The 144,179-nt window shown below is 35.2% G+C and overlaps 1 protein-coding gene across 3 annotated transcripts; it reads right to left on the bottom strand.

Moving 5' to 3' along the window:
- Nucleotides 1-28,781: 28,781 nt before the first annotated feature.
- On the bottom strand, nt 28,782-122,129 carry LOC141902904 (histidine ammonia-lyase-like). 3 transcript variants are annotated; one of them, XM_074790838.1, is made up of 19 exons: nt 121,865-122,129; nt 86,273-86,339; nt 84,825-84,852; nt 84,667-84,741; nt 84,512-84,584; nt 84,359-84,425; nt 84,083-84,246; nt 77,045-77,184; nt 76,788-76,887; nt 76,610-76,705; nt 76,375-76,529; nt 76,195-76,275; nt 72,284-72,349; nt 72,130-72,208; nt 71,906-71,992; nt 40,851-40,985; nt 40,672-40,780; nt 40,532-40,601; nt 28,782-28,997 (listed from the first exon to the last, which is right to left on the bottom strand). In XM_074790838.1, exons 1-19 carry the CDS (start codon nt 122,100-122,102, stop codon nt 28,836-28,838), a joined length of 1,992 nt encoding a protein of 663 aa, XP_074646939.1. In that variant the 5' UTR covers nt 122,103-122,129; the 3' UTR covers nt 28,782-28,835. The 3 variants fall into 3 exon arrangements, 2 of the variants coding, with proteins under 2 accessions (XP_074646939.1, XP_074646941.1); XR_012618976.1 differs by having other exon boundaries at nt 28,958-28,997; nt 40,668-40,780; XM_074790840.1 differs by lacking the exons at nt 28,782-28,997; nt 40,532-40,601; nt 40,672-40,780; nt 40,851-40,985 and adding an exon at nt 41,002-41,836.
- Between the last annotated feature and the right edge of the window lie 22,050 nt (nt 122,130-144,179).

Below are 144,179 nucleotides of genomic sequence, written 5' to 3'. Positions count from 1 at the left end.
GACGTTGGACCGCCATGTTTTAGATAACTATCGGCCTGTGTCTAACCTTGGTTTCTTATCCAAGATTTTAGAGAAGGTAGTTGCGAAGAGACTTCGCCATCATATGTCAGATAACGGCATCTATGAGTGCCTACAACCAGCCTACAGAGCTGGGCATAGCACCGAAACAGCCTTAGTTTGGGTGCAAAACGACATTCTGTGTGCCGTTGACAAGAAGCAGGTAGTTGGATTGGTGCTGCTCGATTTATCAGCAGCATTTGATACTGTCAATCATGAAGTTCTTCTTAATCGACTAAAAGACTGTGTTTGTCGTCGACTCTGGCCGTCCGAGTGGCGACTATCGATTGATAAGATCTTACTCATGAATTTCCATATGACTAACTGAATATATTTTACTAAAACTATAAGGTTATGATTATATACGCATGCGCAGAGGAAAGAGAGACGTGGGTGATGCCTGGAAATAGTCGTTTATCTAAAGAGAGTCGAATTACCGTAATGCCTGAATGAAAGTGTACTGATACTTTGAGCGGTTCAAACTATAAACTAGAGAAAGAATTGTGTCAAACTGAATGGCGTCACCGACATCCTCCCCCGCCGGAAGATAGGTACAAGATATGAAATAGTCGCAGCGCAGTTCTAGTGTCTTTTTATAATATCCGCATATGCAATTTGTAGTTGCACAATTAAAGTTCCATGTGTAAACGCGTAAACAGTTACTGGCGTGATTAAAATTACTTATATGTTTATGTTATATGTTATATGTTATATGTTTATATCATCCGGTGACATGAGTTATCCACGGTTGTAGGTCACTGTGTTCCATTCCATCGGTCATGGCTGTGCGCGTTGAAATAATCCACGAATATGTAATCACCGATACACTTTCATTTGAACATGTAACATATAACAAACTATTTAATCTAATACTAATCTACGCTAAACTAAAATATATGCGAGATTGAACGAGATGCACACAATTTTCAACATGAGAATTTTTATGTAAACTTAAACACGTTCGAATGTAAATTCCCAACTAAGTCGAATCCGAATCATGATCACTATCAGTCGCCAGTTGAGCAATCTTAGCTCGAGCTTTGTGTGCTGCTTCACGACAGGGTCTTTTTAATGGTTTGGGTTTGTCAGCTGCTGATTGTTTTGTTTCACAATCATATCTACACTAAATTCAAGTGGATATAATTTTGACACTGCTCGACAAGTTGTTCCGTTGATGGTTTTGACCCTAGCCGCGGATACCGCCGTCACTACTTTCGAGGGTTTCGGTAATAATTCCGAGTTTCCATTTGTGACGAGAAGTGGCTTTGTCGTTAATCACTACCATATCTCCGTTTTTTATTGTGGCCTTTTTGTGATGTCACTTTTTAATTTCAGTTCTATGTCGTTCGCGGAGTACAGCTAGGTACCCAGATTTAAAGCGGTTTTGGAAATCAGTAATGAGCTTGGCTATATAAAAGGCCATCTTTTGCAACGTTATGCTCGTGTTGTTCAAATAATCCGCATCAAATATTTCAGATTCCCCGATTTCTTCGTTAGGTATCAACTCGACGTCACGTCCATAGATTAACGAATTAGGAGTGACTGGTTTTAGCTCGTCAATTTTTTCTTCGACGTAAGTTAGGGGCCTATTATTTACTATAGCCTGAATTTCTTTAACACGCGTTTATAATTCTTCAATTGTAACGAGAGCTTTCTTAAGCGTTTTCTTAACAGCTCGTTTTATCGTACCTACGCACCGCTCGTGAACTCCCGCCATCCAAGGGGCTTGGACGGGAGCATACTTGAAGGCAACACGCTTTTCAGCATAATGGTTTTGCGATTGAGACGAATTTGCGATTTCAAATAAACGCTTTATTTCGGCCTCCCCCGCGACGAAGGTTTGCGCATTATCGCTGTAGAGTATATTTGGAGTCAAATAGGCCGTACAAAAACGTCGAAACGAGCGTATGTAAGAATCTACGGACAGGTCGTTAACCACTTCTAAATGCACCGCACGGGTTGTACAACACGTGTACGAACATATGTAACATTTACCTACCTCTGTAACCCCTTTCCGGACATTCAAATGGCCAGTGAAATCCACGGCAGTGGCGGAGAAAGGCCTGAAATTGGTCAACCTGAAGTCCGGAAGAGGTGGGGGGTCAGGGGCGGTATAGGGCTTACCGTACAGCTTTTTGCATGTTACGCATCGATGGAGAACTTTCTTGGCTACGAATCTGACCGCCGAGATCCAATATCGCTTCCGAATATCGCATATTGTCATACCAACACCGTAGTGTAGGACATTTTCGTGAGATTTGCGTATGATGAGCGTAGCTAGGTATGAGTTGTGTGAAATGAGAAGAGGGTTTACCTGTTTCGCATTCTTAAGTCGACCTACACAACGAAGGTAACCACCATGTTTGTCTTTTTCGATACCTAACTACCTAACAAGAGCAGGGCACTTAGCTTTGTTTGTTTTTATGTATCTGAAAACATCAGGGTATGTTCTACGTTGGTGGCTAAGTATCAGTTTCATTTCAGCTGAGTACATGTCAGCAGCAGACAATTGACATCGTTTGTGTGTTAGCCCTTTTTTAAAGGCTCGCTTGACCAACGCTATAACCTTTATGAGCTTGGTCCAATCAGTGAATTCGTTGACATCAATAATGTTGTGAATACCTTGTTTGTCGGAATCTTGCGTTTCTCGAGTGATGAATTCATTTTCGTATTCTGCTGCTGCTGCGAGGATTGTGACCCCGATATCCTCATTAGCAACGGGAGGGGCCGAAGAGGCTAGCATCCACTGAGGGCCTGTGAACCACATAGATTTTCTAAGATTGTCAAAGGACATGCCTCTAGAAATGATGTCAGCCGGATTGTGTTCTGAAGCCACATGCGTCCAGCGATCCACAAGGCTCCCATTCTTGATCTTTTCGACTCGATTCTTTACAAATTGGGTCAAATCCTTGTTTGATTTCAGCCAACACAGAGCTATAGTTGAATCGGTAAAATATCTTACCTCAATTGTTTTGAATTGTGATGAATATGCGTCTATGACTGTGTTTACATATTTGACAGCCATAGTCATCGCTTCGAGCTCCAACTTTGGAACAGTCCATCCGGATTTGTTTTTGGACACGACTTAGTTTTTAGAACCTATAATCTGTACATTTCCACCTTGTTTTGCATAAACCACACAGCCGATGGCTACAATCGGAGCAGCATCGGAGAATACCATGAAATGTACCTTCTGATTGGTGTCCATACCAAGCCAACGCGGCACTATGATTTCATTCGTCTGTCGTAAATTTGACCTTATAACATCCCACTCACCCGTTTCTTCTGTTGATAACCTGTCATCCCAGTTCTTTCCAGTCAGCCACAGTTTGTTGATAAATATCTTAGCTAATACGATAACTGGGCCAGCTAAGCCAAGTGGGTCATAAACCGAGGCTGTTTGCGAAACTACAGACCGTTTAGTTTTTGTTGTTGTTGTAACCAACTGAGCCTGAGATAACTAAATGAGGTCAGTTCTAGTATTCCAGCTCATTCCTAGAACTGACACCTCTTCTGTGGGGTACTGAATTTCATCGATTTTCGCTGCATCGCTTACCTGTTTTGAGTTCGAGGCCCACTGACGTAAGTGGAAACCTGCGTCGTTGAGAATTTTGTTCGATGATTGATAATATGACAGAGCATCGACCTCTGACATCACACTCGTGAGTAGATTATCAACGTAAAATCTGTTGATCATATCCGCTGCGATCCAAGAATCGCTCAGTTGCAAATGTTTATTCAACAATGCCGCTAGCATGAACGGGCTAGCAGTAGAACCGAAAATAACGGTATTGTGTTGGTAAGGGACGATCGGATTGTTTGGGTTATTGTCCTTGTACCAGAGAAATCGTACATACCTCCTGTCGCCTTCCTGTACTTTAACTGATAGAAATGCCTTAGCTATGTCTGCCGACAAACCAATTCTACCAATTCTGAATTTCATTATGAGGGTAGGTAGATCAATGAGCATATTTGGACCCTCATACAGACAGTCGTTTAATGATGGGGAGCCTGCGTTAGCCGCAAAGACAATCCGTTAAGGGGTTGCGTTACTCTCCTTTAGTACAGGGAAATGTGGCAAGTAGTAACAATCCCCTTCCTTGACAGAATCAGGGTTTGGTAATTCAGATACTGTACCTCGGTTGCGATGTTCTTCCATTACTTTTATGTACTGTTCAAGTCGATTGGTTCTTTGGGGACGATTGGTGATCTGAAACAATCTAGCCCGGCATTGTTCCAGATTGGTACCCAGCTCATCATGTTCATGTTTCCATGGGAGTGGGGCCCAGTAACACCCATGTTTATACTCTATCTTACCTTGATACTGCGTTATGAAACTTTCTCGATCGAAAGTGTTATCCCCGGGAAACTCAGCTATGTTTTGGTGTAGATAGTCTCCTATGCTTTGGTCATCCAACAGTTCCCGATTGTTAATTGATGAGTCTGTAAGGGTACTTACCGTGTATGCATTTGTACTAGACCTATTTGTATCAATAGGGGTTAACAACCCGTGTAAGGGCCCGAAAACGAAACTACCGAGATTCGTGTGTTGTAACTGGGGACCGTCCGGTACGTCCTCCAGATTGTTCTTTAAGAATAGATGATGATGGGCAGTACCGATTAATAAATCGACCACGAATACCTCGGATTTAAAGTTATCTGCGAGGTTTGCATTTGAGATTTGTTCGTATTTTAGACAATCAGCCCAACCGTATCGATTGATGGGACGAATTATCTCATCAGTGACAGCTACGTCGATGAATTTAACGCCATCAGACGTTCTAATGCCTATGGGTGCCATATCAAATACGCGTTTCGTAGAATGACCACCGAAACCATTTACCTTTTTCGATAGTTGGTACGACGGTACCAATTTGAGAGCTTTGGCAACAGCGGAGCGAATGTATGACATAGAGGAACAATTGTCGAGCTGAGTATTGGCTTCCAAAGTGTGATTGTGATATTCAATACTCACCTGCCCCGTTTGCAGCAACACAACCTCATTTTGATAATCATGATTTTGATTACTAACCATGTTGGTAGTATCCAATGCGTATTTTCCGAAATCGATACTGAAATTCATATCCTCGCATGATTTGACATTATTTATATCCGATGTTTGAACGATGTTATCCTGCGCATGACCGAATGTACATCCGGAGACAGTTTGTTGATGTTGATCTCGGTGAATTGACGTGTGATGTGTCTTCTTGCATATTTTACAGCGATTGCGGTTTTGACAGTCCTTTGCTTGATGATTTGGTTTGAGACAGTTTCGACATAATCGTCTTTCGATTACCCTTTGAAGACGCTCTTCGATTGGTAGTTGACAGTTTGTTGGGTAGTGTTCGCCGTCACAAAATGTGCATTTCAACTGTGTCTGTTTAGTGACGGATACCAATGATGTCCCAGTACCGGTTCTCGAATTTCGATACTGATGTTGGTACTGTAGAGATTTTTCACTTACATTTTCACCCAGATTGTCGAGACACTCTTCGTATGTGTTAATGAATTTATCCAGATCAAAGTTATCTTTTTGACCGCATGTGCCCATTTTTTCTAGTTTTTTCTCTAACGATGTTATGATGAATGGTGCACACGCGTTAACGTCAACGCCCAGATGTTTTAATGATCTTATATTCGCGTTGATCTTATTTAGAAATTGTGACAGCCCTGAATAGTTCGAAGTTGTTGATGAAATATCATAGATTTCCTGAATATGCGCTCGAACAATTTTACGATTTTGTCCGAAACGATCTTTCAGAATTGATGTCAATGTCTCGAGATTCGAGCCGGATGCGAATAGTCCCTTAACTGCTTCGAGGGCGCTTCCCCGAAGCTGACCGACGATATAGTTGAATTTTGTTATATCGCTGAATTTTGCTGCGATGACGTCGCATTCAATCGTTTCCCAGAACGCTGTCCACTGGGTATAAGTTCCGTCGAATACAGGCAGTTTCAATTTAGGTAATCTCGCCGTAAATTGATGATGATCATTGTCGTCTGTTATCCGGACAGTTGATGTTTCGGGTCGTTTAGACTTCGTGTGGTTTTCAATATATCGTTTGGTTTTCAGAAGTTTAACTCGTTCTTCTGATCGTCTTGCGTTTGATGTTTTCGTTTCGTTTTTAGCCCACTTGGGACTTTAGACGGAATCCAGTTATTTTGGGAAGTTTTGAAGACGCTTCTAGGTAATTTCTTGATATTTGGGTTACACATGTATCTACCCTAGACACATCTTCAGCCCAAAAACTGGCCCTGTCAGATTCAAGATGGCTGACTGGCAGCCATTGTTGTTCGCCAAAATCAGCACATTTTACATATTTTTGAACTTTTTGAGGGAAATTTTGAAGACGCTTTGATCAATTACCTTGATCTTTCGGATATATGTGAATCCCCCCAGGGCCCAACAGCATAACAAAAATTGGGTCGATCGGACTCAAGATGGCCGTCCTATGACCTTTTTAGTGCCCAAAAATGTTAATTTTGGCCCGAATTCTGAGTCCTGTAGCTTCCTACTGGTTTACCATTTCTCATTACAACTTGTGATGGGTATTCTTTGGAAAGGGATGTTTTATACCTGAGACCGGTATTTTTCATCAGCCAATTATGACGCAATTGGCGGCCATCTTGGTGTCACCAGTACTCATTTGTAATTGGGAAAAAGTTTTTCCACATTATATTGATACCTAGCGTATTTTGTTACCACAATCAGTTAGAAAACTGTAGCTCATAACGTGTTCTATGATTGTGGTGAGTTTCAAGATCCTTTGATTTTGTATAAGGCCACCAAGGGGCGTTGAATAATGCAATATCTTAGCATTTCTATTTTATATTCGTACCTATGCATATTTTGTAACCACAATCAATTGGAAAGTTGTAGCTCATGACATCATCTATGATTGTTGGGAGTTTTAAGGACATTAGTTATTCTATATGGTCACCAGGGGGCGTTGAATAGTAGAGTAACTTAATATTTCCTTATTATATTGGTACCTAGGCATATTTTGTTACCATGATCAATTGCAAAGTTGTAGTTCATGACATGTTCTATGATTGTGGTAAGTTTCAAGGTCATTGGGTTTTGAATATGGTCACCAGGAGGCGTCAAATAGTAGAATAACTTAGTATTTCCATATTAAATTGGTAACGAGGCATATTTTGTTATCACAATCAATTACAAAATCGTAGCTGCTGACATGTTCTATGATTGTGGTGAGTTTCAAGTTCATTGGTTTTTGTATATGGTCACCAGGGGGCGTTGAATATTGCAAATTGTTAGATTGTTGAGCATTTGGAACCACTTCCCAAGTGGGCATGGTGTCCCTGGACCCCTAGTTATAGTCGTCGTCATTTCTAATCATCTCTTGGATTTGATTAGAAACGTTTTCCCGTGTTTCGTGTGCGTCTTGTAATTCTTCCAGGCGAGCTTCGAGCTCAGTTCCCTGGTCTTCGGTTACCGTTGTCTGCTGCATTATTTGCAGAATAACAGAGTATTCCGCATGAAATGCGTCGATGGTTGATTCTCTTTTTCTGATGAGTTGTTCGATCTTCGTCATGATGAATTGAATTTTCTTAACTTTTGACTTCGTTTGAGTTAGTTGACTTTTTTATTCATTAATGCATTGCGTTGTGTATTGATGATGATGAATAGTATCCTGGTCACGGCACCAATGTCGTCGACTCTGGCCGTCCGAGTGGCGACTATCGATTGATAAGATCTAACTCATGAATTTCCATATGACTAACTGAATATATTTTACTAAAACTATAAGGTTATATTATATACGCATGCGCAGAGGAAAGAGAGACGTGGGTGATGCCTGGAAATAGTCGTTTATCTAAAGAGAGTCGAATTACCGTAATGCCTGAATGAAAGTGTACTGATAAGAGCGGTTCAAACTATAAACTAGAGAAAGAATTGTGTCAAACTGAATGGCGTCACCGACAGTGTTGGGTTAGAAGGCAGCGCACTTAATTGGTTTAGGTCCTACTTGGACAATAGAACTCAATGCGTTTGTGTTGATGGTCACATGTCTTCCCCTTGTAGGCTTGGTACTGGTGTACCGCAGGGTTCTCTCTTAGGCCCTTTGCTGTTTTCAATCTATATGAGCCCACTAGGCGAAATAATTCGTAAACATGGTATCTGTTACCACTTTTTGGCTGATGACAGCCAGCTCTACATTTGTTTCCATCCTGCTGATAGCGTAGATGCAATCTCTAAACTTGAGACTTGTATTGCAGAGGTTCGAGAGTGGATGGCTAGAAATTTCTTAAAACTTAATGATGACACAAGACTGAATTTCTGATCATCCATTCTCGTCAACAGAACTTTTCTGCCCTGCCAACAGCTGTAAATGTTGGTGGTCACATGATTCAAAGGAGTAGTGTCGTAAGAAATCTAGGTGGTTATTTTGATGAGCACATGTCTATGGATAATCAGAAATATTTGTAAATCTTGCTACTTTCATTTGAGGAACATTGGGCTCATCCGGAGGTACATTACAACTGATGCTGCACTTACTCTTATAAATGCATTAGTTACTTCTAGGCTGGATGGGCTCAATGCTCTACTCATTGGTATTCCGCAAACCACACTTTCCCTTTAACAAAGAGTTCAAAATAATGCTGCCCGCCTTGTGACTGACACTCCAAGAGATGACCATATTTCCCCAGTTTTGAAAAGCCTTCATTGGCTTCCAGTTGAGAAAAGAATCCAATTTAAGGTGCTCGTTTTAACATACAAGTGTGTTCATGGCCTAGCTCCAACCTACCTACAACAACTAGTTCAACTTTATACACCAAGTCGTTCATTAAGATCTTCTGGAGAACTCCTTTTGTCCCAACCTAGAAGCAGACTGACGTCGTTTGGAGATCGCTCTTTTTCATGTGCTGCTCCACGTATGTGGAATAAGCTCCCTATTTCTATTAGAGCATCTGACAGCTAAGCGATTTTCAGGCGACGTCTGAAAACGCATCTATTTTCATGACTGGTACAAAAGTGTCTTTGATCACATTTTTTTGTGGATACAGGCACTATAAATACATTAATAATAATAATAATAATAATGATAATAATAATAACAACAATAACGATAACGATAACGATAACGATAACGATAACAACAATAATAATAATAAAAGACGCATCGGTGAGCATGTGCGCTTGCTTCTTTACTAGCGAGTACAGCACCTTTCCAACGGAACGAATGAGACGGTCCCACACGCCACCATAGTGGGAAGCCAGTGGTGGGTTGAACTCCCACTCTATACCGCGGTCGTTAAGGGTATCTTGCATAAGCTTGTGATCCTGATGCTCTAATGCCTCTTTTAGCTCTCGCTCGGCACCGACTATAGGTTCGTTCCATTGTCCGATCTAACGTATCGCACGTTTCCTCGTCGTGCGAAAAACCGACGCAAAGCATTAATACACGAGGACGTATCGAGACTATGAGCGCACTCGAGATGGATGGCTGATGCCAAACACGTAAAGATAACACCGTATCGCTTAACGAGACTCCTGCCGACTTTGATTTGGAACGGACCAAAGTAGTCGGCCCCAGTACGTGTAAAAAGAGGCTTCTCAGGTTTCAGCCTGTTGGGGGGGAGGCAGACCGACCATTTTTTGCTCCAAAACACGCCCTTGATTTTTCCTACAAACAACACAGTGATGAACGAAACGCTTTATCTGCCTACTGGCCTTGGACAAGCCATAGACCCTGCTTCCGGAGTTCGCACAGATTTGCTTCTGTCCCGAGATGACCGATCGCTCTATGGACATTTTCGATAAGCCGCAAAGCTAGAAGGGTTTCTTTCTTCTGCGAATCGAAACGGTAATCAGCTAGTTCAAATCTCGAAGCCAGTCTTCACAGAGTACGCGCATTGAATCGGGGATTACTTGATCCCAATCCAACTTGAGCGCGCAATGCTTTTGCAGGATGATTTTTCCTGGGAGGATTACGGGAGCTACGAAACCCATCGGGTCGAACATCGAGCTTACGAACGACAGCATGATTCGGTGCGTTACAGGCTTATCTGTCGCCTGCGCACGGAAGCTAAATTGGTCATCAGTTGGCGACCATATGACGCCTAAGGTTCTGCTTAACGGTGGAGTGCTGTGATCATCTAAGCTGACCGCATACGACTCGTGTGCTCTGTCTTCCATCGGGAATTGGTCGATGGTTGAAGTGTCATTCGATGACCACTGCGTGAGCTTGAACCCGCCGCAAGCACACAGGGCTCTAAGATCGGAGGCCACCTTTGCGGATTCAGACGGCACCTCGGGACACTTGAGGCAGTCGTCGACGTAAAAATTGTGTGAAATTGTGTCAATCACTTCCTTGTCAAAAAGTCTATATTGTCGGTGGCTGTACGTCTCAGGGTAACGTTCGCACAACTCGGAGATGACACGGCCCCGAACAGATGCACGGTCATTCGGTAACATGCGGGTGGTTTAGTCACGTCGCCGTTCGGCCAAAACAAAAAGCGTAGACAGTCCCTGTCTTGCAGGGGCACCCTCACTTGATAGAACATTAGTAATTGGAATATGGCGTTTTCAGATCAGAGGACGACACACCACTCATCACCACAAGTAATTTTTTTCCCTAATAAATGGGACAGTGAGTACCAGACAGAAAAAAATGATGTTAATGAAAATCAATATTATTGTACATATTGTAAAAAATACATTGATAAATCTGATAAATCTCGGCATGAAAAAACTGCAAATCATTAAAAAAATGTTATAGATTTTGAAACTCCAGAAAATTCCAATGAAAGAAAAGAACAATTAGAAAATATAGCTGCAAGCAGCGATAACGGGTTTCTGCCTTTCTGGATACAATGTCGTTCAGGGATGCGAGCAAAGATTTCACCCGAAATCAGTTCGTTACATTCCGTTTTTTTGAAAGAGTGCCACCTATGGGTCAACTCACAACATGGATATGTTGACCCAAATGTGCTACTACGCGCAAAGTACTAATGTGCCAGGTTTTCGGGGAAATAACAGTGACAGTTTAAGCGCATATTCAGTTATTATTAGTTCCGAAAAAAAGTCGACTAGATAAGAAAACCGAATTTGGCCCAAAGCACAAATTTGGCCTATAGGGTAAACTATGCGGGAGGGAAGGCCGTATAGTGTTACTATTAGTAGAGGAGTGACAAGTCAGTCTGACAAGTCAAGCGATCAGATGGGGACTACAATTCACATATGAAATTGACGTCCAATAACCATTATAAAAACATAATCACGAACGGTACCATCATTCCCTTAACTAACTGTCACTGGTCTCTGGCTAGCAATCATTCTTTATCGGTGCTGTGGGTAGGTATTTTCAACTCACTTTGTTCTTCTATGACATTACCATCGCCGCTGCGTCGCGATGTGATGTACATGTACAAGGGACCTCCAGTTTGTAATGTATGTGATGTTTAAACTGACTTTAGACCAATTCAATTCAATTGAGAAACTATACTATTATAGAAGGTTTAAAAGGAACTGCTTTTAATAACAGCATGAATAAACTTACTTCACAAACAAGGAAGTACATTTTTAAGTTGTGAATGGTCGAACCCCAGTTATTTACAGTTACCTGCGATTTGGATATTCTCGGAGCATTCCTTCTTTATTTATTTATGAAATGACGTCACAAACTTTCAGATTCGCGCCAGTGTGCGCGCCATGATTGATGATTGCTATTTCCACCGGTGTAATCTTTAAGTAACTTCAAGTTTAAAATAGGAAGCACAGTACATCCATAGAAACTACGCGCAGCAAGAGACTGTCAAATTATTATCAGAGTTTAACATTTCGTTTCAAAGTTGTTAGTAGTCAAATCTAATAGAAGATGATTTTTATGTGACGAAACTCAGTGGAAAATATGTTAAAATAATAATCAGCAGGAATCCAATAGGGTTTCTGCCGAGGCAGCAGAAACCCTAAATATGAATGTGGATGAAATAAAATGTGAAGTTTGTAATGAATTTATAGCAAAAAGGAATTATAAAAGACATCTCGATTCGCAAAAACACAAACAAAATTTAAGTAATAATGTTTTAGGAACAGATTATTTTGATGATAAACCTCAACAAGTAAAAAAACCAGTTTCAAAAACTAAATCTATTTCAAATAAACCTTATATGGAAAATGTTAGAAATTATATCGATTTACTAGAAATAAAAGATACAATTGAAATTTTAGAAACATTACGTAGTAAAATTGGGCCTGCAGCTATTATATTTAGATTTTTTAAAGGAGCAACAATAGAAGATTATAGTAAATTTATTGAAATCATGGTAAAATACTAGATTTTGTAACAGATGTTGAATATCCAAAAATTAATATTTCTGGAAAAGTAAGTTTTCAGAAGAAAATCAGAAATCAGAAGTAAAAATGGATTATGATATTCAAACAAAGAAGAAATAATTTCAAAAACACAAATAAAAGAGAAATTTGAAAAAATATTTAATGAATTCAAAAGACAGATTGAAGATATTTTGAGGGGTCTGGTTTAACATTGAATGAAATTATATTTTTAGATTTAAATGTTTATAATACAAAAAGGAATAAAGCATCAAAAAGTAAAGCAATGATGATTCAAACTTTACAACAGAAAAGGATATTAAAGCATCATCATCTTACATTAAATTACTATTTACAACAGAAGCAGTAATAAATGTTCAAAATGAAGATAATAAATGTTTTCTATGGTCAATTATTAGTTGTTTACACCCAACTCAGGAAAATGTTTGTAGAATAACAAATTACCGGAAATATGAAACATTATATAAAATTGATCAATATCCAGTAACTATAAAAATGATTCCTAACGTAGAAAAAGTTAATAATTTAAAAATGAATGTATTCGAATTGATGCAATTACCAGAGACGAAAGGTGAAAATATTAAACATTGTACATTAGAAGCTTTATATTTAAGCTTTATATTTAACAGAATATTATGATGATGAAAATGTTTTAGGATTATTATACTTTAAAGAAGATGAAAATGAACATTATATGTGGTTAAAACAAATAGAATTATTCTTTAGAACAGAAAGTGATTTTAACAGTCATAAAATATATTTATGTAGAAAATGTTTATCTAAATTTAGAACTGAAAATACTAAAACATAAAGAATTATGTGATAATAAAGATTTTTGCAAATTAATAATGCCAACAAAAAAAGATTGTAAGTTGAAATTTATTAATCATAAATTTAAAAATATAGTACCATTTGTAATTTATGGGGATTTTGAATCGTTGCACAAAGAATTAACTGATCAAGATAGAAAAGAAATATATAACAAAAAGAAATTTCTAAAATCAATGGACAAAGGAAATGAATTAAATGAAGACATAATTCAAGACCCACCAATTATAAATACAATTAAAAATGTTCATCAAAGAGCTGCTGCTTATGGAATTTATATAAAATCAAATTATCCTGAATTATATGAAAGTCAATATATTTCTTTTAGAGGTGAATATGTAGTAAAAGAATTTTGTAATAAGATAATTGAAATAGAAAATGATTTTGCAAAATTATTAAACGAAAATAAAAGAACAGTTGTTACAAAAGAAGATGAAATTGATTTTAATTATGCAACTCATTGTTGTTACCGTAAAAAAACGTTTTTATTCATTTAATAAAAAAAGTTAGAGATCACGATCATTTAAATTCAAAATATCGCGGAGCTGCTCATGAAGATTGCGATTTACAAGCTAAGAAAGTTAATTTCGTACCAATATTATTTCATAATTTATCAGGCTATGATACCCATCTATTTATAAAACAATTATCAGGAAAATTGGGCGCAATTAATCAAGAAATAGAAGAATATAATGCTATAAATGGTGCAAATGTAAGAAAATATAATTTTAAACTATTAGCTAAGACATCGGAAAATTATATTTCATTTCAATTCGGTTGCATTAGATTTTTAGATTCTTATAGATTTTTAGCAAGTTCATTAGATAATATAGCAAAAAGTTTAGTTGATAATGATTTTATAATAACTCGACATTATTATCCAAATGAAAAAGATTTTAAGTTATTGAGATTTAAAGATGCAATTCCTTATTCATTTTATAAAACACATGATGATTTTTATGTAACCGAATTATTAAAAGAACAATTTTATGATCAATTAAAAGAGGAGTATGTGAAAGATGAAGTGTTTAATAGATCATTAGATTTTTGGAATCATTTTAAGATAAAAAATCATGGTGAATTTGTAGATTTAAAATCAGATGTTATGATATTGGCTGATATATTTGAAAAATTTAGAGAAGTTAATTTGAATCATTTTAATGTTGATCCCTGTTATTGTTATTCAAGTCCTGGTTTAACCTGGCAATGTGGTTTAAAATATACAAATGTAGAATTAGATTTATTAAAAGAACCAGACATGGTTTTATTATTTGAAAAATCAATTAGAGGTGGAATTAGTGGTGTTATGGGAGATAGGTATTTTAAAGCAAATGATGAATATAAATTATTATATATTGACGCAAATAATGTATATGGTTGGGCAATGATGCAACCTCAACCATACAAAAGTTTTATATTAACAGAAGTTGAAAATGATGATAAAACTAATTGGGAAAGCGCAATTATGAGTTTAGAAGATGAAGCACCAATTGGTTATTTGTTTGTAGTTGATTTAGAATATCCTGATAACAAAAAGATAACAAGAAACTAACCATATTGCCCAGAACATTAAGCCGTAGATGATAGTTATTTAAGTGAATACCAGAAGAAAATAAAACCGAAAGATCATGTTTTTACAGCAAAATTAATACTTACTCAAAATAATAGATACAATTATATTGTTCATTATAGATTGTTAAAATTTTATCTAAAACAAGGAATGAAATTAAAGAAAGTACATAGATATATTGAATCTAATCAATCGAAGTGGTTAGAAAAATATATAGATTTTAATACTCAACAGAGGACCATTTCAATAACAGATTTTGAAAAAGATTTCTTCAAATTAATGAATAATAGTTTTAATGGAAAAACATGTGAAAATATTAGAAATAGAAATGATATTGAATTAGTAAATAATTCTGAACGATTGAGACATTTACAATCAAGTCCTAGACATTAAGGAAATGAAAGATTTCAAGATTATTTAACAGCAGTAAAATTAAAAAGAACGTCAATGAAATTTAATAAACCTATATTCATTGGTTCAACTGTTTTAGAAATATCAAAATTATTAATGTATGATTTTTATTATAATGTTTTACAACCACTCTTTGGGGAAAAACATATTGAAATATTATATTTTGATTCTGTAACAGCTGATACCCCAATATTATTAAAATACAATAACCAAATATTAATTAGAAGAATTTCAGAAATAATTCCAAAACAAAATGAACTTTATATTTCATATGGTGAAAAAGACCTAATACAAATAAATGGATTAATGGATGTTTGGACAAGAAATGGATGGAAAAAAATTAAAGAATATCATTAGGCATAAAACAAATAAGAAAATCTATAGAGTTAGAACTAAATTAGGATTCGTTGATGTTACTGAAGATCATAGTTTAATTAAACAAATTGGTGATGAAATAAAACCAACTGATATAAAAATTGGAGATGAATTATTACATAAAATATTTTTCCAAAAGATGAATCATATGTCATTTGATGAAATAATGTATAATATTCATAATAGAGAACCTGAAACATTAGAAGAAAAGGAATATTATATTAAAGGATTTTTCATGGGTGATGGTTCAGCAGGTGTGTATAAGTATGTTAATCAAACTCAATATTGTTGGTGTTTATGCAATCAAGATTTGAAATTATTAGAAAGAATAAAGAAATACTGTAAAGAAGTTTACCCGAATAAAACATTTAAAATCATAGATGTTTTGAAATCATCAGCAGTTTATAGAATACATGTAAATAATCCTAAAGATTTTGCAATTAAATATAATGATGAATTCTATATTCATGCAATAGTTAAAAGCAATGCTTCAACTGAAGAAAAGATAGTACCAGATTATGTATTAAATGCAAAAGATAATTTAAGAAAATGGTTCTTCATTGGATTCTTTGCTGCAGATGGTTCAAACAACTATACAAAACAGAAAACTATATCTTTGACACAAAAAGGAAAAGTTGCTATTTTAGGATTAAAAATATTATGCAATTCATTAGGATTTAATATGTTAGTTAATATTAGAAAGGATAAACCAAATGTATTTCAATTAACGCATGTAGAAAATGAACTCCAATCCTACAGAATATGTTTATGATTTAACAACTGAAGATGGTACATTTAATTGTGGATTTCCATTAATCCTAAAGAATACTGACAGTTACATACTAAAAATCAAGACAAATGACATAACAAAAGACTTTAAAACATTAAAACATCATTTTGACTTTAGCAATTATCTAAAAGATCATGAACTATTTAGCAATGATAATAAAAAAATTCCTGGTAAATTTAAAGATGAATTAGGGGGCGATGAATTTGGTGGGATAAGAAGTAAAATGTATAGTTATAGAACAAAAGATCATGAAGCTAAAAAGTTATAAGGAATAACAAAACATGTGGTTGATAAACACATAGAATTTCAAGATTATATAAAGTGTTGATATAACTCAATTGTAATGAAACATAAAATGAATTGTTTAAGATCAGAAGATCACGAGATGTACATTAATGAAGTTGAAACAAGAGGCCCATGGGCCTTGAAGCATTGATAGATACTGTGGTATTAAGTGGTTATAATGTTTTACATCTGCCGGCAAATCTTCTATGACGATGTCGATTGGGAGGACCACAGACTTAAAGGTATATTCGTCGAGTACGATTTTATTCCTGAAAATGAATTTATTTTCTGCCGAACGATTTAGCCTAGGTTATTTGTACTGTTAAACATCTTTAATGCAATTCTGTTAAAAAGACGAAACTAGTTTATTTTGATGTTTTCCGTCATGTCCCAGCCAAGATATTTATATCAATCAAGATTTGGATACAAAACCCCATTTTTACGCATGAACTGTTAGGCCCCACTGAATGATGAAAACAAAAAAAGAACGATTTTTCTGAATGCAATTGCAAGACCCTCTGATCTTAGAGCTCCAAGCTCTGATGCATGTACGCATGCAAAACGTCGCAGAGAGCGATGCCGGCATTGGTGTCACTGAGGCCGGCTGATGATTGTTTGTTTGTCTTTTTGTTTGTTTGGCTTTACCTACGTCGTTTGGATCTTGGTTTCCCAAGACTATTCCTATTGGATTGTTCATTTCTCACGACGGTACGGCCTTTGGTGTGTTGCCTGCACACTGTTCGCAGCCAGCAGGACTCGAACCCACTTGTAACTCAGCATTGATAGTGGATTCAACAGCATCACGCCTTATCTCACTGAGCTACCGAGGCCGCTCGATTCAATTCCAAAAAACTACAGCAACGGCAAATAACCATCGCAATATTGCAATTTACGACAAACAACGCGTAAATTCAATCACTGTTGTTTAACGCATGGAAAAGATAATAAAAGGTATTTTTTCCCGGCGCGCATTACAAAGCGAATCTCTGCCGAGTGTGTAAGAGGGTGCTACCGCCTTATGAGTGCGCAGCAGGCGGGTAGGGTGTCCTATAGTCAGTAAGCTGTCTGTGGTTTAGTTTCACGATCGGATATTTTCACAAACCACAGTCAGGAATGGGAAGGTCATTTTTCAATGAAATCTTCGTCAGCCAATTTGACTGACGAGTAATTTGCCTGGCATTGTCTCTTAAGATATCCGTCTAATTTTTGTTGTAATCAACACACGCACAACAGATTCGTAGTTTGTCTGATACCTATAACACCTCACCTGACGAACTTAATCCATGTGCAAATCGGCCGTAAAGTGAGAGTAAATTTCCGTCGAGTCAACAGCTGCCATTTTGAAAATTACTGGAGGTGCTGGCACCTGTGGACTGAGGCCAGGACAACAGCACAAACTAACAAAGCAAAACGACGAAATTGAAAAAAACTAAGAAATCAACACTTATTCACATTTTATCCATCCGATTATAAAAAGCTTACTACCAACGATTAGGTAACTAACTAGGTGTCCTAAAGTGAAAACTTATATTAGAATATAGCCGAATCGAATTTTACAATGTCAGTCAACTGATTGATGATACAACATGGTTGTTCTCGGTGTACTTAACAATGATATTTTCCTCCAATAAACAACTCTGGTAAAATTGAATAAAATGATCTGTCTTTATTGGTGATATCGTATCATGGTGGTAGCCTACCGTTTACCGTTTGATGTTTCGTGTCATCATGAAATGGTTTTAACTTTAGTAAAGGCGTTCCCGCACGATCCCATACGGGTTTCAGTCACGAGTAGGCTGCCGTTCCACTGTTCTAGAAATACGTATTCTGACGCTGAGAATGAATCCAAAATAATCCCATGGATACTGATAGTTGGAATAACAGTAATATCCAAACACTGTGATATTTATAAACCAGAGGTATATAATTTTATGTTTTTCTATTCAGCAGAGGCTGTTCCCCATTCTTTACTGCCAATGTCAACGTGGACATATCGCTACGCCATTGTTTAACCCGCTCTCATCTACCAGATAATGAACGAGAAAAATGCGATCGAATAATTTTTTGGACCATTAAATCAGAAATCTGGCGACGCTATGTTGTGGGGAATAATTGAAACATTTTTTTAGTCATTTCCAGCTGTTTCTAATGTTTTACGTGAACGGAGTGACAATTTGAAGTTGCTATGAAAATGAGAAGAGTCGGCGCTATTTTTCGTACTACTATTTTCGATCCATTTTATTAGCATTGGCATGACGTCATAGACGTCAACCAATGCTAAAAACTAGTTTAAATCCGTTCGATGATAATAGATATATTTTGGGTGATGGAATAAAAACATTACCTTATGGCCATTAAAAAAGAAAATCAATATCATCATACTCGAAATCACTATTGGCTTCTTCATTTTCATTTAATTGTTTAGGTTCTTCCATTTCATTTTTTCTCATTTAAATAAAGTTCTATATTATTCCACATTACATCTAGCTCTCTTTGTTTCTTTTTGTTCGTTAATTCATCAAATCGAATTATAATATCGATGTTTAAAAAATTTACAATCTTATTTAAACAGAATTCATAATTTATTGAATCTGTTATTATATTATCCACATAATATTTTAATATGTTTATGAATGTTTATTTTATATTTTCCATATCTTCTTTTGTTAATTTAGGTTTTTTATAATAATCGTTAAATAATAAATATAAATAGATTTTCTTTTCTTTTGTGTTACAAGTAGATGGAATAATCGTTTTTAATATATCTTTCACCATTTTTATTTTCTATCATTTTCATTTTTCAAGCCATTGCTTATATTCTGGTGTATGATCTTCCATAGAAAATATCTTATAAATTTCATCTAGATATTTTAACTTTGGTTTCATAAAAATATCTCTAGTTTTTTCATCACCCCATAAATTTCTTTGCCATCCACATTCATTACAAAATATCACAGTATCTTCTTGTCTTAAGTACACATAAATACATTGTGGGCATTTTTTTCGATCATATCTTGGCAATAGATCTTCATTAAGTTCTTGGTATTTTCTTACGTTTTCTTTATGTTTTATTGTTTTACTATGTAGATTTGAATTACTTGTTGTAATAATCAATTTATATATATATAAACCGCGAATTTCAAAAAGGATCCACAGTTAAAAATCAAAACATCCAGAAAGGAAATTCGCGGTTTATAGGAAACCTACCAACGCTGAATCCTACCTCCATTACTTCTCTTTTACTTCTCCAGATATTAAACTCGGTTTAGCTCAAGGATTATTTCTTTGCGCTTTGAGAATTTTCGACCCCTCATTCCTACCCGATGAAATTCAACATATTAACCTACCTCTCAAAAAACTTGTCTACCCCAATTTCATATTGAAAAAAGCTCTCCTTAAAGCTCGTACTACGCATTTTAGAAATAACAACCTTAGAACTCCTAACTTGGCTACCGATAAACAGCCTATCATTGTACCGTATGTACCTTTCCTCGAGAATTCTAAAGTTTCTCTTCGGTCACTAAATAAACAACTTATCTTTAAATACAATAACAAACTTAGTAACATATTGATCAATAACAAACCGAAAACTGAATTAAGGTCGTTTTGGAAATTTACTCGGTCTGGTATATTTTGGATTACTGTGTATGTCATTTGTCAGGACATTAAACAGAAGACAACTTAGGATACTACCCTGCGTGACTCCACTAGTTAGACCGACTTATTCCAAGAGGAGGCGTTCCGTTGATTTCGGCTACAAGTTTTCGTTCAGAGATAACTGCTTAGCCATTTGAGCGACCTATCATTGATACTGTTTCCTAATAGCCTGTTTAGTAATGGCTGATGTTGTGCCTTATCAAATGCTGTGTCGAAATCCACCGTTGAACAGGATTCTAAGACTGTGCAGAAAACCCGTTATCGCTGCTTTGCAGCTATATTTTTAATTTAGTTTTATTGATATCATGAGGAATAATATCAATATTATCAACTTTATCATCCATTTATTTAGAAAAGAAACTACTAATTAGTAAATTTATGAGCAACAAATAATACAATAACTGTTCCACCTAAAATCCAAATTATTTCATATTTTTGTTGTTCACTACTTGGTGTATAATAATCTGATAATTTAGGTTTATATAGATGTAATTTTTCTTTATTTGTTACTGCGTTATATAAACTCATAGCGTCATCGACTGATTTAAAATCTCTACGTGTAATTTTCTGATTATATAATTCTTTATTAATGTTATCCATGTAATTTTGTCTCTTTTCTCTGTATTCTTCTACAGCTTTATTGTATTTCTCTAATGCTAAGTTATGTCTTCTTTGTTCTGCTAATGAACTATTTTTATCAATATGCTTAAATAAATAGCCACCACCAGTAAATGCTAAAGCATTAACAATTGCTGATCCTAGAATAGTTATATAATTGCAGATGCCATTTATCTAGTAAAAAAATTACGCATTTATATAGGAGGAATTTATTTTTGTTTTTCCAAATAATCAATTGTTAAATTAGATAAAGTTACTGCTAATGTTAATTTCAAAATATCATTGATGTCAAATTTATCAACATTAATACTTCCCATTTTAAATATTTTTTTAAATACCATTGTATAACCAACAGTTCCCACTGATGATAATGCTCCATTATATGAACCAGTTATTATCCACTTCTGATCCGCCATTTATTTAGAAAAAAAATCACTTATCTTCAAAATATTTAGTTATAATTATTTCAACATTTATAATATTATTAGTTTCATTTTCATATATTTCAGTTATTATTTTTTTAATATCATTAATGATAAAATCTTCATCTAATTCATAAAATCTTAAAGATTCTTTAATTAAATCAGTAATCTTTTCTACAATTCTTTATCTATTGTTGTTTCGTAATCAAATGTTGTTTCATTAGTAAATACAATATTTTTAATATGAGTTATTACATCATTAATGTTAAATTTCATTTCTTTCTCACGTTTAAAATCAAATCCAAAACATATACTCGGTCCAACAGTTATATTCATTTATATAGTCAAAAAATTACTCTCTACATCTTATAACTAATTCATAAACTACGGGAAAATTATTTAAATCAATTAAGTAACCATTATGATTTCTTATTTCTAATTTAAAATTATTAAAATGTGGAATACAAGGTTTAAATCCGCATTCTGAAAAATAATAATTAATTTGTGTTCCAAATTGTCTAACATTTTTTAATGGTAAAATATTTAATACACCAGAATTACAAATTGTTTCTTTAGTTGCTTCAAATGTTTTTGTAGAATCAATTAAATTACAATAAATATAGAAATGTGTCTAAGGTATTAAGTTTGATCTACCTTATGCGTTTACTGTAACAATATCTGGGTTAATTCCTAACAGTTTAGCTAAAGGTTTTCTTACTGTAAATTTAAATTGTTCAACATGGGCTAACCTAATCTTTATTTCATTAGAACTATCACTTTTTGAAAATCTAATGTTAAATCCGGAATCACTTCCTAATTTAGCTCGAGCTTTTTTATTAATTTCTTGGGCTAATGTATCTAAATTATATAATCCTGGTTTTAAATAATTTTTCAAATAATAAAACCTTGTTTAGTTCTTTTAATAAATCTAATTCCACATTTGTATATTTTAAACCACATTGCCAGGTTAAACCAGGACTAGAGTAGCAATAACAAGGATCAACATTAAAATGATTCAAATTAACTTCTCTAAATTTTTCAAATATGTCAGCCAATACCATAACATCTGATTTCAAATATAAATCTACTAATTCACCATGATTTTTTATCTTAAAATGATTCCATATATTCAATATTCTATTAAAAACTTCGTCTTTCACATACTCCTCTTTTAATTGATCATAAAATTGTTCTTTTAATAATTCTGTTACATTAAAATCATCGTGTTTTATAAAATGAATAAGGAATTGCTGCTTTATATCTCAATAATTTAAAATCTTGTTCATTTGGGTAATAATGTCGAGTGATTATAAAATCATTATCAACTAAACTTTTTGCTAAATTATCTAATGAACTTGCTAAAAATCTATAAGAATCTAAAAATCTAATGCAACCAAATTGAAATGAAATATAATTTTCTGATGTTTTAGCTAATAGTTTAAAATCATATTTGCTTACATTTGCGCCATTCATAGCATTATACTCTTCTATTTCTTGATTAATTGCGCCAAATTTTCCCGATAATTGTTTTATAAATAGATGTTTTATAAATAGATGGGTATCATAGCCTGATAAATTATGAAATAATATTGGTACGAAATTAACTTTCTTAGCTTGTAAATTACAATCTTCATGAGCAGCTCCGCGGTATTTTGAATTTAAATGATCATGATCTCTAACAATGAATAAAAACGTTTTTCACAATAACAACAATGAGTTGCATAATTAAAATCAATTTCAACTTCTTTTGTCATAACTTTTCTTTTATTTTTGTTTAATAATTCTGCAAAATCACTTTCTAATTCAATCATTTTATTACAAAAATCATTAACTACATTTTCACCACTAAAAGAAATATATTGACTTTCATATAATTCGGGATAATTTGATTTCATGTAAATTCCATAAGCAGCAGCTATTTGATGAACTTTTTAAATTGTGTTTATGATTGGTGGGTCTTGATTTATGTCTTCATTTAATTCATTTCCTTTATCCATTGATTTTAAAAATTGCTTTTTGTTATATATTTCTTTTCTATCTTGATCAGTTAATTCTTTATTCAACGATTCAAAATCCCCATAAATTACGAATGGAACAATATTTTTAAATTTATGATTAGTAAATTTCAACTTACAATCTTTTTTTGTTGGCATTATTAATTTACAAAAATCGTTATTATCACATAATTCTTTATGTTTTAATAATGTATTCATAAATTTAGATAAACATTTTCTACATAGATAAATTTTACGATGATGATCACTTTCTGTTCTAAAGAATAAATCAATTTGTTTTAACCACATATAATGTTCATTTTCATCTTTTTTTGTAATATAACAAATCTATAGCATTTTCATCATCATAATATTCTGTTAAATATAAAGCTTCTAATGTTTAATCTCTAATATTTTCACCTTTTGTCTTTGGTAATTGCATTAATTCGAATACATTTATTTTTAAATTATTAACTTTTTCTATTTTAGGAATCATTTTTATAGTTACTGGATATTGATCAATTTTATATAATGTTTCATATTTCCGGTAATCTGTTATTCTAAAACTATGCGTTATATCTTCTGTTGGGTGTAAGCAACTAATAATTGACCATAGAAAACATTTATTATCTTCATTTTGAACATTTATTACTGCTTTTGTTGTAAATGGTAATTTGATATAACTTGATGCTTTAATATCCTTTTCTGTTGTAAAGTTTGAATCTTTTAACATTGTTTTACTTTTTGATGTTTTATTCATTTTTGTATATAAACATTTAAATCTATAAAAATTTCATTCAATGTTAAACCAGAACCCTCAAAATATCTCTCTTCAATATGACGTTTAAATTCATTAAATATTTTTTCTAACTTCTCTTTTATTTGTGTTTTTGAAATTATTTCTTCAGAGAGTGTTTGAATATTATAATTCATTTCATCTTCTGACTTTATAAAACTTACTTTTCCAGAGATACTAATTTTTGGATATTCAACATCTGTTATCAAATCTAGTATTTTTTCTATTATTTTGTACCTTTAAAAAATCTAAATATAATAGCCGCGGGACCAATTTCACTATGTAATGTTTCTGAAAATTTCAATTGTATCTTTTATTTCTAGTGAATCGATATAATTTCTAACATTTTCCATGTAAGGTTTATTTGAAATGGATTTAGTTTTTGAAGTTTATTTTTTTACTTGTTGAGGTTTATCATCGAAATAATCTATTCCTAAAACATTATTACTCAAATTTTGATGGTGTTTTTGTGATTTGATATGTCTTTTATAATTCCTTTTACTATAAATTCATTACAAACTTCACATTTTATTTCATCCACATTCATATTTTCTAATTGTTCTTTTCTTTCATAGGAATTTTCTGGTGTTTCAAAATCTATAACATTTTTATATGATTTGCAGTTTTTTCATGTCGTGTTTTATTAGATTTATCGACGTATTTTTTACAATATGTGCAATAATATTGATTTTCATTAACATCAATTTGTTTTGTGTGTTGTTCACTCTCTCCCATTTATAAGAAAACAAAATTACTTGTGGTGATGAGTGGGGATTACTTCCCCTTGTATATAACATGCACACAATCAACCGTTCTCACCCAAGCCTCACAGCATCTATCTATCCGAGCACAGCTGACACGCAATCACTGTACTACAGTAATAGCACACGGGTTAATAACCGTTCTCGGTAGCGACTCGCTGTATCGATCTATCCACGCGCAGCTGTTGTTGCGCGCACTCACTGTATATGTGTATCACAGAGCAATCGTCCGTTCTCGTCAGCGACTCGATCAATCAAATTGCTGAGATAAGGGGTACTTCTAAAGTACGAAACTACGAAATTAAGAAATATGCAACGAAATTACGAAATATGAAACGAAATTACGAAATGCAAAACGAAATTAAGAAATGCTTAAGTACGAAACGAAATACTATACGATATGCTAAACTACGAAACGAAATGGTCATTTTTTCGCGGGTCCTGCTAAAGTATAAAATGTAATATGAAACGAAAATTTCGTAATTTTTTGCGCTATAGCAGCGGATTCGTGGAGCTGGCTTAAACATGCGCACCCGGTCTAGTGTGGCAGGGTTCCGTGCCGCGACTGAGTTTAGCGGTGCCATCAGGGAGAATGATCTGCGCATGCTCAAATACAACTGGAAGGTAGCGATTGATAAATTACGGGTTAGAGAACGAAGTGTGCCTTAAAATATATCCTGCAGTGTTTAGGCTAAAAAATTGATACCTCTGCTGAGGAGCTTAAAAGTTGACCCGACCGGCCGCTAATCTACCCTGTACATTAATTTTTTCTGAGCTAAATGATCGATGCTAGACAGGTTCAGTTATGTCGGCCCGTGTCCAAGAACGGGATAATCCTCTCGCGGTTACGAGCTCGGTGTCGCGTGAAGCGCTTGCCTTTCCTTTCTGCTACAGTCAACCCCGCATAAGTCGTCATCGAATTAGTCGTATCATCACATCTCTCGTATAATTATTTTGGTCCTGATTTTTTTCGTGGAAATGGCGCAGCGTATTCATTATTTGGTTTTGAGAACATCCTACAAGTTTCTACTAATGTAGACGTTCTTAAAACCCTCCAGTATAAGAAAATAAATTCTTGAATATGGTACTTTCAAAAGATCATTTACATGCACCGCCGAGATTTTTACAGTCCCGTAGCGTTATAACGAGCTTTGACCATGGTATGGGCGTGTGTTTGAAATGTGACCATTTCGTTTCGTATTTCGGTTCGTATTTTAGCACTACTGGCAAAAAAATTTCCATTTCGTAATTTCGTTTCGTTTCTTAATTTCGCTCCATATTTCGTAATTTCGTAGTTTCGTACTTAAGCAGGACCCTTAGATAAGTCATTTCGGATTCTCAATATTTTATGTTCAATTTCTTTTTTATTTCAAATTGTTTTTTTGCTGGTTTTATTCTGTTATCTATTGTTGCTAAGAATGCTTTTCTATCTCCCATTTATTAGGGAAAGAAATTACTAGTGGTGATGAGAGGTGTCTCGTACTCTCGTCCTATGGTATGAAAGCCACAATTCCCAATTACTATTACTCTTCTATTCAAGTTTCTCGTTTTGGCTGAGCTTATTGGGGGATTTCTCGCATCATTTATGTTGTATTTCTCGCGAAACAGTTATCTCCGGTGCTCGGTTCGTTCTCTCCGTCGCACCTTCGCCATAATCAACACTTACTTGAACGTATTAAGAATATTATCCCTGGCAACGACAAATTTATATCATTTGATGTTACTTCCCTTTTTACCAATGTTCCTCTTGGACCTACTCTTGATTTCTTAAAACGCAGATTACCATCACTTAACATTAACTTCGGCATTCCTACGGATTGTATCATCGACCTTATCTCTATTTGTACGACGGATTCCTTTTTTGAATTCAACAATTGTTTTTACGAACAGACATTCGGTATCGCTATGGGAAATCCTCTTAGTCCTATTCTAGCTAATTTATTCCTAGAACATGTTGAATCTGAAATATTGCCTCTTTACACTGATATTCACCCTAAAATCTGGCTCAGATATGTTGACGATGTTCTGGCTTTGGTTCCCTTTGACTTCAATGTTGATAACTTTCTTATATATTTAAACTCCCTTTACCCGTCTCTGGCTTTTACGTATGAATGGGAATCTAATAGAAAAATACCTTTTCTGGATGTTTTGATTTTTAACTGTGGATCCTTTTTGAAATTCGCGGTTTATAGGAAACCTACCAACGCTGAATCCTACCTCCATTACTTCTCTTTTACTTCTCCGGATATTAAACTCGGTTTAGCTCAAGGATTATTTCTTCGCGCTTTGAGAATTTGCGACCCCTCATTTCTACCCGATGAAATTCACCATATTAACCAATCTCTCAAAAAACTTGCCTACCCCGATTTCCTATTGAAAAAAGCTCTACTTAAAGCTCGTACTACGCATTTTAGAAATAACAACCTTAGAACTCCTACGTTGGCTACCGATAAACAGCCTATCATTGTACCGTATGTACCTTTCCTCGAGAATTCTAAAGTTTCTCTTCGGTCACTAAATAAACAACTTATCTTTAAATACAATAATAAACTTAGTAACATATTGATTAATAACAAACCGAAAACCGAATCCCTAAACTGTGGAATTTATAAAATACCTTGTAAAGTTTGCGACAAAGTATATATAGGAGAAACAGGTCGGAATCTTAATCAACGCATAAAAGAGCATAAATTAGATGTAAAAAAACTTTAAACCTGAAAGCGGAGTTGCTAGTCATGTTTTTCAGACTTCACACAATTTTGATTTTGCTAATGCTGAATTAATTTACCCTTGCAGCGATAAAACTAGAAGACATATTTTGGAATCTGCATTAATTATTGAAAATTCGAACAACGTTGTAAACCTTAACAATGGTTTTTCACCCCATAATAAACTTATATCAAAATTCCTCTGTAAACTGGTTAAACTCAACACTTGATTTCCCCTTTGATTATTTGTTATTTGTTCTCTCATCAATTTCGCCTCTGACTTAACTTGTATTCACCTTTGTTTTAATTTAAGTGCCCCCTAGTTTGTCTTTCTTTTTACTACTGACTTTATCTATTTCAGCGTGTAACTGTTTCTACGTTAATTTTCCTTTAGTTTGTATCATCTCTGATTACTTGAATTAGTCTCTTTGTCTCTGGATTGTATATATATATCTCATAATTTCTGTAGTATCTCATTATTCCTGAAGATGACTATTAGGATATAGTCGAAACGTTGAAATAAACTACTATCTCGAAGTTTCATTTTCGGACTTTTTATTATCATTGTGGGATTCTCTCCTCATCGCGTCAACACGGATATAGTGTTCTACCAATCGTGATTTATGTTGTATCTTATCTTTTCCAAAAATTTTTGGATTTACAGTCCATGTCAAAAATTTACAGGTAGGTAGGGAAAATATTTTATTCTGAAAAATTTATGTGCATTATGAGCAATATTTAAACGAAATTCATCACCAATCACAAAGTGGCAGAATAATGAAAGTCTTACAACTTCTTCCAGCGCAGGGGCACCAAAGCTAAGAAACATACCGGTAGTGTAAAATGGACCGTTTTAAACTCCGGATTTTACCACCACAAATATTGACCTCCACTTATACGCCCAGCGAGAATAGTTTGCTGCTTAGTATTTTCAGGTCACAAAAAAATTACAATTAATTACAAATTCTACCAAACAAACCTGTGCCTGTCTTCTGTTATAATTGTATAAATGATCCTTCATGAACTGCGTGCATTTTAACGATATTTAAATAGGGGAATTCTCGTAACTCAAGTTGGGTGGCGTCTCCGAATTGTCGTACCAATGCCGTAGGGCCACTGCCCATTTTGTCCAACTTGTCAAATACGACTCTTGATAGCAAGTATGAAAAATAACATTGAAATACTAGTTGCCGATGAGACGAAAATCATTTTTATATAACCTTATTTATAATTTGTACATTTCATGTCTTTTTTTCTGCAGAAGCCGTTTGAGCACGGGACATTCTGCGCCGCTTCGGTGCCGGTGGCTGGCCAAGAAATGACGATGTAGGCGAAAAAACTGGAGTCTCAAAATCCTGTTTACTGTAATAATTATCCATGTAAGGTTTCACTGCTAGCCAAATCTAGAAAGATAAATAAAATCACATTTACTCTCCCAAGAATTGTCAAAAATGTTTATATACATTGTCATATCCAAATGGATATCAATTTCCGAAGAAAACATAAACAGGTTGGAGACGTTAAAGTCGTAAGAGGCAGCCGTATTTAATTTGGCCTCTTAATTTCGTTCTCTTACGACGTTCTCGAGAGCGGCAATATCTACTACTATTCCTTGGTTGGCGGAAGAGGAATGGGGAATGTGTTTCGTTTCGTATTTGGCTTGTTTTGCTATAATGTGGTGTTTTCATGTCTCCATCGTTTTTCTAGTTTAAATATGGAAAATGAAATGAAAAAAAAAATCTAGATTTGTTGAAAATGAAAATAAACTATTGTTTATCAATTAAAAATTCTGAAAATACAAATTTGTAGCTGTCTCCACTATAGAACATGATTTTCTAAAGAAAAAAAAAGTATTTCTACATTAGAAAAAAAATTCTCGGTGAAATGCGTGAATAAGAATTAACTAAAGTGATCAGTATGCGATAATAAACCATTATACATGTTCAGTTAATTGAAAAATGTAACACTTTTTGCCAGTCTCCCAGTACCATAACGCATTATCACGATTGGTAGAACACTATATCCGTGTTGACGCGATGAGGAGAGAATCCCACAATGTTAATAAAAAGTCCGAAAATGAAACTTCGAGATAGTAGTTTATTTCAACGTTTCGACTATATCCTAATAGTCATCTTCAGGAATAATGAGATACTACAGAAATTATGAGATATATATACAATCCAGAGACAAAGAGACTAATTCAAGTAATCAGAGATGATACAAACTAAAGGAAAATTAACGTGGAAACAGTTACACGCTAAAATAGATTAAAGGGAAGCAAACTAAGGGGTAATTACAAACAACAATAGTGAGTATAAATATAAATGAAACTTAAAGTCAGTAGTAAAAAGAAAGACAAACTAGGGGGCACTTAAATTAAAACAAAGGTGAATACAAGCAAAGTCAGAGACGAAATTGATGAGAGAACAAATAACAAATAATCAAAGGGGAAACCAAGTGTTGAGTTTAACCAGTTCACAGAGGAATTTTGATATAAGTTTATTATTATGGGGTGAAAAACCATTGTTAATGTTTACAACGTTGTTCGAATTTTCAATAATTAATGCAGATTCCAAAATATGTCTTCTAGTTTTATCGCTGCAAGGGTAAATTAATTCAGCATTAGCAAAATCAAAATTGTGTGAAGTCTGAAAAACATGACTAGCAACTCCGCTTTCAGGTTTAAAGTTTTTTACATCTAATTTATGCTCTTTTATGCGTTGATTAAGGTTCGGACCTGTTTCTCCTATATATACTTTGTCGCAAACTTTACAAGGTATTTTATAAATTCCACAGTTTTAGGCAAGTTTTTTGAGAGATTGGTTAATATGTTGAATTTCATCGGGTAGAAATGAGGGGTCGCAAATTCTTAAAGCGCTGAATCCGGATTCAGCGTTGGTAGGTTTCCTATAAACCGCGAATTTCCCTTTGACTTCAATGTTGATAACTTTCTTATATATTTAAACTCCCTTTACCCGTCTCTGGCGTATGAATGGGAATCTAATAGTAAAATACCTTTTCTGGATGTTTTGATTTTTAACTGTGGATCCTTTTTGAAATTCGCGGTTTATAGGAAACCTACCAACGCTGAATCCTACCTCCATTACTTCTCTTTTACTTCTCCGGATATTAAACTCGGTTTAGCTCAAGGATTATTTCTTCGCGCTTTGAGAATTTGCGACCCCTCATTTCTACCCATTGAAATTCAACATATTAACCAATCTCTCAAAAAACTTGCCTACCCCGATTTCCTATTGAAAAAAGCTCAACTTAAAGCTCGTACTACGCATTTTAGAAATAACAACCTTAGAACTCCTACGTTGGCTACCGATAAACAGCCTATCATTGTACCGTATGTACCTTTCCTCGAGAATTCTAAAGTTTCTCTTCGGTCACTAAACACACAACTATCTTTAAATACAATAATAAACTTAGTAACATATTGATTAATAACAAACCGAAAACCGAATCCCTAAACTGTGGAATTTATAAAATACCTTGTAAAGTTTGCGACAAAGTATATATAGGAGAAACAGGTCCGAACCTTAATCAACGCATAAAAGAGCATAAATTAGATGTAAAAAACTTTAAACCTGAAAGCGGAGTTGCTAGTCATGTTTTTCAGACTTCACACAATTTTGATTTTGCTAATGCTGAATTAATTTACCCTTGCAGCGATAAAACTAGAAGACATATTTTGGAATCTGCATTAATTATTGAAAATTCGAACAACGTTGTAAACCTTAACAATGGTTTTTCACCCCATAATAAACTTATATCAAAATTCCTCTGTAAACTGGTTAAACTCAACACTTGATTTCCCCTTTGATTATTTGTTATTTGTTCTCTCATCAATTTCGTCCTTGACTTTACTTGTATTCACCTTTGTTTTAAATTTAAGTGCCCCCTAGTTTGTCTTTCTTTTTACTACTGACTTTAAGTTTCATTTATATTTATACTCACTATTGTTGTTTGTAATTACCCCTTAGTTTGCTTCCCTTTAATCTATTTTAGCGTGTAACTGTTTCTACGTTAATTTTCCTTTAGTTTGTATCATCTCTGATTACTTGAATTAGTCTCTTTGTCTCTGGATTGTATATATATCTCATAATTTCTGTAGTATCTCATTATTCCTGAAGGTGACTATTAGGATATAGTCGAAACGTTGAAATAAACTACTATCTCGAAGTTTCATTTTCGGACTTTTTATTATCATTGTGGGATTCTCTCCTCACCATAACGCATTGTTTCATCGGCCTGACACCTAGCAGTCGCGAATGATATGACAAGATTATGTCACATGATCACTTCATGCAGACAACCCGCCATTTTTAAATGCCTTCACTGAAGGTTCTGAGGTATGTTTTGACTAATTTATTGCTTTTCGTGGTTCAATGTCAATAAGTACGTTTATACAAAATCAGTACCATAACGCATAGTTCATCATCAACATAAAATGTATTCAAAAAATTGCATTCGAGTACAGACCAATTCCGGTGAACCTTCACTCGTGCTATATACAGTGCCGATGGTGACCATGCCCATACTTAAAAATCAATAAAAACAATGCATCTTGGTAAATACCATAACGTCAATCCCGTAACGGAAATATGTGTTACGGGACTAACATTCCGTTATGGTACTGACTAACGCCAGGGAATCATCAAGTGATTTTTGTTGCTGAACGTGATTAACACAGAAAAGTTCGTTTTCTACACGTGCCGATCGATGGCTGGTGATTTTCGCTAGCCGACTTTGCAACCAAAATCACCGAAATCTAGCATGTTTCACCGGCGATTCCACACAATTATATTCCAGCTGTCTTTCGTGTGCCAAAATAAAAATCGCGGTTGGCCAAATGAATTTAATCTTTTAATCGTATGATCGAACAACGTGGCAGCATGAGTGGTACGTGTGATAACGAGGCATCCCTACTGGCAATGATACTACTGCTGGGTCATCGGAAGTAATCCTAATGTCAAAAACTACGTACATCTAACAATATCTGAGACCAACGATCATGTCTAATAGAAGTTTATACAATTTATAGGCCATAATATGAATCTTATCGATTTTTAGCCATCAAAGATTAACAATGTATAAAACAACCGGTTTAATGATGATTTCTGACAAAACAGGCGAGTTAAATCGGCAACAAAATTGCCTAGCGTAACTCTAAATTTTGAAATTGACTTGTTTATGATGAAAATTGCCAACTTATCGAATTACCCTGTTAGTCAGCCTTTACACTTGAGAATTTCGGGATGGGCCTACGGATTGAGGGAGCTAGACATTAACCGAACAACTATCTCAAGTAGCTCACTTTAATTTCAATTTTTGTCAATATCTGTTGTCTCAAATCTTTTTACAGACTGACAGCATGCCACCAAAGCCATTGTCTAACAAAGACCGGCAGAAAAGATGATTGGAAAAATAAAAGTTGACTCTGATGCCTATCAAAGATTGTAAGAGAAAGACAGAGATACCAACGCCGCAAGGACGCAATAGTTTCCCACCACCAGGACCGAACGTTCACAGAGCGCGAATCCCCCTAAACTGGCACTATCCAAATTCGATGGGAATTTTCTGCAATGGTTGTTTCTGCAATGGTTGTCATTTTGGGATGCTTTTTCGTCAGTGATTCATAATTCGCAGATTCCGACCGTGCATAAATTCCAGTATTGCGATCCCTCCAGACCGGACCTGCGTTAGCATGCATCGAAGGGTTTACTTTATGTGATAAGAACTATCAGCAAGCTATTGGCATTTTAATTTCTCGCTACGGCCAAAGACAAAGTTCAAGATGCTCATATGCAGGTTTTAATGGCAGAACCTACCCAAAAATATAATTCAATTTCGATGAGAAAATTCAGGGATCATGTTGAGAGTCACATAAGATCTTTGGAGTCATTGCAAAATTCCACACAGTCTGATTCTATACCTTCTAACGATATGCTTGTTTCTATACTTTGGAACAAATTTCCGTCTGAAATCAGGGCGAGCATAGTCAGATTTAATGGTAATCGAAAATCCACTTTGTTAGAAATTCGAGAATTTCTCGGTCATGAGTTAGAAGTATTAGATGCGACTGTAAAAGAATCAGAATCAGCAGCCATTGCATTGTTGACGAATAGTAATAATAAAGCTTCCAGTTCTATACCTGCAGGTTCATCAAGGATGTGTACGTACTGTAAGCCGAAATTAAATTTTACGAATAAGTGTACTCAAATTGTCACACGTGATCAACGTGTTGCTTTCATTCAAAAAGTCATAGACTATGTTACAATTGTTTAGGGCCACATCGTGTTTCTGAGTGCAGTTCTAAATTCTCATGCAAGTTATGTAAACGTAAACACCATAGCAGCATATGTCCTGGACATTTCAGTACCAGTTCAAATACTAATTCTCGAAATTTGCAAATTTCAGAGTCAGCTGGTTGAGTGGATAAGATTTTTGATACGCAGCCAAGACACGTCCGTCCGCGCGATCAAGTAAATCAGGGTAAACAAAATACCAACAAATACGCGAAACAGTGTACTTTTAAAAACTGCCCTCGTTAAGGTTTTTGACATAGATAATCAAAATACAAGTACGCTCGCTAATATTGTTTTTGATGATGGGGCTCAACGATCTTTTATAACCGAACTGTTAACAGAGTTACTTGAGTTGCAGCCTATACGGCGCGAAATTGTCGATTTGTCAGGGTTCGGTGCGCAGTTTGTCGAATGTCGGGCATGCGACGTAGTGCGACTCTCCGTTCAGTGCATCGATCCATCGGAGTCGGTATTAGTCGATCTAATTGTGATACCAAAAATCACAACATCTTTGATTGTGCCATCGTTGGAAGATGTCCTAAATTGTACCACTTTTGCTGGGTTGAATTTCGCTAGTCACCTGTGCTCATCGGAAGGAGATTTTGATATTCAGATCTTTATTGGAGCTGACCAGTATTATCAATTCAAAGCAGGGGGCGTTCATTTGGGGATTGGCTGATTTAGACCCTGTTGCAGTCAAAACTAAAGTTGGGTATGTTCTCTCCGGTCCAGTTTGTGATCTTTCAGATTCCCGTCGTGATTGTTCTGCGTCATCTATGCTTACTATTGTTAAAAGTCATTCTAAGGCAGACCTAGAATTGAAGAATTTCTGGTGAGGCAGATCTAAATTGTCAGGCGGTCCTGATTCTGAATTCCTGCATAGATATAACAGCACAATAACTAGGGATGAAGAAGGTCGGTACATAGCACCACTCCCATGGAAGGACAATTTTGGTACTCTGCCATCGAATAACGCAGTTTGTTCTGCTCGTACTCGTGCTACTGCACGTAAATTAGCCAAAGATCCACATTTATTCAGTTTATACTCTGATTTGATATTGGATCAAGAATTACGTGGTTTTATTGAGTTGGTACCGCTCGAAGAGGGCAATGATCACTCATCCGCGCACTATATACCACATCACCCGGTTTTCCGCGAGTCGACTACGTGCGCATTGTTTATGACTGTAGTTGCCGCGAATGCACTATAGAATGTAGCTTAAACGATTGTTTAGAGCCGGGTCCTGCATTGCAGCAAGATATCATCTCCATTCTTATTCGGTTTAGGCTATTCGAATATGCAGCTACTTCAGATCTAGAGAAACCGTTTCTCCAACATCGCTTGCGGATGTAGATAAAAATTACACGCGTTTTCTATGGTTAAGTGATGCATCTGATGCTGAGAGCAGTTTTGTCCATTATAGGTTTAGAGTAGTATTATTTGGTAGTTCATCGTCTCTTTTCATCTTGAATACTACTGGCATCAGACCACAATTAGGTTAGTAGCTCAAGGATGCGTAGGGCCGGACCCCAAAAATAGTACCTAGAGTGAAGAAGAGGTCCCCCATAAATGTTGCCATAATTTCTGCAAATGGGATAGGTAACGAATTTCGGTTATATGTATGAAATCCATTGATCCTGAGAGACAGCTTGATGATGAAATAAGGGATTCCCTGGACTTTTTTTGCTTGGAGTAAGGGTACCAAACACGGTGGAGGATTCCCTTAGATATTTGGCTCGGATGTACTGGCATACCTGTACTGGGATACCCCTCCTTTCTAAAGGTTTGATTATTTCAAAAGTTAGGTTGGGTATGTGGGGCGAAAACCACTTCAATGCGTAGCTAAGATGCTGGCCTATGAGCCATAAGCAGGATTTCCCCTGAATTTACGCGCTTATATATGAACTTAACTCTCGAATTTCTTGTTTTTACTATAGGATATAGAAGATTTTGGAATAGTGGTCTGAGCTCTACTGTTATCAAACATTTGTCACAATACAAAACAATTGTAGCCAATCAAATGCTCAAGAACGTATACGTGGACAATTTTGGTATTTCTCTTTCCACCTCGGATCAGAAGGATCATTACTTCTACGAGAGTCGCGATATTATGTCTAACGCCAAGTTCAATCTTCGTTCGTGGGCTACGAATTGCGCTTCCACCCATGAACTTGCAAGATCTGAGAATGTCTTAGATCAATTAAGTCAAGATTTTAAGACTTCTTTGGAATTGTATCACTGATTGTTTGAGTTTCTCAACAAAATTGAAATTTTCATCTAATTTTGCGACCAAACGAGAAATTCTCAGTGGTTATTCAAAGTTTTCAGGATTAAATGTATTCGAATTCAGTAGTGTACATCAATTGGTAACTGTACAATTCATAGCTTGGCTTATAAAAGTCTGACTATTCAGTAATAAAATCAGTTCTACGTATATCAACGACCAGAGATGACGTCTGTCTGCCTGTCTTCACCGCCACCTAAGGAAGAGGGATACAGTCAGCCACCACAACACCTTCAAAGAAAAAGACGTTGTGACCGATACTCGGATACTCTCATGACAAGAATTAGAGAATTCTATCTTCGAGATTATATTTCATCAATGCGACCAGGAAAAAGAGACACCTTAACCCAGAAAAAGGGAATAACGCAAAAACGGCTACATTGCGATTCATTGGTCAACCTTCATCGATAGTTTGCATTTGAAAATCCAGACCACCGAATTTCAAATTCTTTCTTCGTCGGTCAGAAACCGTTTTGTGTCATAGAACCAACCACTAGATATCGGGAAACATATATGTGTAGGATACACGAGAATACAGAACTAATGGCTGAGTGATTATATTCACTGTAAATCATACCAGAACGAAATCCAGAAATTATGAAGGAAACGATATGTTGCTCGGTTAGTAATTACAGTTGTATGTACCGTGAATGCAGTATTTGCAGGGACTTTCGTCCTCAATTCACGAAATTCATCGAAAATGACGATACATGGTGGTATGAATGGAAAGTGGTGGAACATGAGTACAACAAGGTAGGAGAAACCGAAAAAACAAGAAAGACTGTTAAATCAAGAACTGAAGGAACTGTTGATAAGTTCGTGGATTTATACGAGGAAAACCTTCGCAAACTTTGTGGACACGTCTACAATATTCGACATCAGTACGAAGTTCTGACAGACAAAAAGTGGAATCTAGCTGCAAATGAAGCCATGTTTCACATAGATTTCAGTGAGAATTATGACCTTAATTATGGCCTCACAAAGCGATACAAAGTTCCCTCAAACTTGCAAGTTACCTTACAAACGGGAATGTTATATACTCATCATGACCATTTCAGCTTTGCATCAATATCCGACTGTAAAAGACACGATGCATCTGCCATATGGGCGCACATAAAACCGGTTATCGAACACATGAAGAAATTATATCCGACAGTTGATACGTATCTAATGGCCCAGTGACGCAATACCGATGCAAATCGAATTTCTTTCTTCTGTGTACATTGCCGTACGAATGAAACATGAAGTTAGTAAACTGGTCATTCTTGGAAGCAAGTCACGTAAAAGGTGCTGCTGATGGCATCTGGGAAGCGAACGGCGAACGTCAAGCGAACGGCAAATCGTCTGGTTAATGAGGGTAAAGATGTTCCGAGCAGTTCTGAATTATTCGAGATCTTGTCGCAGAATACGAACATAAATCTTTTCTATATAATGGAGTATGATGTGAAATGTATTGACCAGTATCTTGATAAATGTTTTCTGAGATCAATTCCGGGAACTGTGGCGTTTCATCAACTTGTGAGTTTGAAAAAAGGCAAAGTGGCTTGCCGACAGTTGATATGTTTCTGTAACTCTACACTTTGCAAATCTTCACCATTTCTCAGGGAAAATGTTCAAGCTCATGTACAGCAAAGGTACGCTTATTTCAAAATCAAGATTGTATTTAAGATATATGAATTACGGTACATCAAATATTTAATCATTATAATCAAGATGTCCAATCGAAGCTGCTTCAGAAAGTGCATCATCCACTTCGCCACTAACGCAGTCCTGCAGGAATGATAAATCGCTATTCAAAGTGGAGGAAGATGGGAAACACCATCATTCGGAGTTGAAACCAATACATGTATTTGATCATGATATGGTTGGAAAGTATTGTGTAGTCATCCCCCATCCTCATTCCCCCACCAGAGCATGTCACAGAGAGTCATTTCTAAGTGGAACCGATAATTTGGAACGACATTATGAAGTGCTATGGAGTATGGGTGCAATGAATCCAAGAACATTAATGCACAGTGTGAACCAGTTCGAATCTAATGTAATAAATGGTTATGAATATTGACCAGTCTTGACAATAATGAATAGATAACATAAGATAGGTTAGATAATATTGGATTGCGTATGAAAGAACGTCAGTTTGATATTTCTTTTAAAGTTTATTACTACCTTAGAAAATGTTGTTTTATTGATTTGAATTTTCAACGGAATTAAATTATATTAATAATGATGTTTTATGAAATGGTGTTAAGGAAAATGTTTAAAAACAGAGGTATATGTGCCTTTTGTTAACAAAATAAGTGCTTTGTTATATGTTTACACATTCAATGCAGTTGGGAGTTAAAATGGTTTAAACGAGTTACAAGGTCTACAAGAATGGTTGCATCTTTATAGATCAGTAGCGTATATAAAATGGCTTCTGATAAAACAAATTATCATGTTTTTGGTTATATTGTTTGAATTAAAGTTTCCATCATAATAACTTTCTGCCAGTACCAACTTGTTGTCAATACCCTAATAGATTAGTCAGTACCGTAACATTAATGATATCTTACATTTTGACGCTAGCGTAAACTAAATCATTTGTTATAAACGCTCGATTGACTCATTAACTTAGATATATTAAACATCTACAACATCAGTTTCCATGAGTCGTCCTCCTATCTAGCGTGATAGTTAACTTCGCGGATTTATCAAGTTTTAAATACATTTCAATTGGCGTCATTTGTGTTAACCTACGTAAGTATTGATCCACAGCTAGATTTTCGTAGTATTTGAAAATGTTCGTAGTATTTAGAAATGTTCTTAATGTTGTTTCCGTATGCGTGGGGGTTACGTTAAAGCCGTCAGACAAGAACGTACTAGTAGTAAGAATTACGAAAGCAACTTTTCTTATTGCCCTTCACGACGTGTACTGATTACCTCCGCCTAAAGGTTGTGTTTATCCGTCAGTTTGTTTGTATTTGTACGTAAGGCCAAAACCAAATACCTTGTTTCTAATAACCGGCCGGGTGCTAACCCGGGAACATACCCGGTTAATTAAAAATCGGCCGGCTCAAATTTAGTTCTCGGTTTATAGAAAAATAAATTACAAGCCATTTGGGCGGATGTCGGAATGCCTTTTCGTTGTTCATTTTTATGGACTTTAGTCCATTTTGCTATCACATCCATGTTGTATGAAACTTGTATCATTTGATACAAATTAACTTCCGAGCAAGGCTTAGCTTCTCTCCGCAACTTTCTAAACATTCAATGCCGTAATGCAATCTCTAACCCTATTGAATTTCATCTGAATACGTTGCTTATTTCTTAAATGTGGCTTATTTCTTAATTTAGTTATTTATTTGTTGTTGGAACTACAATGTGCATGTACAAGAAAAGCGCGCAACGCATGTTGCCTAGTTAAACTTTCCTTGGAAACTGCAAAATGATTCACTGTATCACTGATCCACGCGGAGTATCAGTGAACAACAGTGAATTGAAAAAATGATTCACGGCCGTGAAAAGCAGTGAATTTTAAAAAAGACAGTGGATTTGGGAAAGGAGGCAGTGAATCTTGGAAAGTGTTCAATTTAAAAAAATAGATTGTCTAACAAACTTCACAGTGTAGCTTACGCAATAACTTAAAATCGTTCAGCATCCAGTTTCACGCCATGCACGTTGAGAGATTGTCTATTTGAGTGATTGGGGATACCCACTACCATGTATATTCATGATGAATCACCATGTGTGTTAATACTTCAGGGCTTCGTGGAGATTGTGTCAATAGAAAAGGGCATTTCTTAAAATGTCGCTGCAATAAGCAGTAAATTTGGCATAACATGGGCAGTGGATGACATTGAATTTCGATGTTTTTTGTTATGCCGTGTGCTGTGGGCTTAAATCTCAATAAGGAGTCGGCCGATAATGAGAATCATTATGAATTATTTATGCTTAAACTCTAAAGTAGGTTTACTGACGTTTAATTTTGATACGGGATTAAACATAAACCATCATGTAAATTTAGGAGAGTCCATATCAAGAACTTCGTTTCTTGTTTCATTTAATTGGGTTCGAACTTAACGGGAATTAAAGTGGTAGACATGAGATCGCGGTGGTTACATATTTGCAATTCTATCTCACGACGGTCGTTTGGATAAATTCTTTTGACAAAATACATTAAGTATAGATAAAGATTATATGTTAAGCGTGGCTCAGACTACGATCTACGATCATTACTTCGATTAAGAGTCCTTAACTCCTTATATCTCGCAAACGTAATAATGACGATCATTCATTGGTTGGTGTTCAAAACTAGGTAATCGAATTCCCTTTTTTACCGTACACAAACCAGTTTTTTACCTTTTCTCCTCGAATGAGTTCTGTAACTGCATCAATGTCTGGAGCCATAAACCTGTCCTTATCCCACGCCCTAAATGCAAAGCATAATATAAATGACCAATTCATAAACATGCCACAAATTCCACGATTTTAGTACCTACTCAGCTACTGATCTGACAAGTTTGTAGACTTCCTCTAGGGGCGCAGTTGTCTTCAACGGGCGTAAAAACTCAATTGCTTGACATGCGCACAATAATTCTATAGCTAATACTAAACATAAAAAATCAATTTCAAACACATGGTTATAGCCATATTCTCAATCCCAAATCATGTTTCTTACCTTGCTCTACATGCTCAACAACTGTTAGGGCTTTTCTCGCTGCAAATCCTCCCATACTGACATGGTCTTCGGTCCCAGCACTTGTTGACAATGAATCAACTGATGCCGGGTGACATAACACCTTGTTCTCCGAGACTATAATTGATCAATTACAAATACTTACTTTTCAGTACCGTAGGAACGAAGTATCAGGCGGGGGAGGGTTAGACGTAAAATAAATTCGCGTTTTGCTCGTAATTACGACTCAGTTGCCATCGGCGAGCGCCACAGGTACGAAACACCACAGTTTCCTCCCCTGAACATTTTGAAGTGAACTGAGCACTTCCTGATTGAAATAAAGAATGAAATATGCTCACTATTTCACGATTTCTGCCACTGGGTATACGGAGGCATGTACCTACCCTAGGCATATACATTACGTGAAATAATAATAAGATAATGGCGATTACAACAGAGCACATTCAAGGAAGCTTAGGATATACATTGTAGATTAAAGCCCACGTTTGAACTGTTAAAAGATTTTGCTTACGTTATACAGAAATACGACAATAACGACAAAGTAAACAATTTCGAGTGTCAGAAATGCCCCCAGCCCCCAGTCCAGAGCAAATTCACGAAGTTGAAAAGTAGAATGACAAGCGGCCCTTGGGTCCTGATGCTTCGGTACTGGTATCATAAATCGATGTAGTCATTCAAATGTTAATTGACTCGGACCGAAGAACGCAAAAATAGGCAGGACCGGGCGGCGTGGGCGAGTGGTCAGAGAGTTCGACTCTGGGAAGGCTAGGTCATGGTTTCGAACCCCGTACATAACCGTAGTGTCCTCGGGAAAGACACTTCTAAGTTGCAGTCCTAATTTCCTCTCTATACCCATAATTACCTCTCTCGGATGATAATGCCTTTTAAGTCATTGTTAGCTTCGATAAAGGTTGAAGCGTTGTCAGAAATAAGTCTCCTTGGCTGGTCTAAATACACGAAGAAATCGTCTGAAGATTAAGAGGGTACCAATTCTAAATGTACCGCTCGGGTCACTGTGTACGTAAAAAACACTTTTTACAATCATTGATAATGAATGGACCGCACTAATCCAAACCACGGAGAAAGGTGGACTTTCTAGCCCTCAACGCGATGGTAATGGTGGACAGCTATGCAGTTTAAAAGACCGACCCCTGATCCTTTTACATACAATGCATCCGCGAATACACGATTTTACGTACTCGCCTATTTGAGGAATCCAGAATCTTTCGCGGATTTTAGCTACAGTATAACTAACACCAAAATGGTGTACACTGATATGAGCCTGTTATACAATCAAACGAGCAAGATTGGAATTCTTTAGAATCAGAACTGGATGTTTACTTTCATAGTCCAAATCTGAATTCGGGATTCCCCCTTTACACCTAACAATGCCTTTTGAATCTAGAGATAATTGTAACTGAGTTATAATCTGCATTCTCTTACGAGGTGTTTTCGAATTAGCTAGAACGTCAGGAAAGAACTTCCTTTGGGCATATCTAATCCAAAATGATTCAGCGGACACAATTTCCGATGGAGTTAAACTACCTAACAAACGGCCATCATTTCTAGATTTTAGATTGTGTACAAATCTCAGTGCGTAAGCGGTAACATTCAGTAAATTTGACGAAGATGAATATGTCGTTATGTCTATGAAATATAAGATTCCGTGTAAATAGAAGGACCCATGAGCCATAAATCACCAAATTTTGAGTTTGGGAGAGATATCCCTCTGGTCGTAAGATCCGCCGGATTATCCAACGATGGACAAAACTTCCACGACTCTATCCCAGTTAAATGCCTAATTCCTTCACAACGATTCTTAATGAAAATGGATTTCTGATCACTGGACTTAAGCCAACCCAAAACGATTTGGCTATGCGACCACATATTCAATTTGACGTGTCGATGTATTGCCGCTTCGATAGACGACTTAGTATGGCTCGCTCATCTTGCGCCAATAATCGCCGCTAACAATTCAAGTTTTGGTATAGTAAATTCTCTAACGGGCGCTACGCGAGATTTGGTCATTACAAAAGCAGTTTAAGACCCGCTTACTAAATAAGCTGAAACACCGTAAGCTTGGATGCTTGCGTCTTGCAACTCTGGTTGAGATAAGATATCCACCCAGTCGCCTTGTAAAAACAGCCTTGAGAAAACTGCATTTCTAATGCTATGTTTAGATTTGGTTATTGAATCCCATACCTGGCAAAGATCAGATGAGAAATTTTCATCCCATTCGAAGTTATTTTTTCCATAGCTTTTGCAACAATATTTTTGAACGAACAGTAATTGGCGAAATAACGCCGAGGGGATCAAAAATTGAAGTTGACCTTTGCAAGATATGGCGTTTCGTGGACAATCGTTAGAAATACGACGGTCAGGAAAACTCAGAGTATCAGATTCGGGGTTCCATATCAACCCTAAAACCTTAACGAGTTTAGAATCGTCACAAATCTCGTCGCGCGTTGCTAATTGTTTAAGTACCTGAGAATTAGATGTCCGACTTATGAAGTTAAAATTAGCATCAGCTCTTAGAGATCTGCATGATTTGTAAAATAATGCTAAATCTCACTCATTGTTGAGACTTGTAACTAAATTATCCATGTAATAATCACGTGCTATCTGATAAAAAATAACCCATCAGTGTGAGTCAAATAAGAAAAGTAGTGTCCTGTTTAGCATGAAAGGGAACCACGATGCACCAAATAACACACCTTTAAATCTTGGTTCGTGGGGTCTCTTAACCAAAAGAACCGGGTTCCATCGCGATCATCAGGATGTAGACCGGCATGTAAAAAAGAATTCTCTAAATCGGTTATGCGGAATCTCATGATAATAGAACTTATATCGGTCAACAGTGCAGGACCCGATTCCAGACAATCGTTCAAACTAAGCGAATCTTCAGACTGCCGGCAGCTAGAGTCAAATACGATACGAATTGGAGTCCTTGCCGACTGTCTCAAGACCGCGTGATGTGGAATATAATGCTCTTTCCACTGATCATGTATGGATCGGGAACTTTTTTCTATGAATTCTATTTCCAATTGGTATTTTATAATTCCGTGATATTACTCTTGCAAATCTGGTGTGTGCCCAAGTCTACGCACTAAACTTCTAGTTCTACACAATGCTATCCTGTAATTGCTAGGAGCGCAGTTCCCGCATTATATTGACCGGTGTTGACTACAACGTTGACTTTTCGACGCGTGAAGGTCGCACCACAATGGCTAGAAATGGTGCTTTTTGCTGGATTTACAACGCGACTTCGAACTGCAGTCGCTTGCCTTTTATTTTCCAAGGCAATTGAAACATAAACGCAAGTTACCGATAACGCTAAGAATTTTTAAAATTCCGATAAGAAAATAGAACCAGAAATATTTCGAATGCCCAGTAAAAACTCAGTGTATAGTCATGCCTCTTGATACGACGATAAAGGTTGCCCTGATGGAAAATAATGCTAACAACACCACTTGGAGCACCGGAGCCTCTCAGATTTTTATTTGTTTATAGAAAAACGTTCAGGCAGAAGCCGTCTGTCATGTTGAGGCTACATTTAAGTAATTCAGGGTTTCTATTGGGTTTCTAAATTTCAATTCAACAATCTATTTGATGTGAATCCCTGGCCTAACGGAGTGAAGATACGACAATACCATTTCAAACGCATAACACACGATTAATAATGATGGATATTTATAGCTTTCTTTACTGCTTCTTTCTTTATGTCATGCTTAACTCGTTGAAAATCACCTCATACAATATACAATGATTCAATTCTGATAATTAGATTATATAAGACAGCTAAACAATGATTGTGATCTGCTCTTAATCCAAGAGCACTGGCTAGGTCAGGGACTTTTACAAATTTTTGATAATGAATTGGAAAACGCTCAGTCACATAGTATCTCTAGTATGTCTAATGATGAAATACATGGCAGGCCTTATGGTGGGCGCTCCTTTATTGGTCGACGAACTGTAATTGTGAAATCGTGAAAATTGATCTTAATTCCACGAGAGCATGTATAGTCCTAATCTGCTTTAACAATTTTCAAATGTTGCTGGCTGGCATGTATATACCTTGTGACAGGGAACACGACCTGAATAATATTTTCAAGTTTAATAACATTTTACAATGTGTAATCGAAGCAGCTAATAATTTAAACGTTAATGACATTGTCATTGGAGAAGACCAATTTTAGCAATTTTACCAATTTTAGCAGGGTAAATTATCTACATACCCACCGCTTGAAAGATTCTATGACTAATTACGATATGTTCTACACCGGGGATTGTTATCTCTGAAATCCTAGGGCTATTCCTCTTCCGTAAGATTTGAGCACTTTTCACCAGCCTTGTCGTGTAGAGGGCAGTAGTGTAGCGCTGGAGTGCTGCTCCTACTTTCTCCTCAACAGTAGCTAATTTTCTTAGGAGCTACTTGTAGTAGTCACTAGCATTGTTGTGGTGTTGTTTTGTGAATGCATGGTTATTATCTACATGACTTTCTTCTGATGATTGATATCTGCTTTCTGGTGTTTTTGTGGAATTTGACATTCAAACATGGATTTTCAATGAGAAATTACTAGTACTACAATACTCATGCATTGGTGGATATATCAGCTGTTCACAATTGTATGGCTGGTGATAATGCATTCATATTCAGTGATTGACTTATTGGACTATAGAAATCACTCCGCACCAGTTGACCCCAGTCTTGAATACAAACTGAGAGAGCTAAATATTTATAAACAAACTTCAACGAGGCCCAACAAGCGTGGCCCTGGAACTAGTTGGGGACTTAGTTCTAGAGGATTAACGCTTGGTGTTCTAAACTGTCAGTCTGTTACAAATAAATATGACCAAATTCTAATTGAAGTGGAAGACTACGACCTTGACATTCTGGGCTTAAATGAAACATGGTTAACATCATCTGAGAAAGACAATCGTTATGTGAATGCTCTGAATGCTCCAGGTTTTGAGTTCATCAACTTCCCACGTAGTGGAAATCTAGGATATGATGGAGTCGGATTTTTGCTTAAAAAGTCTCTCGCTGTTAAGCAGAAAGCTAATTGCATATCTGAGACTTCCTGTGATGCATGTCTGATTAAATTTTCATTTGGTTCACGTATTGTGAATTTAGTCAATGTCTACAGACCACCACCATCTAGGAAAAACAAGTTTACAGTGTCCATTGAGGAATTCACACCAACTCTAGTTGATCTAGTATCACACGCAGGCGAACTCATCATAGTCAGTGATGTAAACTTTCACTTTGAAAAACATGATTCAGCGGACACGATCAAATTCATTGAGCTATTGGAATCTTTTGGGCTTAAGCAATTAGTAACATTTCCGACCCACAAATCCGGACATACCCTGGATGCTGTTATAACCTTTGGGAATAGTAGTACTATCAAGGGGATATGCAGAGGGGATATGGTCGCTGACCATCACCTCATTGTTTGTATGATTCCAATGCGAAAACCGTCATCAACGAAGAGAGAAATATCAGTCCGAAAACTGAAGACTGTTGATCTTGACAGGGTCAAGGAGGACGTTTATTTAGTTTTACCTCCTGCTGATGGCACTGACCTCACCATGCAAGTTCAGTACTATGACAATGCTATCCGAAGCATTATCGACAAGCATGCACCAGTTCGCAAGCTGCTGGTAACAGATCGTACAAAACAATTCACTACGAAATTTTCCATACTGCCAAATTACATTATAATAATCTTATAAAGCATTCCAAGAGGCAGTACTACAATACCAGGATTAGTGATGCAGGTTCGGATGGAAAAGCTATGCAGAAAGTGTTTGATGAACTTCTTCTGAAAGATGTTAGTAGAAAGCTGCCAGATAGTGATGATTGGGAAGAACTTGCAAATAGATTTGCAACTTTCTTTGCTGACAAAATTGAGAGGATTAGACAAAATTGAGAGGATTAGACTATCTTTCCCAGACTCGTGTTTGGGTCCTGAAACGATGCATTTCGGAGATTGTGAGCTAGCGGAATTTGAGCCAGTCTTGGAGAAAGAGCTTATATCAATAATAGGGAAATCGCCATGTAAGTCATGTGAGCTTGTTGCTTTGCCTACTTGGATGCTGAAAGCCATCATACGTGCTGTCATTCCTCTCTATATGGACATTATTAACAGATCGTTGTTGGAAGGATACGTTCCCGTGTCTATGAAGACTGCGTTGATAACCGGTGTTGTCATATCGCGGAAAGACGGAATCGCGGAATTTTCCAAAAACGCGGAATTTCTTCATTTTTACTATAAATAGTAAACGGGGTTTTCCCACGGGGATACCCACTGTCGGACAGGGCACCGGACCCAGGTTTTCAACACCGGGAATTAGTATTTGATAATTTATTTTATCGCCAGTCAACAACTTAACGATACTGTTCCAAATAATGGAGAACCTAGGCAATACGTGCTTTGCGAATTCAGTGATACAGAGTATCGCTGCATTAACTGAAGGAATACAGATCGATGGTACGTAAACGTAGGATTTGTGGTGACACCATGGGTCATTCTCCAGGACTCATTTCCGAGTTTAGATTTGACTCTGGTCTCTGGATTTAAAACATTGGAAATGAATTGATTCTAAGAAACTGAGAGTTAACTCACAACTGTGGAACTGGATCGATGTCAGACGAAAATAAATAGACATTATGTATATTTCATTCTGGCTTAGGATTGTTAATGCGTGTTGTGTGTCTACATTGTTGTTATAAGCGAATGTGGTTTATCTTTTAGAATTAAATGATATGAAAGATTATAAAATGGTTTCGTTTTTTCAATGTTTACTTTGTGACTGCTATAACATATATGTCCCTATGCTGATTATTTGGATCAAAAGAATCTTATTGGTACCGGTACTGGACGGCCGTAAAATTATAATTTATAAAGGAATTTGAACCGGTACTTGTTTGGTCGTAGGATTTCATGTTTGCAACCATCTACAACTACGGTCCGACACCGCGAACGTGCCCAATATTTATCTGATAATATTCGTTTCTGAAGTTCTCAAAAAGTCGATGAACTTCGATAACTGAAGTTTGCCTAGTAGAAATAGACATTAGGTGCCTGGTCTCTTTCACCCCACTTGATTCTGACTTCTTCTACAGGTGGCAGCCAGGGCCACCTTCGGTTATCTGAGTTAGTCGAGTATAGTTAGTCGAACTAAACGAAACCGAATGTCCGATAGTCAGAACTATATTCCGGAAATAGTTCGAAAATCAAGCGCATTCGGTTATTAGTTCTGACCACTAGTCGACTAGATACGAAAACCGAATTTGGCCCAGTCAACGGTATCGTAATATAATAATTCCATATAAAATTGCCTGCAAATAATGGGATTCGAACCTAACTCGTTGCATCGATCGGTCCGGTGCCCTGTCCGACAGTGGGTATCCCCGTGGGAAAACCCGTTTACTATTTAAAGTAAAAATGAAGAAATTCCGCGTTTTTGGAAGATTCCGCGATTCCGTCTTTCCGCGATATGACAACACCGGTTGACAACCCCGCTCATTAAAAAACAGAGCTTAGATACTTCCGTTCTCAAAAACTACCGTCCAGTCAGTAACCTCCCGTTTATCTCCAAGGTACTGGAGCGTGTTGTAGCTGCTCGTATAACCGCTCATATGGATGCTAACAATTTACATGATATTTACCAGTCTGCGTATTAAACCTGTCACAGCACCGAGACAGCTCTTGTCAAGGTTAAAAGTGACATTCGTAACATGGTTGACGCTGATGGTGCTGCGATACTTGTCCCTTTAGACCTGAGTGCTGGCTTCGATACTGTGGACCATCTCATCCTTGTAAATCGACTTCAGGTAGTGCTCGGTATTCGTGGTTCAGCACTACAGTGGTTAATATCGTATCTTGAGAATCGAACGCATCGTGTCGTTATCAACGGACATTACTCTGATTTCTGCAAAATTGAGTATGGTGTACCCCAAGGCTCCGTGATTGGCCCACTATTGTTCCTCATTTTTATATTGCCCTTAGTACAGTTATTTGAGGATAGCAAAGTTTCACGTCATGGTTTTGCGGACGATGGTCATATATGGCAATCAAAAGCAAATCATTGGACATTTGTAGACAAGTTAATGTTATCGAGCTTACATGTTCTCAAGTCAACAAGTGGCTTATTGACAATAAGTTGATGTGCAATGTGGATAAGTTCGAGGCAATGTTGTTTGGAACAATGCATATACTGCGTTCAATCAACATACGTAGTATTCGTGTTGACGACTTGTGTTGTCTGTGTTGTCTGTACTACGTCCTATTATCTTAGGGCGATAGGTAGCATCCGGGACTACTTGTCAGATGCGGCTGCGAAACTGTTGATGCAGTCCCTAGTTTTGTCGAGGATTGACTACTGTAACGCATGCTTGACAGGATCGTCTTTTTCTTCTCTTTACAGACTGCAATTAATACAGAACCGTGCCGCTCGTATTGTCACCAAAACAAAGAAATATGAGCATATAACACCTGTGCTTAAGTCCCTTCACTGGTTGCCTGTGAAACAGCACATAGAGTTCAAAGTTATTCTCCTTGTTTTTAAGTGCCTCCACTTGTTGGCTCCAGTCTACTTGAGAGATCTACTCGTTCAGTACAATCCAGTTCGTGCACTAAGATCATAATCTCAAAATTTACTGTCTCCAGCCCATTACAAGTACTTTTGGTGGACGTTCATTTACTGTAGTTGCTGCTTCCCTTTGGAATAACATTGATAACCACCTGCGTAATATTCACGATGTCAACCAGTTTAAACGTTCACTAAAACATCTACTCTTTCAACGTGCCTATCCTTAGTGACTATGAACCATTGCAGTGCGCCAGTGAACTTATCTTTTAAGAAACAGGGGCCTTATAAATGTTTATTATTATTATTATTATCATTATTATTGTCTGAAGCGAGTAGTGATACGATTCATTATTATGCTGATGGTGGTAATAATTTTTCTAATGCATGTTGATCGAGTTTCCTATGATTTTTCTCTGCTTAGCTTTGATTTGAGATTGCACTAAAACATATAGTATGTCATTGTATGGTTGTACTTTGTGAGATTACTCTAACCCTAATATCAACAGTGTATTTACAGCATGGTGTAAAGCCATTAGAAAACTACCTAAACCCCCTTATCGGACACACATTCGAATCTTTTGAACTTGGTTTGTCATTATAGTTGTATTAAACAACAGCCACATCCGAGGGTCGTTCACTCACATCTGAATAATGCAATATTCTAAATCATCTTGCTGAAGTGTACAGTATTTGGCGCTATGACTTTTTCACATCACAAATAGAATTCTCATACTATACATCCATCGACATTTCCTTAATTCAAAGATCTAATGCTATAAGATATTTCCTGTCATTATCCGAACAACCCAAGGCATATATTCCACACACAGAATGACAGGAAATACAGTACTCGTTTGCTTGTAATTGATTCACTGGTAGCAGAGCAGGTGAGTTACGAGAAACTTAGCCACCCATGAAGTGAATTTAACAATAACTTTTCGAATTACAAGAGGCCCATGGGCCTTGAAGCATTGGTAGATTACACTGTGGTAAGGTATTAAGTGTATAACATCTACATGATGTATTACATCTACCGGCAAACGTTTTATGACGATGTTGATTGGGAGGACCACAGACTTGAGGTCAATTTGTGTTAGTACGATTTCCATTTATGCTGAAAATTTCATTTTTCTGCCGAACGAGCCTAGGCTATTTGCATGGTTAAACCTCATTAATGCAATTCTGTTCTTTCTGCTAGTTTATTCTGATGGTTTCCATCATGTGCCAGCTTGGATATCTATATCAATCAAGCTTTGGAATTCATTTAATACAACAATTTCTGCACTTTCGCCTACGCAAGATTCGTATCAACGATGTAAAACTGTTAGGGTAATCTCGACTGACTGTGGTTTTTTGCGTGAACTGTTATGCCCTGTTGCTGCTTAATTTAAAAACAAAAACAGAACGATTTTTCTGAATGCAAGATCCAATGATATGCGTAGATCAACCGGTCAAATGAACGCATGCAAAAAACAAAACATCCGCACACACAGAGGGCGATGCCAGCGTTGGTATCACTGAGTCCGGCTGGTGAATGTTTGTTTGGCTTTGCATCGTTTGGTTTCCCAAGACGAACCATATTGGTTGTTTATTTCACCTCACGACAAGACGGCCTTTGACGTGTTGCCGCATCTCAATTTCAATTTCAATGCAAAAAGTCTTTATTGTACCAATTACACCATTTTGGGTCGAGATGTATAGAGTGGTATTTACAAGTAGTATTTACAAAGCATGAACAAGCGGTTCCTGAACTTCGCTAAAAAAGCTGAATCACTGAAACGCTGAAAAAAGAACGCTGAAATTTCAAGGAATTCCCGAAAAACACTGAAATTTCTGGGAATTCCCGAAAATCGCTGAAATCGTGCTAGGAACCGACAATACACGTTTTGAACTTTTTTTCAGGAGCGGGGACGCTGCCGAGTCCTGAACCGTGCTTTAGTCTCTACCTAATTTAGTTATAGAGACATGCATAAAACAGTATGTGAGGAGTATGAAAACCTATGAAAACCCATTCACAACCGTACAAGCCACTTTTAAACACTTTGTGAATATTCCAAGAATGTGGTTGACTTCTACAAGACGAAAAAAATCTTATTTAAACATTTCAAATGTATATAAAATATGATTATGATTGCCACTTCTCTTTTGTCAACATGTCACGCATGACTATGGACGACTGTGATATTCTCTGTTGGAGACCGGAGGTTTTTTAAAGAAATGACAAACCATCTGTAAGAAAAATGTATCAATTCTTATTTTTAGACTATCTATAAATGGAGGAATCGTAGACCAAGTTGCTTAGATGGACATACAGATACCGAGAAAAGACTTTTTATAGCAGTGATTATATTTCACGCAATCAGATGCCACCAGTGAACTTCAACTGTGAAATTTGTAGCAGAATAGCAAACGACACAATTTTAAAACATAGAATAAAACGAACGCTATTTCAGTAATAACTTTATTCAACCAGAGAGAAATAAGTCAACAGCTGATGTACAGTAGACCCCGCTTTACTTGTTTCTCCTTAAAAACTTAAGGCAAATGGCGATAAAACTCACTTTGCTGTACTGGCGTCCCCTCAAGCTCGCAAGAAATTACCGAGTGATATTGTTTTGCAAATTGATGATGATGAGATTCTACCTAGTAAAGTAATTAATAATCTAGGGGTGTTGTTTGACCAGGACATGTCGATGTCAGATCTTATCAATAATGTGTGTCGCAAAGCAAATTATCATCTTTATTGCATTAGCAAAATTCGTCACCTTCTGGATGACCAATCGTGTAAAAATGCTGTCAACTCTTTAGTGGTTTCCAGGCTAGACTATGCAAACTCTCTGTTGGCTGGTACATCTGCGTCTAATATTAAAAAACTGCAACTTGTAATGAATAATGCTGCTCGCCTAATTGCTAGGGCTAGAAAAAATGACCATATTACTCCTTTTTTACGTGATTTGCACTGGCTGCCCATTTTACAGTAAATTTTAAAATTTTATTAATTGTCTATAAATGTCTTAATGGTACTGCTCCAGTGTACTTGCAGTCTTTTAACTAGGTATGTTCCAAGTCAACCTCTTAGATCTAGCAATGACCCAACAATTTTAGTTAAACTTAATAACAGTCGTGTTGCTGGACGTAAAGCTTTTACTTTCATGGCACCAACTTTATGGAATGTCTTACCACAGGAAATTCGTGAAAGTCCAACTGTCTCATGTTTTAAATCACGTTTAAAAACTTTTTATTTTAGAAACCTGTACAATTAGTGTTTTAATCTGCTTCTGTCTTATATGTTTTAATAATGTGAAGTGCCATGATTATGTTTTATAGAAATGCGCTTTATAAGTAAATAAATTATTATTATTATTATTATTATTTCCTGGGACCATGTAGTCTTTAAAAGCTAAGCGATATTCCGAGGTAACCAAGGGGATTTCAATAGCATACGAAGCAATGGAACCAGAATTCAAGCCCAAGCTAAGCGAATCTGTGGCTTTAACGCTTGATTCGGATAAAATGTAGAACTGATTTTTTGAACTTTTGTGTACTCTTGCGTAATGTATAATGTATATTTCAAGCTTTTAATGAATATAGTTAAGATAAACGTTCAATTATTGGATCTTTCTTGTTGACGTTTAATTTTGAGAGTTAGGAGTTCCAGTTTATCTACAATGTGGAGTGCCTTCACTGACAGTTGAAGCTGTATTAACGAATTTCAATGACACCGAAAATAACGTTGGCTTGTACGGTTGTGATAAAGTTTTGATAGGTTTTCATACTCCACACATACTGTTTTTGCATGTCTCTACAACCAAAAATTAGGTAGAGACGAAAGCAAATGTTCAGGACTCGGCAGCGGTCCCGGCCCGGAAAAAAGTTCAAAACGTGTAGGCCTATTGTCGGTTCCTAGCATGACTCAGCGTTTTTCGGGAATTCCCAGAATTTTCAGTGTTTTTCGGGAATTCCCTGAAATTTCAGCGTTTTATTTTCAGCGTTTCAGCATTTCAGTGTTTCAGCTTTTTCAGCGAAGTTCGGGAACCGATGAACAAATAGTATTTACAAAGATTAAACATTTTACATCAATAACAACAATAAGGGGGATAACAGTTGTTTCTTATTAACTACCAGAATCTAGGATTTCAAAGCCTCGCGAGATGTATTCCCCAATTGGACCGTGTAGTTTTTTCATCCGTGAGAAGATTTTTGAATTTTGTTTGGTCGTCCCAATTTGGGGCATCTAGGTATATACAACTTGACTGCATATGTACGACGCCAGCAGGACTCAAAACCATGCAGCACTGATAGCATCACACCTTATCTCACTGAGCTACAGGCCGCTCGATTCAATTCCAAAAACTACAGCAGCGGCAAATAACCATCATAATATTGCAATCTACGACAAACAACGTGTAAATTTAATCACTGTTGTGGTGTTCAACGCATGGAAAAGTTAATAAAAGCATTTATTTTTCCCAGGACCCTGCACGCATTACAAAGCAAACCATCTGCCGAGTGCGTACAGGGCTGCTAGCACCTCAGTAATAGGGATAATAGGCTTTCAAGCCAAAGGTCGAACGGTCGAGTTCATTAAAAACAAAACATTAAAAGTAATTTAAAACTATAATATATTTTCATAACCGTGTGTATTTTATATTATAACTAAATATTTATTCTAAGATATCAATAATTTAAAAAGCATATAATCAAATATATTTTAATAATAATAATTATTCTATTATTCAACTGAAATACACACGGTTATGAAAATATATTATAGTTTTAAATTACTTTTAATATTTGTTTTTAATGAACTCGACCATTCAACCTTTAACCTGAAAGCCTATTATCCCTATGACTCTTAAAATATTCATATAAATGAATAACATTTAAATTGACAGTTTATTCAATATAAAAGTATATATTTACAACATTATTTCAATATTCATATTTGTGTGAGTTAGATGTTTAAACATTAAAAGTGTTAGTAAAGTGTGATTGAAATAATACATGATATAAATCATTGAACTTCTAAAATCAATTTTAATAAAAAATTTAGTATTAAAATGGAAGCAAATAAGTACTACTGTCCAACATGTAATATCAATATAGATAAATCCCAAAAAGCAAGACACAATAAAACTAAAACACATTTAGAGAATAAATTGAAATTAGAATATGAAGATGATATATTAGAATCTAAATTAGATGAATTAAAGAATGAAAAAGATACATACAAATATGATACATGTAATCAATCATTCAGTGATAAAAGATATTATAAAGAACATTTAAAATCTAAAAGTCATATTAGAAATAAGAATAATGATATTTTAGGTGAAGATTATTTTGATGAAGATAATGATAAGAAACAGAAGACAATTAAAAGAATAAGAAATAAATTAAACAATAAAAGACCATACATGGAAGATGTAAGAAATTATATTAATTCATTAGATAATAAAAAAGATATTGAGATAACCGAAGCATTTAAAAGTGATATTGGCCCAGCAGCTATCGAGTTTAAATTTCGTAAAGTAAAAAACATTAGAAGAAAATAAAAAACATTTAGAAAATATGAAAGAAATAATAAAAATAAATATAGCTGCAAAGCAGCAATAAAGAGCTTTCTGCGACTTGCTTCAAGGTCCTTGGGCGATTTGGGCTCTGTAGTATCCATACCTCAAATTTGGTCGTAATCGGGCAAGTTGTTTAGGAGATCGATTAAGATTTAACCTAGGTAAATGATAGTACCGTATCATTGATACACGACGAAAAAAAATAAGCGGGTAGGTGACTCGAACTCGCAATGCACTGAATATCAGTCCAACGGGTTAACCACACGGCTATCTAGCCGCTTCTCTATCAACGGAAATTCAAAGAGTCTTTGTAATGTTTAGGCGCGCATCGTTCACTAGTGATTAAAATGGCCAAAGACGCTTTGCCGCCCGTGGAGGCTTAAGTATCAATATTTTAGATAGGGTTTGAATTGATGGATTGAGCACATAGGCCAGATGCATATCGATTCAGGTAAAAATAAAAAATTTTTGAAAAGTGATCACTTAGAAATTCATTTAGCGCCCCCTAGTGCCCAAAATATCGATATTTTACTTAGGGTTTGAATGGATGGATTGTGCGCATTCGTACGGTGCATTAGTGTGTCAAATCTCGGCACAATCAGTTGGGTTTTCGTGGACTAATCGATATTTTTTCTATTTTTAAAGAAATTTCGAAGGGGCGCCACTGCTTTCCCTTTGACCGAATATAGTAAAGTTATACATCATTTGAAGCGTCTTTTCGAGCTCTATAAAAAAGTCAGTGACAGCACTATTCTATCTCTTACCGTTCAAAGGTTATAAGCAGATATGAGATATTTCATTGTTCATGGTCCCTATTCTGGGGCCCCTGGCGCCCGAACGGATGGGCCTAGAATAATCGTTTTTGTATTGAAATTAACTACAGGTTATTAACTACAAATCCAGCTATTAAAAACTTTAAAAGTGCCTAAGATAAAAATTTTTCTCGATGGACGAATTTCGGAAGTCTATTTTTCAAGAATATTTGAGGGGGCGCCACCGCTATACCCCTCACTGGACGTTGTCGAGCTATACACCAAAAGATGCGTTTTTCAATTCTCTACAAGCGTGCCGCAGGGTTGAAACGCGATACTCCTGCTAGTTTTCGAGATATTCGCGAAAATGTGATTTTTTGAGATTTTGGGGTACGTATTTGGGGGCCCCTAGCGGACGAACGAAAGGACCTAGAACAGTCATTTTTGTACCAAAATAAACTACAGGAACCTAGCTACAACTTTGCCATTAGAAATTTTCCGAAAGCTCAAAGATAAAACTTTTTGTCACAGAAACTTTTAGACCCCCGAAATTTTCGAATTTTTAAACCCCCCTAATTCGAAAACTAAGGCCTTAATCAAAAATCGGGCTTCTAGAGGACCTAGATATATGACTGAAGAATGTGCCTGTCAATTTTCGTGATGATCCGTTAAGTATTGTGGCCTGAATTAATCTTTTGGAGGTTGCGGATGTAAGACGGAAAAATAAAAAACACGGCAATAATAATAGAGCTTTCTGCGAAGCAGCAGAAAGCTCTAATAACTGATGTTGAATATCCTAAAATAAGTATATCTTCTAAAGTTAAATACATAAAATCTGAAGATAAACCAATATTTAATATAAATTCTCATTCACAACATATTATATCTAAACAACATATAGATGATAAATTAGATAAATGTTATAATGAAGTAAAAACTAAAATAGAAGAGAAATATTTTGAAGGATCTGGTTTAGTATTTGATGAAATAATATTTATGACTTTACATGTTTATAACACAAAATATAATAAGTTAACTAAATCAAAACCAATTGATGAAAATAATGTATCATATTATAAAGAACCAGATATTGAAGCATCGAGTTATATTAAACTACCATTTAAAACTAATGCTGTTATAAATGTACAAAATGAAGATGATAAATGTTTTCTATGGGCTATAATAAGTTGCTTACACCCAGTTGAAGATTATAAACAACATAGTTTTAGATTAACTCATTATAAACAATTTGAAAATAATTATAAGATAGATAAGTATCCTGTAAGAATTAAAAATATCCCAAAAATAGAAAGAGATAATAATTTAAGAATAAATGTATTTGATTTAATCAAATTACCAAATACAAAAGGTAACAATATAAAACATTATACATTAGAACCTTTATATCTATCAAAAGATTATGATTCAAATGATGTTATAGATATACTATATTATGAGAATCATTATATGTGGATTAAACAAATAGATTTATTCTTTAGAACAGAAAGTGATCACCATAATAAAATATATCTTTGTAGAAAATGTTTACATAGATTCAGTAATGAAAGTACATTATTAAATCATAAACAATTATGTGAAAATCATGATTATTGTAAATTAGTTTTACCAAATGAAAAGGATAAAATATTAGAATTCAAAAAATATGATTACAAGAATAAAGTACCATTTGTAATACATGGAGATTTTGAATCATTAAATAAAGAACTAACTGATCAAGATAGAAAAGAAATATATTATAAAAGAAAGAAATTAAATTCTAATGAAAATGATTTTTCAGATGAACCACCAAAAACAAATACTATTAAAAAGATTCATCAATCAGCTGCAGCTTTCGGGTTATATATTAAATCTGATTATCCAGAACCAATTGAAAGTGAATATTATGATTATAGAAATGAAAATGTTATCAATCATTTTTGTGACTTATTAATTGAATATGAAATAAAATTTAATGAAAAGTTAAATAAAAATATAGAAATTATAATGACAGAAGAAGATAAAGAAGCATTTGCGTTTGCAGATAAATGTTATTATTGTGAAAAGATATTTAATTATAAAGATAAAAAAGTAAGAGACCATGATCATTTGAACGGAAAGTTTAGAGGCGCTGCACATGAGAATTGTAACTTACAAGCTAAGAAAATTAATTTTGTACCAGTTATATTTCATAATCTATCAGGATATGATGCACATTTATTTATCAAACAGTTATGCCATAAGATAGAAGAAATTAATAATGAAATAGAAAGATTAAATTCAAATAGATCAAAAGATAAAATACCAACTTATAAATTTAGAATGTTAGCTAAAACATCTGAGAATTATATATCATTCCAATTTGGTTGTCTAAGATTTATAGATTCATATAGATTTTTAAATAGTTCATTAGATAACTTATCAAAATCATTAGTTGATGATGAATTAAAGATATTAAAGCAACACTATCCAAATAATGATGATTTCCAATTAATGAGATATAAAGGCGCAATTCCATATTCATTTTATAAATCACATAATAATTTTAACATAACTGAATTATTGAAAGAACAATACTATGATGAATTAAAAAATGAATATGTTAAAGATGAAGTCTATAATAGAACATTGAATATTTGGAATCATTTCAAAATAGAAAATCATGGACAATTAGTAGATATATATCTAAAATCAGATGTATTATTATTAACCGATATATTCGAAAGGTTTAGAGATGTAAACCTAAAATATTTCAATATTGATCCTTGTCATTGTTATTCATCACCAGGATTAACATGGGATTGTGGATTAAAATTTACAGATATAAAAATGGATTTGTTAACAAATATAGATCAATTATTATTATTTGAAAAATCTATAAGAGGAGGAGTTTCAGGTGTATTAGGTGATAGATATTTCAATGTAAATGATAACCCTGGATATAAGTTATTATATATAGATGCAAATAATTTGTATGGTTGGGCAATGATGGAACCACAACCTTATGGAGTATTTGAAATAAGTGAAGTTTTACAGAATGAAAATAATGATAAATTTGATTGGAAGAAAAGAATTCTAGATATTGCAGATGAATCAGATACTGGTTACTTCTTTGTTGTAGATTTAGAATATCCTGAACATATTAAATTTAAATCTAGAAATCTAGCTTACTGCCCCGAACATAAAACTGTAACTCATGAAGAATTATCAAATTACCAAAAAAGAATTAAACCCGAAAATCATATTCATACAGAAAAGTTAAAGTTAATAAACATAAGATGAGATGTTTAAGATCTGAAGATCATGAAATGTTTATTGAAGAAATTGAAAAGATAAGTCTAAACCCATTTGACGATAAAAGATATATTTTAGATGATGGAATTCATACAGTTGCTTATGGTTGCAATTTAGATGAATACTTAAAATTTAAAAGAGAAGAAACAAAAGAGAACGAGATAATGAAAAGAATTCTAACGTGTTAATCAAATTTTAATAAAAATATGTTATTAAAATGGAGAGTAAACAAACACACAGTGAGAAAAACAAATCATTTCTAGATAGAATAAAAGATACTACAAATGTAAAATCTGTAGATTATAAATTCAAAAAGTTAACAGAATTAACAATCCGTAAGAAATATCTAATTACAAATATTGATACAGTTACTTATAAATATGGAGATAAATTAGTTATACACTTAGAATATGAAGGATTAAAAGGAAATACATATAAATTCAGAACATATTTACCGGATAGATTTCATAGATTATCAAGTGAAGATTTAGAAGAATTATGTTCTGGAGATTTCTATTTCGTATACAAAGGTAAGAATGAAAAAGGGCACCATGAAATAGATTTCGAATAAGAAAATATGTAAAATAAATGGTAGAATTAAAAGAATACAGAATATTTGTTGATTCTAGAAGACTTACAAATTATAAATCACATAATTTAATAGTTCAATTAGATAGAGAATTTAAGAATTGTGTTGATTTAAAATTAGTAAATATAAGTTTATGTAATTCTTTTTATAATGTATCGGATAAAAGTCTAGAACATTTAATTTTTTCAATCTTTTACAAAAAAAGGAATAAATTGTTTTTTTAATATTTAAAACCAGGATTATATAATTTAGATACATTAGCACAAGAAATTAATAGAAAAGCTCGAGCTAAATTAGGAAGTGATTCCGGATTTAGCATTAGAATTTTAAAAAGTGATAGTTCTAATAAAATAAAGATTAGGTTAGCTAATGACGAACAATTTAAATTTACAGTAAGAAAACCTTTAGGTAAACTGTTAGGAATTAACCCAGATATTGTTACAGCATACGCAGAAGTTAGATCAAACTTAATACCTTTTACACATTTTTATATTAATTGCAATTTAATTGACCCAACAAAAACATTTGAAGCAACTAAAGATACAATTTGTAATTCTAGTATATTAAATATTTTACCATTAAAAAATGTTAAACAATTTGGAACGCAAATAAATTATAATTTAGCTGAATGTGATTTAAAACCTTGTATTCCACATTTCAATAATTTTAAATTAGAAATAAGAAATCATAATGGTTATTTAATTGATTTGAATAATTTTCCTGTGATATATGAATTAGTTATAAGATGTAGAGAGTAATTTTTTCACTATATAAATGAATATAACGGTTGGACCGAGTATATGTTTTGGGTTTGATTTTAAACGTGAGAAAGAAATGAAATTTAACGTTAATGATGTAATTACACATATTAAAAATATTGCATTTTCTAATGAAACAACATTTGAGTATGAAACAACAATAGATAAAGAAACTTTAAATGTAGAAAAGATTACTTATTTAATTAGAGAATCTTTAAGATTTTATGAATTAGATGAAGATTTTATCATCGATGATATTAAAAAAATAATAATTGAAATATATACAAATGAAACTAGTAATGAAATAAATGTTGAATTAATCATAAATAAGATAACTAAATATTTTGATGATAGTAATTTTTTTGATAAATAAATAAGTGATAATAAGTGGATAATAACTGGATTATATAATGGAGCATTACTATCAGTTGGAACTGTTGGTTATTCAATGGTATTAAAAAAAGTATTCAAAATGGGAAGTGTTAAAGTTGATAGATTTGATATAAATGATATTTTAAAATTAACGTTAGAAGTTACTTTATCTAATTTAACTATTGATTATTTAGAAAAACAAAAATATATTCCTCCCATATAAATGCATAATTTTTTTGCTAAATAAATGGCTTCTGCAATTATAACTATTATAGGATCGGCAATTGTTAACGCTTTGGCATTTACTGGTGGTGGATATTTATTTAAACATATTGATAAAAATAGTTCATTAGGAGAACAAAGAAGACATAACTTAGCGTTAGAGAAATACAATAAAGCTGCAGAAGAATATAGAGAAAAGAGACAAAACTATATGGATTATATCAATAAAGAATTATATGATCAGAAGATTTCACATAGAGATTTTCAATCAGTTGATGATGCAATGAGTTTATATAACGCGGTAACCAACAAAGAAAAATTACATCTATACAAACCTAAATTATCAGATTATTATACCCCAAGTAAAGAACAACAGAAATATGAAATAATATGGATTTTATGATAATTTAAAACAAGAAAACAATAATGGTTGGGTTTATTTCATTTTAGAAAATAATGAAGGTTTTACAAAATCAGGTATACAAAGAATAAATCAATCTATTAGAACTTATTTGATATGTATTCTAGGTGCACAAGTTGAAACAAGATCACCGATAATTGGAAATTTGAATACATCATTCGATACACAAAAACAATTTAAAGTTTTATTTGAAGATTCCATACATAATGATAAAAATAGATCGATTCCAGAAAACATTGTAAGATATCAAAATTATTTAGATAAATCACATATTAGATTAAATTATTGTATAGGCCCTAATCTATTAATTATTTCTAATGCTTTAGTATTAAAGATGGGAAATATAATTGGTTATAATAATCTAATTAAAACTGCAACAATAAATAATTCATTTGGATTAAATGATATAAATAAAAAGATTATTACTGCTCCAAAATTAATGGAAGGTGAAAAAAATAAAAAACATATTCAATCAACTGAAACTAAAACTAATAATATTAAATTAAATAATGATTCTAAAATAAAAGATTACAATACATCAGAAAATATAAAAACTGATAATATTCAACATGATATAATTAAACTAAATGATGATAATAAATCCCATGAAAATGCTAAATTAGCTTTAACTTGTGTAGGAATTGTAATCGGAGGAATATAATATTTTAAATTTTAATTTTTTTATTATGTAAATGGATGTAGAAGGTGGAGAAGATATTGGAATGGATAATTTTGATGAACCTGGCATAACTGATGAACAACAACCTGAATTTAGAGAAACAAGTTTTAATGATGGTAATGAGCCAGAATATAATAATAATTTGAATATGCCTGATTATATTAAAAATACAGAATCACAATTAAATCCTGAAAATTTAGACCCAGATTTAGTAAAACAAGATTTAGATAATTTAAACAAAATACCTAAATTTGAAGATTTAATTGAAAAATCTAAACTTAACATAAATGATGAAGACGTTGGACTTTTAGCAGATCAATTAAAATTTTTAGATAATGGTAAATGTTATTATCGTTTGAAAGGTGATTATTATATTGATATCACTTCTAAAAATAATAAAAAAATATTAGCGGAATCAACTTTGAAAAAATTAGAACCAGATAAAATTAAAATAATAAGTAATAGTAATGAAATAACTGATGTTACACAAAAAGAAATAGATGATAATATAGACGTATTTAAACAAAGAATTAATGAATTATTTGAAATAATCAAAAAGAAATCAAAAACTTCCAAAACTAGTAAACTTAAATCAAATAAAGTTTCAATTGAAAAACTTTTACCGAATGGATTACATGATGCAACAGATCAAGAATTAGTAGATTTAGATATATTTTCTGATAAAGCAATTAGAGAGATTATTAGTATAAGAAATGCATCTGATAAAATTGCGCATGATAAAAGTATAAGAGATTTTAAAATTAGAACTTTGGAAAAAGACAGAACTGATAAAATTAAAGAAATAGAACAATTAAAATTAGATAAAGATAATAAAGTTATTGAAGAAATTGAATTTAAAAAAAGAAATGCATATTTAGAAAAAGAAATTGATGATTTAGAATATAACATAGAATTACAAAAAGAAGAAACTAAATTATTATTAAAATCATATGATTATAATATTGATAGATTAAAAGTTAGTTTTAAAGATTTGTTGATAAAACCAAATTCTGACATATCATTGAAAGATAGAATAAAATTGTTATTTATATTAGAAGGAATAACAATTCTTTCAATTCTAACAGCTGTAACTATGTTATTCACAACAATTGGTTTAGCTATATCAAATGCTTTGAAATCTACTCCTACTCCAAATAAACCAGATAAACCCCCAGATAATAATTCTATACAAGATAAAGTTAAAGATGGTTTAAAGAAATTAGCAAAATATTTATGGGAACTATCTAAAAAATCTGCTGCAGCTTTACCAGGAATTATTGCATCAATTGTTGGTTTTATATTGAAATCTGCTGGGAATATTCTTAACTTTGCTGCTGAACATATTATTTTATTTTTAATTACAGTTGTAAGTGCTATTATTTTTGGGTTAGTGAATATGATATCAAAAAGATATCAAGAAAAAAATAATAAAAAATAAATAATTAATTTTTTTGTTAAATAAATGAGTGGGAGTTATTTAAGTCCTTCTAAGATTTCTAGAATATCTAATGCTATTAAAGCAGAAAGATCACATCATATAATTACTCATAACCCTTCAAATATTAATCCCGATGAAACTTTATATGTTAGAATTCCTAGATTAACACAAAATACTTTTTATGTTCCAAATAGTATTTAACACAAAATACTTTTTATGTTCCAAATAGTATTTATTTATCAGCCGATATGAAAGTAACTGGCCATGATAACAATTATGTTGTTGATAATGTTGGAAGGTATTTGATTAAAAAGTTAACAATAAAGATTGGTCCAGAAACAGTTTTCTCATTAGATGATTATAATTTATTTATGCATTATAAAGATTTATGGTTAACTAAAGAAAATAGAAATAATATGATATTTCAGGGTATTCAATCGGAAAACCATAATAAATTAAGATCAGGAGCTAATGACGCAATAGTAACTCGTGCCACAGATAATTTGATTAAAAAGATTTATGGAAGCAAATATAAAATCCCATTAGACTTTGAATTGATAAATAATAATGCACCTTTATATAAATACGCAATTCAAGAAGATATTATATTTGAGATAACATTTGCTCCTGTAAATGAAATTGTATTATCTAGCGTTGTTAAAGATATGGGTTATAAATTATCAAATATATGTTTAGAATATGACACAGTAACTAATGAAAATATTGCTAGCACAATTCAAACTCAATACAATCAAGGATTTTCATTATTATATGATTATATTGATACATTTAAAACTGTAACTATTAATGCAAATGATGAAATTATTAATGGGAATATTAACTTCCCAAGAAGATCTATTAAAGGTATATTAATATTTTTTACCATTGCAACATATTCTAATGGCGCAATAAAGGTTGATAAGTATTATAATCCTGAAATAACAAAAGTAGAAATAACTATCGAAGGAATAGCAAATAAAATATTTTGTCAAGGAATGAGAATGATTGAACAATGGACAGAAATTAGAAAACATTTTATGAATGAAAAAGTAAAATCATTTGAAAATTGTAATATTAATCAAATTGATTATTATACCGGTAAAAAATATGCATTATGGTTAGATTTTAGAACAACAGAGGATAATTCATTACATGGTTCTGGAAAAAAATTACAGAACACTAAAGATGGAATACAATTATTCATGACAAAGAATAAAGGAAGCCTAAATTTCAAAATGCACATTTATATTATATCTGACGCGCAATTAAATATTGTAAATTCTCAATTAAATAGTGTTATGTATTAAAATTTTAACTTTAATAAATATTTATATAATAAATGGAAGGAGGTAAAGTATATAAACATATTCCATACATCGATACACATGAAAATAATGATGGTTTATATTATGTAATACCTTGTAATATAGCTTTGATATTTGATCCTATTTTCAAAATTTATAAAACTAAACTAATAGAAATCAATAATAATAAAAGTGGTGTTGTTGATAATTTAAGTAATGTAATACCTACTACATCTAATAATGTAATACCTACTACATCCAATAATGTAGTACCTACTATATCTAATAATGTAATACCTTCTACATCTAATAATGTAATACCTTCTACATATAATAATGCAATAATATTAAATGTTAGTGAAAATAGAAATTATTGTGATTATTGTAAAGGTGAATTTTCAAACGCTACATCAAATTGGAATAAACATATGAATACAAGGGTACATATTACTAATGTTATAGAACGTGTTGGTTTAAGAGAATTTATAGAACACCCATTTAGATATGTTACAAAATTTGTTTCAAATAAAAAAGTAATTGGTAAAGAATTATATGAAGATTTTTTATTAGCAACACCTAATAAAGATGAATTAGATTTAACCGATGCTAATGAAATATTAGGATCAAACACTGTAAATGAAATATTAGGAGCAAACACTAATAAAGATGATAATGAAGATTCTATGAAACATAAAGTAGAAAATAAAGATATAGTTGAGATGACTAATAAGTATATCAATAAACCAATTATTTATGAAGATTCGGTAAAAAGGGCGATGAATAAGCATAAAAATAAAACAACTCTTAATGAAGATACGGTAGAGAATTTGGGAAAATTGTTAGGGTATGATATTGAAAGTGATTAAGTTATTAATTATATTTAACTCAAATAATAATATTGGTTGAAAATTGTATAAAATAATAGTAAATAAAAAAGGGGGTTTTAAGTATTTAAGGTATCTAATACGTATCTAATACATATCTAATACAATCTAATACAATCTAATACATAAAATATCTTATTTTATAAACTGATATTCATATGGAAATTGAAACCTCAGTAATAATAAATAACCTTTATTATTTTCAAACTTATTCATATATTAGTTGAAAAAATAAAAATAAATTGGTTGAAAATTGTATAAATAATATTTATTTTAAAAAAGGGGGTTTTAAGTATTTAAGGTATCTAATAGGGTATCAGGTATTAGGGTATCTAATAGGGTATCTAATAGGGTATCTAATACATAGGTATTCATGAATAACATATAAATGAATAACTTCTAAAATCAATTTAGTAAAAAAATATGTATAATAAATGGAACCAGAACAACCACAAACTATAAATATTACAAATAACACTGGCGTTATAAACATATACTACAAGAAGTGTTCTAAATGTGAATTAGATAAATTAGCTATAACAGAATTTAGTAAGCGTAAGATTAGCAAAGATGGTTTTCAATATTGCTGTAAAACTTGTTTTAAACTATATACCAAACAATACCGAGAAGATAATATAGATTATTATAATTATTATATGGCAGAATATATGAGAGAAAGATACAAAACAGATCTTAATTTTAGATTGAATCAATGCTTAAGATCTAGATTAACACAATTATTCAACAAAGAAACACATTCAGAAACACTATCTAATCTATTGGGTTGTTCAGATGAATTTCTCAAATCATGGATTATATTTCAATTCGATGATAAAATGAATATAGATAATTATGGGGATTATTACCATATTGATCACGTGTTACCAATATCTAAATTTGACATGAGTGATGATTGTAATAAGAAGCTAATCTGGAACTGGAGAAATTTAAGACCTTTAGAAAAGAAGGAAAACATAATTAAATCTAATAAACTAGATATACAGTTATATTTAGATCAACTGGATAAAGCAAAGACATTTGTTGAATTATGGAATTCAACACATAATGAAAAATACGTTGAAGCTTAAACGCTTAGAAAACCGGTTACTCTCGATATATGTCAAACCGCCTGTATGTAATTGTATTAGGTTGTTTACAAAAACATCTGTGCCGTATTTCATATTCAGTTGAATAGGGCGTATCTCATTTGAATATTGATCGAATGTGCTATTTCAGTTGAAAAGGATTAATCAATTATATTACAAAGTAACATCTGTTGCACAGACAGTGTTTAGCTAGTGAATAACTGCCAGTTATAAACGCGCAGCACATAAGCATAGGAACGTTTAGGATATTCTCTCTATAAACACAATTTTAGGAGTTTACAGTTATAAATGTAAGTACTGTTTTTGTTCTTATTAAGGCGTTGGAAAACGCTAAACATGTAAAACTTATCCTGGTAAGATGCGCCACAAAATGGTCATGTTTAAGTGTTGTAATTAATATTTTACAACTACAACTTCAAGTTAGTTTTATTCTACGTTAGATATTTATCTTTTAGATAACAAAATGAAGGCCATTGAATCAAGAAAGTGAAGATAGATGGATGTGGAATCAGAAATTATGGATATTTCAACTCATGAGACTGTAGCAGTTTAGCCATACTGTATAGGCTTCCAATGCATTACGTTTGTCGGAATTTCAATTGCGTCATTCAGCTGTTGTTAATGTTACACACAGTGACAGATGTTGTATTATACTTTATTGATTCCTGCATTACACGCATACCTTACCGCTCGGCTGCCGAGCGGCTTGGAATGTGGAAATCGATAATGATTGTAGAATAAAATATATGTGTGTTTATGAAATAGTATTTCCACCAGTCGTTTCTTTGAATTTATTTTCAGTTTGAGGATTTATTATCGAGAATCCGAAATGACTTATCTGGACAGTTATAATTACTGCTCCTATAGATAAACAATAGTAGTGAGATAATCTAAATCCTAATTTAAATAAAATATAATAAAAAAACAATAACTTCAACTAGCTAGTGAATTCTATTATATTTTTAATACTTTCTTTTCAAAAGAGAATACTTAATATTTTGAATAGATTCAAATAGAAATTCTTTAAATTCAAATAGCTAGTATCAATACTAGACTTCTTTAACTCTAGTATCATTTGAAGAATATTTATAACATTTTTTTTGCTTTTTTTCTCTAATATAAATGTCAAAGAAATCTAATAAGAATAGTATTGATATTGAAAAAACATTAGATGATTTGGGTATAAGTGATAATAAAGATACAGTTGTAACTAATTGTGCTCAAGTTAATTGTAATATAGATTATGAATACTATTTATATTGTAAGCATCATCTAGAACTATTGATTGCCGGTGGAAAAACTAAAGAGTTTTTAACTAAGACTATTACTTTTCAAGAATTAGATGCTATGAAACCAGATAAAGTAATAAAATATTTTAAGATTTATGAAGAAGCAAGATTATCCCGAATAAATGATTCTATTTCAGATGGTATTGTCAAATGTTATTCAAAATTATGTAACCAGTTAATACCAATTGATGATGAAAATAAATTATATAGTGATTTGAAAAATGACTATTTAGTTATGACTGAATTACAAAAATGGGTCGGCTATGCTTCATTTCAATTAGGATCGGTTATGACATTAATTTCTACTGGCGTCATTACGTTTTCGAACATCAAGCCTATGGAATATAAATCAGGTAAGAACGAAACAGATGACGCTGTACTACAACCAAACGTCGAAACAGAAAATGAATCAGAACAAAAATTAACTAAAATAAATGAGTGATGGAGTTAAGAAAAAGGCTAGATCCGAGAAACAAATTATATGGGCAAGAGAATTAGGTAAATGATCTGCAGAATTAAAAAAAGCTAAGAAAAAGAAATTAACTGATATAAATGAATCACCTGATATTGATTCAAATAATAATCCATCTAATTCTTCTAATGCTGGAAGTAATTATAAATTATATATTACAATTGGATTAGTAACAGTTATTATATTATCCGGTGTAATATATAAATCAAAATTCAAATCTGATGATAAAGATGATTCCAATGACAATAAACCTATCATACCAGAAAATAAGTCAAATCATAAAGTCATTGAAACTAAATCTAAATTATTATTAATGGATTAAAATAAGATGAAAAAAGAACAATATTTAAGAGATTTATATTATAATCCAGAAAGTGAAGTATCATATTCTAACGTTACAGAATTATGGAATAAAATTAAATCTGATAAGGAAAATGGTGATGGTGCCGTACGGCACCCACATGGTGATATAAAATATAGTGAATTGAAATCATGGTTACAAAATCAACCAACATATCAAATCCACAAGAAAATGGATAAAACTTATTTAACAAGAAAAGTTATGGTTTCATATATCGATCAACAATGGCAAGCAGATTTAATTGACATGAAGAACTTAGAAGAACACAACAAAGGATATTTCTGGATACTGAATGTTATAGACATATTCAGTAGATACGCATGGTCAATTCCAATCAAAAATAAAACTGGAAAAGAAGTGACAAATGCTTTTAAATCTATATTTAAAGAAGCTATTCCAGATAAGATACAATTTGATGAAGGTAAGGAATTTTATAACAAACATTTCAAAAAACTATTATCTGATAACGATGTAGATTATTTTTCAACACACTCAGATAAAAAAGCATCTATTATAGAAAGATTTAATAAAACATTGAAAACTAGAATGTGGAAATATTTTACTGCTAATGAAACATATAAATATATCGATGAGTCTATAAATATATTAGATGATTTAGTGAAAGGTTATAATAATTCTAAACATAGTTCTATAAATATGAAACCTATACAAGCTAGAAAAGAAGATAATTCGGAAATAGTTTGGAATAATTTATATGGCGCGTTTGTTACACATGATTTTGGTGAACCTAGATTCAAAATTGGACAACACGTAAGAATATCTAAATATAGAAAAACATTTTATAAAGGTTATACTCCAAATTTTACTGAAGAAATATTCAAGATTAAAAAGATAATATTAACTAAACCTTTTGTTTATAAACTAGAAGATCTAAAAGATGAAGAAATATTAGGTTATTTCTATGAACAAGAATTATCACTTGTACCAAATCCAGATGAAATAGAATACAAAATAGAAAAAGTATTGAAATCAAAAACTCTTAAAGGAAAAAAGTATTCTTTGGTGAAATATAAAGGATATGATGATAAATTTAATGAATGGATTTTATCTAGTAAAATTAAAAGAATAAATGAATAAAGATTTATTTATATTTGAACCGCATAATATGTTAGTTACTGGTGTAACAAACTGTGGTAAAACACATTTCATATTTGATTTGTTAGAAACTATTTATAAGAATCATTTTGATAATATAATATTATTCTGCCCTACTTATGAAATGAATAAAACATATAATAGAGATATAGTTAAGATGAAAAAGTTTATTATATTAGACCCTAAAACAGTAAAAGAAAATTTAGATAATTGTTTTAAAATAGCAATTGATACTTATAAAGGATCAAATACATTATTCATTGTAGATGATTGCGCTAATTTACATGATTCAAAAGTTAGAGAAAGTGAGTTATGTTATTTAGCTTTCTCTGGGAGACATTTTGGGATAACAACATGAGTTTTAAATCAAAAATATAATTCAATTGTTAAAGACTTTAGGGGGAATATAAGATTTCTAGTTTTATTTTATAACAAAGATAAAAAATCTATGCAACAATCATTGGAAGAAAATCAAATTATACCTACTGAATTACATGATGAATATATGAATAAATTAAAGAATAATAAAGGTTCAAAAATATTACTGAGACTACAATTTCCCTATGAATATAAGTTTATAAAATAACTATTTATATATCTATTCTATAAGAGCTTACACTTTTATATTGAATAATCTGTCAATTTAAATGTTATTCATTTATATGAATATTTTAAGAGTAATAGGGATAATAGGCTTTCAGGTTAAAGGTTGAATGGTCGTGTTCATTAAAAACAAATATTAAAAGTAATTTAAAACTATAATATATTTTCATAACCGTGTGTATTTCAGTTGAATAATAGAATAATTATTATTATTAAAATATATTTGATTATATGCTTTTTAAATTATTGATATCTTAGAATAAATATTTAGTTATAATATAAAATACACATGGTTATGAAAATATATTATAGTTTTAGATTACTTTTAATGTTTTGTTTTTAATGAACTCGACCGTTCTACCTTTGGCTTGAAAGCCTATTATCCCTATTACTCACCTCGTAAGTGCGCACCAGGCGGGTAGGGCATCTTAAAGCGAAAACGTATCTCAGAATATGACCGAACCGATGGAATCTTAATAATAATACTGTCAGTCAACTTATTGATGATACAACATGATTGGTCTCAGCGTACTTAACGATCATATTTTCCTCCAATAAACAACTCTGGTAAAATTGAATATAAAAATGATCTTTTTTGATTTGTGATATCATGGATGGTAGCCTAGTTGTGTTTAATGTTTCGTGTCATCATGAAATGGTTTTAACTTTAGTAAAGGCGTTCCCGCACGATCACATAACTTACCTATACGGGTTTCAGTCATGAGTAGGTCTAACGTTCCACTGCTCTAGAAATACGTATTCTACCGCTGAGAATTTATCCCAATTAATCTCATTGCTTCTGATTTTAAACACATGGTTCTGATTTTAAACACATTTAAACCCTATGATATTTATTTTTAAGTTGAATTTCACCCCATAACAGCAATACATACATCGGTTATAATCACATGTTCTTCTTAAATACCACCCTAAGGATAAATACCACAACTTTTCTATTAAGTACCTTGCAATGAATTTTTCTTCTGTTTGGAGCCTACGTTACCCGCTAACACTACTTTAACAATAGGTATTTCTATGAGGATCTACCAGGTTTTTTCCCGAAAATGAATGGACCTTGAATATAACACATGTATTTGGATTTCTATGATTTCAATTCCAAGTTCATTCAAATGAACTGATACAGACCATTTGAACCGCAATTCACGCTCTGGTGCTGGAATTGCGATGCTCATTTTTGTATGAACTTACCTAAGGCTGCAGCGGTGCAATGAGCAACCATGAATCCCGAGTTTATTCCTCCATCTTTAACCAAGAAAGCTGGTAGTTCACTGTAAGCTAGTACAGAAAATTGTGATAATACGTAAGATGCGGAAGAATAACGTATCACCAATATGAATATCTACTACAGAAATTTATATTTTTGATTACAACATTGATTTGATGGTAATAGCGTCGCTTAACGTATACATTACCTGGATTTACAAGTCTTTCTATTCGTCTCTCGCTAATGCTAGCTAACTCACTTATCCCTATAGCTAGATAATCCAATACCTTCAATAGACAATGTTATTATGCACTCAAACGGTAAGATAAGATTGGAATGAATAACCCTGAAAAACCATTTACCTTGGCAGGGTATTCACCGTGGAAGTTCCCAGCAGATATAATCTCTTTTCTATCAGCAAACACCATCTATATACATAACAGTACCGGATTAAGGTGTAAAATGTGAATGCATTTTGTACGCTGACTTTCCTGATAACTCAATCTGCTGTACGCGCAATTCTGAGGATTAGGGCAGTATAATTTGAGTGGCTTGAAATGTGGGTTAGACAGAATATACGTAGCATAACATAATTACCTATGACTGATTACATCTACATAAAATTGTTGTGAAATAAATTGCGCATGGGCAAAGTGTGGTTTACCTTGAAAACTGGAGCCTATTTGGCAAGGGCATTGCTTACGAAAAATCGTTTTAATTCGTGAATTCAAAGTTATTATTTTATTTTATCTTTGTGAAATAATTATTTTGTAGTCAAACAAGGACAAAAATACATCTGTTTCAGGTGCAGGTCCAAAATTTCGTAGGGTACAGGTAGACAGGAAAACTATTTTATATTTGGAATAAAATATTTTTCACAAAATTTTTCCAATGTATGGCCGCGGAAGCTACGAAACATACCAGTACCGTAATAAAAATTACGGCGTATGTAAGTAGATCGTTTTGAATCCTGGATTTTACCACTAAAATATTCAGACCTCGACCTAGTACCTATAGTTTGCTGCTAAGTATTTTCAGGTCACAAGAAATTACAATTTATTACAAATTCTATCAAACAGAAAACACAGCGCTCATCTTCTGCTGATGAAATGTCAAACGTGCGCGCCCCAGCAAGCAGCGTTACAGTATCACTATAGCAGTGTATACTGTAGAAGCACGAGCGACCGCGTGTATGTGCGTGCAACAGTAGGCTAAATGATAAGCACTCAGCGCGCACGTGGAGGCCGTGTGAATGTTCGCTTATACTTCAATGTCAATCAAAACAATCACCGGGTATTAAAATGAAACAATACCTATGGCGAATGTGTGAAATAATTATATTCTTACAAGTAATGAGCATATGTAATTCGTACAGGCACCTAGTCAAATGAAACGTTCGCCATTTTGGCTTTCCCATAATTATTGAAGTATCACCGGAATTCCCCGTATACCCCAAAAAGAGCCAATCACATTCGTTCTTAGAGACGACGCCCCCAATCGAGGTCATTGCAATTTTATACGCAGAGCTAAGAATTTTCCCGCCAAAACAGTTTTTCGTAGAATTTTAACAAAGTTGACCATGTCATCGACGGATGTTCCCCATGTCTTGGATCGCATCGATAATACGTCGTTTAGGCCGAGAACCAATGAAACAAATGCTCACATAAAAAACTTACCATAAGCGATGTACATAAGTATGTAGCGATACATAATTGGCTCAATGCCAACTTCAATATTGCTAACAAAGGAAAACCAAAAATCAGTTGTGATAGATATATAAATTTCTACTATCCTGGTATCTTAACTTTGGTTAGTTTTTGCATTCACTAGCTATTGTCAATGTCTCCCTACCTGCAGGATACTACATTACCCCCAAATACAAATCCAGCATTATGTAGCTACGAACTAGTAGTCATGGACTACATATGAAGAGAAGATGCTATACCAATACCCTTACGTAACAAAGACTACGCCACCAATGTCGGAAAATTGAAGACGAATTTAATTTTGTCATGGAATGTGAACGTTTCTCCCACTTAACCAACCAATCCTTGACAATCTACTACTTTTCCATCCACAATCAAAGTCTCCGAATAAATCTGAAGGTTTTGATAATTTATAATCGTGCAAGTATTTGTCTTAAGTCTATGTAATAACTTTTGCTTAAATTTGTTTATTACCAATGTATAATCATTCAGGTGTTTGTAGTAAGCGTACATAAAAGCTTATCGTGTTTTTTTCTACCTAAATTTGTCTATTACTATTGTTTACCTATTAATTATACTTTATTTTTATACTCTGTACGACTCAATCCGTATGGATCTTAAATACAACAAAGAGTCATTTGAATTGAATTGAATTAATTCCAAATCATTCGTCTATTGCAAAAATTTCCGTAATACGATTGGAACATTTTTTATCTGTAAGGTCCTGAATCTATTATTTTTTTCAATAGAGGTTTCACATAGTGTCTATTTTACGATCTGAAAATTACTTATACAGTAATTTCAAAATCATTTTTTCTTGTGGTGAAATAATCAAAAATATGCCACAACCGAAGCATTTTATTTCTAACTAGCAGGTCGATGGATTCGAGTTTGTCTCTGGTTACATTTGTAAATGCCCCATTTGTTTAGGTACACTACAGACCGCGTCGGTACCGTGCCACTTGCTGGTTTATTCGCGGGTGTAATTCTGTTCATCGAAGGTAATATTTTTATGGATATGATTGTCGTCGATCCTAAAAAAAATCTCTCAAACATGGAAAATCGCTCCGCACACAAGAATATGCCTAGCCCCGGAATTTTTTTCTTGGTTTTTCGGGATATTTTAATCATTTGCTTCAATCAATCAATTTATAATAGATTAGCCCATTAAGTCGAAGTCATTTAATTTGAAAATTGATTCACTTCTAAAACCAAATGATGACCAGTTTATGGGATACATTTATATAGATATCAGACTAGAAAACCATTTATCGCTTTTCAGACTCGCTATACTAAACTAAAAGTATACAGCCTACCACTATCTTGCTATTCAAGAAAAAAATTACCCAAAACAATCAGAAATACGTAGTCACTTAAGAAGACAAAATTGTCGATTTATCCAGAGTATCCCTGCCGGATTAGGCTAGGCAATATAAGATCTGTACAATTCAGAGACCAGATACAAAGAAAAGTGCCCTCGTGGATCATCTTCCAGCCGGGCATCTTGATCTTTACTAGCGTTTTCTATTTTATTTAATTATAATATAATAAATTTTAAATTTCCATGGAAACTATATGTGTTCTTTTTGTGTGACGAGGCTGACCCAAAGATGTGTCCAGAATTGTTATATATTGCATGCCACTAATTATGCCGAGATCGTTACATACCCGTTCCAAAGGTGTGCCAAAAAACGGACAAAATATCGTCCAAAAACGTGCTGTATAGGCGTACTAAAAGTGTACCGAATTTTTACAGTGTGTAAATGTATGAGCAGTTCCGTCAGAGACGATCAACCAAAAAGCCAATGCCAAGTAAGAAATGCACATCACCACGAGAATGAGAAGAGTCTAGAAGGACCCTCATGCAGTCGATGCAGGACAAAAAAAGCAAATGTTGAAACGTGAACAAGGAGCGGTAAGGTATTTCATTCTGAAATATTCTGAAATTACGTGCAGTCTTAATTTAGTGCAAGACTGGCGAGATTTCGGAAGTGAAATCCAAGCCACACTACGAGGCCATGTTACTGGATTCTCCCATCGGTGCTGCGTATACGTGGTTAAATTGATGACTGCAATAGTAATAATTATCACCATGCATCTTCAAACAATCAAGTAGGGTCCGGTATTCCATGCATAATAGCTTTCCCGAATGTATTTTAGCTCATGTTTAGCGATTTCTTGACCCCTCGCGATTAATTGCCGATGACATTACACGCGAAAACCTGATGCTGAAATGGGGTTTTCAAGATTATCGTCTATTTGTGTAAGTGGTGTGCTGTATTTTAATATCATGTACATGTGTATCATTTCATAGCAATCCCTTAATCATTTAAATAGATATAGCTGGAAATGAGTTTGAAGCATTTTGTAGGTGGCACTTTTGGAGATACATATTTGACCCCTTGGAGCCCAAATGGTTATTTGCGAACTAGGGCACCACCGGCTTCTTTTTAACTTCTTGCTGTTAATGCCAACTTGTGTGCTCAGGTAAAAACTCGATGAAAATAGTATACATACAAGTAGCTTATCCTGACTCGTGGACAATCCCAACTAGAATAAAAAGATACAGGATTATCCGTAGCGCTATTCATTTCTGTTGTTATAATTCCTCTGGCAAACTCGATTGTATCATTCACAATACCGTGAACCTAAAAATAGATAGGAAAGATTAAATTTGAGTCCCGTGGCTACCTGACAACAAGATTTAAGGATTTATGGCGTATTCCTGAAGTGCTTATCACTAATACCTGTGGACAGCACCGTATTGTATAAGCATCTTGTACTCTATTACAAAAACGATGGCTATTTGCAATTTCAGACGGATGAGTTTCCGAGTGTAAAATTGACCTAAATCTACGCGCGACTTCCTTTTGTCCCTTGTGGGGCCGAACATTTTGGATATCTGTAATAGTATTCAAAGCATCGTTTTATTTGACTTGGTACATTTTGCTGATATATGATATCGGTGACAGGAAAGTTTACCCGTATCGAATGCTTTTGTAGTTCCTTTCAGTACGTCTAGCGTTATTGCAGCGACAATATCACTTTGTCTTGCGATCGAAGATGAACGTTCAACAGCTTCAATTATAGACGAGAAAATATATATTCAATATTTTATTGTGTATCAATTATCATATCAAAAAAAATTATTTGATAATACCTTCAGCTCCCATTGATGTGATCAGTTGCGTCCCGTTGATCAATGCTAGACCTTCTTTAGCTCTTAATTTTATTGGATGTAAATTGTGTGCTTCTAATACCTATAAAACTTAAGCAAGTTTACATTCCATTTCCTTTCAATAAGCTATTACTCGAGGAAAGCCAGACCTACGCATACAACTTTTCTCCGTCTCAACAACAGCTCCCTTGTAAAATACATGTTTATTTTGCTCTACTACGTCCTTGGGATATACTTACATAGCGAGCCTCTCCCCAACCACTTTCAGGGCTCCACATCTTTCCTTCGCCCATCATTCCTAATGCCAAATGTGACAACGGGGCTAAATCTCCACTGGCTCCCACTGTTCCTTTCTCGGGTATCCATGGTAAACATGACGCTAACAAGCAAAAAAATGTTCAAATAACTTAATACGGAATTTTGAGTTGATTGTTTTAGGGCTTATTCCAAAAAAGGTTGTTTAAAAATATTGTCGGAAACTTTCCCTGGTCAAATCATAGGTTAGATTTGTTAATGCCTCAGAGAAGAAACTTAGAACAAAACATAGTACAAAAGGTCCATATCGCAAATCCTAAACGATTTGGGAAAAGGAACAAGAGACTTAGGGCAGACTCAGGGTAGCTCAAGCTGTTGTTAAGTTAAAACTATTTAAATATCTATAACATTACGATTTTGTGATTATCATATATTTCAATTATTTTCTTTGATATCATCAATAATTATTTTTTATTTAAATCATAATATTCTAAAGATTTTTTGATGAAAACAATTATTTCTTCTACAATATAAGTGTATTTATCTATCGTTGTTTCATTATCAAATGATCTACTTTTAGAAAATATGATAACATTATCGAGTTTAACTTTTGGCTGTTTTTCTTTTGAAATCAAATCCAATACAAATACTCGGTCCTACAGTAATATTCATATTTATATTATGAAAAATGTTTTACATCTTGTAACTAATTCATAAATTACAGGAAAATCATTTAAATTAATTAAGTATCCATTTCGATTTCTTATTTCTAACCTGAAATTATTACAAGGTTTATAATCACATTCTGATTATTGATATATAATTTGTGTTCCAAATTCTTTAACATTTTTAATGGTAGAATAGTTAATATACAAGGAAATGCTATCAATTCATATGTTTTTGGGGCTATTTAATTGCAATAATTATAGAAATGTTTAAGATTAGTAAATTTGGTGTAGCACTTATATTAGCAAAAATTGTATGTAGAATTATTCCCAAAATTTTGGCTAAAGGTTTTTTTTTTACCATAAATGTATTTGATCATCATAAGCTAACTTTATCCAAATTATATTAGTAGTATCACTTTTAATAGATTTAATTCCGAATCCGACAGCACCACCCATTTTTAACTGAGCTTTTCTATTAATTTCTTGCGTTTATGTTTCTAAATTATATAATCCTGATTTTAGAAATATGTGATTCTATTTATCAAGTTCCCAAAAAGAAATCAAATAAAATCCATTTTAAGAGTTTTATTCCATATACGATGAAAAGAATTAGAAGTTACATTCACTAATTGTATATCGTCACAATTCTTAAACTCTCTGTTTGTATTGTTTGTCTAATTGTATTATTAGATGATGAGATTTTTATTATCTTTGATTTGAAAGTTCCCTAGAATCGATATATAATCTATATTCTTTTAATTCTACCATTTATTTATTTCACATATTTTTCATTCAAAATCTATAATATGATGCCCTTTTTCATCTTTTCCTGGTGTTTGCGATTGAATCCTTTTTGTCTTTATGTGTGGTGTTAAATATTTTTGTCTTTGTTTATTGTGTATGTTTATTTCAGCGTGTCTAATGTTTCAATGTATATAGATTTGATGTGGATTTGGATTTCATGTTGTATAGGTTGTATCAGAAATGCACAAGAGGATTATTTTTTGTATTCATTAAATCAATTTAATTTGGAACTAGCTATTTCGGTTCTTAACCACTATTACACGTTCACAGTTCCCAGCTGTATATTGTTCTCCTCTAGGATTTTCTCTGGGCATTCGCCCAAGGGATTTCATAGAGTCGCAGCTAGTCTACAAAGTTGTAAGTCAAATGTCATTATATTTACGCAGTATCAAATTGGTTTTCCAGATTCACTTGATTCCGTTAGCAAATTATTCAATACATATACGCTTTGTATTTTGTAGTTAACGTTACGCAGTGTCCTATGTGCTATATGTTATATGGTGTGTTGTGCAATCCGCTAATAAATGTAACAGTTAAATCGATGACATGCTTTCTGATCCTGGTTGACTACTGTCGCCTCTGTTATGCGACACCTTGATAAATTGAATAAAATATACCTGATTTTAAATTATCAATATCTTTGATAATCTGTTAAATCTATCTGATAAATATGTAAACAAGTTATATTTATTTGTTAAACCTTCATATTCTAAATGTGCTACAAATATATTTCCATATTCAGTTGGAATTATTTCAATACCTGTGAATAAATACATTTCATCTAGTATTAATTAGTTCTTACATTCATAATCTACTTTTAGCAACAGTAATCTTTTATCCTTTTGATAAAGTTTATATCATTTTGATTGTTTGTTATTGCTCTCCATTTATTAAACATATTTTCTATTAAAATTGAATCATTCTATTATACCAAATTATATCTATATTCGTAATTACATTATTTTTTAATTTTTGTAATATTTATTTGTAATATAATAATTAGAAATGTTACATTATTATATATATTAGAATTAATATATTGTAGAATCAAAATATGATATTATATAAATTAATTGTATGATTACGTTTCTAGATTTAAGGGAGAGAGGTTGAGCGGACCTCGACCTCACAACCTTTGATCTGAAACATTACTACCGAACTTAAAACTCTATTCAAGCTAACTGTGACCGGAGGACACAGTATGCATTCTTTGTGTGGATACAAACTGTGTCGTCCGTTCACAGTGGGTTAACGTGTACCCCATGTACTATCTAAATGCCTATGAATGAAGCTTATACTGCTTGTATGTATGCCTGGTAATCTTGGCAACCCCAGGCACTGGTTTTTTGCGCCTTATAAAACGTTAGCATTGTGAAACCTAAACAATTCAGCGTCATTTTACAAACGACAACCGTAAATCGATGTGTAAAACGTCACAGGTCTATGTGTACACATACAAGCTATTTGGCAAAATATAGTAGACTTAGATGTAGAATGGCTTCCTGTGATAATATAATGACCTCTATTTGAACGTCGAAATGTTATATTGCATTGAATATCATTAGAAGACGTATTGTAGTAGTACAGGATGTATGATTATATCAGTAGCGGCAGGCATAAATAGAAATGATAAGTAAATCGGATTATTCGGTTGAATGGCGGATGTATACACGATACAGAAGTTTGATATAAAAGTCAGACCCTGACGTGGGGATGCTGGTGGAATGACGAAGCTATCTACGATCTGTGTAGGGCCGGCGTGAATTTCATCAGCGGCTACAAGTGGTCCATATAAAAATGTGTGAATATATGATTTCAATATTCAAATGTTTTAGAAAATATGTTCGATATTAGGGGTATGCAGGTTTCATGAGATTAGCAATGTATAATAGCATAGTTGCATATACGGCTCCGCGTCCTCTGATGGCATGTGTATTAGGTGACAATTCAATTCAATTCTTTATTGATCCTTATTACATTGAAATTCCGGGATAAAATTCCCTAATTCAATAAAGTTACAAATTTTAGAATAAGAAAATTTAACATACAAGACACGCGGGTAATTCATACAGAATAACATAAACAAGTTATTTTGAATGACAATGTCTACTTCAACACCCACATCAAGATAGGATATCGAGTGACAGCCACTAAACCTGGCTAGGCCACAAGATATGCTCAACGTCATGATGAAGCAGACATCAGAAGAGCTCTTTCTTCAATCATTGAGGAAATGAAGTTGGATTGACAATTTTCAATAAAAAAATTAAACCACTACTCAGTACAATCGAAGACCTGTATCATCTACCCAATCGCCAAATCTCATAATCCCCCAAATTTTTTAAAACTTCGATTTCAAATTCGCAATTCCACATTAGATTATCCCAGAAATTCTACATTTTTTTGCAGGCGTCAAATAATTTAATTTTCTGGTTGTTGACTTCGCTGGCAGATGTATAAATAAATTCGATACAGGTCACGACGATCGTTATCGATAAATTGAGGTCAGCTTGTATAATCAAAAGTAGGGCAAAATTGAATGCTTTATAAATAGACCAGGCAGCTAGTTTGCTCTATGCTATTCAGTAGATACTACGAAGATATATAGATTATAAAATTTAAAGCTGCTAATGGCCCCGGTCTAAGGTACAAAATTATTTTTTGACATTTGGGGGGCCCTTACGACCCCCATAATTTCAAGATCATCAGGAACCACCGGAAACATCCTATTTCATTGTAGGGAAGCGTATTAGACCGTCTAGAAGTCTGAGAACTGGATATTTTTTGAAAACATTTTTGTTTCGTAATAAACTCTGCCAAATCTAGCGGTTCGAAATTAAAATCAGCTTGAAATGAGTTTCAAGTATGAATGGTATTTTTCGCAGATCGAAGGTGTACGGTAAAAAAGTCGAGTGTTCAATGCGCAAAATTTCTGCAGCTGTCAATCAGATGTCTTTAAAGATCTAAATGATATTTTAAGGAAGTATGGGGCAAAGGTTTCAGGCCGAAAAAAGGATCAGATTCAGAGGTAAGAGTCGTTGTTCCAGACTTTTTAAGTGCCATACGTTTCAACGTGTTTGCTGGGCTCCACTTGTCGGTATTTGGCCATTCTCAGTAACGTGTACCATGTCAACCATAAGTCCCAAAACGTTTAAATAACGTGAGGAGTGCTACCTTTTCGACACTATATAATAGGCTATTCAGGTAGGCCTTTTATCGGGGACTAGAGCCAGGTAAATTGATAAGGCTTAGGTTCATTTTACAAATAGTGAATAACCGTGTAAAGTTGATGGTTCACACAAACACCTTTCGAAGAAAAATGTCTGGAGTACTGCCGCAGGGCGTTTTGACGCATCGACGATGACCATGGTTTTGGAAACTGTTGAATGTCTATCGAACGTCTGGAGGGGATGTCTATGTGGAGGGATGTCTACAGACAGCAGGTTGATAACAACAAAGAAGCTTGTGTAATACATTCTTGAAAGGGTTTTATTGGCTGCATTGAAGACCAAAAATGCGCCAACCGACCTGAATGTTAAATATATTCTACCCACTAGTATGTAACATGATTAATGATTTTAACATTATGCATCATGCAGATAATGATTTGCCTATATGCTCAGTAATTATGCCCTCTCATTTGATAGCGCCCCCCCCCCACCATTGAGATAATGGGGACATAGACATGTGTTTAACGATCTATAGCGTACCACTTGTCGTTGCAATTGATATTTAGATATGTGGAAATAAGTTAAATTCCTATATTTAAGTCATATTATCGGGCGCCGTAACTGGATAGAAGTCGCACGCACGCACGCAGACACACACGTAGAATGTAGGCTACGTAAGTTATAAAGTATGTCGTAACATCGTCTTGCTTTTTCATGAGGTCCAGCACTACAGAAAAGGGATTGCTGTGATTAAGCCACGGTGGTTAGAGGGATCTTTGAACATATGAAAAATTTTATCATGTTCATTTTTTCCCACGTAAGACATTCAAATATTTCAACTCTTGGGGGATCTGATTAAAGAAATAGTCGCAAAGCGTTCAAATGATCGCAAATGCGATCGGCCGCCCCCTTCGTTCAGTTTTGTATTCACACCCGCACGCACGCACCTCATTATGCTGCCTGTATGCATTCAAACATCCGGATTTCAAGCAAATTAATTTGTCCAACAAATGGCCATCTAGAAGTATACTTAACACATACTGTCCATGCATGTCTCTGTAACCGAAGGTAGAGACTAAAACACGGTTCAGGACTCGGCAGCAGACACCGGCGCGGAAAAAATTTCAAAACATGTTTTGTCGGTACCTAGCACGATTTCAGCGTTTTTCGGGAATTCCCTGAAATTTCGGCGTTTTCGGAAATTCCCTGAAATTTCAGCATTTGTATTTCAGCGTTTCAGCGTTTCAGTGCTTCAGCTTTTTCAGCGAAGTTCAGGAACCGCTCAACATGAAAGAGGAAGGACCACGCACGTATAGTAAGCTACCGTCGGGCACACAACCGCTGGTCCGCGCACTGCGGGACAAGGAGTCTACAAAAAGTCGGTTTCTTTTCAATTACTGAAGATACTTAAAGTTAGAAATCGTTGAGTGTCCGTAGACCGGCCCCTGAATACAGACATTCCATGAATTGATTATGATAATTTCTATTGAGTCCCAGCCTCTGACATTTATTCCGATGATTACATAATCTGATTGGTGGTGGAAAGGCCACTAATACTTTTTTGTGAAAATAGGATCTTACGTGAATTACTACTGTAACAGTACCTGCTATATTGATTTACGTACTTCAAACTATACACCATCTTCCCACGGCAGGGATTCGAACCTGATGGAATCGCTACACTCAGCCATGGCAAGAACCCCTTCGACAGTAGACCAGGCGCGCAGGTATATGTGCAGCTCGGTCTAGTGTGGCAGGGTTTCGTACCGTGGCACTCTCGATGCTACAGGTTCGAATCTTGCCGGGGAGGATGACTTTACGCACCCAATATAGCCAATTCGTGACCAAAATGTGCGTATGCATTCAGGAAAATAGCTCGCAAACAGGATATTCGCAAGTAGGTAATTCTATGGCATGCTTGTAGGATGGTTTTGAGTTACCATTACTAATATTGCGTAATATCTTTTGCAACTTAACCAAAAGCTAAGACTCTTTCCATTACAGGAAGCAAGTATGACATCTTAACCCCTTGACCTCAGGAATCGTTGGATTCGTTACCATCGACCAAAAACCAGTCGGGTCATCACAGCGCTTGTAACACGACTTTAGGCGACACGGAATTGCCTGTTAAATGGACCAATCAGAGAACATTTAGCGAACAAGGAAGTGTTTCGCAAGTTGATATCTGATGTCATGCGCGAAATCACCAGCAATGAAATCACGCGTCGTGAGGCCAGGGGGGGGGAGGGGCTGGTGGAAGTGCGTTCGGAAGTGATACCGGACTCCTGGAGCGAAAGTCTATAGAAATAACATAAGAACAATATATGGGTTGACTCGTATCCGAGGATACGGGCAGGTAATTGATGGATGTAATACATACCGTTAAAAGCATCGATATATTGTAATAGTGTCTCTAATGAAATTCCACTGTGCCCTTTAGCTAACACATTAATCCTCAACGCTAATAACATGCGTGTCTTCTGCGGATCAAGAGGTTGCCCAACTCCTGATGCATGAGATCTAATCAAATTTTCTTGTAACTCTCTGGAACAAAATCACACACAATCCATCGCAGAAGAGTACATATGCAATATATTTCGATACAAAATGGTGCCAACACATTTTATGCGCCCAATTTTAAGTAAGTATAACTCACTCTATTCTTTCAGGGGGAATAGTTATTCGTGCGAATTTACCAAATCCAGTTGTAATTCCATAAACAGCTAAAAGGATGTTTCATGAGATAATTTGAAGCAATTATTCACAATCCAGATCTACGTGTAATGTTATCATCACAAAATAAGCTTACTTTTATTTTCTCTGACTATGTCATCTACTAACTGTCTGGCCTTGGTTACTTTATTCTGTGACTCAGAAGTTAGCTGAAATAAATGTAAGAATTCGTACAGTACCATTTTACCCCAAAAGCTGAGGACACGCACGCCTACATGTATTCAAACCTACCTTTATTTTATATAAACCTTTTCCAAGGTTAACCAAATCTTCGGGGGTTAAACTGCATCCATCCAGTGCTATTGCCTGAAATATTTTGAAGATCTTGAAAATTGTTTTGCTTACCGTATTTAAGTTATATCATATCTACGGGGTTTTACAAATCTTACATCGGAAGGAGGTTTTGATTTATTTGGTCTGCTGCAAGTTAAGAATTTCTTACATATTGCTGAATAGGCTGACTGATATTGAGTGTTCTCCAAAGAAACTCATCGGATTATCTTGACTTCTATAACGGAAATTTTTCTCGGAATAATCCAAAATCATTTACCGTGTTGACAATTTCGACTTTCTCTCGTGACGTCTTCCTCAGAACTGCGTAAAGTTTGTCACCACCAGATGGTAATTCATGACGACTGGAGAAACTAACTATGAAGTTAGCTGCATCAGACGTTGGATGGCGTGTCGTTGTTCACCAACACACGACAATCCGCCACCACGTATTTTAGATTCAACGATCATATCTATCAACAGAAATTTGGTACTGTAATGGAAATCCCAATATCTCTCATCGCACCGAATCTATATAAAGAGTTTATAGAGTTTATTGAGCAAACGGCCATTGATAGTGCACCAGACTGCATTAATCTACCGTTTTGGAAGGAATATATCAATCATGGCGTTGACCAGGAAACTAGAAGAACTAGATAGCCATCTGAAAAAGTCTGGTCCCGTCGAGACTTTAACGGCAAGATTCCGTTCTTTGATGTGTCCATAATACGCTAACCGGATGAGTCGCTGAGACGCATGTTTATAAACCAAGACACACAGTGACCAATACTTGAATTTCTCGTCACATCACCCATTGAAACTTGGCTTGGATCGAGGACCCTACTAGATCGAGCTGACAATATCGTGAGAAATGAAGAAGATAAATGTGCTGAAGAAACCACCATTAGCGATGCACTGACTGCGTACAGATACCCGAAATGGACCTTTAGATACACGAAGAAAATCAAAAGGAAAAGAGATGCACCGGAAAACAAATCCGAATAGGAATATAAGCCAAATGCTCATCCCATTTATTACAGGTCTGAGAATTTTGTTTTCCCCGATTGCTGCGAAGTCGTGGAGAAGGCACTAGTTTCCAATCGCACACGACATTACGTAACATTCTGTACTCAGCTTTATAGACCGGTATTAACTTCTAACCCAGGGGCTAACTTTATTGAAATGAATTGAGCAAGCCCCGGGTTAAAGTAAATATCAGCCTATGAGACATGTTTACAGTGGAGAAACCAGTTCGGGATCCGCCTGAATGAACATAAAAGGGACGTGGACAAATCTGACGTCATTACAGTGCGCTCCGATTCTCCACCCGGAGCATCTTACACAGTTTGCCTTTTGCGGATCACGTTTTGGAAACTGTGTGCCAGATTGGCAAGGCATGAATAATGCTGGATGGTCAGAGGGCCCACCAGAGCAGCCAACTGCGCAAGTTCTGCGCAAGACGACCTTAGAGAACGTCGAAACTGTCAACACGGAAAATGATTTTGGATTACTTCAAGAACAATCGCCAATATTCATATTAGATATATAGTGGTCGATAAAGGGATACACTTGCTCTGGGATGAATTTCACTTCAGCTGGACCAGTAACTGGGTTCGACTTATCACTTTCAAGTACTGTAAAATATTGATGATAAACGCATTTCAGCATAAATATATTGAATAACGATTCATTAGGAAGGGGTTATTCCCGTCTCTCCCCAATAAGGAAAAAGATTAATGCAGGCAGTTTTGGGGGCTTTATGATCAATAACATTGGTTCCTATATTTGCTACATTGATTTCAAAATAAAATAAAAATCAAAAAATTAATTGAGATATCTGTTTCATTACTCGTGATATATCGGGGAATCTCTGCAATTAAATTTGAAAATTTTCAAAATTATAACAAAATGAGCAAATTGCAATATTTCATGATATTTGCTAACAGTATAAATGCAAACGTATAGGATTCGTGTGATATGTAATACGTATCGTAGCGAATGATCGATGAGAAAAGTCAGTTTCCGCAAGAAAACCATGCACCTGATTAAGTGTCCCCATGATGTGTACAAAGATGTAAAGAGCACCGCGAATATTGGCAATCATACATCAGGCTCATATAACGGAACTATAATCAAACCTGGATGATTGATTATATTAAACCGATGGTCTGCAATTACCCATATCTTAAAATTGGATTCTAATCGTGCGATGGAAATTAGGGCATGTTTTATTGATTAAAGGTAGAAAATTGTGTGATTATGACTGCAATATGGCAAACGTATAGGATTCGTGTGATATGTAATACATATCGTAGCGAATGATCGATGAGAAAAGTCAGTTTCCGTAAGAAAACCATGCACCTGATTAAGTGTCCCCATTATGTGTACAAAGATGTAAAGAGCACCGCGAATATTGGCAATCATACATCAGGCTCATATAACGGAACTATAATCAAACCTAATCAAAATTAAATAAAAACGACTTGTAAACAGAAATCAGGTTCCGCTACCGAACTCACAGGATGATTGATTATATTAAACCGATGGTCCGCAATTACCCATATCTTAAAATTGGATTCTAATCGTGCGATGGAAATTAGGGCATGTTTCATTGATTAAAGGTAGAAAAACTGTGTGATTATGACTGCAATATGGTACTTTGGTAACTTTGAATAATGGTCTTAACAATACATGTACACAAAAACGAAAAATATACTTAGTTCTGCTCAATTGATTATACCTGCAATCAAATTACTACAGAACTGTGGTCGGTCCTAACGATGAGTCTGAACTGTTATTTCTGAAAATTATATTACTGAGACATTCAGGTAGGTTTTTTCCTTCAACATAAACTTCCCAGTAAACACGCGACCTGAAATCAATGTTGATTCAATGTTCATGTTGAGATATCAACGTTGATTCCATGACACCAGCTCTATTTCAATGTTTATTCCATATTTTATTATGATATTTGAGATAACGATGATGAATCAATGTCCCAATTTGCAACCGTTGCCACTTTGATCAAAATTCAACCTAGATTAAACATTGCTTTTTAAATGTCGATTCAATGTAATTCAAAATTTGTTTATTTTCTACATATAAATAGTTTATGTTGTTTATTTTCGTGTCTACTTTACCGTGCGAGTATTTTGTGTGTATAATATTTGCTAGAAAATAGCATGCTGGTAGTTTTTTTGAAAAGCTTAAGCAGGATTCGAACCCATCTAGAACATGCCGTCTTCGAGGTGAAACTGAGAGATCTGAATTATACCACACCTTGCAATAAGCTGATCATCCAATATGGCGTCTAACAGCGACGTTTCTTGCTCATCAAGGACAGTAAGTTAATCCACCGCCATCCCGGCGTTCAAGAATTAATATTAATACACAGTTTTTATAAATGATTGGGAGATTAACGTTCGAGCCTATTTTGAGTTTCCTCAACTCTAGGGCCTATGCCGTTCAGCAGTGCATGCCATCCCATGCGGATTTATTTATATTTGCCACGCCAAAATTAAAAAGGCGGCGCTAGTAATGCGGTTTCCGGTGTTTAGTAACCCCACATGAATTTTTTTATTTCATCGTAAGATTTAGGCCTATCAAGGTTTAAGTAAATCAAAATTTTTGATAATTTTTTCAATATCAATTAAAATCTATTTTATTGAATTTGAATTATAAACGCGAATCAAAAATTATAGGCCTACTGAAAATTATAGGCCTAATAATTGACAATTGTCACGCTGTGTACCCGCACGTGACCGTAGGCCTACTATTCAATTCAGTTTGTTATGAGTAGGCTATATGATTCATTCTGGGCATGCTTTGACTTAAAAAATTACTAGAAGCCTGAAGTCCAAAGCTGCGCCAACACTAACCGTCCTGGATTCGCCGGTACAATGACGGATTCATTTGTCACAGACATTTACTGGTTGTCCCGGTTACCCCTTCATAAACATCCCGTTGATATTTTTGTTTACCTATTCTGGGTTTTAAAACTTTGTGGTTTCGTAATGTTCTACCGGTATTTCATCATCGTCCCATGCAGAGCGACTCCTTATCTGCCCATGTCACTCAGTCCCAGATTTCTTTCAGGTTTATGGGTAATTTTCACTATATCTGCACAATTTAAAATCCTTGTTGTAATTCTTTTTATGCATTAAATGTTTTTGAATATGAAAACACTCGTGCAGTTGAGTAATTTCCAACAATCAATAATTTGTACCATGCTCTCGTCTATGCGTATCATTGCAACATAGTTAGGGTTGTTGAAGTGTTTGAATCGCGGCCCGTGCAGCGTCCCCAGTTTTCATAAAATCTTGTTATTTTCAAACACGCCATTTTACCGAAAAGACGGGTTTTGAAAACCTTGCAATTAAAGAAGGGTTTGAACCCGCGTTCGAACCGAGCTCTGCGATTTTATTGTGTGTAGATGGTGGAACCCGCGTTCAAACACGGCTTTGCATGTGAAGCGTGTGAACTGTATGTGGGATGCCGTTATCAAAATAAACAATGTCTATTATTATACACTCTAATGGAGGTGTAAGATATCTCGTGTGTAGACGCTACAGCATTCAAACACGGATTATAAGCAGAACCCCGGTCCGAGGAAACCCGCATTCAAACACAGGTTTACGCGCTAGTAGGCTATAGACAAGGCTTATGTTTCAGACTAATTTTGCACTGATAACTGTAGAATTAGGGGGTATGGAAGTGAATTAACACCAACCTTCCCCGATTTAAGTCTACAGCCACACTGAAGTACACCATTCTGCAAAATTGACAGTCTGGAAGTCAATATGTCCTTGATTAGACGCAATTATCAGTGTCTTAGATATGATAATCAATCATACAATAAAGCTCGAAAGATATAATCCCTCTCGTTGGGATTAGATCTTTCAGTCCTTATTATAGGATTATCAATCATATCAAATCAATGTAAAGAATTTACTTTCTTGTTCTTAATTTTCTTACAGTAATCCTGATTCAATGGCCTCAGGACGCCAAAGACGCTGGCGATTTGTTGACAGACAGCTTGAGAACTTATTATCTCATAGTGAGGGGGAGTTACAGTTATCATCAATTGATTCTGATACTGAGGAATACTCTGATCATGAAATAGAGTTTAATGAACCTGATTTGTTAGATCAGAATGTCGTGTTATCTGGTAATGATGAAACTGAACCTCTTTCTAGTGATGGTGTGGATGATACAGCATTCAAACACGGATTATAAGCAGAACCCCGGTCCGAGGAAACCCGCATTCAAACACAGGTTTACGCGCTAGTAGGCTATAGACAAGGCTTATGTTTCAGACTAATTTTGCACTGATAACTGTAGAATTAGGGGGTATGGAAGTGAATTAGCACTGAAAGCCACTGAATTGTTGGCCCATAGTTCTGTGATCAGTCAATATTGTAATCAGACAGTATGTCTTTTATATGATTTTATTTTTACAGGTTTTCAACAATAAATTTTAATTTTAGTTCATATGAATCTTAATACTTTGTATTGATGTCGGAGTAACGTTTGTTTAATGTTGGTGTATGAATGTTGAATCTACATCATGAGGAGATGGTTACCATGTCGACATTGAATCGATGTGCGAATTGATGAATGTTGTAGTAATGTTGGTTGTCACAACTTACTTATACACCCAAAAATCAACTTTAATTCAATATCAGGATTTAACATTTCATTAACATTGTAATAACATTGACATGTTTACTGGGTTATTTTCCTCCTGGATATATTTCGGATTCATTAAATCGTTTCACGAGGATGGAATGTTTTGGCGGAGGTATTTGGCTCGGATTCCCGCGAAAAACAAACTGAAAAATATAGCTACAAAGCAGCGATAATGGGTTTCTGCCTAACTGGTTCAAATGCCGCTCTGGGAAGCGTACAAAGATTTAAATTAATTTGGATTGCAATCGAATGTTAATTAGATTACCAAATTAGAACCATCACTGACGATATGCTGAACAAACTCTTCAAACAACAATCTTTTATTCTAAATCTAATCACTTCATTAATTATTTACCACCGTCATCACTCGCTGACTTAAGAGCTAGGATTGTAACAGCTTTCAAGGAAATACCGAATGAAATGTGTCAAAATTCTCTGAGAACAATGAGACGTCGAGCTCAACTGTGTATTGATAAGAATGGTTACCAAATTGAAGGACGTTCCGGAGCAGCTTAATTAGTCAAGAGGACCAACAATTCTATCAAGGCGAAATCTGTCAGATTATTTAATTCATTTCAATGTCTCAGATTATTCAATTTCAATAAATCATGTCAAATGGCAGCTGGTCATTTATTAATAAACGGAAACAGTGCAATAATCCTTAATTTTATGTTTGTTCGACTCGATTATTAGTACCATTCGAAAACAGGGTAGTGCTCAGCCATACATTTCAACATTTTATCCTCGAGTTAACACCCAGGTCAATCAAACTTACCCTCCACAGTAAATAGGATAATCGGTGTTGTCATATCGCGGAAAGACGGAATCGCGGAATTTTCCAAAAACGCGGAATTTCTTCATTTTTGACTATAAATAGTAAACGGGTTTTCCCACGGGGATACCCACTGTCGGACAGGGCATCGGACCCAGGTTTTCAACACCGGGAATTAGTATTTGATAATTTATTATATCGCCAGTCAACAACTTAACGATACTGTTCCAAATAATGTAGAACCTAGGCAATACGTGCTTTGCGAATTCAGTGATACAGAGTATCGCTGCATTAACTGAAGGAATACAAATCGATGGTACGTAAACGTAGGATTTGTGATGACACCATGGGTCATTCTCCTGGACTCAGTTCCGAGTTAAGATTTGACTCTGGTCTCTGGATTTAAAACATTGGAAATGAATTGATTCTAAGTAACTCAGAGTTAACTCACAACTGTGGAACTGGATCGATGTCAGACGAAAATAAATAGACATTATGTTTATTTAATTCTGGCTTAGGATTGTTCATGCGTGTTGTGTGTCTACATTGTTGTTATAAGCGAATGTGGTTTATCTTTTAGAATTAAATGATATGAAAGATTATAAAATGGTTTCGTTTTTTTTAATGTTTACTTTGTGACTGCTATAACATATATGTTCCTATGCTGATTATTTGGATCAAAAAGATCTTATTGGTACCGGTACTGGACGGCCGTAAAATTGTAATAATTTCAAAGGAATTTGAACCGGTACTTGTTTGGTCGTAGGATTTCATGTTTGCAACCATCTACAACTACGGTCCGACACCGCGAACGTGCTCAATATTTATCTGATAATATTCGTTTCTGAAGTTCTCAAAAAGTCGATGAACTTCGATAACCGAAGTTTGCCTAGTAGAAATAGACATTAGGTGCCTGGTCTCTTTCACCCCACTTGATTCTGACTTCTTCTACAGGTGGCAGCCTGGGCCAACTTCGGTTATCGGAGTTAGTCGACTATAGTCGAACTACATGAAACCGAATGTCCATTAGTCGGAACTATGGTCCGGAAATGGTCGACCACGCAATTGAGCACGGTCGCTACAGTTCGAACCCAGGTTAAAGATGGCCGACACTGTGAAATACGTTGTGACTGAACTATAGTGTGTTCGGTTATTAGTTCCGACCACTAGTCGACTAGCTACGAAAACCGAAGTTGGCCCGGTCAACGGTATCGTAATATAATAATTCCATATAAAATTGCCTGCAAATAATGGGATTCGAACCTAACTCGTTGCATCGATCGGTCCGGTGCCCTGTCCGACAGTGGGTATCCCCGTGGGAAAACCCGTTTACTATTTAAAGTAAAAATGAAGAAATTCCGCGTTTTTGGAAAATTCCGCGATTCCGTCTTTCAGCGATATGACAACTCCGTAGGATAATAGGGGTTCATACCAAAAGTCGAAGGGTCGAGCTCATAAAAAATGAAAAAATAAATTCTCGCTCGCTCGAATTTATTTTTCATTTTTTACTCACTCGCCCCTTCAACCTTTGATATGAACCCCTATTATCCTTTTTACTCTTAAAATATTCATATTTAAAAAGTGTGAGTAAAGTGTTAGCATAATCTAGAAAAATAAGATCAAATATAGATTTCGAATAATAAAAACTCAATTTTCAATATATTCGAGCGTGCGAGAATTTATTTTTTCATTTTTTATGAGCTCGACCCTTCGACCTTTTGGTATGAACCCCTATTATCCTATTTACTCTCCACGAAATTAATTACAATTATAGTTAATGAATAATTAATCGCAAAGCAACGGTAACACATTTTTGAGACACCCTGTATATAAGGGTATATGTGTGTAGACTAGCTCCTACCTCTAAATCAGTTAAAAAAACTGACTGTTGATTAGATGAAAAGCTGAGAGCATTCCACTGCTCGCTATTGTCTACAGACTATTTAGTCCAATGTTAATTTATTACCGCTCAAAATTCTACCTAAGAACGTACTGAAATTTAATAGAGTAGAGCAGTAACACGGTTCACAAAGAGCCGACGGCCGCGGTTAAACCGTAAGGGTTAGCAGGTCTTTAAGGTATTGACAAGACAAATCTGAGCCAAAACTCCATTGGTATCGCCATACTTGCTAGTTTAAAGACTGAATTGAATAGCCTACTCGGTTATATTCGTAAAACCGAACAAATTATAAGCGAACATACGATACCTAGTCGAATGAAATGCTCGCCATTTTTTGTGTTCCACATTGGGTTTTCCCAATGGGCTTTCCAATTACATCAGAAGATCCCGGAATTTCCCGTAAATCCAACAAACAGCATATCACATTCAATGAAGCTCAGGTAACGAGGTCAACTCAGATAAATAGATGCGAGAAAATTTAGGGGGTTTATAAAGTGAGGGCTGTAGGTCGAAAAGTACATCCAGATGAGTCGCACAAAAACGGTATAGTAGTTTAACCCCTTAAGCCACCTTTTTAATGTTTTATTTTGTAGTCAAGGTACCCAGGCTTATTTGGTATCCCTCGGATCGTAATATCATGATTATTCTGAATTTCTTGTTAATATTCGAAAAATAGTTTTTTCTTCTAAATACTTTGATTTTGACTTGAAATCATCATAGTTTCTGTGTTTGCTGCATGGTTACAAGAGCCTGCTCTTAGATGGCATAACAATAACAACCCATTAGCTAGGTTGTTAACTTTGTACAAACATCCTGCAAAAAATAAAATAAGACCCACTTTGGTGTTGATAGTGATTTTGGGCGAGCTGCTGGACAGCTGCCTACCCAGTCGATTATCTCACTGTTTGCCTGCCAAAAAGCTATTTCATTGATTAACTCATTAAGGTGCCAACCTGCCAGGTGTGAGATTTTGGCTGTGTCAAGGGTCAATTTATTGGGTATTTCTCAGAGGGATCAATCATCAGCCTGGGTCCGCCCTCATTATAACAAAATATATAAAATGAGTTACAGACAGGAAGGCAACACATTCTGCTTCCTGATCTGAAAAATAAATGTCGTTTTACGGATATTATATTGGAACTGTTTCTACTTTCATTTTAAGGTAAGAAATTTTGTATTTTTCTTTTAGAGTATTTGAATGTGTATCTAGCTCAAACCTCATAGATCTACATGCCGTATAAGATTAATCAACAATATTCCTATATAGTACACATCTATTATCAATATTACTATATTTTTGTCTATTCTTTCCTAGCCTTTGTCCGCTAGCTATTTTTATAAACATTATTTTATTATTGTATTTCATTTGGAGTTAGATTGAAATCGGTCTTTATGTTGAATTTCTAATCAAAATGTTACACATTAGATAGCAGTATACTCAGCACTTGTCCGCTAGTATTACGGAATAATTCTGTTATCTCTTGAGAATCTGAATCTTTTATGACCTGACTGGCTTTAACTGCCGAGTCACCGGTCCGTGATTATTAATTACTATCAATATTCGTCCATTAGTGTAAATCGTAATTAAAGAGTTGTCAATTCTGAGACTTTTTATATTTAGCATTCGTCAGCTAGAAATGGATATCTCTGATAACTATTACGAAGTGTCCTGTGAAATAGATTTAACTATGTACTACTCGGACATTAACGTTAGTCAGTTTAAGTCTAAGAAATTTAGTGGTACTAACCGTGCACGGGTTATATTTGTCTATAGATATTTCTAAAACGTATAAGAATAGTCTGAAATGTGAAACCAACCGGTTGTAAATAATTCTAAAGCTGATCATTCTTAATTATAGGCCTTACTACGTTTTAATATTATTACTTATCATAATCACTATCATATATTATTATGATCACATATCATATTATACACATTCTGCTTCCTGATCTGAAAAATAAATGTCGTTTTACGGATATTATATTGGAACTGTTTCTACTTTCATTTTAAGGTACCTCGCTTGTGCTCTACCTCAGATCTAGTTCGCTAGCTCCCTTTTTAGCGCTGAATATCGGGGTGCTATAGCTGTTGGTTGGACCCGGGCACTAGATCAATGACGCATAGACCCACTAACTACAACAATAGAGGGAGAACCACCATGGGAAAGGAGGATAAAACAAGTAGCGCTAGCGGAGACAAGAATCCAAGCGTCACCAGCATTAGGGACCTGCAGGACCAAATAGCGACAGGTGGTGCTCTCATCGATATGCGGGTAATAGCAAATACTCCGCAGACGACACCAGAGACGTCAATTACAGATCACAGGCAAGCTGTACCAAACCAAGAACCAAATCCGTTGCCAACAACTGGCCTCGGACAGAGACAATCCATAAAACTGCCATTCAATGATAAGTTTGATGGCACTGGCTCCATTCGGGACCACCTCCACCGATGGAGGCGAGCTTGCGCCATACATGGATGGGACGTGCACGTAGCACGAGAGGTGTTGTTATTCAGTTTAAGTGGCAATGCTTTGAATGCAATTTATGCATTATCGCCAGCACAAATCGCTGATACGGAACCATTGTCAAGACTTTGAACTTCAATTTTGGTCAGAAACAATCTAAATTCCTGGATCAACGCGTTTTCAATTTACGGCAGAATCCTGGAGAATGCGTCCGAGACTATCTGTTCCGTGTGGAGCAGACGACCGTGGATAATGGACTCAACGACTCGACGAGATTGAGCATCGCAATTCATGGCCTTAGACCGGAATTAAAGATGGCCGTTGTGGGCAAGGAGCCCGCAAACATTTCGGAACTTCGAGACTTCGCTATGACGTTCGAGGCAGCTACGAGATCTGTCCAGGAGGAAGTGTCCGTTGCTAAAACCACAAACGATGATAACCGATTCGACCGAATAGAAAACCAACTACAAACTATGTTTCAAATGATGATGGGGATGACAACCACAGACGTCAATGCAGTACATCCGGCATACCGCGATAACAGACAACCAACGTGTGGGAACTGTGGTAAGAATCATTTTCCTTATGATTACTGTCCAGCACAGGGTAAAACATGTAAGGCTTGTGGTAAACCGAATCATTTTCAAAGTGTCTGTCGATCTGACAGGCGTGGTACTAGGGCACCCTATGGCTATCAATCTCGAAATCAAAATTTCAATTTCACGGTCAAAATGATTCAAGAAAATATCATCAAGGGCTGTCTCAACAAAGCCAGTTCCAAAATCAAAACCAAATCGATTCCAGGCAACCTCAATTTCAACATGGGCCGCCACAACAAGGTCATTTCCAAAATTGGTCTCAGAATCGAAATAGTTCGAATTGAAGGTTTGCGCCTGTTCAGAGTCACCCGACATTGGACAGGCCCCTTGTAAATAAGCCAACAAATGATAATCAGATGGATAGCGATAAGTCAAGAAATGATATAAGTGTAAATTTAACAGTGCCATTAGTCAAAAATACAACTCTTGCCAAAATCGATCATGTTAAAGTGAACAGTATAGACACTGGTGCAACCATCAGTTGCATAAATTTGAATACCTTAAAACGGACACCATTTGCTAATCAATCTCTCAATCAAACTCCAGATATATACAGTGTAGCCGGTGTTGGAGGAGAACGGCACGAGGTTCTAGGCACTATTGTACTTCCTATAACTTTTAGTTCTATAACTGTGGATCAAAAATTTCATGTTTTTACCAAGCTGCAGCATCCACTTATCTTGGGAATGGACTTCATGAAAGCAAATAGGGTCAATATCTATGTACATGATCGATGTTTCACAATTATGGATGATGCTTTTCTTTTCCATCTGGATTCAAGTGTCTGTACAGCGAGGACAGCTAAGCATGTCAAACTTCCCCCACAATCGGAGTCAATCATCCCGGTTAAGGTCAAGGGCGAACTTGAGGGTGAAGATCTTCTGTTAGAACCAGCTCAGGGACTTCCACCCTCAAGTATTGCTGGTGCTCGTTGTCTTGTACGGCCTCTTAATGGACGTGCAGCTTATAGGATACTAAATCCTACAGATGTTGTAATATCTCTCCCCAAAAACACCGTAGTCGCACTGGGTATGGATATTGAGGGTACCGTGGGAGACCCGATTACCGAGGATACGGACAAGGATACTCCAAATGATACTAGCTATCTGAAGGCACCAGCTTTATCAAGCGAGACTGGAATAGCTATCAGTCCCCTAGGTCATGCAGGGTTGTCTCAGGATAACAAGGATCATAAGGATAACGGATCAACGCCGTCAGTTGCATCAGCCACACCCAACGAGACTGCAGTTTCCATCAGTCTGTCAAGTGATGGTTATAATGCAACACAACGCGACACCGCAGCTCAAAAACCGAAGGTCCAACCAGCCAAGACAGATTTAAATTTTAGTCTGGAAGGTTCAGACTTGGATGATAAACAAAAGGAACGCCTCCGAAACTTATTATATGAATATTCGGATCGATTTGCAACCAGTCTTCAAGACATAGGGGCCACCACTCTGCAATCTCATTACATTGATACAGGTGATGCGCCTCCTATTCGGCAACAACCGTATCGACAAGCGCAGCCAGTGCGCGAGGAACAGGACAGACAGGTACAGGAAATGTTGGACAATGGAGTGATTGTTCCTTCGTCTTCACCATGGAGCTCACCAGTGGTCATGGTTAAGAAAAAGACCAATGGTGTTCACAATGGTGCTTATCGGTTTGCGATTGACTTTAGGGCGCTGAACAGCGTTACTAAACCAATCAATTTCCCGTTACCGCGTTTTGCGGACGTCATTGATTCAGTGGGCGAGGCGCAGGCTAAGATATTTACCAATCTGGACATGAACTCTGGGTTTTGGCAGATTCCATTACATCCCGATAGCATGCCGAAAACCACTTTTGTGACGCAAAATGGCAGCTATATGTTTACTCGCATGCCCTTTGGTCTTCAAAATGCACCCATGTCATTCCAACTGACTGTGAATAAGGTTCTCGAAGGTTTTCACTGTAAGTTTGCTCTGGTTTATATCGACGATGTTTTAATATATTCTTGGAGTTTTGAGGAACATTTGCAACATCTTCGGATGGTTTTCGATCGTTTGAGACAGGCTAATCTGACATTAAAGTTGTCCAAATGTAAATTTGCAGTCAATAGCGTCCCTTATCCAGGCTTCATATTCACCAGCGACGGTATTTAAGCGGATCCTAGTAAATCTGAGGCGATTCGAGATTTCCCCACTCCAAAAACCAAGAAAGAAGTACGATCCTTGTTGGGTTTAGCTAACTTTTACCGTAGGTTTGTACCAGACTATGCTAAAATCACTGCACCATTCAATTTCTTGTTGAGAAAGGATTCTCGGTTTAATTGGACTTCTGACTGTGATGAGGCGTTTGAGAAACTGAAAGTTGCACTTACATCCCCACCAGTATTGGACCCAAACAAGGAAATTTTTCTGTCTTGTGATACTAGTGATACGGCCGTGGGATTTGTTTTGTCTCAGTTGGACGAAGAAGGTCACGACCGTGTTATTTGTTATGGAGGCAAATCACTATCTCAACAACAAAGGAAGTGGTCTACTAGGGATAAGGAGTGCTATGCCATTGTCGCCGGGATAGACAACTTCTGAGAGTATCTAATCCCCAAGAGGTTTACCGTCTTCACGGATCACCAGTCATTGGCATGGATGAATTCAAAAGATGTGAATAGTCGGGTAGCACGTTGGTCTTCAAAACTTCAGGGATACGATTTTAAGACTAAGTGGCGATCTGGGTTAAATAACGGACCAGCAGATTGCCTGTCCCGACGAAAATATGAGGATACTGAAGAGGAGGATGACTGCGATGCTTTTCCTACCCTAGATGAAATTGTTAATGTGGTCAAACATTCATACACGCAGCATGCCTGGGAGGCAATCTTATCGTCAGGTGCTGGGATACGGTTTCTAGGAAGCAAGATGTTTCAATTCCTGTTACTCATACTTTCCTTAGTACGCCCAAATAGTACTACGGAACCTGTAGGGCTACCAGATATCCCGAATGAACTATCTGGAGTTACTGATCACCTCTCTATCGAGGCGGACTGGGAGACGGAAACAACAGATATATGTACCATTCCTGCCCCTGAAGGGAACACCTCAGATGAATATCAGCCCGGTAAGACAATGATCATCAGTGAGCGACATGAACAGGCAAGTGAAAAAAATGACACAGATATATCGACCAGATTACCGCCAGTTCCACTTGGCACCGAGGGCAGTGACACTGAGGTCCAGACCTCCAGTGATGAAGATGATGCTGCCTGGGACGATGAATCTATGGTCGGCAACGTCAGTAGAGTAAATGAACAATTAGTCTCCCTGGTCTCCACCGATTTCCACAATGAACAAACTGAGTATGAGTTCCTCTATGATAAGGTAGCTCAGGTATTTGCCACCAAGCCTGCAACAGTAAGAAACTCCTTTGATCAAATCAGCGAGCTACAGCACAGCTGTCCGGATGCTAAGCCCATCATAGATCCGAAAATGGCACGGGCAATAACGCATGCAGCATGCCAGCATCACATGAAAAACAACATCTTATTTCGGGAGTACCAGAGACGAGGAAGAAATTTGGAACCGCATCTTAGAACAGTTAACCAAGTAGTGGTCCCCACGGAGCTGAGAGTGGACCTCCTTGCATCTTACCACGATTCAGCAGCTGGAGGAGGGCATTTAGGTGAAGACAAGACCTATGAAGCTCTGTTACAGAAGTATCATTGGAAGACCATGAATCAGGATGTACACGACTACGTGAAGACCTGTGGACCCTGCCAAGAAAACAAAGAAGCTCCTGGTGCAAGGCCGCCGCCTCTGACTAACATGGCAATTGCCGACACATTCGTGAGATGGCACATGGATATATTAGGACCTTTAACACCCACCACGGAGGGCCATAAGTATATTCTTCTCTTCGTTGATAGCTACTCACGCTGGGTTGAGGCTTTTCCATTGAAAACACAGGACGCACCGGAAGTAGCCAAGGTTTTATTTGGAGAAATTATTGCTCGCTACGGTGCACCGAGATCGTTAATCAGTGACCGAGGGAAGAACTTCATGTTCAAGCTGGTAGCCGCCGTCTGTGAAATGTTCCAAGTTACCCGACATATGACAAGCAGTTACCATCCAATGACCAACGCCACCTGTGAACGACAGAATAGAACTATTGCGCAGATATTGCGTTCATACGGCAACACCAATCAGGACAATTGGCACGAAATACTGCCGACTGTGCTCATGGCTATACGATCCACTCCAAGCGTTCAAGCCACGGGTTTTTCTCCATTCCATATAGTATTTGCAAAAGAGATGAACTTGCCTATTGACACAGCGCTCATTCCCAAAGGATGTCTGCCCAGAAAGGTAGCAGACCATGTCGCCAATATGAAGGAATATCTTGAGATAGTGAAAAAGGTAGCCGAGAAAAACATGAAGGCTCTCCAAGATAAGAACAAGAAAGCCTACGATGACAAGAACCATGCAAAGGAACCACCATATAAACTAGGTGATCGGGTAATGATGCGCAACCACCGTCGACGCAAGGGTAAATCAAAGAAACTGGAATCAAGATTCCTTGGACCATACTACATCACCCTACTTGGTCCAAATTTTACTTATCGCCTTCGCAGGTGCTCTGATGATGAAGTACATCCCGGAGCAGTGAACGCCAAGCGACTGAAACCACTCCACGATCGTGCCGAACACCCACGTCTTATTCCAGGATCACCACCAACAAATAAGGAACCATCGGTACTGGACGACCAGGATCCTACGGATCTGGATACTCAAAGCTTGCCACCAGATGACAGGAGCTTCTACGAAGTAGAACGATTACTGAAATTACGCCGTCGAAATGGTGTAAAGGAATACCTGGTAAAGTGGAGAAATTACAAGGAGCGCACATGGGAACCAGCAGAGAACATAACTGAATTTGCGAGAAATGAATTTCATAGAACACGCACACTCGAGGAAGGAAAAGGCGACAGCCATTACGCTGTTTCCATAGACCATCGGTATAGAAGTTTCGAATTGGGATTTTAGCCCAGCGGATTTCGCAGCCCTATTTATGGTTTCAAAGTTGTCAGTCACGGACTTAAGAAAAAGTGTCATTCCATCAAATATCCATGGTGTTTGCGTTTACAGGGGTTTGGATAGGAGCTTTCTGTGCTAGGGAGTTTTGGCCAAATTCCCAATTTAAGGCTTTTCTTCTGTAGACAAAAATCACTTCTCCCTTTCATCTTCATTTCTCTTCAGGACACTTTTTCTGGCAGTCCATTCTTTTGGTCATCTGCAGTATCGGGTTGACAAGTACCGGTATCACCTCTCTTTTTTTTGGTTTGACTCGCTTTTGGTTGCGTCTCAGGCGCATTGACGCCATTCTAACTACCCTTTTACCATAGCTCTCCACCTGCTGAGGCTTAGGCCTTTGGGTTTGATTACTAGGCATTATTGCCAAATGAACCCCCTGAAACACTGTTCAAACTTGGAGGTTCATTATATCGCTACATTCATTACATCGCTATCGAGTCTGATTTGTTTACTTGTTGAATTTCTAGTTAATATTCGAAAAATAGTTTTTTCTTCTAAATACTTTGATTTTGACTTGAAATCATCATAGTTTCTGAGTTTGCTGCATGGTTACAAGAGCCTGCTCTTAGTTGGCATAACAATAACAACCCATTGGCTAGGTTGTTAACTTTGTACAAACATCCTGCGAAAAATAAAATAAGACCCACTTTGGTTTTGATAGTGATTTTGGGCGAGCTGCTGGACAGCTGCCTACCCAGGCGATTATCTCACTGTTTGCCTGCCAAAAAGCTATTTCATTGATTAACTCATTAAGGTGCCAACCTGCTAGGTGTGAGATTTTGGCTGTATCAAGGGTCAATTTATTGGGTATTTCTCTGAGGGATCAATCATCAGCCTGGGTCCGCCCTCATTATAACAAAATATATAAAATGAGTAACAGACAGGAAGGCAACACATTCCGCTTCCTGATCTGAAAAATAAATGTCGTTTTACGGATATTATATTTATATTTATATTATATTATATTTAGAAACTGTTTCTAATTTCATTTTAAGGTAAGAAATTTTGTATTTTTCTTTTAGAGTATTTGAATGTGTATATAGCTCAAACCTCATAGATCTACATGCCGTATAAGATTAATCAACAATATTCCTATATAGTTACACATCTATTATCAATATTACTATATTTTTGTCTATTCTTTCCTAGCCTTTGTCAGCTAGCTATTTTTATAAACATGATTTTATTATTGTATTTCATTTGGAGTTAGATTGAAATCGGTCTTTATGTTGAATTTCTAATCAAAATGTTACAAATTAGATAGCAGTATACTCAGCACTTGTCCGCTAGTATTATGGAATAATTCTGTTATCTCTTGAGAATCTGAATCTTTTATGACCTGACTGGCTTTAACTGCCGAGTCACCGGTCCGTGATTATTAGTTAAGATTACTATCAATATTCGTCCATTAGTGTAAATCGTAATTAAACAGTTATCAATTCTAAGACTTTTTATATTTAGCATTCGTCAGCTAGAAATGGATATCTCTGATAACTATCACGAAGTGTCCTGTGAAATAGATTTAACTAGGTACTTCTCGGACATTAACGATTGTCAGTTTAAGTCTTAGAAATTTAGTGGTACTAACCGTGCACGGGTTATATTTGTCTATAGATATTTCTAAAACGTATAAGAATAGTCTGAAATGTGAAACCAACCGGTTGTAAATAATTCTAAAGCTGATCATTCTTTATTATAGGCCTTACTACATTTTAATATTATTACTTATCATAATCACTATCATATATTATTATAATCACATATCATATTATACACATTCTGCTTCCTGATCTGAAAAATAAATGTCGTTTTACGGATATTATATTGGAACTGTTTCTACTTTCATTTTAAGGTACCTCGCTTGCGCTCTACCTCAGATCTAGTTCCCTAGCTCCCTTTTTAGCGCTGAACATCGGGGTGCTATAACGGCAACACTTCCAGAAAGGATTGAACTTTTATATATTTCAATTCCAAGTATGCAAATTCTAATATGTGAAAACGTGCCATTACTTAGTGCCAAAGCAGGGTTTTTACGTGTTTTTCAAGAATAAGTCCCATAAAAATTACTCGATCACTGTGAAATGTGAGAACTCATTAAGCCAAACCAAGTTTCAAGTTTCAAGTTTGTTTATTCATTATAATCACATGACATGATCGTCAATGAACAGCGGATTAGAAGAAAACAATATAATACATATATTGACACCGAATATCAACACTATTGGTCCAACAGCCAATGTTTGTGCCTTGCGGACACACCGATACACTAATTTTCAATGAAAACTGCTTCACCAGACCGTTTGCATAGCGGTTCCTGAACTTCGCTGAAAAAGCTGAAACACTGAAAAGCTGAAACGCTGAAATAAAAACGCTGAAATTTCAGGGAATTTCCGAAAAACGCCGAAATTTCAGGGAATTCCCGAAAAACGCTGAAATCGTGCTAGGTACCGACAATACACGTTTTGAAATTTTTTCCGGGCCGGTGTCCGCTGACGAGTCCTGAACCGTGTTTTATGCTCTACCTTCGGTTACAGAGACATGCCTTAAGGTCGTCGTCATGATCGACTTGATCGATTGCGTAGATTGTTAGATGTGTTTTTTGCCATAGTTTTATGTGCATATACCGGTACGATCTAACAATGAAGTTATCACTTCATTTGAATAAATTCTTAATCACAGTAATATTAATTCACAATATTTTTTCTTATGTTTGGTGATTTCTTGCAACTTATCATTGCCAAGTCTCATGCAAGTTGTAGCTGAATGAAAGTACAGTTAGGCTGAACCTGATAACCCAAATTAAGTGCTAGCATGGAACTAATGATTATTTTGATTCTATTTTCGGTGTCATTGAAATTCGTTAATAAAGGTTCAACCGTCATAGTATACTGTACTTAGCATTGCTACAATTGGGTGCCATATTTCTACAATTTCTACAAGGAGGAAGGAATCTTTAAGTGTCTTTGTTCCCGGGTAGGGTACGGGGTAAAACCTGGTTTACTTTCTCTTTCGACTTGCCGGAGACTACTATCTGCAATGTATTGCATGCTTTGATGTGTCTGGCCTATAGGAGTCGAACGATATTTTTTTCCCATACACAGGCTTGGCTTTAGTGTAGATGAAGGCTAGGCACTGCACATTGTGGATTGACTGGAACTCTTAACTCACAAAATTAAACGAGTCAACAAGAAAGATCCAATAATTGGACATTTGTCTAACTATATTATTTAACAGCTTGAAATAAAACATAACACATTCTGCAAGAGTATACAAAGGAAATCAGTTCTTACATTATATCAGAATCAATAGTTCGCTTAACTCTGGCTAGAATTCTGGTTCCATTGCTTCATATTCTAATGAAATCCACTAGTATACCTTAGAATATCGCTTAGCTTAAGACTAAAAATTTGGTACCAGGAAACAGGGAAGAAAAGTGGGTGTACTGTACATCCGCAATTGACTTATTTCTCTCTGGTTGAATCAAGTTATTATTGAAATAGCATTCGAATAGCCATTTTATTTTTAAAAATTGTGTCGGTTAGCTATCCTGCTGCAAATTTCGCAGTTGAAGTTTACTGGTGCCATCTGATTTCTCAGTATCTCAAAAAATTTGCACATTCTAAGCCTGAATCTAAAAATAGAAAAAGGTGCATTTTAGTGGGATATAAAAGAATAGTGGCTAATGCACCCTGGACTATATAGCCTATGGGGTGGGCCTAGTTTGAAAGCACTGAGGTCCGAGAGAACAGCACTTAGTAAATAAATACTGAAATTAAACTTACAAAACACCCAGTACTTGAGATGATGTACTTGACAAGAAGTGTCACCAGCTAAGCAAATCAACTTTATCTATGACTCCTCCTTTTATAGATTCAGTAGTAGTCTAAAAATAAGAATCGGTACATTTTTCTAACAGTTGGTATGTCATTTCTTCAAAAAAACTAATTATTATCACGCCACAGCAAATAAATTATTCACAGTTGTTGAATGGTTAGCCCGATTTAGATTAATTGGTTGACGCTAATCAGTATGACCCATATGTAGGGGCCTACTGCATGCCATTGGCGTCAATCCATTCCATTCCATTCCACAGTGAATTAAAAAGAAATTTAGTTAGATCCCTTTTGTCCAAAAGCTGCATCATTTATATAACTAGCTGTCAAATTTAATTTACCTCCTTCAGAGAATACCATAGTGACATAGTCCGTCGCCCATCAACGTGTTGACAAAAGAAAAGTTGCTCCATGTTTTATACATGAACGTTCAAATAAGATATTTTGCGTCTTGCAGGGAATATTGAGCATAGTGTTTAAGTTAGCTTGCACGGTTTGTGAATGGGTTTTCCTCATTATGCTGCCTGTATGCATTAAAAATCCGGATTTCAAGCGAATTAATTTGTCCAACAAGTGGCCTCTAGAAGTATACTCCACACATACTGTCCATGCATGTCTCTGTAACCGAAGGTAGAGACTAAAACACGGTTCAGGACTCGGCAGCGGACACCGGCCCGGAAAATATTTCAAAACGTGTATTGTTGGTACCTAGCACGATTTCAGCGTTTTTCGGGAATTCCCTGAAATTTCGGCGTTTTTCGGAAATTCCCTGAAATTTCAGCGTTTTTATTTCAGCGTTTCAGCGTTTCAGTGATTCAGCTTTTTCAGCGAAGTTCAGGAACCGTTTGCATAGGCAAACCTACGGTTCGCCGATTAAGTTGAGCGAGAGTGTATCAGCAAGAATTTACTATAACTTGCATATTGCACGAATAATTATGGACTTATAACAACTTTGAAACCAAACTTAACCACGTGTATACTCAACTAACATTAATTAACTTCAATATGCAGCTTTATAATGCTAATCACAAATGATAAATCCGGGTCCCTTCGAAAAGCAGGTGTGAATTGAATTTAAGAATAAAATCCGGGCTGCCGGGTGAATATAAAACTTAATTTGAGCTGATATTTATTATCCATTGTACATGAATTGGGAAAAATCCATCGGAGAGACACGCGATAGTAGCCATAGTTTATGGAGTGAAGGTTCAAGGCCGTTATTATTCACTGTGATTGAATTGAACATAATGCTGTTGAGTCCACACAAAATCTTTAGGACCCTATTGGTTTCCCGTAACGTATTTCATGTTAGAAAAATATACTTTGGTTTACCATGTATGTTGGAACTTCGTTTTCACACTTGTGGCCACGGAGTTGAGTGTTGGGTTATTTTTTTACTAAAGACTGATAGCATCGAACTATTTTGCCTCGTACAAACGTATTTGCATAAAATAGAAACACAGTTAAATGAGGGGGAACGCCCACTCCGTCTCCGTGACTAAATTCACTAATAGTGTTCACTAATAGTGGTACCGGTGACAATATGTCATTTGAAAACATTAATATGCAGTCAGTTGGTCATGACTCGGATCTTTCCCTGCCATCTTCTTCATTCAATAATAGTTACATCAATTTGTTTTTAATAAAAACGAAATCCTGCCTGTCAGGTGCAGTATTTCCACAAATCTGTGTTTTTTTTTAAATAAATGAAAAAACACCTGCCCGGTCACTTCTGGGTGGGTAGAGCAGGTGGAGAAACAAAGTCCAATTTTTTTTAGCTTATGTTAACTATTACAATTCCAATGAAACACTGTTTCGATGGAAAACCGTTTGATTATAGAGAAAAGTAAGGCTGTAGCAAAAGAAAATCCTGTTTCTCGGGCCCGACCGACCCGATATTTCGTCGTTTCAAATAATAATTTTCAGAATAAAATATAATTGCCTACGGACCCTTTTTCAAAATTTTGAGTGAAATAACTTTTTTTCAAAAATATGCGGCCGACCGACAAAACTCTCCATTCTCGTAAATATTTTTTTCTTTTTAATCAAATCGTGATGTCGGCACTGAGATCAACATCATAAAAAGATATATTATTACATCGGATTAACAATTTGATTCTGGAAGTGGTGCAGCCATGCTCAGACAACTTTGCTAATCGGACATTGATGGTGACCTTTGATTGTAAAATTCCAGGAAATCCCTGAAATATGTTCAAAACATAGTTTTTTCTATAATCAATTGTATAAACCCATCAATGTCCTTTTATTATTGTGGTTTACTAGCTGTTAATCATATTCCCGACTAAAAATTTAGTCTAGTAAAAAGTATTTACGGCAACCTACCCATTTTCTCAAGTATACCCAAAATGTATTTTTATTATAAATAAAGATAATTCCCTACCTCACTGGTGATTGCCCCGCTCGAGAAACAGGATTCTATTTGGTGGCCTAATGTAGGAATTTTTTCAGTATTATTTATCTATGGTTTGATACGTCAAGATTTCTGTAAAAAGGGCAACATTATCGTTTATATTCGCGAAGCTTGGTAAAAAAGCAGGCTGATAATAACGAGCCAACGAATTTTATCGCGTTAATCTTTGGATAGTTCATTATCTATAGAAAGTCAGTGATTAAGTCCTCAATAAATTTTGGTCAATTAAAGAGAATGTTTCATATATACCTTTTAAAATGGATCCTTTCAAAAGTATTCTTAGTTCCAATATCCTCTAGGGGCAAAATCGATCAACGTAAATTCTTAAATAAATTCTTAGAAATAATGGAATTATTAAACTTTTAGTTTCTAAACTTGTGTATTCGAATATTTATGTGTTGAGACTTAAAATTCTAATCATCAATCTTTCGAAGATGTTATTCAAGCAGTTTCATTAGAATATCACGCTGACTCACGTCGACTCCTTTTTAAGAAATATTTTTGTTGTTGCTTTTTCAGTACGAATCGAACAACGGAAGGATGCATTTATTGAATATTTAGAACGTGAAGACCTAGACAGCAGGAAAGCGCTCATATTGTCAACTGCAAAGGATCTTAGAATGGAATTTCCCATTTCACTTGGCCTAAAGAAATTACTAATCCCTGCCATAAATTCCAGAAGTGATGATAGTAAGTACACAAAACCGTTACACTGTTTATGATAACTGGTTATTATTCAAAAAGTTTTATTTACTGGAAATTCTCTTCTTGATTCAGAACATTGACAGTGACTGAATCATTCGTGTCATGATTTGGACGAATCGTCTTCAGGTTACGAGTAAGAGAAAGATCTTGTGATTCTGTTTGCTACGTGACTAGACCTCAACCATATTCAGAACCATAACCTAAAGTGAGATACAGTGAGATACAGTGACGCAGCGCGTATATCTATCGCCGACAGGTTCAAAGTCTTTAAAACCTTTTGCCATGTTTTTTAAAACACAGGACTCAATTTTATCAATATTGGATTTTAATTTGTGAAAAGATGCAGTACGAAAAGTAATTAAATGTGAACTCAGACACTGCTTGATGCTGCAGCTTCTAAATGAGAAATAATAACAATGATGATTCATGAAAATCATTATAATCATAATCATGATAATAATAATGGATTCAAATTCATTCATCGTAAATTTGAGAACAGCGGATGTAGAACTCATGGAGTTCTGTGCTTCACTCGTAAAAGCTCTTTCAAAATTTGCGAGAAGGATGGTTCAACCAGTTCGGATTGTTCAGAGGATCCAAGAGAAGATGCTGGTTTGTAATACTCGAAAAGCTCACACTGGAGCACGATCTGTGAGGGCCTTAAAAATCAACATGAGAACTTTGAGGTCGATACTTTAACCGGCAACCAGTGTAATTCTCGCAGTGGGGGAGTAATGTGAGAACGTGTTGGTAAAGGAACGAGTCAGCACAGTTTTGAAGCCTTTGAAGACTCTGCATGTCATCATTAGAAATGCCAGCAAGCAGACTGTTACAATAGTCAATTCGAGATAGCACGGGCCTGACTGAGGGATTTCGCAGAAATTAACGTAAGGCTTTCGCGAACTAACTCAATAATTTAATACGAAGATATCTACTTGGGAAACTACAAATAAAGATTTTTATATCAAAACCCACTATCTACAGATTAAAAGAATTTAAAATCAAGAATTTATTTATTCGAACAATCTAAAATATATAATAAACACGACGTTTCGATCTCACCCTAGAGATCATCGTCAGGTGTAAGATATAGACTAAAAACAGGGGTATATATACAGAGGAGAACAGGTTAATTGAGTAAATTGGTGAGTGAGTAAGTAATTTAATGTTTGGCAAGGCATGAAGTTATATACTTAGGAAGAAGGGTATTGTGTGGAGAAAAGCCATTATCTAAATTGGTACTTATATCTGAGTGACGAGTAATAAGGGCAGACTCAACAATATGGCGTTTAGTGTAATTGCTGGAAGTATAAATGATTTCGGCTTTATCAAAATTAAAACGATGACCAGTGTTCCAAACGTGATTGGCTACGCCACTAGCCGGTTTTTGATTTATAATATCCTTTTTGTGCCGAAATTCGAGTTTTTAATTCACGACCAGTTTCTCCAAAGTAAATTTTATCACAGCCAAAACAAGGAATTTTGTAAACTCCGCAGTCCAAAGGTTTAGATTGATTGTTTTTTACAAAAGTCTTACTAATTTTGTTTTCATACGTGAAAATAATTTGTTTTTTCAATAAAGGGAGAGAGTGACGAAACTTTTCCAAAACAGGTACATACGGAACTACAATTATTTCTGAAATGTGTTTTTTATTTTCTGGGGGTTTAGAATTGAAGAAAGTTCGTTTAGCCTTAGAAATAGCGATTTTCAAAATGTGATCAGGGTAAACCAATTTTCTGAGTGAGTTAGATATATGTCAAATTCAGCCGAAAGGAAGGTTTCCATGAAGGTCCGTAATGCACGGAGAAAGAGGCCTTGAGCGAGACCAATTTTGATTTATTTAGCAGTAAACGAAAAGAAGTGAAGGTATGCCTCGACGTTGATATGTTTACGGTAAACTGAGAAAATCAAATGAGAATATTTATTGTGAATTAGAACATCTAAAAACGGAATTTGGTCACTTTGTTCCCATTCAAAAGTGAATTTCAAAGAGGGATATTGGGAGTTGATGAAGTCGATAAAAGAGGTAAGATCAAAATCATTAGAAACTAAGCACAGAATGTCATCAACATATCAAATCCAAAAGTTAGGTTTTATATCTTTCGCCGCTGTTTCCTTGTGTACAAATATACCATTGGAACCAACTCTCAATTTCTTAAGAAGAAAACTCCCGGACTCCAATCTTGATCTCCCGTTTAACGATTACGTTTTTGGTTTACCATTGTCAGCGATATGAAGTTGGCATTGAGCCAATTCATTTAAATTGCGGTAAGTTTTTTCATGTGAGCATTTGTTTCATTGGTTCTCGGCTTAAACAACGTATAATCGATGCGATTGAAGACATGGCGAACCTACGTTCGATGACAATGGTCAACTTGGTTAATATTCTGCGAAAAACTGTTTTTGGCGGGAAAATTCTTAGCTCTTGCGTAGTGATGCTGTAACGCTGCTTGGTCCGTGCACGTTTGACATGAAAATAGGCTGAATAATCGAGGCAGTAGATGAGCGCTGTGTTTTCTGTTTGATAGAATAAAGATAGATTGTAGAATGTAATATATTGTAATTTCTTGTGACCTGAAAATACTAAGCGGAAAATATGGGTTTAGGTCGAGGTCCGAATATTGTAGTGGTAAATTCCAGGATTTAAAACGATCTAATACGCCCATTTCTGAGCTGTACCGGTATTTTAGCTTCCCCGGCCATACATTGGAAGAGGTTTACAAGTCCAGTATTCAGCCACCCTCTGATATGTGACATCATATGAACTTTATTTGAACATTTATTCATATTGTGAAAAATGTTTTTTTGAAAATATAAAATACTTTCCCTGCCGCGCCTTACCTTATGAAATGTTGTACGTGGACCATAAACGTATGTATATCTTTGGTCTTATCTGACTATAAAATAATTCTTAGAAAAAATAAAAAATACAATATAAACTTGTAGAACTTTGAAGTCACGAATTAAAAAGATTTTTCAAGCAATGCCCTAACTCCAAACATCTAGCTTTCAAGGTAAACCACAAGTTGCCCATGGGCAATTTATTTGATAGTTTTAAGGTGTTTGTTAAAACATATTACATGTGTTTATGTGCACGAAACTAGTACAACTTAATTTGCTATCAACATAAGTGATTGGGAGTCGTGAGAGTTTCAGATTGCAATCGACTGAATCCATCATACTCCGATACTCTTCTCCATCACGATACTCTACTCGGCATATTAGATGAAATGAAGCGTTTATCTATGAATATGTACAATGCAAATATGTTTTACCTATTCATGTTTGTAAACCGTAAATAATAAATAATGAAATTACCATTGAATTTACATAAGATATCTCCATTATCTTTTCATTGTGAAATAAAAGTTGTATAAATTTGAGTAAGTAGTATTTTATAAGTTTATTTCGTTCGGATCATTCATTCTGTGTGTGGGGAATCCATAAAGTCATGAGTTATGACAGGTTTCCACGATCCCTGGCCTTGATACCTATGGATTTTGCAATGTTATTAGTAGACGTGTATTGGGATACGGTCCCCCGTGGTTATCGAATCGTTATCGTAGCCTGATAAGGGCTCTCGAGTACTGCAGCCTCTTCCGGTACTGCAGCTATTGTGTACAGTCATGTTGAATAAAAGTTCTGATACAATCCATGATAATCGTCTCTTTGTTGATTGCTGGGCATAAAATCGTTACTTGGTGTCAGAAGTTGAAGAAAAGTATGCCATGCCACACCGAAGTCAACAGCATCAAAGAAAAAAAACGGTAATCACCATAGAAATCGACCTAGTTATGAAGATTGCAGTATTCCCAGTAGAAGAAACCACAAACATCGACCCAGTTATAAAGATTGCAGCTTCTGCGGCAGCAAGCATATATATGATATCCTGCCAAAGACACAAAATGCAACACATGTGGTAAAATAAATGGTATGCCGCTCACGCAAGCCCGATAAAAAATCACAACAAATATTTCAGAGGTCACTGTAGAAGCAATAGTTATAGGGTTTTAAATGTATGGAAAAGATAGTGTGTGAGCACGATAGCGCACACTAGATATGTGCTGGTGCGCACACTGAAGGCAAATGGCTCGAATTACAAGGAGGGAGTATATTGACAAGTAAGAACAGCAATGAGTAACTATACTTAATATGTAAGGTTTTTTAAGGGATGGTTAGTATAGTACAGGAGGGAGTAGAATGGAAGTAGCAGGGATTGATAATACCAAATAGGGTGATTGTAGAAGCGGGTATGGTCATGGTATAGGAATGTAAAGAATGAACCAAATAGTATATAAGGTTCTTGGTCCAGGGGAGTACAAAAGAGAGTACAAAAGAGAGCACAAAAGGGAGTACAAAAGACAGTAAAAAAGAGACTATATGAGAGAGAGTACTAAAAGAGAGTTGGGGAGATAAAGCTGAATAGATGGCGTAAGCAGTAGAGAGAAAACAAAGAAAAGCTTGATCATACCAGATAGAAGTGTAAGTAGTTAATATCTACATAAGGAAGAGGCAGGTCGGCGATTGGATCCAGTTACATAGAAGATCCAGCGGCACACCATTTAGTGAGAGGTGACATAACAGTGGTAGAGGTGGTTGTCCCATTACAAGTGGTGGAAATCGTAGTACCATTACATCACAGACAGTACATGCACTAGAAAACACAGAATACGACGAGTTTGAAACACTGAACTTTAACTAGGTAACAGAAAGACGACCGTCAGGCAACCGCGATGAGGTTTATGCCACTATCAGCATCAGCATCGGAAGAAACAGTGGTACGACTTTGACTGCAAAGGTGGACACCGGAGCACAAGGTCACCTGCTTCCCATGCGACTATATAGACGCATGTTTCCGACGAAAGTACACGCCAATTGACTGCCTAAGGGCTTGAAGAATAATGGTACGGTTTTAACAGCTTATGGAGGCACTAGACTGATATGATACGGTATATGCTTGATACTATGTACGCGGGAAGCGATTACAGTCCCTACAAACTTTTATGTGACTGATGGACCAGCCATTTTAGGACTTCCTACATGTCGTGATATGAAGCTGGTGACGCCCCAATGCGAGGTACGAAAAGACGACCTATTCACAAGTCGACAGGTCATAGACCCACCGATAAATAACAGGAATGACTTACGGAAGTTGAATCCCAACAGATTCGAAGGAATCGGCGAGTTTGAGGGCGAGTATAGCATCGTTATTGGCAAAGACGCAACTCCAGTGATAAACCCTTTCCGTCGTCAACCAATAAGACTTCGTGAGGAGATGAAAGAAACGCTAGACGGCATGAAAAACCAAGGGGTTATAACGAAGGTCACCGAACCGACTGAATGGGTAAGGTCCCCCGCGTAAAGAAGAAAATCAAATAGGAATCTAAGGATTTGCCTTGACCCTAAGGATTAGAATAAGGCGATAAGAAGATGCCACCACGTCACACCCACTCTGGAAGAGTTGAGGCTAAGACTTTCTGGCAGCAAGGTATTTTCTAAACTAGATACCAAACATGGGTACTGGTCCGTCATGCCGGACGAGAGTTTACAAGTTTTCTCACGACTTTCAATAGCCCGTTTGGTCGGTATCAAGAAGACACATGATAGGAATCTACATCACATGATGAGGGTAGCACGAAAAGAAGGACTAATATTTAATTTCGATAAGACCGCAATAGGACAGTCTAGTGTAGGCTTTTTCGGAGTAATATTCGACGGCGATGGGGCACGCCCAGACCCTGAGAAAGTTTGAGCCATCTTATTGATGAAAGCTCCAAAGAACGTAAAAGTCTTCCAGTCGTTCTTATGGATGGTTACGTATATGAGCCCATTCGAACCCAAAATGTCAAGCCAAACGTCAGCAATGCGTGAACTGGTCAAAATAGATGCAGAGTTCAAGTGGTGGTTAGGCCATGATGCCGCCTATCAGAAAAATGAATTATGATAGACATGTTGAGTCATAAAAACATCAACAAAATTCAAGTAAAAATATTTTAGGAACAGATTATTTTGATGATAAACCTCAACAAGTAAAAAAATCTATTAGAAAACTAAATCTATTTTGAATGAATCTTATATGGGTAATATTGAAAATTATATTGCTTCACTAGACAAAAAAGATACAACTGAAATCTTAGAAACACTACATAGTAAAATTTGGCCGGCAGCTATTATTTAGATTTTTTAAAGGAACAACAATCGAAAATTATAGTTAATATATTAAATAATGGCAAAAATAATTGACTTTGTTACAGATATTGAATATCCAAAAATTAGTATCTCTGGAAAAGTTAGCTTTATCAAGTCAGAAAAAAATTGATTATAATATTCAAACAAACTCTGAAGAAATGATTTCAAAAATACAAATAAAAGAGAAGTTAGAAAAAATATTTAATGAATTTAAAGGCGTATTGAAGAAAGATACTTGGAGGGTTCGGGCTTATCATTGAATGAAATTATATTTTTAGATTTAAATATCTATAATATAAAAAGAAATAAAACATCAAAAAGTAATAAAATGTTTACAAATGATTCAAACTTTACAACCGACAAGGATATTGAAGGATCATCTTATATTAAATTACCATTTGCAACAAAAGCAGTTATAAAAGTTCAAAATGAAGATAATAAATGTTTTTTTATGGTCAATGATTAGTTGTTTACACCCAACTATGGACAATGTTTGTTGAGTAACAGATTATCGGAAGTACGAATCAGTATATAAAATTGAACAATACCAAGTAACTATTAAACTGATACCTAAAATAGAAAAAGTTAATAATCTAAAAATAAATGTATTCGAATTAATGCTACTACCAGAGACACATTATTATGATTAAAATGTTATAAATTTATTATACTACAAAAAAGATGAAGATGAACATTATATGTGGTTAAAACAAATAGATTTATTCTTTAAAACAGGAAGTGATCACCATCATAAAATTTGTCTATGTACAGGGTGTCCCATTAATTACTATACATAAAAAACTGCCTGTCATTTTCAAACCGCTTGAGATATATCAGCCAAATCTCCAGGATAGATGGATTACAATAATACTTTTCACCACAAAAAAATTACTTTACTAAAATCCAATTAGTTTACAAAATATACTAGATGAGAGAAGCTGTCAATTTTATCACATGATTCAGTCTATTGTTGAAATTTCTCTGTACGTTGCCAATCATCTGTGTTATTGCAGACGTTTCTCTTTAAATCATCAATAGTTTTTGGTTTGTTTTAGTACACTGTGTCCTTCAGCAGTAGCCCCACAAGTAAAAGTCCAGTGGATTTAGGTCAGGCGAGTATAGGGCCCAGTAGCACAGTTTGCAGCGCTGAGATACTGTGACCAAAATGCCTATGCAGAACATCAATTGTTTTGCGTGCTGTAAAACATTGCACACCATTCTGTTGGAACCACACTGGATTGAGACTTCCTCTAGACATCTACACAGTTTTGTAATGGAGTACTGAATCGGCATCGTATGATAGCCGGCTCTATTCATAGTCACCATTTCCTTTTTTGTCAAAAAGTGTGGCCCGATTATAGGCCCATTGGATGACCTACTGTATGGCAAATCAAAAGATCACACCTAGTAGACAACAGACAGCTCACTTGATGACATTAAGTGGCTTCTCTGCAATCAGATAGGGATTTTTAACTCCAAAATCGGTGATTCAGACTGACAGAAAGATTTGGTTTCCTAAAAAAACAGCATACAGTCTAGGCTTTTTGTTTCATTGACATACACATGATTTAAAAGTGATCTATTCTAAATCGAAATTACACAAAATCCCTACAACAATGTAATCAGTTGCTAGGAAATCACTAAGCAAATTACCATAGCAACCATGATAATAATCAAAAAGTACCGTTACATTCTATCCTTTGGTGGAAAATCGAAACATTTCATTGAGAAATGTGGAGGATACAGGCAGTTCTTTATGTATAGTAATTAATGGGACACCCTGTAGAAAATGTTTGTCTTAATTTATGACAGAGAATGCATTAATAAAAGAATTATTATTATTATTTAGTAAAAGATTTTGTAAATTAATAATGCCAACAGAAAAGGATTATAAGTTGAAATGACTAATCATAAATTCAAAAATATTGTTCCATTTGTAATATATGGAGATTTTGAATCGTTGAATACAGAATTAACTGACCAAGATAGAAAAGAAAAATAAAACAAATTTTAAAATCAATGGATAAGGGAAATGAACTTAATGAAAACACAGTACAAGACCCACCAATTATAAGTACAATTAAAAAAGTTCACCAAAGAGCTGCTGCGTACGGAATTTATATAAAATCAAATTATCCTGAATTGTATGAAAGTCAACATATTTCTTTTAGAGGTGAAGATGTAGTAAATGAATGTGTAATAAAATAATTGAATTAGAAAGTGATTTTTCACAATTATTAAATAAAAATAAAAAAATAATTATGACCAAAGAAGATGAAGTTGATTTTAATTATGCAACTCATTGTTGTTACTGTTAAAACGTTTTTATTCATTTGATAAAAAAGTTAAAGATCATGATCATCTAGATTCAAAATATCATGGAGCTGCTCATGAAGATTGTAACTTACAAGGTAAGATATTTAACTTCGTACCAATATTATTTCATAATTTATCAGGCTATGATACCCAAATATTTATAAAACAACTATCAGGAAAATTGGGTGTCATCAATCAAGAACTAAAAGAATGTAATGCTATAAATGATGCAAATGTTAGAAAATATGATTTTAAACTATTAGCTAAGACATCTGAAAATAATATTTCATTTCAATTTGGTTGCATTAGATTTTTAGACTCGTGTAGATATCTAGCAAGTGTATTAGATAATTTAGCAAAAAGTTTAGTTGACAATGATTTTATAATAACGCGTTATTATTATCCAGATGAACAAGACGACTTCAAATTATTAAGATATAAAGGCGCAATACCTCATTCATTTTATAAAACACATGATGATTTCAAAGAAACAAATTTATTGAAAAAACAATTTTATGATAAATTTAAGAAAATGAGTACGTGAAAGATGAAATTTTTAATAAAACATTGAATATATGGAATCATTTCAATTTTAAAAATCATGGCGAATTAGTTGATTTATATTTAAAACCAGATTTTATGATATCGGCTGATATATTTGAAAAGTTTAGAGAAGTTAGTTAAAATCATTTTAATGTTGATCCTTGTTATTGTTATTCAAGTCCTGATTTAACCTGGCAATGCGGTTTGAAATATACAAATGTAGAATTAGATTTATTAAAGAACCAGATATGGTATTATTATTTGAAAAAACTATTAGAGGTGGAATTAGTGGGGTCATGGCTGATAGGTATTTTAAAGCGAATGATGAATATCGATAATTATGTATTGATGCCAATAATTTATATGGTTGGGCAATGATGCAACCTCAACCATATAAAAAGTAAATATTAAGAGAAGTTGAAAATGGTGATAAAACTATTTGGGAAAGCGCAGTTTGAGTTTAGAAGATGATGCTCCAATTGGTTATTTCTTTGTAGTTGATTTAGAATATCCTGATAACATAAAGTTTAAAACAAGAAACTTACCTTATTGCCCAGAACATTTAGCCGTTGATGATGGTCATCCAAGTGAATATCAGAAAATAGATCGTGTTTTTACAGAAGAATTAATACTAACATAAAATGATAAATATAATTATATTGTTCATTATAGAATGTTAAAATTTTATCTAAAACAAGGAATGAAATTTAAAAAAAGTACATAGATATGATGAATTTAATCAATCAAAGTGTTTAGAAAAATATATAGAATTCAATACTCAACAGAGAACAATATCTTAAACAGATTTTGAAAGAGATTTTTTTTTTTATAATTAATGAATAATAGTTTTTATGGGAAAACATGTGAAAATGTTAGAAATAAAAATGATATTGAGCTATTAGATAATTCTGAACGATTGAGACACCCACAATCAAGCCCTAGACACTTAGGAAATAAAAGGTTTGGAGATAATTTAACAGCAGTAAAATTAAAAAGAACGTCAATGAAATTTAATTAACCAATTTTTATAGGTTCAAGTGTTTTAGAAGTATCAAAATTATCAATTTATGATTTTTATTATAATGTTCTACAACCACTTTTTTGGGGAGAAACATATTGAAATACTATATTTTGATTCTGTAACAGCTGATACTCAAATATTATTAAAATACAATAATAAAATATCAATAAGGAGAATTTCAGAAATAATTCCTTAACATAATTGAACTTTATATTTCATATGGTGAAAAAGAATTAATACAAATAAATGGATTAATAGATGTTTGGACAAAAAATGGATGGAAAAAATTAAAAAATATTATTAGACATAAAACAAATAAAAAGATTTATAGAGTTAGAACTAAATTAGGGGTTGTAGATTTTACTGAAGATCATAGTTTGATTAACCAAAATGGTGATAAAATAAAACCAATTGATATAAAAACTGGAGATGAATTATTACATAAGAGATTTTACCCAAGAATGAATCATATATCATTTGATGAAATAATTAATAATATGTATAACATAGAACCTGAAACATTGGAAGAAAAAGAATATTTTATTGAAGGATTTTCTAAGGAATCTATCATCATGTTGATAATTGCGAGATTACTTATCGGATTGTGTGGACACGATTTTGCATAGAAAAAATTTACAGCCGAAAGAAAAAACGTGACTAACTCGAGTGACTCCAGGTGAAGAGAAGCGAACACGAAAATTGATGAGCCACGTTTTTTCTTTTTAAAATAATAAAGACATTAAGCAAGATTAAGTTATATTTCCTTCAATCGACAATCCACTACGATCATCCGATAAAGTTTATTGCCACCATAGGCTACTACCCCCTGGCTCTATGAAGAGACAGGGAACCAGTCTTCAATTCAATTCGGAATTTATTTTACAGAAAAGCGGTTTTTAAGTTTTAGATATTTAAACTGAAAAATATAAATGTTCATACAGAGATTTTACAAATTGCTGCTAACGCAAGCACCCAATGAAAGTAAAAGAAAATTAAAAGAATTTTTTAAAAACGTGAAAGTAAATGTTTTATTGTGAAATTCTGTGTCAATAAAGAATGAATTGAATTTCCCGCAGCACTGTGCCGCGTATGAATACCAATTTCAAGCCTGATCACGCACGCTTAACCAAGGTTGGTATGCGCTGCTGAAATAACAAAAACGATTTAAACAAAATCATAAAACAATGAAAACGACAACCGTTATAGCCGATATAGGAAAGGAACCTAGATTTTATTACTGCCTTAACTGTTGGCGATAGATTCGTGGTTGCAATGTGTGGTCAGTAGCCCTCGAGGAGACGCTTGTACTGATCTATGATTTGACTAGTTATCTCATAATGGTTCTCCAGGAGCGCGACCTACAAATCGCTGGAAATGCATTACCACTGATATCTACTAAGCGAATCAAATTATTTCTATGAAAATTGATACACATCTACCTGGATATGAAATACAACGAACCCTTACATTTAGTTACCATTCTAACCACGAGGGGGCATAAATTTTGAAAACTCATTCTTACATCCGTTTTTCGCGTGTAGATATCATAAAACCTGGTGTGAGTACATATACATAGGTATAGTATGTTAACCAGCTGAATTAGTTCATACGATTGCCTCTAGGGAATGGTAACACTGTATCTTCGTTTTCCTCGAAGTGATTTTACCTACACTTGGTACATAAGTACTTAGGGCGTGCCCATGTGTTTCAACGTGTGAGTGTGAGTTGACCCCTGGTGGCTCCTTCGAAAAAGCGGTACGTTATGAAATTATTTCGGTGAAATCTTGGCACGGTACGAAATTCAATCTAGCAAGGCGGAAACCCGTTATCGCTGCTAAGCAGTTATATTTGAAATTATGGTTTATTTCAATGAGTCTTTAGCTGTCTTCACATCTTAAAATCTGACGTTTTCAGTGTTATCTCATTTGCCCAAGGAATTACAAACTCAAGAGATACTGAAGTGCTTTTGATTACTGTAAAGAGAGATCATTAGCTTGTTTCTGCGGTCTTCGTGTGGTCAGCACAGTGTTTAAGAATTCATCCATCACTGTCCGCGCATCGTGTTAAAACATGCCCCCGATGACGAGCGACCGAATTTAACTGTTCCAGGAAACCAGGCTACTATTCCAAGCAACTTGATATTTTAGAGACTGTCATTAAACATTTGATTTCTTAACTTACTACATGTATACGCTGTTTAGAATTGAATATGTCTTTGATAGATTTAACACTTTAATGATTGTGATAGATACATGCGGCAAAGGGCATCAATCTATGGATGGGTGATAACGTTTTGATCTTAAAGTTTAAACATGGTAGCATATAGCCTAACACAACGAGGTGACTGCCCTGCTAATAGAGGCCGTTGAGAACGCTTCACGTAGTATGGACATTTCCCCTCAATGTCCGTCCGTAAGGACTCCATCACATGTATTTTCGTGGTTCTGTCCATTCGACATAGCAACGTCGGTACTGTGATATCGAGTGGATGTCGAGTTCATCGAATATTTCGTTAGGTATACGTCCTAACAAATTCGACTACTTAACACCTGCTTTTGATCTTGAAATAGGGACCTTCGTAATGTCATGTTAAATTTTGATAGAAATAGAATAATATCTGAATTAGTAGATATCATTTGTGTTTTTACTGTCCATCCTATTTTGAAGCCGTTATGTACGAAACCGGTCAGAAATGAAGTTATCGTTCGTTCACAACACATGTTAGTGCCAAAGAGGATGTTTCCGAGAATATCAGAATCAAGCACACACCTCATCACACATTCTTCATTTTGTCTCATCATAATAACAGTTTCGAATCCCCGGAAACGTTTTTTTCAGTGTATACCCCATTAAATTAGAAAACCCACTGCTTTGCAGTTTGCAGCCGCGTTCACATTAGATTCAGCGCTTACGAAGTACCGTACTTCGTTGGTGCCGAATTCACCAAAATACGGCGCTTACACAGCTAATTACGTTCATACTACCCACTAAGCGCCGAATCTACGTTCGCACTACAGAAAATACGGGGCCAACTGAGTTCCGGTCTGAGAACGGGTTTTCGGCGCGGAATCGCATTCCGTGCTTGATAAGCCGCGTATTCCAGTACGGAACTGAATAAGCCGCGAATAGGCTTCGAATAATTTCCAAGTGTAAACACTTGGTACCGTAATGAAATCCTAATGTGAACACAGCCATATTCACAATTGTTAATGTCATTGTCAAACGCAAATACGGATAATGTAGTACACAACGACTTATTCATTCTCTTTAAATAGCGCATGGTTGTAATCAATATATAAAAATATTTAATTTGTAAATGTTTGTTGCTGCGTCCACAATAAGTCTTCAAAGGACCCTTATTATCGCTTATATGGAACTCTTGGTAATAATATTCCCTTCTACTGGCATAAGTCTATTCAACCATTTGCATACACGCTTAACCCCTAGAAGAACCTATGCCATTATATCTTATCTTATCACAGAGATACCAGAAATAACAAATCATGAGTATTCATATGTACATATATATATATATATATATATATATATATATATATATATATATATATATATATATATATATATATATATATATATATATGTTGAAATCATACTTTTTCTTACCAACTGAGACAAAGTCATCATCATTAAGAATGGATTTGACGTAATCGTCCGGGTCCAATAGTGCCGCTCCCCGAGTTTTCCTTATCTCATGAACTTGTTCCGCTTTTGCCACGTGACTACTCTGCGGTTGTAATTTATAGTACCTTTTTAACGCCTCATCTCCTAACCACTTAATAGTTTCATTTCCTTTACAGGGCACAGCAAACCATTCTCCTCTAACCCTTACTGACAACTTCATTCTTACAACCGAAATGGTGTGCTACTGTCTTCTAAGCCTCATATCATATCTAGCTTATCGGTTAACTATTCACTTAATCAATACAATTCTAAATCAAAGTTCATAGGACATGTTTACCATAACTATCATGTATTGATATAGCAATCGTGTGCGCACATGCCAGTAAGCCTTTCATTTATAGATTACAGATCACTATCATCTAGATTTTAGATCACAGAAACATGGTCATCTTTAGGCGAATTTCCCCACTTGGCATCTGTTGCGTGCCAAGTAAGAATCGTGCCGAGTGAGAATATCCGCGCACTATACTAAAAAAGAAATCGGGTGAGGTGGCACGATGATTTAAGTGGGCTGTCGGCGTTTCGTGACTAATAGTGAAAGTGGCTTAGTGTTTGCATGAATCGTCGCTAAGTGCAGGTCAGTAGGGTATTTTAGATTTTTTTTATCTTAGATAAAGTATGAGATTTGAGCAAATATTGAAAAATGCCTATATGTTAGCTCAATTTAAAGTTCAAGATCGTCATGACCATGATAGTGCGTATTAAATTCAAAATATCTCTTCATATCATTCATATCATCATTCTTTTTCGTGATACCCGCTAAAAGGCCTCTCAGTTGAACCAGTGCCGGATAGAATTTCAAGACATAATAAGCTTTTTTAACAAGTTATGATCCCCATGCATTGATCCAGCATTGCATGCCTATGCACACAGGATTCAAACTTCATCACAGTGAAAAGGCATAATTTTAAGATAGACAGCAGCGGCGGATCCAAACCTATTGTAGACGGATGAATCAGGGGTCTAATCTGGGCCCTCTTCCAGGAGATTTTGAAATCTTTAGGCCTTGGTGCATTCAGATGATTGGTTTCTGAGCTTTACAGCTGAAAACTGTTTCCTTCCCAAAAACAGCTCAATAAGTTTTTCCAGCTGTTTAGGTTTCGGGATCCATGTTTGGCCCGCTGGTGAATAGCAAAAGTCAATGAAGAATTCTGAAAACTCTGGTTAAAAATCACAAATTTTTGATACATTAGATTTATGAAAAGTACCGATCATTTGGCAGTTAATTGAAGACCGATTGATACTAATTGAATGAAGAGTTACACCGCAGTACTAGAAAAAGAAAAAAGGGCAAGCTCTAAGAAACAAAACATGGATTCGGCGGAGGTTATTTATTTCATCACTACAATAATTGTAGATTACTCGGGTAAATAGAGCAACCTTTACATTTGCTTATTTCAATCGAACCGATGGTAGCCTTGGAATGAAATTAGGAACCGGTAGCCCTAGCCGCTAAACTAAGTTTTACGACTGGTTAAACGCCCCAACAAGTCATTAGCTAACGATTTCTCTATCTGTTAAAGCTTTCCCATTTTTGAGGGTTTTAAAAACCGTTATTTAGAATTTGGCCCTTAAATTTCTTTTCAACTTTCTTGAAGATCTTTTCCGATTAGGTTCTTAATCGCTTGAGTTTGAGATTACGCGCAGAGGAAATTCACTCAACATTGAGATTTAAAAAAACAAATCTTTGAATTGTTATTCATATTTTCCATGGGCAGATTTCGAAGTTTGAATCCCTTTGCGTGTACTGTACTTGGCGCGGGAATGAATCTAGTTTGGCCCGCTATTGAAGTGTGAACGGCGCAGTTGGGAATGTCACGCGCCGACTTCGCGTTCAGGGCCCGGTTCCACAGTCTAGTCGTGAGTTAAGATTTGACCCCGAGTTAAAACATTGAAAATGAACTATTCTTAACTCAGAGTTAACTCTAACCCACAACTGGAACCGGATCCAGGTGATTAGGTACACAGCATTTTAGAGGGAGTGGGATCAATTCAAAAGTTCATGTCGATAACATGCCGTACGTTTCTCTCGTAATCCCTCATTCTGTGGCATCGTGCATGCGATAAATTTACTGAATCTCAACCTTCTTGCTGGAAAACATGACCACACCTTACTGATATCAAATTCCGCTATGTAAAAGGGAACCTATATGGATCCGTCCCCATTTGATACGCTGTTTCACAGGGTAAACTCTCAGTTTTGCAGCTTTCAACCAAGCGACACCGGTATACAATACTCCAAAACATCAAAACCTGTATTTTTTCTCAAACACGATGGTACATTTGAGTTGAAACGCACAACAAAGTCCAAAACATATTTAAAAAAACTCAGGATCAGGGCATATGGACGACAGGTAGCACCTGATGAAAAGAGCAATAATTAATGCAAAGAGGCAATATCCATCAGGGGCGAGCGCCGAAGGCACGAAGCGAAAGGTGTGCGGGCCCTACCCCAGGAAGATTTTGAAAATTGCATAATATACAATTTCCAAGCATTTGAGCTTCTTTAAACCGAAAAAAACATATAAGGGGTCGTTTGACGCCTTCAGGTGGTACCGAAACATGGATTCGGCGGAGGTTATTTATTTCATCACTACAATAATTGTAGATTACTCGGGTAAATAGAGCAACCTTTACATTTGCTTATTTCAATCGAACCGATGGTAGCCTTGGAATGAAATTAGGAACCGGTACCCCTAGCCGCTAAACTAAGTTTTACGACTGGTTAAACGCCCCAACAAGTCATTAGCTAACGATTTCTCTATCTGTTAAAGCTTTCCCATTTTTGAGGGTTTTAAAGACCGTTATTTAGAATTTGGCCCTTAAATTTCTTTTCAACTTTCTTGAAGATCTTTTCCGATGAGGATCTTAATCGCTTGAGTTTGAGATTACGCGCAGAGGAAATTCACTGAACATTGAAATTTAAAAAAACAAATCTTTAAATTGTTATTCATATTTTCCATGAGCAGATTTCTAAGTTTGAATCCCTTTGCGTGTACTGTACTTGGCGCGGGAATGAATCTAGTTTGGCCCGCTATTGAAGTGTGAACGGTGCAGTTGGGAATGTCACGCACCGACTTCGTGTTCAGGGCCCGGTTCCACAGTCGTGAGTTAAGATTTGACCCCGAGTTATAACATTGAAAATGAACTAATCTTAACTCAGAGTTAACTCTAACCCACAACTATGGAACCGGATCCAGGTGATTAGGTACACAGCATTTTAGAGGTAGTGGGGTCAATTCAAAAGTTCATGTCGATAACATGCCGTACGTTTCTCTCGCAATCCCACATTCTGTGGCATCGTGCATGCGATAAATTCACTGAATCTCAACCTTCTTGCTGGAAAACATGACCACACCTTACTGATATCAAATTCCGCTATGTAAAAGGGAACCTATATGGATCCGTCCCCAATTGATACGCTGTTTCACAGGATAAACTCCCAGTTTTGCAGTTTTCAACCCTGTATTTTCTTCTCCCATGAGCGGTATATTCCGTTGAAACGCATGCAGCAGGCTCTCAATAAGGTCTTTGCAACACAGAATTCCTTTATTACAAGAAGTCCTTTAATTTTCCAATGCTACAACGCCTCAGCATTCCAAATCCATTTTCATAAAAATTAAGGGAACTTATCATCATAATAAAATGTTCATAATATTACAAATTATATTGATCTTTTGAAATTTTGATGTCTTCTCAATGCTCAGTGTAAAAAAATGGCGGTGAAACCCCTGGCCCCTGAGGGGCAGGAACGGATCCAGGTGGTTGCACCTGCAGCACGTGCGGCCAGTTAAATTTGTCAAGTGCCCTTTTCAAAAAATTTCTCGTAAAATACCATCCGCCCCGCAAACAATCCACACTCTTCTAGTGTTCGCTTCACGAAACATAGCCACTTTGTGCTTTTCTTATTGAGATAATTGTTATATAGTACTTGGTAAATTCTACCCGCGAATGTCTTCCTTTTCATTATTAGGTTACCCCAAAATTTAACTATTCTCGTCTTTATTAGAATTTCCATTGGGAATCGCCCCGTTTCCCCATAAGTCATAACATTTGGTGTTGACCTTTTTAGACGAAGTAAATATTTGCAAAATGAACCTTTTCGATCATTTCTATATTTTCATGACCCCAAGTCTCACAACCGAAAGATAAAACTGATGACACCATGGCGTCAAAAAGCTGAAAGGCAATGTCTACATCGATGGATTGCTCCTGTACCTTTTTAAGTACAAAACATGCTTTTTTAGCTTGGTCACATATAGATTTTTACACTTCGCAAAAGAACCGGTGTAATTGAATGATGCCACCGACATAAAACGACCAGGTAGCTGATGATTTCCTTCTTTCGAAAACTAGTGCTTTCGTTTTGTTAATATTAATAGATAATTTCCACTTGTTACAATAACAAAAAACCGCATTTAAAAGGCTCTGTAGTCCTTCTCGACTATCAGATAATAATATAGTATCATCCGCATACAGGAGAACTAATAGGCGTAGCCAGGGCTCAATGTCGTCGTTTAAAAAGAACTCTACAGGTTTACATCTGTCACCCTGATATAATTTGCATATTTCATAATCATATAGATCTACAATGTCATATCCAACAGTTCATAATATTTCATAGCTCTACTAACTATTAATAATAATAATAATAATAATAATAATAATAATAATAATAATAATAATAATAATAATAATAATAATAATAATAATATAAGATACCTTATGACTATAGTGTCAATATGTGCTTTAAGGTCGTAATCAACATGTGACATTACTCAACATGTTTTCACGATAATTAGCTATAGTCAGTGCTCATCGATAATTAATCAATGTCTCTCAAACATGTCACTAGGTGTTTGTTTGTGAGTCCTGATGTCTACAACTTGTCTGACACCTAGTTCTCACATTATACTCATGATTCTGTATATAAAGACTATGTAAAGCTATGATAATCATTCTCATTCCGGGATGCAATAAAGATTGTACATATGAGGTTTAACTGCCTTGTTGTTCCTGATGGATAGAATTCTGTAACCGGCTGGTTGTTGTATCGGCAGGCTGGCTGGGGAACTAGCATTTACACCAGCGGTACAGAGTTCAAAGCATTCAAGGGAGAAACTATAGTTGCCACTAACTTTCAGAATAATGTGCTATTCGTAAAATATTATCATATGGCAGTCCATGGTACAGGGCATCGAATCGCGATTGGTTTGAAATAAGTGATTATGGAAAAACTCTCGAACAGCTATGGGGTATTAATCATGTCATTTCTGCGAATGAAAAGCCTCCCACCGAAATTGAACTCAGAAAATTCGGCGGACCGTTAGCCACTAGGGCCGTATCAACTCGTTTCAACGACCAGGGTGTCTTAGAATATTATGTTCTATTTGGGCGCTTTGCTCCACCTTTATGGCTGCCTTGGTATGAAACACCTCCTGGCATACAGAGTCAGTACGCTTCGCATTTGAAATCAATTCCGTCGAAACTCAATAGTTACGGTAGGTTTTCTTAAGTTTCCCGGATATCATATGAATATCAGCGATAGTCGTTTTAAGTGAAGTACATGAAATCATTCGTAGAGAACACGCAAATAACGTCATTGTAAATCTGATACGAGACATAACTGAGATGAGTGTGCAGTACGGTATGAATTTATCAATGATATAATATAACGTGGATTAATTGAGACTGCGATGATAAGTGTTAATACAGTTCAATTATGCTGGTGGTGTCATCTTTGCTCAATTACTATGGTTATTCTTTATTTACTTCTGACCACTTTTTTGGATAATGATCAGTTTTTTTTCTTTTGGTTGACAAGGGTAACTGTATTTGTGTGGTGTCATTGCCTGAACACTGCTCTGATGTCAGATGTTGCATGTTACTATCATTGTGTCATGAAGTTATTTCCAGTCAGTAATCGGAAGATCTTCAAAACGGAGATATGCGTACCAGTACTACTTGCAATCACCAACCGGACTCTATAACTACACAACACGTCGTTACCTCTGTTCCTTCGTCGCAGAATCAGCCAGCATTCGGTGATCCTTTGCAGATAATTACAGTTAACGTATCATCGCATTGACCGTATATAACGACAACATGTGACTCTCGTGAATGACTAATCATCCGGATGTTACTGTCCAGCATTTGCACATTTTCGCGCGGTGAAACTCATTATACGTTCTCGCAGTGGAAGGAGTTTTAATGAACTTATACCATCTGCGTTTTCCGCAAATTTGGAGGACCAAATTTAATTGGACAAGGGGCATCTGTGACCCTGATATAATTTGCATATTTCATAATCATATAGATCTACAATGTCATATCCAACAGTTCATAATATTTCATAGCTCTACTAACTATTAATGATAATAATAATAATAATAATAATAATAATAATAATAATAATATAATATAACTTATGACTAGTGTCAATATGTGCTTTAAGGTCGTAATCAACATGTGACATTACTCAACATGTTTTCACGATAATTAGCTATAGTCAGTGCTCATCGATAATTAATCAATGTCTCTCAAACATGTCACTAGGTGTTTGTTTGTGAGTCCTGATGTCTACAACTTGTCTGACACCTAGTTCTCACATTATACTCATGATTCTGTATATGAAGACTATGTAAAGCTATGATAATCATTCTCATTCCGGGATGCAATAAAGATTGTACATATAAGGTTTAACTGCCTTGTTGTTCCTGATGGATAGAATCCTGTACCGCTGGTGTAAATGCTAGTTCCCCAGCCAGCCTGCCGATACAACAACCAGCTGGTTACACATCCCTGGGAATAGAGATAATTTTCAAGCTCGTTACGTATATGGAGAAAAGAACTGGCGATAAATTCTCACCCTGTCTCAGACCCGTGTATCTAGGAAATTGTTCAGAAATTTTACCGTTAACTTGTATGGCGGATTTTATTTGTTGATACATATTTTGTATTACCTTAAGGCATTTACCTGAAATACCCGTCATGATAAGTTTATGCCATAGAGCTTTTCTCCATATAGTATCGAATGCTTTTTGATAGTCGATAAAAGCACAGTACAATTTCTTTTTATTAATGATAAATAAGTCGATAACCGATTTAAGAGTAAAAATATGGTCATTTATGCAGTGAAATTTCCTAAAGCCCGCTTGGTTTTCATTCAGGAGGTTATTTCTTTCCAAAAATTCATTCAAGCGATTGTTAAGTATACCCGAAAAAAGCTTACCTAAGCAACTCAAAAGAGTAATACCCCTATAATTATTAGGGTCATCCTGCTTCCCTTTATTTTTTATTAATTGGTGTTATAACCCCTAGTAACCATTTTTCTGGCATGTTGCCAGTATCTAGGATATAATTGATAAATGTTCTCCCCTGTTTTAAAGTATTCATTAATTATCTCATCAACACCAGATGACTTATTATTCTTTAGAGATTTTATACACTTTGAAATTTCGTCAATGGATATGGGTCTGTTTAAAGAATCGTCGTTTACATTATTGACAAAATCATTAATATCAAATAGATCATCGGCATTCCCCTCGTCGGTATTATCATTTAATTGGCTAAAATGTGTAAAAAGATCGTCCAACGAGGCTTTGCATGATTTAGATTTTGGTTTTTGGAAATATTTCCAATAGCTCTTCGGGTCAGAGTTTTTCATTGCACGTAATTTCTTATTATGAGACATTATGTCTTGGTTTTGTTTTCGCCGTATTGACTTCTTATACCCTCTCGCCGCAGCATTGAGATTAAGACAGTTTTCAGCATTTTTATTTAGCTTATAGCGCCTCGTTGCTCTTCTGTAAATTATTTGCTTTTCTTTAATTGATTTATCATAGCTAAAAGAATTGACTACCGGTCTTTTACTTTGAGTTATTAGTTTACTACCCATTGATGATTCAGCTTCCTTAAGTATAGATTCGCATAGGCGATTAACTCCTATACTACAATCTATTTTATTTACAAGCAGATCATTGATAATAGGTTCATATTCTGCAAAGCCTCGTTGAATTTCTGAGCATTCTCATTCTTCCATAAAATTTTTCTTTTATTGGGGGCACCAACGTTATTCAGATCTGAACTGTTATTAACATGTACTTGTAAGGTGCGCTCGATCGTGCATGATACAGGACAATGCACGTCAGAAAAGAGTTCATTAAATGCCGAGACCTCAAATTGTAAACATTTTGCCAAGAGTTCTGGCGATGCAATAAAATAATCAATAGTATGGTGTTGATCCCCTTTAACACAAGTGAAATTACCTAATAATTTATCCCTTCCTACCCTTCCATTTAAAATACATAAATTATGTGACTTAGATAAATCAAGTAGTCGATACCCCCAGTTATTCACAGATACATCTAAATTCTTTCTGTTCAGAATACTGATACGCCGGTCACAATCCTCTCCTTAGTCGTTAATTAATAAAAGCAATAATCGGTCCCTGGCGAGAGAACGTGTCCGCGCACAAACCCAAGTAAAACTAGAATACCGGAAATTTTGAATGGATATAACAATACAAGATGAATTTATTTACCTTAATATTCAAACACAGTTCTCCAGTTCAACACAATCCAAATCCTAGCTCTAAATTCCTATTGCACTCTCCTGTTGGTAACCCGTCCTGAATCAAGTCCCAGACCAGCTTTTAACAAGTATCTACGAGTGTCTCTTGAGTGTCTCCCGAGTGACTACCGAGTGTCTGCTCTCTCAAGATGCGGGTCCCTTTTATAGAAAGAATCGGCATTCTTAAAATACCGGCTCTCCCACTCGACTTTTGGCAAGGAGCAGCAACCTTACTGTCATGACTGTTTTGGTCATATAGAATTTAGCCTTAATGATTCGCTGATCTAAAAATTATTTTCAAAACTGATTTGCTAAACTAACTTTTTCCTTCCAACCCTCCTGTCATGACGCGGAATGATTTACTCACTCCTTACTTATCATCGTTGAGAAAACAGCTTTTCTCTGCGAGTTACCAACAGACGTATACAACAAGAGAAACTTTAGAGAGCTAGTATTATCATTTAACACAAATTAATTTTCTTAAAACTTTAGCGATTATAGAGACTTTGTTCTCAATTAACATCTAGGATATTCAAATTAAATATATTCTTGAACCTATAGTATTTGTCTCAGATTACGGTACCACTGATTATTTCTTTTTGAATTATTATAAATACTTTTGATTCGGAACTTCATTATGATCCATTATCTTTCTTGAAATCATTCTATAACTGTTATACTAAATAAATTTGATTACAATACGGCATAAAGCAAAACAACAATATCTCCCCATACTTCCGTTTTTCTTTTTATAGAAAGTAGTCGGGAGTATCATGAAGTAACAGCGGGATTCTTTCACCAGCCACATAATAAATGCAACCCATTGTTCCGACCAAATACGGTTCCGTCTATTCTTAAGTTTATAAAAAGATTTCTGAATGTTTGCCAGATAACGCAGCAGAAGAACCGAGAAAGAATTATTTTTACACCAGGCTGATTTATGGTCAGCGCTGATAGATCAAAGCATCAAACAACAACCTGCTTACTACATCTTACTACGTTTGTTGTCTGAAACCATTAATAACCACCAACGCATTCAGGAAATCAACATTACAAACATTTTTTAGCTACTACGAAATCTTGCTGCGGATCAATACCTAATCGGGATAGTTCGTAGTAATTTATCATATCATCTTCAAAAATTGTTTCATTCTCAGGAAGGTTATAAAATGAATAATCAGGTAACTCATTCGTATGCGCGTTGAAATCGCCGCACAGACAAATATAACATTCATATTTTGATTTAATACTTATAGTTTCTGTGTCGAGGTCATCAAAAAGTTGTAAACCGCTATAAATACTACCCTCTGGTGGAATGTAGACTCCTCCAATTACAAGATCTTTAGACAATCCGAAAATATTACCATGAATTTTGACCCATTGTACAAAATTACACGATTTTTCAATACATTTTATATGATTAATTAGACATTTTTTATATATTATGGCTATTCCACCAGACTTTCGAGTCTTATATTTCAACCTATAGTTAGGAATACAATAAAATCCTAGGTTTTCAAAATAATTAGTAACCCAAAGATCATCCGTATCGTCTAGTTTAGTTTCGTTTAAAACTAGTAAATCTACGCTTTTAAAAAATAGTTGAAATTCTTCGCAATTTGCCTTAGATCTAAGGCCACATAGATTTAGACAGGCGACGATAAAACGATTGTCGGTCGAACTAGAATTGCTATTATCTGGCTCGGCTTGATCCTACGCGTTTCACGAACAGGCTCGATATTTGAATTGTCGCGAACAATCGTATTTACATTTACCGGATAACGGCGTTGGATCTCGATTATTTCCTCGGGAGCAGGCATAAGAGGTTCCTCATTGCAGTCAGGCCTGCCGTTCAGATCCGATAATAATTCATCGATTGACATTCTGCTCGGTCCTGATGCGCGTAAACGGTCGTGGTTTGAGTTCTCGTTATTTGTTCCAAAATACATCAGATTACCTTCCACTGCATCACTATTGTCCACTCCACTGGTACTCTTATAAATCCCCGATTGTGGTGGTTCTAGACGAGGGTCGGTCGGGCGTAGTTTCAAAGGTTTCCACGGTGTACTCGGTTTTGCCTTTTTTGAGCTGATCGGAGCTCGATCTTTAATTTTGACGATTTTTCCTGCATTCACTTTTAAGACAGCGCTATCGGTGACGAGCTTGTCATAAGAAACAAATGCGATGCTTTGTTTTTTTTAGTTCGTCACGCTTTGCGTAACAGCTTCCTCTCTTCTCTTATTTCGCGCGGGAAATCCTCTAATATTTTTAGTTTTAATCCCCTACTGATGTTGAAACGCGACTGAAAAACATACTGTCTATCCTCATACAGAACAAATGCAGCAGTGATTGATCGGGTAAAATTATGTCTGTATGGGCCGTTACGATGAAACCTGTGAAAGCGTATACCACTTACATAATCTTTGTCGAGTTTTACTGTATTAATGAGTTCACTACGCAGTTTTTCTGAACATACTTCTCCATCGCTCTCTGGTACGCCCAAGAAAACCAGATTGATTCTGCGACTCCGCGAATCTTGGTCGATAAGCCCCCTTTCGACCTGCGTGAGCTTATCACTGATTTCTGGTTTTTCTTTTGCGGTATCTCTGCACACGCGGGCAGCCTCAACATCATCGATCGATTTGAATTTTGCCTCGTGTTTCCGGATGTCATTCGCACCAGTTTCAAGCTTTTCATGTACTATTTTCATCTGGCCTTGAAATTCTTTTTTTAGGCTATCGACTCTAAAATCGATAAGTTCCTCCACTTCTGACCTGAAGCCGTCCAGCTCATGAATATACCGGTAAATGTCACATAATCGGCGATTTCTTACGGTGCGTTGTGTATGAAATATTGAACAAACGTAAATTTGTTTGTTGCACTTTTATCGGCCTGGTGCCAGTGTTAGTTGTGCTTACGGGTCAGTAGGCCTACAGAGAGTAATTCAGAGAGTAAGTCGTATCATTGTAATCGGGAATTTCTTTAGAAAGTCACATTTATCGCCAAAAGTCATGAATATCATGTGAAGGGCAGTATAAATTTCCAAACATTCTAATCTATATTACCAAGAACGTCCTAAAAAGTGGCAGGCACGACTCAGTAATTGTCAAATATTCAAGAAAATGCACGTTCAAATTGTTAACAATCATATTATGATATGCCCTTAAAGGGGCACGACATATTGCAAAAAGTTATCAAAAGGGCACCAAAAATAATGTTACAAATCCTTTAGGGCAGAATTATTTCCAAAAATTCCAATCTATGGCCTATATCATGTCGACAGTTTCATCTTGACATTTGGTGGCCAGCATGAAAAAAAAAAACATTGGTGGCTTTTCACGAAGTTGTGTGATTGCTATTTTAGATGCTCTGATAGGGCCGGGCTTCAAATTAAAATAGCCCTCACACCCCTCAATATAGCTTCGCACCTCCGGTACTCACTTCGTCGTTGTAAAAGAAATTCGGAGAGGCGCCCTACTCAGTGAATGCTACCACTTAGATTTGGGTCTGGATACGCCCCTGAGGGGTTTGGGGGATGCGCAAGATCCAGATTAATATGGGGGGGGGGGGGGTAAATTGGTGATTTTTCACGTTTTCACGCAGGATATTGCAAAAATCACAGTTTCACGTATGAAATCCGAGGTAATCACATTTCACACAGACCGGCCATCGAGTCAACTGACGATAGTTTGTGCTTGTTTTTCATTGACACCCACGGATTTATTTCGTTTTCATGAAAAATCGTTTGAAAGCTCGTTTAACGAAAAGCTGTTGTCCCACTGTAATTGCGGTCCTTGCTTTGACATCGCCATTGCTCTCAATTCCTGCGTTCGAAAAACCCGAGAATCACCAGACAAAAAAAAATCTGCATTTCATTTCATGTTGATATGTAAAATTACGTTCTATATGCAAGGGACTGAACAGAGCTTATTGATTTTCAATCAAAATTCATGTTTCAAAAAAGTGAAAATTATTGTAACAATGGAGACCCTGGGGACCGCTACAATATGGCGCGAAACTGGAAACCTTTATACTAAACCGAATTTTGACTGCAACCGGCCCTTATTCAATAGGATGAAATGACCGAAGAAGTCTACCATTGTAAAATTCACTTCAATTTAGAAGTTTCATTTCATGCAGTTTATTCAATTTGATTTTGATTTGAGAATAATCATATTATAACTTTATTTTCACTTCATAAAATGACACTGAATTTACTCTCAACTCGAGTACGGGTATGCCTAAAATACGATTTCTACCGTGTGAAAATTGATTGAAAAATCGATGTGGTTTATTGTTGTCGGCGTCCCATTCTTCATGTTTCATTCAAAATACTACAAAATTTGACTAGTATTGTTTTATACCGTTCATTTAAAACGGGGATGTCTATTTTCGTCAGAGTATAACCTTTTGCTTAATTTTGAAAGTGCGTTAACCTGTTTAATTGTTAACTTGAAGGAAATCTAGTCAAATTGCCTTCTTTTACCTACGTACCGAACATATCTATCAGGGAAATAATCCACCATACTATTATACCGCCACTTGACCACCACCATCATCACTACCAATTACGGAACTCGAAATTCTGGACATGACCTTGATTTTACAATATCGGTCCTCTATGAAAACTGACTCGTTGGCAACACAGGGGTTTAAGATGTGGAAAACTGATGCCTATAAACATTTGTGATGAAAAATTCTTTAATGCGTCAGTCAAGAATATTTTGATACCGGCCTTTCTCATGTCACGTGGAACTCAGAAGTCATAGATTTGTTGTGTCAGGTACATTTACTTTTTGTTTACGAATTTATGCTGGTACTAGATGAAGTCTTATAAACTTTAAACATCGGGTGAACGTTAAAGAAATCTTAATCTGTTCAGATTATGATTTGTAACCTCTTATTGTCCATTGCAAAATGTAAAAGATCATGGTATTTTGTAGTGAAATATTATTTGGAATCTTCTTTTTAGGGGGATTGGTAAAATGAAATATGCATATCCTCATTTACATTTGCTACCGAATTCCCTTTTACACCGACTCAAAGGAAACTTGTGATTCTTCTTTTAGCTTACTTTTGAGACTACTGCATTATATCCTTGGAAGAATTGATCGTGGTCCAATCAACGGAAAAACAAGGTTGATACAAATTGGATAAAAATACTGAATATGATTCAACAAACTATATTTATTTAAATATTTTTTTTCATACAATACACCGTCATTTACAGTAACACATCATTGATATGAAATATCCAATGAACTAAGAAAACAAGGATCATAAGAAGAGGGGGTTAATAGAAGATGGGAGTGAGGTAATTATAGGGTATAAGATCGGGGTTAGTATGGGAGATAATATTGGACAATTATCAATTAGAAATGAAATCAGATTAGAGTTAAGTGATAAGAAAAGATGGTGGTTAGTATAGATGAGTGGTGTTTAGTATAGGAGACGAGTGGTGGTTAGTATAGATGAGTGGGGTTTAGTATAGGAGAGTGGTGGTTAGTGTAGGAGATGAGAGTGCTGGTTAGTATAGATGAGTGGTGTTTAGTATAGGAGAGTGGTGGTTAGTGTAGGAGACGAGAGTGCTGGTTAGTATAGATGAGTGGGGGTTAGTGTGGAGATGAGTGGTGGTTATTTTAGGAGAAGAGAGTGGTGGTTAGTATAGGAGATGAGTGGTTTGTATAGGAGATGAGTGGTGGTAAGTATAGGAGATGAGTGGTGGTTATTTTAGAAGAGAGTGGTGGTTAGTATAGATGAGTGGTGGTTAGTATAGGAGATGAGTGGTGGTTAGTGTAGATGAGAGTGGTGGTTAGTATAGATGAGTGGTGTTTATTGTAGATGAGAGTGGTGGTTAGTATAGATGAGAGTGGTGGTTAGTGTAAGGGATGAGAGTGGTGGTAAGTGTAGGGGATGAGGGGATGAGAGCGGTGGTTATTATAGGAGATGGGAGTGGTGGTTTGTTTAGGAGTTGAGAGTGGGGGTTAGTAAAGGAGATGAGAGTGGGGGTTAGACTGAGAGGGATTACTAAAGGAGATAAGACATCACTTAAGTTCACGTAGGGATCATTTAATTAAAATACAAATATGAGATAATGTTTCAGATATCACAGAAAACATTTGTAGCATACTTTTAGTAAATATTTGTATGTTACCTTTCTCCTCTGATCAGTTTGGTCTTCAGCCAATGAACAATTTATTTTCAAAAACTTCGAACAGCTTTCGCAATACAGACAATCCCTATAATTAATCCCTATAACAATCCCTATAATTACCGTTAATGTATGTTTGAAAATAATGCATTCAGCTAAATTAATCTGAGTTAGTTAATTTTTTTTTCTTTTAAGCAACAAATACATTGATGGTCATTTCTTTATTCTGAAAGTAATTACATCGTAATTATCGTAATTATATCTAACAAAAACTTATGTATTTCTCATTATGTGAACTAACGGAAAATAATAAAATCAAACATTTCAGTTTCAATTAAGGCTTACATCGTCATAATGCTGGCGTACATTTACAAGTGTGCACATCGGACATTTGTATCTCCTTATCCTGATACAATCCACAATGTTTATGCCAATGCATGGTGGATGCACTGCCCATGGACAATCATCGCACTGCATGACAAGACAATCACTAGGAAAAAAGAATGACTCCTAACATTACTATTGAAACACAGACACAATTTCGTTCAAGGAGATAAGAGGAATAAGATTCAACTAGGGGCGAAGGGAAACGAAAATGCTTGACGATGTAGCCTTCAATATTCAACACACACAGAATTATAAAGACAGAAACCAATGACCTTGTAACTTACCACAATCAGAGAACATTTCATGTCCTACAACTTTGGTCATATTATTTCTGTTCCCTTGGCCACAAATGCAAGTCCATTAAATGGTCTTCTAATGATCACTCATCCTAACTTTTCTTGTGACCGTGGGTTCGATTCCCTGCGTTGGGGAGGATCGGGGAATATTATCCATGTATATATCAAATATCAAGATAGAGTGATAAGATAACTAGGTATCAAGCGACACCATGCACACTTGGGAAGTGTTTCTAAATGCTCAATAATCTAATAATTTCAATAATGAACTCCCTATCCAATGACCATGAAAAAAAATCAAATGACCTTGAAACTCACCACAATTATAGAACACATTATGAGCTACAACTTTCCAATTGTGATAACAAAATATGGTTCGGTATTAATATGATGTGGAAAAACTTTTTCCACCTATACCTGAGTACTGGTGACCCCAAGATGGCCACCAATTGCATCATAATTGGCTGATCAAAAATACCTGTATCAGGTATAAAAGAATCCTTTCCAAAGAACACTCATGATAAATTGCAATGAAAATTAGGCTAGCAAACCATACATATACAAACGATCAAGATAATTAATAGAAGCATCTTCAAACTTCCTTCAAAAACTTCAAAAATGTGATTTTGGCGAACAATGGCTGCCAGTTGGCCATCTTGAATCTGACCGGGCCAGTTTTTGGGCTAAAGATGTGTCTAGGGTAGATACATGTGTAACCCAAATATCAAGACATTACCTTGAAGCGTCTTCAAAACTTCCCAAAATAACTCGATTCCGTCTACGAAGGACGGCCGGAAACAGACAAAAATTGAACACAATAGCCTGCGGGGACTTAAGTCCCTAGTGGGCTAATAAGCTAATCATCCGAAAATGACGTATGGGCCTACCCGTTTTCTTTACGACCACAAGTACTGAAAATATCTTCCTTGTTCCTCAGATCTTTGATCGGCACCAATTGTATCTTAGGTTGCTTAAATTTAAGTATTCGAATATATCACATTAATGCCAAGATATATGAAATATTCAAAACTATAACTAATGCAAAACTCTTTACTCTTTACCTCAGTCAATCCCTCAACATTGGTTACTACACTTTGGCTATTATTTGATGTAACATTTCGACGATTACAAAACTCGACACGATCAGCAACATTACTACGATCGCTTGTATTTCTGAGAAAAAAAAATTGAATAAAATTTAACTAAGACTCCAGGGACACCTAACTAATTGGAAACATGTCATGAGCTACAACTTTGCAATTGATTGTGGTAACAATATATGCATAGGTATATATATAATATAGAAATACTAAGTTATTGTATTATTCACCGCCCCCTGGTGGCCAGATACAAAAAGCCATGACCTTGAAACTCACCACAATCATAGAACATATAATGAGCTACAACTTGCCAATTGATTCTTGCAAAAAATGCTAAGGTATCAATATAATGTGGAAAAACTTTTTCCCACCTACGAACAAGTACTGATGACATCAAGATGGCGGCCAATTGCGTGATAATTGGCTGATTTAACTCAAAATATCTGCCTCAGGTAATGACGATTCCTTTTCAAAGAATACCCATCACAAATTACAATGAAAAATGGCAAACCAGTAGGAAGCTACAGCTTTCGTAATTCCAGGCAAAAATGACCTTTTTGGGCACATTAAAGATCACAGGACGGCCATCTTGCGTTTGATCCACAAAATGTTTCTTACGTTGATGGGCCAGAGGGTGCAAAAATGTGCAAAAAGTGTGCACTCGCTCGTACCAGGTTTAATCATCGTGGTAGCGTGATCCTCTTTTGTATCCTCAGAGTATATATGTGTAAACGTGTACGTATGAGTAATAGGGAATAAGTTGTTTCATACCAAAGGTCGAAAGGTCGAGCTCATAAAAAAAAAATAATTCTCATTTTTTATGAGCCCCTTCAACCTTTGATATGAAACAAAATATTCCCTATTACTCTTAAAATATTCATATATATAAACATAATTTACATGAATTTCATATAAGTAATAGGAAAAGTAGGCTTTCAGATCAGCGGGCGGAGGGCGAGCTATCATAGATAGATAGGTAGATAGATATATTTTAAACATATTTCAATATTTATATTTGTATGAGATAGATTTTTAAACATTAAAAGTGTCAGTAAAGTGTGATTGAAATAATTCATATAATATATATGAATAACATATAAATGAATAACTTCTAAAATCAATTTTAAAAAAAAATTTAGTATTAAAATGGAGAGTAAACAAGTACACAGTGAATTCTTAAATAGAATAAAAGATACTTCAAACATCAAATCTGTAGATTATAAGTTTAAGAAGTTAAAAGAATTAACAATCCATAAGAAATATCTAATTACAAATATTGTTACAGTTACTAACAAATATGGAGATAAATTAGTTATCCACTTAGAATATGAAGGATTAAAAGGAAATACATATAAATTCAGAACATATTTACCAGATAGATTTCATAGATTATCAAGTGAAGATCTAGAAGAATTATGTTCTGGTGATTTCTATTTCATATACAAAGGTAAGAATGAAAAAGGGCACCATGAAATAGATTTCGAATAAAATATGTAAAATAAATGGTAGAATTAAAAGAATACAGAATATTTGTTGATTCTAGAAGACTTACAAATTATAAATCACATAATGTATTACAACAATTAGATAGAGAATTTAAGAATTGTGTTGATTTAAAATTAGTTAATATAAGTTTATGTAATTCTTTTAACAATATATCGGATAAAACTCTTGAACGTAGAGCCTTTTTAATTCATATTAGAAATATAAATAAATGGTTTCATCTATTTTTAAAACCAGGATTATATAACTTAGAAACATTAGCACAAGAAATAAACAGAAGAGCACGATTAAAACTTAGAAGTGAAGATAAATTTTCAATTAGATTTTTAAAAAGTGATAGTTCTGATAAAATTAAGATAAAGTTAGATGATGAAAGCAAACATGCATTTATGGTAAGAAAACCTTTAGCTAAACTGTTAGGAATTAAACCACAAACTGTTACAGGAAACGTAGACGCTAATTCAAATATAATACCTTTTACACACTTTTATATTTATTGCAATTTAATTGATCCTACAAAAACATTTGAAGCAACTAAAGATACAATTTGTAATTCTGGTTTATTAACTATTTTACCATGAAAAATGTTAAACAATTTGGAACTCAAATAAATTATAATTAAGCTGAGTGTGATTTTAAACCTTGTATTCCACATTTCAATAATTTCAAATTAGAAGTAAGAAATCACAATGGATACTTAATTGATTTGAATAACTTTCCTGAAATTTATGAATTAGTTATAAGATGTAAAGAGTAATTTTTTTGATATATAAATGAATATAACTGTTGGGCCGAGCATATGTTTTTTAGTCTAAATTCAAAATTTCGGGTCGAAATTTAAGCTGGATGGGGAGTGATGATCCGCAGCAAGATTTCGTAGTAGCTAAAAAATGTTTGCAATGTTGATTTCCTGAATGCGTTGGTGGTTATTAATGGTTTCAGTCAACAAACGTAGTAAGATGTAGTAAGCAGGTTGTTGTTTGATGCTTTGATCTATCAGCGCTGACCATAAATCAGCCTGTGGTAAAAATAATTCTTTCTCGGTTCTTCTGCTGCGTTATCTGGCAAACATTCAGAAATCTTTTTATAAACTTAAGAATAGACGGAACCGTATTTGGTCGGAACAATGGGTTGCATTTATTATGCGGCTGGTGAAAGAATCACACTGTTACTTCATGATACTCCCGACTACTTTCTATAAAAAGAAAAACGGAAGTATGGGGAGATATTGTTGTTTTGCTTTATCCCGCATTGTAATCAAATTTATTTAGTATAACAGTTATAGAATGATCTTAAGGGAGATAGGGGATCATAATGAAGTTCCGAATCAAAAGTATTTATAATAATTCAAAAAGAAATAATCAGTGGTACCGTAATCTGAGACAAATACTATAGTTTCAAAAATATATTTAATTTGAATATCCTAGATGTTAAATGAGAACAAAGTCTCTATAATCGCTAAAGTTTTAAGAAAATGAATTTGTGTTAGATGATAATACTAGCTCTCTAAAGTTTCTCTTGTTGTATACGTCTGTTGGTAACTCGCTGAGAGTAGCTGTTTTCTCAACGATGATAAGCAAGGAGTGAGTAAATCATTCCGCCTCATGACAGGAGGGTTGGAAGGAAAAAGTTAGTTTAGCAAATCAGTTTCTCAAATAATTTTAGATCAGCGAATCATTAAGGCCAAATTCTATATGACCAAAACAGTCATGACAGTAAGGTTGCTGCTCCTTGCCAAAAGTCGAGTGGGAGAGTCGGTATTTTAAGAATGCCGATTCTTTCTATAAAAGGGATCCGCATCTTGAGAGAGCAGTCAATCGGGAGAATCTGTACCTTAGTAAGACGAGTGTCGACAGCAGGACAGGAGAAGCTTCGGAACGATAGGGATCCATATAATAGGGATTAGGAAAATCATTCTTTGTTCAAGGTAAATAAAATATATTATCTTCAATATTATCATCCGGTATTTCAATTTATTCATTCGGATTTGTGCACGGACACGTTCTCTCGCCAGGGCCTTACTCAAGTATTTTATAGATAACGATAAAGAGAGAATTGTGACCGGTGTATCAGTACAATCAAAGTATTTTTTAGAATTGATTACTAAACTTAAGTGAGTATAATTTAAGTGTTGCTCGATAAGTGAGTATAATTTAAGTAACGCTCAATAAGTGAGTATAATTTAGGTTACTCGATAACTAAGTAAATTTGAACTAGTTATCAACTAAATACTCGATATAATTGAGTACAAGTTAAAAGGTTTTTAACGAAACAGTTGTGAACTTTGAGAAAGTTTTAAGTGTGCATGTAACCATCTATTTTTAGTCAAGTTTATAGGTTTATTGTGTACTATTAAGTAGTCAAGTAATCTTGTTGGATAAGCCAACTGTGTAAAGTTAAGAATCTGTATCATTATCATTTGATTGGCAAAGGATATGTTGTAAGTTAGCAAATGAACAATATTTATGTAGATAATATTGTTTGAAGATCTGATTTAACAGTCTATAACGAATATCGTGATAAGCACTATAATTTGTTATTTACGAGCTTCATATTCTCTGTTTATTATTCTCTTAGTGCATAATTCAAGTGTGAGTGAAGTGCTGTTTTAGAAATTTAAGTTAAATGGTTGAAAGGGTCAATTACTTTCAGTGTTCAGCTTTCATTTAAACTTAAACTTAAGCACAAACTTGTCATAAATCGATTAAGGTGTGAGTAAGTATATTAAGTACAGTGTGCATATTGTATAACTACTGAAATTAAGTGGTATTGATTCTGTGGAGAATTATTGTCTGTGTTAATTGTACTTGTATTCATATTTCTTTTGGTTGAATTTAACAGTTCATCTTACATTTTCATCAAAGACTGAAATGATAATTGAAGTGGTTGTATTCATTTGCATATTTAATGATATTAATTAGCTACATTTGGGTTTGTGAATTTAAGTACATTTAATATTGATTGAAGTTAAGAAGTAGGTAAATTTGAGTAAATTCACTTAGGTCTCAAATACTCTATTCTCCATTGGTTTGGAATTATTACTCGATTTAGAGGTTCATACCAGTAGTAGTACACTGTATAATAGTTTTTCAATTAAATTTCAAAATGGCGGCTCTTTTTGATTTGTTAGAACAAAGACGCAAACAGCGTACAAAATTCACTAAAGCTTCCAAGCAGGTCTGTCGACATGTTGAAAAGGCTGAAGAAGTTTTGAGTGATGAAGTGTCTGACTATGACGGTATGAGGTTTGCATTAAGAACAGCTGCAAATAGTCTGATTGATCTAGAAAGGCTACATGAAGCCCTATCGGAAGTTCAAGAGTCGATAGACTATCATAATGAGAATGACAATCGACTTGAAGGAATGAGCTCTGATCAGAGAGATCAAGAAGAGGAGAACGAAGCTAAGTACATTGATGAGTATATTACACACAAATCACGAGTTGAGTGTCTGGAGATTAAATTACAACAACCGCCTAGAGACTTAGTTTCAGATAATGTCAGCAATCCAGGTAGTGCTGCTGGAGGTGGAATTACAGAAGAACAACTCACCAGACTTCTTACAACAATTGCAATAAAGAAGCGAGAAGTGACTATTCCGCAATTCAAGGGAGATATTTCCATGTTTGAAACTTGGCTCGAGTTAGTTAGTGAAGAAGTGACGAAGCCCGGTTATACTCCAGTCGAGAAAACACACTGTATTCTTTCTCTTCTGGATGGAGAACCCAGAAAGTTGGCGCTTGCTTTGAAGAGTCCTACATTTGATGACGTGGTAGCAGCACTAGAATCTAAATATGGTGATGTCACAGCCAGGATTCAAAAGGTAATCCAAGACATAGCTTGTGTCCCAGCTGCACACAACCCGTCGGTAAAAGAACTAGATCAGCTCTATACATCGCTGCTGTCATCGTGGAACTATCTTATCCGAAAAACTGAGGATCCAACTAGTCTTCAGAACAGTAGCTGGATTTTGACATCCTTAGTGAGACCAAAGATTCCTAAGTCTCTTATAAGACGTTGGGATGCTGAAACACTGAAGAGGCAGCATGGTCATAAGATGCCAATGAAGTTCGAGGATCTTTTGGAAAAGCTCAAAGAAGCTTAGCAGGTCGCTCGAAGGTCTGATTCTGGAAAACCCGATGCAGTTCCTGTTCAATCGGGTGGAGCCAAACCAAAGCGCTTTAGGCCTTCTGGGCAGGCCCTGCGACTTGGAGCTAAGGAGATGTCTGT

This window comes from Tubulanus polymorphus, chromosome 3, assembly GCF_964204645.1.
Source record: "Tubulanus polymorphus chromosome 3, tnTubPoly1.2, whole genome shotgun sequence".
NCBI lineage: Eukaryota > Metazoa > Nemertea > Palaeonemertea > Tubulaniformes > Tubulanidae > Tubulanus > Tubulanus polymorphus.
This window is presented reverse-complemented; position numbering and strand designations above follow the sequence as displayed.

Coding starts and splice junctions, on each gene's coding strand:
- LOC141902904 (XM_074790838.1), bottom strand. CDS start 122,102: ATGAAGTTGTCAGTAAGGGTTAGAGGAGAATGGTTTGCTGTGCCCTGT. Junction 76,276..76,374: donor CAATACGGTGCTGTCCACAG/GTATTAGTGATA, acceptor ATCTATTTTTAG/GTTCACGGTATTGTGAATGA. Junction 72,350..76,194: donor ATAGCGCTACGGATAATCCT/GTATCTTTTTAT, acceptor TTATGTATATAG/ATGGTGTTTGCTGATAGAAA.